Below are 144179 nucleotides of genomic sequence, written 5' to 3' on the forward strand. Positions count from 1 at the left end.
TTTTGTTTTTAAATATATATATAAAGAAAGGGAGGTTAGGCAGTGGGGGACAGGTGGGTTCTGAAGAGGTGGGTTTTCAGTTTCCTGTGGAAGATGGCAAGAAATTCCGCAGTCATAAGAGTAAGGGAGGTCATTCCACTACCGCGGAGCAATGGAGGAGAAGAGGCGTGGTCGAGAAGAACGGCTGCCGGGTTCCCGAACTGAGGGGACCGTCAGCTGACCAGAGTTGGTAGAGCAGAGGGCTCTAGCAGGGATATAAGGAGTTATCAGAGACATAAGGAGTTATGAGAGACAAGATAAATGGTGTCAGTGTAATTAGAGAAACAGTTTAATCTCCAGATGGTCACAGTGCTCTTCATGCACTGTTGTACATTAATAAACAACATGGTCAAAAGAAATGTTTGATTGACATTCATATGGACCAGTCAAAAGGGAGGGGCATTCGTATCACAAAGAACATGGCCGGTGTTCATCTGCCACACACAATTCACACACGAAAAGGCCACAAAAGAAGTAAATTACTGCGGCTATCTCCCTATGGCACATACCGAGAAAGACACATGACAGATAAAAACACGCATATCACCATGAACGGCTGCAGAGGGGAAACCGTAGTGACATCCTCATACAGTACAGAGTGGCCCCACTGTCCTTTTGTCCTCACACATTTACAACCCTTTTTTTATGGCTCCAGTGGCCGTGTTTTTTAACGACCTCCTTCAAAGGAACCATTACAATGCACACCCACCTAAAGATCATGCATGCAAAATTTCATACTAATGGCAAGCTTGGTTCATGGAAAGGTGATAAGTTTTCATGGAGAAATATAACAGAACCCTGTCATTTGACCTCAGAGGCATAAGACATGAATCTTCCATTCCATTTACCCTCTGTGAGGATTTTACTAAATGAAGAGTGACATATTTGACCTGATTCATTTGATGATCAAAGCGCTACATGTCTATGCTAATGCCTCAACAGAATTAAATCAAATTAAATTAAATTAAATTAAATCGCTGTAAAAAAAAAAAAATACAATCTTTTGATGCATAAGAACAAACCTTGACACGCCACATATAAACATGACTCTCTGTACTCCTGTGAAAGATCAGTTTCCTTGTTGATTAAAAATTTCTACAGTTAGTAAGCTCTCTGTGCTATCAAGGAACAACAATTATTGTATCTGGACACGGGTGACTTTGGTCATGTTTCTATCCTCACAGCGATATAACAGGAGGCATGATGTGTCCTATACTTCTGCAGGAGCTTGCTAATGGGTAATGCAAAGCAGTTAACCTTTTGATGAAAACGCTGAAATTAAATGTCATCATCCCAACCTCATTAGGTTAACACGAACGTAGGCGTGGGAATGCTAAAGTTATGGGCCATGACTTGAAGGACACATGCAAAAATAAAAGTCCTGTTCCCCAGTGGAAACAGTCAACAATGGCACTGGGGGAGGAGGGGAGGGCAGTGAGCACAAAAAAATGACTCAACTGGCATAAATTCCCATAATCTCTGTTCAGTGTGCTTACGAATTTCTCTCTCTTACCCTGCAAATGAGTTAACATGCTCTTTCTTTCTTTCTTTCTTTCTTTCTTTCTTTCTTTCTTTCTTTCTTTCTTTCTTTCTTTCTTTCTTTCTTTCTCTCTCTCTCTATCTCTCTCTCTCTCTCTCTCTCTCTCTCTCTCATAATAGGAGGGTCACTGCAAATCACAAAAGGAAAATCACAATGACACCAACAGGTAATCACATTATCGTTATGGTGCAATAGAGGAGTGTTCCCGATCCAGCGGCATACGTCTTCCCATTGACGTAGAGTCAGGCTGTTCTGAGTAAGGGTGGCCTTGCCCTGTCTCCCTGCCTCTTAAATCAGCATGCATCGCTCCGTGTGTGGCGGTCACATGACTGAACGCGGGAAACAGCAGCCTGCTGGGCGTGACACACATCTCTCTGGAGAGGGCGAAATTAGACCAAAATCTATAGACACAGGGTGTGGGTGATAAGCATATATTGATTCTGTATAAATAATCTGTATCTGGTAGTCAGCCATAAGGCAGTTGGGTTTGCTGCAGCATGTCACATAAAACCAGAGCCTATTTCCTTGCAGGTTGAGCTGTGGCATAAAACTTTAATGTCGTACACTTCAAGCACAAATAGAGAAGAGGTGAAGAAGCAGGGAGGGGGGAAAATGGTACAAAAGCCACACTATCTTGTAAAAAATTAATGTGGATCCTGTCCTGACAGTGTGACTGAGAGGAGAAAAATGTCACTTTGGTCCTTTCCCCCTATCTTTGCACTCTGGATACTTCCTCTCTTTGTTTCCTCATTGGAAAACCACCGTTAAGTCCACTTCTGTTGATGGTGTCCAACAAATGAATGCTTGGAACAAAGATGCACTGTAGGTAGGGAAAAACCATTAAGGAACATTGTGTGACTGAATAATGACCAAAGAAAATATTCATGACCATTCTAAGATGGATGAGTTCTCTCAGCATTGGGGTCCATAATTGATGAGTTTCACAAATCACGTTTGGATCATCTGCAAAAGTCCACACTTTGCCAGCATAAATCTCTTTCCAGACCCTTTTCAGTACATCTAACACTGCAAAGTAATATAAACTTCTTCCCTCTGGAGACCGAAGATTTCATTATGTGTGCTTGCAGTAGTCGTCCAATATCTCACTTACTACCACAAGACTATTAATTCTGCCTGAACAAGGACTCAAAGGCCATATCTAAAAAAGTGGTCATGCAAACCTGTTAAAACCCGGTGTGACAAAACACCTCCCTATGGGCCTATCCTGCTCGTATTTGTTTATATATGTCTGGGTGTGGAAGTTTATGTGAAGAATGCAAACGCAGTAAATGCTAGAGTACCATAAACATTGAACGTTATACATCAAGGGCAAACGGGATTGTTTTGATTCATGGCCGTGAGGGGGCAGACAGACCTTTGGTTGCCAAAAGCTAGATTAATTCACAAGAGGTTGAGAGGGGTAAGATTGCTGATTGGACAGCTCAGGCACTGTCACATAAACTATAGGAGGAAAAATAAACACAGGAATAGCCTGGCTTTCTTTTATTCCAACTCATCCCCATTCTCCTCCAAATTTCATACTGTCTTTTCTAGACAGCGTGAGTTTGGCTCAACCCGTCTAAGTAGCAAGGTCCTGAAAACAGACACGAGACAAGCCACGGTGCATTTTATTTCTCACTGTCACATAAACAGATGTTCAACAAAACATCAGAACAAACAGCAAAAAACAAACAAATAAACAAAAAAGAATGTGCCAACTCTTTGAAAGGTGAGTAAAAATGCCTAGAAGTGTTTTAAGCGTCAAAGCTGTTTTCGTAGGGTGACTGTATTTAACTTCCAACCCAAGTGTTACCCAATGTAAGATTATGTAAGTCGTTCATCAATAACTAAACACAATCAAACAGAATGGTGTCTGCAAGCTCTGTTCAGAGTCCATAACTGGACCGGTCCACAACATCACACTAGTCTCACATAGCATGGTGTCTCCATAACATACTGTAATGTGGCCAGCTCTTTTTTTCCCCACCCTGGCACTCTAATGGCTGACCTCTCTAGGATTCCTGGGTGGCTCCAGCAGAATATGGAGGCTGAGCATTGGAGAAGGAGGACAGCTCTATCTCTAAGATTGATGTTCAGCTGTCCAGTCAGGGAGGAGGAGAGAGGCCAGCGAGCGGCAACAAACTACATAGTTTAGCCATGTGGAAATCATGTGCCTCGTAAATCAGCTCATAAAAACGTCTGTCCGCAACGCAGCGGACGCAGAAGCCGACTAGCACGGTCCACGGGTACATCTCCCAATCAGGCCGTTCCGAGGTCTTCCACGAGGTTCTGTTTGGATTGAGAGGCATCGCCGCAGTAAAAGAGCAGAAGATCCTCTGGTCACTGAGGGCACTGCGATGTTGCTTACGCCTCTGAAGTGCGTGTGTCATGTCTGCATGTGCCCTCGTCTCTGAACAGCATAAAGGCAGGCTTCACGGTTCACCTGTTGTTAAAAACAGGCATTCCGCCCTCCACTATACAACAGTGTTTAGTCGTCATAGTCTTGACTGTGTGGCTTGTTTTAACCTGGTTTTAAGAGCAGGCCAGACATTGTAATCAGAAATCCTGTTAACTCCAACACGAGCTCTGATTACAGTCTTCAGGGCAAGCTGAATAAAGTGACAAAATAAAACTAAGTGACAGTATGTTCTGCCTGTCCATGGTATTTTTCTCCACATACTCTCCAGATTTAGCTCCTGGGGTTAGAGCTCATTTTTAGCTTGTAAGTGAAATTAAGCCATAAAAAAAGAAAAGAAAAACAGTGGACTGCTGCCATTCTCCGTTGCTTACTGTCTTTGTTTTTTGCTTACCCATCTTTCTTTCTCTCTCTCCGAATGGCCATCCTGGGTAATCATATAAGCAACATGTGGTATCTGGGTGACGTCCTGGAGTTACCTCTGGTAATGGACTTCTATTTGTCATCAGTCACAGTGGCCAGTGACAGGAGCTTTTCCTGCCCAGGCTGAGAAGGTTAAGGGGCTGCCTTAATTGTCTTAATGTGCCGTCAGCTGACCTCTGATATGATATGAGGCGAGTCAAAAACGTTTCCCCTTCCTGCCGAGCCGTAATGGCCGCCATTATGATAAAGGGCTCTGACGCCATCCATCACGTAGCCCAAGGCGCTCCAATGGGGGCCTGGGTGGGCGAGTGTGAGTGTGTCTGTGTGTGTGTGTGTATGGGTGTGGTGGAGGAGGTTATACTCTATGCTGTATGTTTGGTCCAAATGGAGGAACCTTGCACATTGTTTAACCTGGAGATTCCATAGTAATGTGTAACATTACTAAGTTTGGTTCTTTTCAAACATGTTTTGAAAAGCCTGAATTCCCACTACATGGGGAATGATGTGGAGATGTACTTTGTGGGTGCAGTGCACACTCATTTTTCATTTATGGTTTGTAACTTTATTTTAAGTGTCCGTAACATACTGTCAGTCAGACATAATATTCAACACTCAGATTTTCACACGAGTAAGAGGGGCTTGGCCTGACCTCGGCCAATAGGACAACAGTACAGGTGGTTAGCATATTGACTGCTTTGCCTGTGTCATGAGAGTACTTGGGTTTAAGAATTCAGAGGAAACTGCTCCATTTTAAGAGAATTACAGAAACTTGGGTATGAGGTATTGTTCCTAGTAAAGAGGTCACCTCCATTTCCCAAAGTTCAAAATGCACTTGTAGTTGGAGCAGTCATTGTTTATCTGAGGCCTTTTCACCACATCCATTGAAATTAACAAGCTGTCTCCCTCTGGTACTTCTATTAGTACTTCTGTTCACTTTTCTATTTCTTGCAGTGTTTCAACTGATCTGTCCTATTTTTTTCTTTTGTGCTTGACACTGAGGTCTCTCCTCTATCCTTTGTAGGATAAAAGCTGTCTCAAAAAAAAAAAAAAAAAACCTTCCATTTCAAGCAGCTTTGGGAGAATCTGCTATTCAGAGTCAATTAGTTTAAGGAGAGGTGTTTTTGACCTCAGTTTCTACAAAAAAAAAAAGGATTGGAAAAAAAGAGGTAGAGGAAGATAACTGTAACTGTCACTGTGAGGGTCATGGAAACTTTAGCACAGTATGCACTGTGAGCAGGTGCTTCATGATGTCTTCTATCAAGTTAAAGCGCACAGGTGGGAGGGCAAGGCCACACAGATCATCCTTTATTATCCTTTATTAAGTCTACAGTGGAGTTTCATAAGCAGGTAAAGTTAAAAGCTCTGTTCAAAAAAAAAAAAAAGGTCTGCCTTCATTGGGTTGGTTTAAATGCGGCTTATTTCTGTATCCTCCTTTGTTAGTCTCTTGACATAAGCTGAAAGACAAGGTTTCTGGTTTTTATTCATATCCCTATTCAGAATTAAAAAGAAATTAAATGGGCCTAAAAAACTGAAACTGCAGTCGAGGTCAGAGATACAGCATTTTTGTCCTTGTAATTTTTTTTTTTTTTTTTCGAGGGGAGATTGGAGCACTTTGTCAATTTGGTGATTTCAATTGCTTAAATTGAGTGCTCATTAGGTGGGTTGAGTGGGCCAGCATGACTAAAAGTCTGGTCCCTGACCTCAGGAGAACACTTCACAATGTAGTTTAGCAGCTGGACCTTTTAATGCAACCGTCATTGTGTATTGGCCCCAGAGCACTAAATTTAAACCCTAGCTAGTCATTACAAGCTCTTAGCACATCCAAAGATTTTTACTGTCAGTGGACACAGAAAATTATTTACAATTGCATCAGTGGAGACGCACACACACACACACACACACACACACACACACACAAACACATATACAAGCACACTCGCACACACACACATATTCTTTGAGCCAGTAAACATACTTGCACTGATGCACTCAGGTTTTCTCTCGAATCTCTCAATGATCTTAAGCACCAGCTAAACATTACCTATTGTCCAGACTCATGTCATTGCCTCCACCACCGACACGGTCCACCTCCCTTCACAGTCTACTTAATATGAGTTGACGTTCCTAAAATTCAACGCTCTAACTTCTACGCCCCTTCCTGCAGCAGCTGACAGTAAACAAATGGATCTCAGTGTTTCAAAGAGTCAGCGTATGCATACTCTTGCCCTAGAGTCAGAATAAGACAAAGAGAAAGCAGAACCCTTAATGTTGAACCCATCAATGATATCTGTTGTATCATTTCTCAAGACACTTCACTCGCATCAAATCAATTTCCTCTGGAGTTGCTCAGGAGAGGAGAAGAGAGAGGGGGAAGAGAAACATGCAGAGTCTACGAGATTAATTTGTTTGCCTGAGTAAGCAGTGGCACTCCTGCGTAATTATGTTATAAGGACCACATGCTGGCATTGCTGAAAAGCCTCTAGCAACAGTGATGCATTAAGCCCAATCAATTATTTACATTCCACGGCCGTTTTATTAGATACACACACCCCCTCCCATTCATATGAATAGATCTCTCCCACATACAGTGAGTCATCTGACCACAACCTGGCTGTAACATTGGCTTGATATATAAAGTAGGTAGACAGTTATTCAGGGCTTTAGTCACTGCTGAATTTGTCTAGCAAGAACTGCACAAGCGAACAGGTGGATCATTAACAGGTGAATAACAGGTACAGGTTTGTGCAGAAAAACACCTCAGAACTCAGAACTCATCTGTCCTTGTCACCGTGGAGCTACACATGACCTCACTGGGTTCCACTCTTGTCAGCTAAAAACTAGAGGAACCAGTTTCAGTGGGCACCTGATCACCAATACTAGACAAGTAAGAGGTGGAGGTGAGAGCTGCTGGTCCAAACCAGCCTGGTTCCAGTTGTGTCTTGCTCATGGCAGAGTCAGAATTTGTCCCACAGCATGATGGCTACGGTCACTGTGTGAGGATTTGCACAGTGTTTGGACACTACAGGACACTAGCAGGTGCATCCCCACATGACGACAGTTTACCCTTCACTACATGTGGGGCAGGAAAACACATCCTGATACAAAGCATGTGTGGTCTCAGAATTCACTGAGAATTCTTTACTCAGAAGGTTCCCCAGGAACGGGATAGCAAGTTCACATCACCTGAGTGTCCTGTGCAGTCCCCTGACCTCAACACCACTCAGCATCTTTGGAATGAGAGATGTACTGTCTGCAGTAAGAATGCTTTGCTGACCAGTGTACACCAACTGCACGACGCCATCATGTCAGCACAGAGCAACATCTCCCATGGAACTGTTTTGACAACTGGTAGAATTCATGCCCCTGAGGAATTTAGGCTTTTCTTTTTTTCTTTTTTTTTGGGGGGGGGGCAAAAGTATGTGCAGTACTGGGAGTGCATAGCCACCAAATGGAACTCCAAACTTGTCCAAACTTCCAACTACACCTTTCATTGGATAAGTTTACTGAAAGGAAGTAGTAAGTCCAAGTAGGAGAGCTGAGTAAGTTCAGGTAGGAGTAAGTCCATGTTAGAGAGAACAGATAAAGGTGGTTATTAGTTGCCAAGATGAAGTGGCTGCTCCACCAGCAGAAATGATGAAACTGTGCTGGGCTTAAACCTGGGGAAGGACGAGGAGCTGAGAGACTGGAGAGGAGAGAGTCTCGACATGGGACTGGCATTTTTAGTTCTCAATGGCCCCCTCCAGTGGTACTTAGATTTTATGCATTATTTAGTACATGTGTGTTATGTTGCACTCTTGCTGATGCTAACATGTTCACTGGCTTTCCTCCAGATTTGTTCCCTGCAGCAGCTGACAGTAAACAAATGGATCTCAGTGTTTCAAAGAGTCAGCGTATGCATACTCTTGCCCTAGAGTCAGAATAAGACAAAGAGAAAGCAGAAGAAGCAGAGGAGAGAATTTAGGAGGGAGAAATCATACAGCAAGCTCCCCTGAGGTGTGATGAGGTAGGCCACACAGTGGGAGAGAGACATAGGTCTTAAAAAAAAAAGGGGGGGGGGGGGGGGTAAGAAAATAATCATATGGACAGGTCCACAAACAAAGCATGGTTTAGTGTGTCTTGGACTGTGAGAGAGAGAGAATCTGAAATGCTGATTGAAGGTATAATCCGAATGAAAAATCGCAGGGGCCGTTGGGGGCAGGTTCTAGGCGCTCTAACTGTAGTCACAAAGAGGCATGAGTCATCTGAGGTTAACGCCGATTTATTTATAGCCACTGCATAAGCTACACATGTTCAGAGTGTGGAGCGGACTCTTCTGGGCATTCTGGCATACAGCGAGTCTGTAAAACCCAGTGGAAATGTACCACTGAAATAATGTCGTTTGGCATTACGTATTATGTGCATGTGTATTCTCATTACAGAGGCAGTATTGCAGTACATTAATGCATGTGATAAATGAGGTCTCCAAGCAATATTCACCCCCCCCCCCCCCACTCCCACCCCCCAACACACACACACACACACACACACACACACACACACACACACACACACCCTTTTTCTCCTCGGCTTCAAAGCGATGTTTTGCTGGAGACAGCCTCATCATGTGCTTGTTTGAATCCCAGCCATAAAAAATACTGTTTTTCCCGCATTGTTTATAACTGCAGAGAGACAAGAGCCTTGCTGGTGGGTTCAACTCCCCATAGACACAACCTGCAATTTAAAGAACTTGCTCTCTCTCTCTCTCTCTCTCTCTCTCTCTCTCTCTCCCCCTCCCTTTATGTTTGTGTCTTTCCCTCCTTTCTCCCACTCCATGCAGTTCTTTGCCTCGCTCCCTTTCTTTCCCTCTCCCTCTCTCTCGCTCCCTTTCTTTTTTTTCCTCTTTGTCTCCTCTCTCCCTCTCCCCCGCACTATTGCACGCACAGCGCGTACACACACGCACACACACACGCACTCACACACACATACACACAGCAGCAACATTCCGCCCATACAGTGTGAGTAACGCTGGGCGCCTATTCCGATCACATCCTGACATTTTTCCCCCACAAAGCGCCCGGGAGTGAGAGATCAAAAGCCTTTTGTTTGGTCTGGGAGTTAAATATCAGGCCCACCCACGAGCCAGCACCGGCCCTCACTGCTCTGTTATCTATCAGGCCAGCATCAGGCCACCACTGGTCCTTTCTCTCTCTCTCTCTCTCTCTCTCTTTCTCTCTCTCCCCCTCTCCTTTCCCCTCACCACTGTGAGTTTGTCCGTCTGGGGGCAAGAGGACTCGCTGAGGTTTTGCATGGATGGGTAGTTCTTTAAAATGTCTGCAATACGATGTGACCTCAGGGAGGTAAATATATAGGGAACAGTCCTATAGCCACAGAGGGTTTAAAAACAACAACAACAACAGCAAAAACCTTGTGGGGTATTACTGGGCAATCACCCAAGATTGCATGCACTTATAGGAAAGATAAGTTATTTGTCACTTACAGGAGAAATGAATAAATAAATAAATAAACAAATAGCTTGTGTATGCAGAGACACTCTGGAAGACTGCAGACAGTGTACTGGCACAAACAAAACAGATAAATAACAGCATTTTTTAATGCGATGTAATATTCACCTTGATTTACACACTGAAACACGCAGACACGCACGCATGCATACACACACAGTCATTTAAAATATGAACTCATACGACCCAACATATTAGTGGAAAGACTGAGAGAGAAAGGCAGAGAGAGAGAGAGAGAGAGAGAGAGAGAGAGAGAGAGCAGTGTAAGTGAGTGAACAGAGCAGCAGTGTCTATGCAGGCTGGGATTGACAAGAACAGGTAAAGAGACATGGCTCTCTTTACTCAGGTCTTTCCACTCCAGCAGGTATCTGGGACATGGCAGCTAACACAGCCATAGATTATGGCTCCAATTCACAGCTTTTCTGCTTTTATCACTTACAAACACGGCTGAAAGGTAGGTTTTAATCCAAAGATAAGATGTAATAAAAAGAACTGATACAGATATTGTAAAATGAAAAAAAAATTGGCATGTTGTGATGTTAAAATCTCAGCACGGTTCATCTGATTTTAATGAGACTTGATGGCTTTTGACAGCTAGAGTACAGTGAGTCACTTTCCTTCACAGAGCTGTTGAACTCTGTGAGGTCCTGACAGGGCGACAGGAGGCAACTTTAGTGCACAGAACATTCCAGAAGTTACTTGACTTAAAAAGCTTGAGCTATACAGTCAACCTGATGTATTTCTGTATAGATGGAACTTGTGAGTGTGGAAAAAAAAAACATTGGCTGGCAGACCAAATGGATATCATTATAGTGTTTATTTTCAACAGGGCAGGGACGTAGGAGACTCACAAAAATACAAACGAAAATTAGTGTCTCACATTTGGGAGATACGTGTTATAGACATTTTGGGCCTTTCAATCGCTGAAAAAAAGATCGAAACATTTAAGCAAAAAAACTCAGTAAAATACAAAATACAACACTGACCAAAGTAAAAATGAAAAAGAAAAGCTTAAAATATAAATAAAAATGTCTAAGTGTTGAGAAAATTAGTTCTGTTGCATTAATGTGGTTAAAAGATTCAGGCCAGGCCTGTTGATACAGGGGTAGACATGATGATGATGATGATGAGGATGATGATGATGATGACGGTGATGATGTTGACGTGATGATGATGGTGATGATGATGATGATGATGATGATGATGATGAGGATGATGATGATGATGGTGATGATGATGTTGACGTGATGAGGATGGTGATGATGATGATGATGTTGATGATGATGTCGATGATGATGTCGATGATGATGATGATGATGGTGATGATGATGTTGACGTGATGATGCTGGTGATGATGATGATGATGATGTTGATGATGATGTCGATGATGATGTCGATGATGATGATGATGATGATGATGGTGAAGATCATGCTGTGAGGACCAGTCTAAAGCAAAGGGAGCAAAGCAGGCCGGTGCTGAGGCTCTTGTTCAGTGCCATACATTATCCTGGAATCTGACAGAGTGACAATATAATGTGCTGGCTCAGCAAACCCCACGACAATGATTTATACCGAATGTCAAACCGGCCAATCACACAGCGGCCTGACATGGAAATCCACTGAAATAAAATTAAACCTGACACTTTAATTGATCTCAGAACGTGTAATTGAGAAAAGCAAGGATGTGCATTATTTTCTACAAGACACTGCTGTTCTACATACTGTCTGTCATCTCACTGAGTACCCTCTCATTAAAATCAGGACTAGTGAAGATAATAACTAAAGGTAGTATGAATACTTAGAAATAAAATTATGGTTTTAAGCAATGAGGTAAACTCAATGTATTTTTTTTAAATATTATAATTATTATTATGACTAATAATGTGCAAACTGTCAAGTTTCACAGAGTTGCTCAAAATATAAGATGCACAACTGGTGTGAAATAGATACCTTACGAGTATTACTTATGAAAGCAAATTACATTCCAACATGTTTTTGTTTGTCAAATACAAAAATCTTCAAAGTCTTGGGTACAAGTACAGTGACTTTTCAGATATGAAAGCAAAACATGTTGCGCTTGCAACCTGAGCACTTACCTCAGATAAGGCTGAATGACATCATCACCCGTTCTTCTCTCTCATCTGGATACATGGTTTAGACCCTGTCAGGATCCTCCAAAAGATACAGTTATGTCATTTCCTATTGACTTTGTATTGACTGTCTCCAATGTGTGAATTAAAAGTAATTTTCAGTAATTTTCCATTTTCACCTTTCATAAATCATTATTTTATTGTTGTGGTTGATATTTGAAAGTTGAAAGCAGAACAAATATTTTTGCATGCTTCAGTCCTTTTCTTTGTGAGACGATACATCATTCTGAATATTAAAATGTCACCTAATATTAAATACTTTGTGTACATGACTTCCCTGGTGAACTGACAATCTATATTGCTCTGACAAGGACTAGGTTTGTACCACCTGTTCTGCTGTCACTGTGACAATGCAGAGAAGTGACTTTCCTCCAAGACTAAAAGAAAAGCTTAGCAAGTGTTGCTCTCGTCAAACTCTACACGCTTCCCAGAGTAATCTGCCAATTCAACTGTCTCTCTCTGGGACAGAGAACCAATGCAATAGAGTCGGCGAGTGCAGACCTCTACATCAGTGTCACTGCTGAGGGAGAGAGATAATCCCACAGCTAGCAGCACACTGAAACTGTCAGAAGTGACATGGTGTCTCTTTTCTAATCGGACTTCGTTTCAATTCGCCACTTATAATACTCTCTCGCACACCAATTTCACAGAAATCACATGTTTTTCTTCTATTTCAACGTGAAAAGCAGTTCGATTTCAGTTACACCTTAATATTACTCGACGAGTAATATTGGCGAGTTCGTCGAATACCGTTCTTAACTATTTTAATATACAGCGGAGGTGTGGTAAAATTGTGAAGATTATCATTTCAGCACTTCACGGCACGTTCTGTGTACGCACTACATCACAGAGGGTAGCACTGAACATCTGTCCATGATAGCTCATCCTCCATTATCCTTCTCACAAAGTCGTTTTGAATGTGTTTTCCTCACCATCACTTGATATCCTTGACGACTTCAATGAATCAGGCTCCTACCGCTTGCTCTAATCGGGTTTACGTAGCTAACATGTCACACGGTTTAAGACGGAAATGCTATGCAAAAGAGCGAGGATTTATGGTGTTGTGAAGGGGCATCAACAACAAACCTTTACAAAAGTTAATGGAGTATTGGACAAGGGAAGGGCAGGACTCCAAAAGTCACCCCAGGTGGAGGTAACCCTTTACAAGAGTCTCATTAATAAAATGACCGGATAGCTCCCGTAAGTCAATTAAGATGCATGTTAATTATTGTGAATGGATGTGATTTTGTGTCCAGAGGGACTGTGGAGGGTACAAATGAGTTGAGGAGGTTCTAATTAGGATGAGGTGTTCTAGTCAACACAAAAGCATACGTCCTGTCTGTCCACCAACACAACCTCTTTAATTGAAAAGTCTCATTAGCGAAGCACTGACTGAAACTGCCGGATTAAGATCCTTACGGACACAGCGCAATGTTTTAGACTGTCTTTTGAACACTACCTTCTGATGCGCATTGCCATGGTGATGGTAGCGTAAATAATGGCTTACTGTTTTTTTTTTTTCTTTTGTCAGTGAGGTTTGGCACAGATTTCTCAGACGTACAGGTTCATCAGAATTCTGACAATCCAGTGAACAGACTTCTAGAACCACTCGATTTAGAGCTAAGAAGGAAAATGTCTGTAACTTGCATTACGCTCCTGGTTATGTGTCTTAAAGATGAGGCATGACAGTGATTTTCCATCAAAGATATCAAAGGTACTTTAAGCCAGTCTGACATGAATGATATTTTGGCAGACGTGAAAAGGTTGATCAGGTCAATGCCTCCGCAGGGTCAGCGAGAGGTCAGCGTTCTTCAATCTGCTGCGAACAGGGCATTGACCTCAAACGTAGATGCAATGCACGAGGCGACTGAATTTTGCTGCCGTTTCTGCCCTGTGCCACCTTAAATGAGCCCACAGCAGGGTTACACATTCTCCTCTGCCTCTCTGCAGGACACACATGACTGGACTGCCTTGGACTCTTGCCTGGTGTTGTTTTCGCACATGGCATTTGTTGTGGAGCAGCGTAAGACGGGTTTCTCTCCGCCCCAGAGAGCTGTGTTAGTCTCTGCCAAACCAAAAACGGCGTTCAGCTGTGGTATCTCGGTTGGACATCGGATTGAGAGAGGTTTTTTTGTTTGTTTTTGGTTTTTTTTTGTTGTTTTTTTTTAACCACTCATAAATCTGCACCATTAAGTGTAGCCAGCAATCTCTGCTGCTTAGTAGTTTCGGGAAGCACGGCTGTGGGAGAATCCAGTGTTACTATCACATCGGTATCAGATCTCCTGAATGCATCTACACCATATGTTTTATTACGACAGTTAATTTACCATGACTCTTGGCAAAGGTGAGAGAGAGATGAAATGCCATTGTTATATTAATTCTGTGAGTGATCATATTGTCCTTACCTGGATTGCTCTCTCAGAGTTTTAGACAGATAAAATACTGTGAAAATATGCCTTTAAAATGTGTTTTTACATTGTAATGTAGCCAAAGGAGCTCTGCCATTCCGTGCAGAATTGTAAAAGCACTACATTGAATACTGTGAAAAACTGGGTTGTCATAAAAGCTCTCGGTGAACTTAACCTTGACTTTTCTAAATGAGTATTTAACCACATGAGTGGCATTTCTACAGTTGCTTAGAGAACTGTGATTATACAGGGAGAAAATATCCACGATGGTATTCTTTCCTCCAAAACAACTTCAGTCAGGGCTTTGTCACTTTTAGGAGTTTTTTTGTTGTATCACAGTATTTCCAGGTAATAAAATTAGACTTTTATTGGGGGTAACAAAGAGGAATGGTAAAAAAAAAAAAGAAGTTTAAAAATCCAGCACTTGACCTTCCACTGCACATCACCTGGATGGATGTATTTTAAAATCTTGCTATACAGTCTCAGAATCAGTGCTCTGATTACAGTCTGTATAGAAAATACAGGTCATGGGAAATTCCATCCACCACTTTCTCACAGTATGTCTTCAGACAAATATGGGGTTATGGGAGAGCTGCATTTGATTTTATTTCAGAACAGGACTGAACGGCCACTTCATACATGAAACAGGAATCAATCACACAGGTGAAGGTCACACTACAGCATGACAAGACCAAAATGGATGGATTAGGTCAGAGGCTGAAAGTAGCTGTTAGGACTGAGACACACTGTGTGTGTGTGTGTGTGTGCACATGAGAAAGAGAGAGAGAGAGAACCACATCAATATTCCTGTCCATGTCCTATGGAGAACTCCAAGCATTGGAAGACCAAAAAGCATCTGAAGGCCATTTCCTATTACAGAGTGAGAGACAGAATAATTTTCTTTATTGAAAACAACCGAGCGAGGCCCACTATCTTTTTCTCCGCCTCCTTACCTCTTTTTGTCCTTTCTTTTTTTTTTCTTAAATTGGAATGCACAGTGAAATGTGATCCATTACACAGGACAGTGAGGTCCTACTGAATGATGCCAGGCTATTCTGACATACCCCGAAGCACGGTATTATATTATGTTATATTATATTATTTCAATATGAGTTATCTTAAAGATTGGTGGATTATTAACTTTTCTCAGTAAGATAAATTAGAGACCTCATATATTACATGTTAAAGTAAAAGAGCCAATCCAACCAATTCCATCTCTGCAGTTTATCAGCTGAGAGAAGTGAGGATGTCCCTTGCATTTAAAAAGACTGTGAGACTTTTCTGCTGGTAACAAACTAAAAACAGAGAAGGAGCCAAATAAGTCTTTGGGCAGCCCCCTAATGGTCAGAGAAGCGGGCTTGTTACCACTGGCTCAATTCCCAGGACCGGCATGTAAACATCCATGGCTGAAGTGCCCTTGGGCAAAGTGCTTAACTCCCAACTGCCCCCCGGGCGCAGGTGTGCTGCCTGCTGCACCTGCGCCTAGTGGTTGTATGTGTTCACTACTGGTATGTAAGGATGGGTTAAATGCAGAGGTCAAATTCACTGTTCCCAGCGCAGACCTGAGTGCAGAAATCATCTTACGACAGAGTTTACGTGTGATTCATGAAACGTTGAGCCTGAACCTGAAATAGTTCCGTTCTGCACATGCACGTAGTTACTTAATCGGAAAACCAGTTTATTCCTGCATGATTTGTACCGCGCATGTGTGAACATTTTAACCGGAAACAACTGGCAGTTCCCAACGAGAGTCTGTTTAAAGATATTTAATGCTCGTTATAGCACAGAGATATGGAAATATTTCTATATCTATGTGTTATAGAGTGAGCAAGTGGCAGTCGTCATTATGTATGCTGCGGATTAGCATTTTTGCAAGTTCCGATTGTTGAAAAAATCTCTATGAGTGATGGGATTTTGGAAAATCGACAAAATAACGCCCGTAGCAGTTAAATAACTGCTTGACCCCCATTCGATTCTGTTCAATAAAATGCATGTGTATTTCGTCTCCGTACAGCCTTTAGACCCATTAAATCTCTGAAATATCTATGTTGCTATCCCTCTACTAACAGCGAAAAATAACAGGACTACAAAGCCAGACACTTAGCTAATGCGTCACCAATTTCACAATTTCGGGGATCACAAGTGTTCTCACAGCAACCACGCAGTTAACTTAAACATATTGATAACCTAAGGATTTGATAGCTGCAATGGCGTAGAATAAATCAGACGTTTTAGCCGTATTTTCATACATTATCAAAGAGAAATGTGATCATACACCAACACTGTGCTTAAACGATATACATTTATTGACACACAAAGTTACTGTTTATTAGATTAGATTACATTATAGCCTCAGTTTAATTATGCAGAGTACAAGTGCACAACCAGCGTCCAGCCAAAAGGAAGTGAGAGGTAGAGTCGGTGCCAAAAAAAGTAAGAAAGTTGAAGCGTTCATTGTCCTATGCACAGTTAAAACAACGACGTAAAAATCACAAGTGCGTACAACGGATCGGGCAGTGTCGTAAAAGAGACTTATTTATTTCATCATCACGAAATAACAAAGCTTTGTTTTTTTCGAGATAACGACATAATTAATTCGAGATCTCAAGAAAACAAAGAAAAATAACACGTCATCACAAGAAAACGGAATCTAAATAAAAAAAAGTTCACGGCATCTTAGAGCTTCCATCTATACCCATTGTTTTTAATTGTTTGCAATTATGTCACCAGTCGCCTACCCTAACAAGTAGGCTATCCCAAAATGAAAGACAAATTAATCTTAAACCAGAAAACTGTTAACCCCGTTATGTGCAAACAATTTGAATATACCTGTTTATGTTAGAATATATGAAACATACTAGTCGATCGCCAGCCAGGAATCAAACCCATGACCTTCTTGCTGTGAGGCGACAGTGCTACCCACTGTGCCCCCGTGCCGCCCTTAGACGATTCCAGTGAAACAATATTCCACCTACTGCTAAACAGACCGAAACCTTAACCTAACCATTAGTCTTCTCTCCTGTAGTCCAGTACACACACACTTCTACACAGACAGCAGTATCACAAAGACAAGAGAGGGAGGCAGAGAGAATTTTTCTTTGGCATGAGAGTTTCTACAAAATAATAATCACAGGCAGCATAAAAAAACAAAAACAAAAATCACAACAGAAGAGTAATTTCTCATAAATATATTAAAGCATCAACTCTCAGGGACATTCATCACAACTTGTCCCAAGCTCAACTTGTTCCCCTCAATCTAACACTTTAGTTGAGTTATGAACAAGCTCACACAAACACACATGAAACAGACATCCACGCCACGCGTACGCACGCGCGGGCGGGCATATTCCTACTACTCGCCATTTGGGGGATTGTTTCCCAGAAGCACTTATCTAGATTACCTTTGGAAGATCAAAAATTCACTGGCCAGACCTGCAGTGAGGTACAGTATATTACAGTTACATTGGGAAATATTTCCTATTCTAACAGTTGCAAGTCCTGAGACTACATTATCTCTCTCTTTAGCAGTAGTTACCTTACAAAATTACAAGGCAGAGGAACAGTTTTCCCCGAGGAGTCACTGACAAACCAGGATCACATCGCCGCGCGGTGGAAACATTTGCATGCATGTCAAACATTCGTGTCAAGCATAGAACTTTCAAGTCATTTAAACAACCACGCGACCTGAGGAGTGCAAATGGCCGATATCTTCACGTCTCCTCGGAAACGTAGCAGGTGAACAAACACCTCCTCCTGTACTTGCGCGGCATGCAAACGGCTAGGCTTGTCGTCAGTCTAGTCAGCGCTCGAGTTTAGACAGCAAGCACCTTACTACCCCTCCACTAGGATAGTCCTGAAATGCACTTGGATCCTTATCTACAAATCGTTTTCGGCTTTCTGAGCGCGCTCTATTAACTATTCGTTTTCATATAAACCTAATTACGTAATGAAAATGGGCTGATATGTACAGAGACAGCGCAGTGACAGAAGCTACAGAAAAGGCCAATCGTCAATGGTAATAATTTACTTTACAGTCCAAGTCGCATTGACCAGGAAAGGCTTTCAAAAAACGGTTATCGATAAACAGGATCAGACATTTTGAATGGGGAACGATCATCTAGCAATCAACACGCGGCCGCTACAGCTGTACTGAGAGGTGATTCTAAGGACCGTATTGCAAAAGCTAGAAATACACACACGCACAGAAGAAGACAGTGAAGTGTTTTTTCACTGTGGTGCCTAAAATGATGTAAAACCTCTGTGGCAGTGCTGTCCTCCATGATGTTGAGAGGGGAGATGACAAGCCAAGTAGTTCATGCAGAAGTACTTTGCTCAGATAGGAGCCAGCTGATCAAATGCACATAGTATAAATCACCAACTTCAGGATGCCAACAGAGTCCATAATAAATTAAATGAGACATCAAGAATCACATAATATACTCTTTATGGAACATTTCATTTGTTCAGTCCAACTGTAAAGTTTGATGTAGTTTGATAGCCAGCTTACTGTAGTATAATTCTTTTCTTCACAATTTCTTTGTTCATTGAGATCAAGTCTGTGTGTCATTCAGCTCCATTATCAGCTGTCAGCTGTTGATGTGCTGTAATGAACTAACACATGAGTGAAACCTGTGCACACACACACACACACACACACACACAGGCTGAGAGAGGGAAAGAACAAGGCATGCTGAGGTGTCTCTGGGGCCTGTTTTGCAGTTTATGACCTGTGGCACTCTTCCAAATTCAGTTCTTCTTACGAATGGGCCTTTCCTAAATGCTTGAGGGGTATATTTGTCCTCTTTCTCTCTTCTCTGTGCTGTAAGTATGCCTCTGAAAACTGATCCAGGTAGCCCCGGGGCCCCCAGACACAGCTCCACTCTTTGGCCGACGACCACCCAAAATGGCTGACTCATGGCTCAGATGTTACTCACTCCTTTTCCGCATCTGCAGTTGAGAAACGGCTCAGGAAATTTGGTGCAGGCTGTGAAAGAGAGTCAGGGTGGGCCAACACAAACAGACCCCTTAGAAGAGAGAGGAGGTGCCTGATTCCAGTAATACCAGCAGTCTCAGAGCCGTAATGTGTCCTGGACACTGTGTTATCCTCAAAGAGGCTAACAAAGCACTTTAAAAGGGATGTTTTCTCGTCTGCGCCTGCTTCTTGTCTCCCCTATTTCCCCCATCACCAGCATGGATTAAATGAGAAAAAATAAAGTGGAGATCACTCTGTCCAGATTGCTCCTGTTTAACCTGGCTTCACTGAAGCTTATTGCAAACAGACGGATTGAGGAGGCCAGCTTGTCGAACTGGGATGAAGCAAGAGACTTGTCGAGAGGGCCTGGAGCAGGACTGGGATGTGGAGCATGTTTAAAATGCATTAAGCTTGTTGTTGTGCAGGTTCGATCCGGAATGGAACATCTCTCTATCTGAGGGACTGACTGATGCTGATGCATGCTGGGAAACCTGGGGAAGAGATGGAATGAGTTTCCAGGGAAAATACTGAAGGTGCACATAACAGAACCTGACAGAGTATACCAGAATATTCCCAGTGGTACCCATGAACCAATAAAGACAAACAAACTGGTAACCATTTTTCCTTTTTGTATGTGGGGGTGGTGGTGGTGGTGGTGTGTGTGTGTTTGTGTGTGTGGAGGAAGGGAGCATCACCGGCCACAATTACAAGATATTATGCAAGAATTAAAACACAAGATTCTCATTACGCTACATAATATCCTTAAATAAGCTACACAATTACACCAATTACAGAGCAAACAAGCAATTTGTGTATCCTTGATTTTTAATGACGCACGGACACACCGGGTTATAACGGTCAAATGTCTGAACCATGTCTTTCTGTTTGACTGATTTAACTCTTATTCTGTTTATCCCACACAAACATCAGCAGACGACACAAGGTAAGTATAAAACTGAAAAAGTGCTCGACTGAGAGACTGTAAAAGAGATTCTCTTCTCACCACACCATAGCTCCAGACTAAGTCATTCAGTATGCGTCTGGCCAGCTTGTTTTTTTTTTGTTATCCTTTTTAGTGAATTATTAAGCTTCCATTAAATGCAGGACAATTTCGGTCTTAATAAACTGGTTGTTGAGCAGAGGAAACATGCTCGCCGTGTGGACATGCGAGGTCCTCTGCTCTCCATTGAGACCGTTCTGTGGGCAATCTTCTGCCTGCAGTTCTGACATAATGTGTCAATAATGAAAATGTCTGCTGCATTGGTCTGTGTCATCGTTTTATCTATAATCTTCTCCATTCTTCTCATCTTCTTAGCTCTGCCAATTCAGAGTTCATCCTGGGACACCATATCTCACCATTCAGCTGTAATGTTACACTGAATCTTTTATGACATCAACACAAAATCACCTTAACCTGGCTGGGCTGATTCAAATGAAACCCCCCGAGGACCTGATGAAGAGGGCTGGACTGAAAGGTTTTATTCACTCAGAAGGTGGTTTGAGTGAGTGGGGCATTAGTCAGAGTACATTAATGAACAGAATCTGTTGACTAACAACAGGCAAAAATATTTGGACCAGAAGAGAAACAGGACCAGGGATTCTGTGTACGTAGTTTATGTCACTGTTAAATTGATTTACAAAAAAAATACACCCTGGTGGTTTTTAGAGAGGCAAGAAAAGAAAAGAAATGTCAAGCAAATCTGCTTGTCTCCCTCTGTGCTTCTCGCTGCCTTAATGTGTTTGATCCCAGTGTGTCTCAGATGGAGGAATTTGTCAAAATTGTTTTTTCTCTTTTATCTGCGGCATCTTTCTTCCTGTGGCTTGGAGCTGTTATGTGTGCTACAGGAATAAGTGTCAATAATTGCTCCCCTGCAAGGAGACTGCTGCCAAACCCACGTCCCATGACACACACACACACACACACACACACACACACACACACACCGCTCTTTGATAGCATATTCAATATCTATAATGTCTTCAGCCCTTTGATACATATCATATTCAATATCTATTATGTCTTTACATCTCTGAGAGAGGCTGTTTTTGCTTCATGCAAACAACATACAGATAAAAACATATGAATAACAAAGAAAAGGACATTTCACCATCCAGCCAATCAGTGTCTGAGAGTAATCATGTGAATTGTCCTGTTGGCAATGAAACAGTGATATGACTGTGGCTCTGCGGTCATTCATCCACAAGACACAAGTGTGTGGTCATATGAGGCACATTTTACCATGTACATATGAAATTGTCCCATTTTCCAACACTGACAAGATCGCAGTCAGTGTGACTGACATATTTTTGGATCCCCCCGTTGCTACGGCTACCCATTATAAAAGACTTAGCTGTGACTGACTTAAATGAGCATCTAATGTGCCCATCAAAAAAACCCCTCTAATTTGACAAAACAGACATCAGTCAAATCAATCAATCAGTCAAACCCTATTTTCGATGTGACCCATTTTCAGGCCTGTGGGTACTGGCAGATCAGATACACTGCAAATCAAAAACATCGTCTCGAAATCTATTTAGTGTAAAAGTCTATTTCGTTGGAAAGTCTATTGAAAACCCTTATGATTAGTGTACTTCTACAGTTCTGTGAAATGTGTATGTTTGCCACACCATACACTGAAGAGATGTGGTTGTGTGTCTCTATTTAGAAAATATGCGTTAACCTGTGTGTGTGTGTGTGTGTTCCATTAACAACAGCATGTGGGTGGGATTAATGAGGTGTGTTTTCCGAAGCTTGTGTGCGGGTTCTCTGCTGGGTCTCCATGGGCATTTTGACATGCTTCTCTAAAGGTTCACAACCTGCACTACAGGCACAGGGAGAGAAACAGCAGTGCATTCTCACTGTTTATTCAATGCTCTCACTGGATTGGAAAAAAAACAGCAAAAAATCCACACTGACGAACATGTGAGAGAAGGCCGGGAAGGCATAAATGCAGCTCTCCATAATTTTGTTTTCTCTGATAACGGGCTGTCTTCATAATGCTGTTCCTATACGTGTGGGCAGCTAATGAGAGAGCCGCTATGAGCGTCTGGAAAGCTTTACATGTAGAACTTCAAAGGGAGAGAATCCAAGCATTTTTTTTGAAGTAGATACAGTATCTAATGCCATGTTCTGAATCTCCATGGAAAGGCAGAGGGCGATACGGAAGCTTACCCACCAGTCCCTCTTATCGTAACTTAATAGCTGATGCTAATGTGTACCTATCCATTCAATCCTGTTCCAAATCTCTACATGGGAGAAATTTTCATTTGGTATTGAATTTAATATCACAACCTGTCCTTACCCTCATCCTAGTATCAACTAGCCGTACAAAGCTTTCAAGAAGCAGTACGGAGATAAAAAGAAAAAAAAAAATTACAAGGCGGTACCAGACAGTGTCTTGCCCCAAGAATCTTTGTTTCCGATATGTTTTGAAATGCGGTGGCATATTTGGTTGTTAGAAAATGAAACAGAGCCCTGTGAAACAAACTCTACCCTTATTACATAATTCATCAGTGTGCGGTGTATTGTACATCCATGTGCTGTGTATTTTTTTTTTTGTTATCATGGAAGCCGCGTTTGCGTGACGTGACCGGCACTGATCTTGTTTGTTTATGCGAAGTGCACCCGAGTAGCTTTCATGTATTGCTTTTTGAAGTCAATTAGACTCTGGTTACCTGTAAGAAAAAAAAGAGACATTTCATTTCCCTTGACTTCATTGGCTTCCATAATAAGTTATTAGCATAGCTCTCCATGCAGAAAGGCTTTGGTCCATTGGCTTCCTTTGTAGTGTTTTTGTTTGTATAAAATGCCACACATGCATCCCAAATCCTTCATGAAACTAAATCCATCAGAAGTGAGACTAAAAGCACTGATTTGCATTGAATGGACATTCCCCAAACTTTAAGGAAATGCTTCAGTTTTGATTTGTCTTAATCTACTGTATATCAACCTCTGTAAATGACTGCATTATGATGAATTCTACTTGAAACAGGTCGCATTAAACACACAAAAAGGCAAACCGTCCAGAATATCTTGTTCACTCAGTCGTCTGTTCAGACATGAAGGAACACTGTCATTCTGATACGGCGTGGGCATGTCTGTATATGACCTCAATATGTGTCATTATCTTTTTCACTTGAGAGAAGAAGAAAGGGGGGGATCTTGGCAGTAACTTCCCGTCATTTGGTGTAGGTCACATGGCAGGGTCACAGGTGTCAGTGCGGAGTCCAGCTGTCAGCTAATTGGCTCTTCCACATGACTTTCACATCTCACAAAGAGCTAACACTAACAGGAACAAAGGAGCTCCAGGAGAGAATAAAGTTCATCTACTGTGTGTTTGTGTGTTGGTGGAAGTGGTGTGTGTGTGTGTGTGTGTGTGCGTGTGCGCGCACACGCACGTGTGTATTTGTGTGCTGATGAAGGCAGTGTGTGGGGGTGTGTTTATTTGAATGTAGGTGGAAGTGGTGTGTATGTGTATTTGTGTGTTGGTGGAGGTAATATGTGTGTGTGTGTCCACACATTGTATGTGTGTGTATTGGTGGTGGTGGTGGTGTGTGTGTGTTCTTGTTAAGGTATAATCACTGAATATTATCATCCATAGCTGTCCATTACTTTATGCCTACGCTTTAACATGTCAATTAAACGTTAGTTAGCGACAGAACAGAGAACCTTCCAGATTCATGCCTGTGTGGTGGTAAAAGCAATTATCTAAACGGCTTTTGAAGATGTTCTAGGAAAGTGTGGTAAACTCAAATTTCAGCAGCAGATATTTATGTCCCTAATTAATTTTCGTCTATTTTCTCCTTTGAGGTATGAGTGCTGTGTTGTTGTTTTTTTCCTTCATATTTGTTTGGTGCACATTTCAAACACGGTCTTTCTGTTAATGAGCTATTGTGAGTGGGAAAAAAAACAAGCAGTTAAAAAGTGTCAGTGTCATGAGCTAGGCAACACTACCCTACTGACTCAAAGAGCCAAACAAAGGCATAGTGAGGACAAACACACACACACACGTTCACACATGGTCACTGACAAATCACACAGACAGTACTGGGCCTTTGAAGATGGAGGACCATTCTGCAAAGGTGACCTTGGTGCCACAGATAAGCCAAGCCTGGGATCTACTCTGTTGTGTGTGTGTGTGTGTGTGTGTGTGTGTTTGGACATGACATTCAGCTCATTAGACTGGAGCACATTGAAACTGCAAACTGGTCAACTGGTTTTGCAGTTATGTATTAGCACCATCGTCTTCTCTCTGTGGCTATGGCACATCCATCGGAATGAGGGCTTCCCTTACGACTTCTCACACTGTCAGGCATGTTTCCAGCCCCCCCACAGGCCAGTCAGTAATGCTGAGCTTGGCTCTTCACACTAATGGACAATAGATCTGAGGTAAAGACACCAAAAGCCCTTCACTGTGAGTCAGCTAAAATGTTTTAAATACTACCGAGTGTTTACAGAGCTCAGCGTTTAGCCGAAGGAACGCTGGTTCAGACACATGAATCATTAATGAATATTCACGTCAGAACCTTTACTTAAAATAACCCTTTGTTATTAGCCCATATTCATCCCATAGAAAGCAAGAGAAATTGGTCTCATTAGTTTTGTTGCTGTTTAACATGAAAGCACATGATGTTAATGTCACTGAAGCAGACACCTGCTGAGAGGCACAGTAAGCAATTATATGCTGATTTATATTTATACATAAAATCACAAAAACATCAAGCCATAATGTCCAGTGACTAACTGTATAGAACAAGAATCTTGGTTAAATCAAAGACTCTGGCTATGAAAAGGTATATGTCCTCTGTACTATCCATTAAAGCATCTAGAAATCTATAGTGTTCAGAAACCTGTGGCCATATCTCTTTGTCGTTGCATATGTTTACCAAAACAAAGAGTACACGCAAAAGCACGGAGTAATTCTCTTCAAGCTCTGTTACTGTTTGGATTCCCTGAGAACTCTGGCTTCTAGGTCTGCATATCTTTTCAGCATCGATGTGTACACCTGAAAGCAGAGAGAGAGAGAGAGAGAGAGAGAGGGGTAAAGGAAAGTACAAACATGCTTTGAAGTTAATTACATCTAATTAAAACTGTACATTGGTAGGAACAGCGAATTGTAGGTAGATGAAATGCGTCAATAATAGTGGCTGAATGTAATGGTAATTCAAAGATATGAAGGTCACCCAGCTAGATAAAAAGCAGGTGAATTGTTTAAAGGTACTGAAATATTGAATGGCACAACTCTGCGCTCTTCTCTCCCAGTCTCTCTCTCTCTTTCTCTCTCTCTCTCTCTCTCTCTTGGGAATTCTGCCATGCAGCTGTAACCTGTAGCTCTTTCTGTTCTTAAGGGAATAAGGCCATTAATGATACCTTTCCCCTCTCTCCAAAAAAACAAAAACAACAAAAAAAACAGTATAAATGTGTGAAATAGCAAAGACCACCATTTTTTATATTTCTGTTTACATGATAGCTGGATTAAAAAAAATAGATAAAAGTAATTTGGGGATTTTATTTTTATGTGTTTAAAACTATAATGTGGAGATGCACACAGACTGGAGGCCCTCTCAGATACAATAATGGTTCTGAATTTGTGAATCACAGCTGTGTCCTGGTCCCTTGTGACAACACCCTCCAAAATAAGCATTTTTGAAATGAAATGACCTAAACACAGAGATTTCGGTGCTGCCATTGCTACACTGCAACTTCACACTGTCCTCTCGGCCATTTAGAAGCCATTGCTACACTGCAACTTCACACTGTCCTCTCGGTCATTTAGAAGCCATTGCTACACTGCAACTTCACACTGTCCTATTGGGCATGTAAAGGGTTAGCTGGCAAGTTCTACCCACCATGACAAAATTGACTTAGACACACAGCACACCTAGACTGGGATAAATTTGCTACATGTTGGACTAACTGGGAGCTACCAGCTGTTTTCACTGATCTCCCAACTTATTTGTAATGTGTTTAGAGTGAGAACATACAGGAAAAAGTGAAAAGCCCACAGCACAGGAAAAGCCCACAGGTCTGTGGTGGAAAAGTAGGGAAATGTGAGAGGCATGCTGGCTTTTGACTGATAAAGTTATTAGCTAACCAGCTGTTATTAGCTAAAAGTTGTTGTTAGGTCTTCGACTGGTCTTAGATTTAGAGTCAGTGACTGATTGCTGAGTGTTGATGCAAAGCCGGCATCTCTTCCTTTCTTTCTACCGCTTATCTGATGTCTTGGCTGAGAAAAGGACTATGGCCTTGCTGTTCAGTTCTAGAACATTCTCTCAGAGACATTTTAAATAGGGCCAGAATGGAGCTTCCCAGAACAAGGGGACTTGGGACTTGGAATCTTCAACAGGTATGTTTTATTTAGAACAAAAGTCTAGCGTTCATTCAGACAAGCTACACAGCCTTGTGTCATTTCCCAGCATCTTATTTGAAGAGTGCAAACAAGCAGGAGCTTCCAGGTTAAAATCTATCTGGGAAAAAAAAAAACAACAAAAAATGTTGCTTTGCTAACTTTTACAAACGAAAAAAGTACACAAAGATAAACAGAGAAGATCAAAGTCATCAGTTATCTCAGTTGAACTGAGTTTCTTGGAGCGTTACCATGTTAACCCCTGCAAAGAAAGTAAAATGGATGACGTCATTAATCAGTTGTGTATGGCTATAGGACAAATGTCAGTATTCCTGAGAGAGATGCATGTATATAGCATCCACATACAGTACATAGCATAGTTCACATTCTCATTAGTATGACAATGTTACTGGAAAACCTTACCATCATAGATCATTTGTGTTTTCTTTTTATCTTTTGAACAAAACATGACACCTACAAGCCAATTCAGACCTTATTAAATGTAAACATATTAAATTATGGCTAATCATGACTTAAATGGACCAATTAATCATAATTAATTAAAGCAAAGGATCCAGTTCATCTTCATTAAATTTAATAACATCTGACATCCCAAATTCAGATTAGGAATGTTTTAGTCTCATCCAAAGTAATCATATGTAAGAGTAGATAGCTCAGACACGCAACCAAATACAGGAGAGAGGAAAGAGCGATTATACCTGTCATTCCAGGTGCATGACTATTTCATGTTTAAAAATGGATCGAGTTTCTCCTCAACTTCACTTTCATTTGTCATCCTCATCTCTCACTTCTTTACATCTCTCTCTCTCTCTCACACACACACACAGGCACCCTCTGTCTCTTTTACACACACACACTCTCATACACACACACACACACACACACACACATCAGTCTCAATCTCTCTCTCTCTCTCACACACACAGGCACCCTCTCTCATACACACACACACACACACACACACACACACACACACACACACACACACACACACCAGTCTCAATCTCTCTCTCTCTCTGAAACACACACACACACACATACATTTTCTCTCTCTCTCTGCTCTGTCTGTCTGTACTTGTATGATATGGATATGGGCCATGCACCAGTGCCCACTCCAGGCCTCTCTGTCAGTAAGGACTGCAGCCACGCCACGCCCCCCCCCCCCCCACACACACACACACACACGCACATAAACACACACACACACATATGCACACCATGCTAGACCAATCACTTGCTGGGCTATCAGCAGCTGGCCGACACTCCACAGCTATAATGTCGCCATGGCTCCAGCCAAACGATGCCATTGGCACAAAGATGCCTCACGTCTACACAACACAACAACACACAGGAGATGCCACATGCACTCAAACTTATTTAAATATTCACCCCTTTTTTTCAGTCTCATAAACTGAATTATTGATTACAGAGAGATGTATTTGTCCAGTGTGACAGAGTGTACGGTAGTGATAATATATGAGATTACAAAGGTTCAATTAGGGAAAGGTATTAAGTTATGCTGTGGTTAGGTACAGCCTGGTCTCATTCAAAAGAAAATGTATTACAGTCATAGAGACTCTAACTCTTCCATTTGAGGAGGGAAATGAGAGTGGTCTGAACTGCTGTGAGGATATAATTTATTGGGCAGCATGTTATGCATGCAACACTGAAGCTGTCTGCATACAATGTGAAATTAGTTTGGAAATATGCTGGCAAACGTGTGGTAAATAATATATGCGGTGCTAAGGGGACAAACTAGTGCGTTTCTCAAACACAGACAGCTTGATCAGCCTGGCAATGAACAACTTCCCCGTTCCCTCTGACAGAACCATTCTTCAACAGCCAAGGCAGAGCCGAGGAGGCAGGGCTGGTCCAGATCAAAAGGAGGACCAATCAAATCCCAGGACCACAGCAGACAGGTGGAAAAACCACGAGCTGTAAGCCGGCTACCTGCTCGCTAATGGTAAAATACTGAGCGTGATTTGTTTGGCAGCTAATCGACATTCAGGGAACAGAAAAAATGAACTACTGTGGTCAGGCACAGAGCTCAAATCTGAAATCAGATCTTTCTGAACCAGATGTATCCATTCAATATGAATTTCAATATAGCAGAATGGCCCTGGCTGACAGAGCTGTCAAAGGGAACATAAGCTACTGTGCCCCTCTGGGCTACCAACCAAGAGTGAGCTTAAGGCAGCGGAGCTGTGATTTCAATCACCTAAACCACACATAGAGCACATCTGTGCACTGCACGGCCGTTCCCCGCCTGGGAGCAGCGTTTGGGAGCCTTTATAAACGTCTAAGTACATTTCTATTTAAACACATGAAATTGGGTTTAATCTTTATACAGGGAAAGATAGCTGATCATTTTTTTTGGTTTAAGCATCAACCATGATCTGATCTTTGAAGGAAATAGCATAGGGGTTTTTTTGGGGTTTTTTTTTTAACTGCAAGGTCCTATTTGTGCAGCAGCAAAGGTCGAGCAAGGTAGTTTTGACTTTCTGAGGTGGTACAGAGGCTTTTTAGAGAGGCTGAGGGTGTAGTATTTCCTCCAAAGTGTCACTCAGAAAAATTGCTTTTTGCCCCTCAGCGTGACCTATCTCATCCTGAGCAGTCCATCTCCAAAGAAAGGCAAGGAATATCCCGTCTTCTACATGTCAACACTATGCTAAATTACAGAGGCATCACAAACATTTGGCTGGTGGAGAGCTTTCAGGTGGAAAGAGGTTAATACTGAGGGAGTGAGGTGGAGGGAGGTACAGGTGAGGGGGTGAGGCGGAAAGAGGTACAGGTGAGGGGGTGAGGTGGAGGGAGGTACAGGTGAGGGGGTGAGGCAGAGAGAGGTACGGGTGAGGGGGTGAGGCAGAGAGAGGTACAGGTGAGGGGGTGAGGCAGAGAGAGGTACAGGTGAGGGGGTGAGGCAGAGAGAGGTACAGGTGAGGGGGTGAGGCAGAGGGAGGTACAGGTGAGGTGGAGAGAGGTACAGGTGAGACGTTTAGCTGGTGTAGAAATCGGAGGTGGAGTGGGGTACACACTAGGGAGTGACACATCTCAAAGGACGAGAGGTTGGCGTGGACCCAGGACCCATCACCCTCAACAATCGAGTAAGTATAAAAAGGGCAACAAAAAACGTGTTTCCAATAGGATGAAAAAAAGGGGGTGGGGGGTGCACAGGTTTAGAGGGGTTTCAGTTGCTCCACTGTAAGAGCAGGACATATTTTCACTTCAGACGCCAATCGAGCTGACCTTGATGGAGCCCACTGAGATTGGAGTCTTAACTGAACCACTGAGAAGACATGCAACGGGTTTTCTCCAGGCAGAAAAGAAAAAACAGCTCTAGTGATGTCATTAATGCCACAGGCTTTTCTGGAATGTCTGTGAAATGTGGAATATGGAGCACCCTTCAGACATGCCATGGCAAGCCTTAATTAGGCCCTGTAATTCACTGAGATAGACCAATTATGGATCTGAATGGAGCAAAATACTGGAAGCCTCATCAGAAAAAGGTTTTGCCAACCAGCACTTTGGGCCACCTCATTCTCCTTTACACAGATCAAGAGTGAAGGTGTTACTGTTCTACACAGAAGGCTGCCTTCAGTCTGTGCTGATAAAGGAAAAAAATAAATGCTGGTCTTCTATATATACACATATATATTATACCAGTGTAAGATATAGTGCAAATAATGTTAGTATGCTAACATATGAGTGCCTCTGGTTGCCAGACATCCAGTTCTTAAACATAAGCCCTGAGACAAGAGAGTTTATTGTGTCTTTTTGCATATCCAGGTAGTTGTCATAAATATCTGCCTTGAGGGAAATCTCTCAGCGGTTTGCATAAAAATGCAATGAGCGGTAATCCAGAATGATTGATTCCTGCCTGGTATTAAAATAGGCCGCCTCATCGTCCCTGACAACCCCCGCACATCTCCCCTTCCGATATGAGCTGACACGCAACCCGCTATCACCGTCCTACTGGGATTCGCTGAATATAGGGCAGAGCATGTCTATACACAAAATCTAATCGCACGGCAATTTTAAAAAGATACCACAGGGGGAGAGAACTAAAGAGAGTGAGTCTGCGTTACCCCAAATGCCCCCACAGCGCTAGGTTTCACTGAGGTAACCAATCAATACACAGCTCCCGAGATCCAAACAAAAACCTCTCTGTGGGTTGTGTGTGTATTGTTTGGGAAGTAATGGAGACAGCGTAGTTAGAGTCATTTAATATCAAAGCAGAGTCTCCATCAAAGGGGCCTGAAAGCGGCGGTGTTCTTCAAGAGCCTGAAGTAGAGTGAGAGAGAGAGAGACAGGATTTACACAGAGACAGGAGTTAGACTGTCAGTCACTGATCTAACACATCACTGATGATAATAATATGATGGGACAGGACACGATATGGTGATACATAATAGAAGCCACAGGAACAAAGTGAAGCATTGATATTATTCCAAATGAAAAGGTATATGTATACAAAAACCATTTTACAAAAAAAAGGGCCAAATAAAACGTCATTTTAAAAGGACAGCCAGGGGAGAAGCTACCCTCAATCGTTTTAGTAATGTGCACAGCTGTTGAAGTCACTTATCAAACTTCAACTGAACATGACACGTGCCTATATAATCATACAATTAAAAACCAGCTCCTGCCCCCCCAAATCCTGCATAGCTGTAATTCTCTACACACAGCTGTCAATCACATTCAGACCGATCACAACTATCATTCAGTTACAAAACAGCAAAAGTTAAAGCGTTGGAGAGCAATTCATCTTGGTGTAAATAAAATCTAATGTTGTTGTGTATGTGCGTGCGTGTGTGTGTATATGTGTGTGCATGAGAAAGATATATACATATATATATATGCGTAGATAGAGAGCGAGAGAGAGAGAGAGAGAAGAAATTTTAAACTTTTATAGATGATCCTCTAAATGTTGTAAACCCATATGAGGTCACGAAGACAGTTACATATGGGCTGGAGAACATTAGGTTCCTAAGGTTATCCACTGTGTATGACAAACTATAATCAGCATGTCATTTCTAATTTATGTACTACTGTGTGTATATGGTATGTGTTTCATCATGCATACTGTATAATTAGTTGAATCGAACATCTCATTGTTATTTATGAATCACAATGAATTATGTAGATGCATTACACATGGTAAGAGAATCTATATTCTTAACAACCATACAACCAATGTTTATCCGAGGACAGAGCACACAGTACACAATACACAGCTCCACTCTTTTCCTGTTTTCTCTCGACAACTAATACACTAGCAATCAAAAGGTATTGTATAGATGGATACCAGACAATACCATAGAAACAGGACTGCAGTCTTGCAGTATAGAAACAGAGATGTATTGAGAGTAACTCTGTAAGACAGCCTGAGGAATGTGGTTCATCTAAAACCAATATCTGGCACTCAGACAGAGGTGTTTCAATAAAATCTGAGCACAACAGAACTTATGGTCTGTACATAATTTTGATTAGCATTTTATCATGTTCTTCCTGTGGGGTCACTGGAAATTGAAAAAAATAAAATCTTCCTTTTAGATGAAGGAAACGCAAGGCATAAACGCAAAATTCTGTCCCTGGAGAGACCAGCCCCTGTGTGACCCTGCAGAAGGCGGTTTTGTGGGGAGAAGAGAGTCTTTAAGGAGGGGCGCACAGTCACCACTGCAAGTCTGTCACACAATATGACTCACAGATGTCCAGTTTTCTGTCAGAATGTAAAATCAGAAAAACACCAAGTGATCGCTCTTTCCAACTACAGAGGAAACTTTACAGAGTCAAGGAGGAATTGGAGGAGGGAAGGGAAAAAAAAGCGTCAGTAAAAGAGAAAACACAACAAACCGAAACAATGAACAGGATTATGAATGCTGACATGTGAGCTGTCAAAAACAACCTCCTGCATATTAAAGAGATTTAAATGCAACTCTACATCTGTCACACTGTAGACAATTTATTTATTCTTATGTTTTTGTTTTGTTTTTGTTAGATTATTCTGGATTCACCCAAATGGAGTTGTCACTGCCTCCGCAAAGAGTGGAGAGTATTTTTTTGACAGATCGGGAAACAATCTGATCTGAGCGAATATGTGTGCAGTGACACGCATCACATGCTCCAGCAAAGATTAATAATCACAACAATCATCAACTTCATATCGCACCTTTCACACAAGTGTCATCCTTTAGAAATAATTACACGTGTATCTGAGCCATGAGCTGCAGTGTTAACAGCATATGCATTTTTCAAACATAACTTCACCAAGCATTTATAAAACATTCAGAGAGCATGACAAAGCCTCTGTGCCTAGCCCTAAATGAAAATGTGTCCGCTCATTGATCAGCATCAAACACAAGGTCATGAAGTCATGAAGCACAATGCTCAATACAGCTACAAATACACTGTCAGTAACATTGTGTATTATTACCATATGCTTCAATAACACCTCTACATGCTTTATGATGTTTCACAATTCTCTCACTATCTGACAACCACTTTTCAAATGTGCTCTAAAGATAATCATCCACACCATCACTACAAAACAGACACAGACACACATGCGCACGCCTGGAAGTTATGTATGTATGTATATTATGTATGTATGTATGCATAAGCTGTTAGGAAACACACACACATCTAAAACCCATACATATAAAACAGCTTTTTAGAGGTACCTATTCAAACTTAGGAGGTAAACCACTGTTAATAATGAACTCTGTCTGATGGCTATTGAAAGCAGATGGTTAAACCACTGGAAGCATAAGGCTCTAATTGGAGACTCTGATTTCACTGAATTTATTGCATCTCAACGAGACAAGATGATCCAGCGCCAAAATAAACACACACATTCATTTTCTGCATAGCCCGAGTCTGTTATTTCTCTGTCAAATTTGGGACGCAACAGTAGAGTGGCAGGGTAAAGAACAGAGAACATGAGAAAAACAATGCCAGCTGATTTAAGTGGTATCTTTGTAACTACTGTTGGATTACCCAGCTACTCACTGGTCGTTAATGAATCTTAAGTCTTTTATGAAGCACAGACTGTGGGTCCACACAACTTCTTATGTAAATTTTCATACAACTGGGGATGATACCAGTATTGAAGTACTGCTACTTTTAATGAAAGCCATTTTCCTTTCAGTAAATAAAGAACAGAAATGGTAAGAAAGAAGAAGGATACTTGATCACTTGTGGTCTGTCAAACCAACCATCAGAATTAAATCGACAAAACTGACTGTTACTGTAGATACTGAAAGCATTCGTACCGCTGGACAGCACTGATCCTCCATTTCAAACTCATTATCACCGCCTTAAAGTTTCTCCTCTCAGTTCATTACATGACACGTTTTCCAAAACAGTTATGAAGGGCAGATATTAGCATATGAGGGGAGAACAAAACCACTCCTTGGAAACAGTGACTGAATAGCACTTAGCACTACTGACTGTTTCATTCCTTTCTCTCTAAGCTGGAAACTCACAGGGACAGAGAACTAACTAGACCGTGAACGGTGAATAAATACAGTTATGTGCAAAGTGAAGAGAGCTCTTAATGACATTCAGCGGAAGAGAGGAGAGTGCGGCTGGTTTCAATAAACAGACAATTCCAGATAAGAACACATGACTTTTATACGGGACGGGGGGTGGGGGGTTGTCACCTGTGTGATAAAGGCATCATTGTGTTGGCCATGGTGGGGCTCACAAAGGGAGGTCAAAGCATTTACATCACACCACTCCAACGCTCAGTAAGAGACGTGTTAAAACAAAACAAAACAAAACAAAACAAAACAAAAAACACCAGTCTGGCAGAAACTATTTACTGCACTGACCCCAAGCACTGCTCTCCAATTATCCATCACATTTTATCAAAACGCTTCCTGGACCGTCGCCAAGCTGAGTGCCCACCCACCAACCCCCTCACGGCAAAAAAAAAAAAAAATGGGAAAAAGAACAATTAGCATCATTGTGTCCAAATACTACTTCCCTACCCCTCACGCTTTTGGAATGTCCTTTTTCTTTTGTTTTTATGTCTGTCAGGCAAATTCTCTCTTCATTAAGAAAACACGCCCCCATGACTTCTTATTCTTTACATGAGCAGCGTCTTTTCTTTCTTTTTTTTAAGATGTCAGTCGGGAGAAAAAAAAGTGGGGGATGTTTTTGCTTCAATGAAATTTCCAGCTCAAATCGGTTGTCATTTAGCTCGTATTAAGCAGCTGTCCCCGCCTGACCTCTCAGTGTGGTTTCGAAGCAGCCAGTGGTACTAGCGTGTAATTTACTTCTTACAGTGCCTGTCTCTAAAGGGAATGAAAGACCTAATGAAGAGGCAGTGAGATATAAAGTAGGATGCACTCCACTGTCGTCTACAGCTTGGAGCAATCAGAGTTCAGCAGCTGACAATGGAAATAAAAATAATAAAATAACAGTGACAGGTGTGGCCGCCAACGTCAAACTCCACATCCAAAGATGCTGAAAATAAAAAAGATCTCCTTGTATGTGAGATTTCTGAGCTCAGTAGATGATGTTTCTTTTGATTACGGTACATTGTATGTAGAGGTTCTGTTCTCTCCAAATGTCAACAGTGTCTCAGTGAGATGCTCCCTGCATTCCTTAACACAAATGCCAAGGCTACGTAAGCACGAACGCTGGCTTAAAAAAAAAAAAAAAAAAAAACTTTCATAAGATGCACTTCTCTTAAATTCCTCTTTCATTGCCTCAGAGAAAATGGTTTGCAAATATTTCATGACTTCATATGAGAAAGATGTGAAGGTTCACAACTCTGTCTGTGAGGAGAGCTCCAACAACCCCAGCTGCTTGCATTATCTTACAGGCCACATTTTGTGTGTTTATGAGCCTACAGTTAACACACCACACTGAATAATTTATGGTTAAAGCGCTGACTTTTATTGACTCTGCATCTGTTATCTATGTAGAGACCATATCAAAAGCCAGCTCACACACACACACACACACACACACACGTCTCTACTTGGATGAAGGTGAGGGTGAACACTACTGTATATAATGACATGAATGGTAATGAAAGAGAGAGACAGTAAGAACAAGAGAGAGACAGAGATAGGAAGAGAGAGAGAGAGAGAGAGAGAGAGAGAGAGCGAGAGAGAGATGGATGGCCCTACCTTCTGGGCTCCAGGGGTTGGTGTGACTGCGAGCTGTGGAGGTAGAGCTCTGCTGACAGTCTCAGTGAAGGACACTCCGTTCTCAGCAACAAGTCCTGGTCAACACACATTAATCAATGAACAGACAAACCCCCACCACCCAATGAAACACACTCTCACTGTCTCTCCTCTCATATCACCTCATATCTGACTGACAGCTGCTATGTGCCAATATTAATCAATCCATTTATTGGTTGGTTGGAAAAAAAGCGAATCAAGAAGGTCCAGATTAGACTTAAGTCCAGACAGCATTTATTTCTACACTATCTGACAGCACAGACTGTATTTATCTGTGAGTAATCATAAAAAACACAGATGAGACAGGGACCTTGATTTGAAATATAGCTGCATTTCCATCAAGGTTCAGGACTTTTTCAGGAAGTAAAGAGTTCTGGAACTATCCAGAACAGATACTACACAGTTCCCAAATGCTTTTGCATTCACTGTCCCACCACATCTGCAGAACTGAGAGGAGAATGTGAGGAGCAAGTGACACAGAACGTGTGAATCTGAGTCACGTCAGTTATTGTCATCCTTAAATTTTCTGTATCCTTTTTTTTTTGACATTTTCACAGCACTGCTTTGCAGTGGGGTAATGCCCTGTTCAGCGAAACACAGAAATTTTGTAATTACACCCCTTTTCAGCCCCACCTGACGACTCAAACTTCTAAAAAAACAACTATTTATTACTATTTCCTGCTTGCTAAATGCAAGTATTTTTAAATGACGGTAGGAGGCCTTGATCACTCTGTAAAGCGTCTGTTGACCAATCAGCGTTGTTCACTACAGCAAGCTCCAGTCCCTGAACCATCAAAGAGTACCTACTCTGGAGCAGGTACTAATAAGTAGTTCAGTAACCAAAATGGGCTTGGATTCCTACAGAGGAAATTGGGGGTAAAGCTTCTGAGTTCCCGCGACACATCCGAGTGATGTCATGCTGTATCAGAGGGAGGGTACAGAGAAGGCTGGCCTTGGTAAATCAGACAGACAGCACATCACAAACAAACAAACAAACATACCCTCACTCGGCCTTGTATTTCTGGCCTGGGCTTTAGCGTTCATTATACAACGTGTTACAGCACCAGTGACCTTTAACAGGACTGTCCTTTAGGGCGTCTCTGCCACAGTCGCAGAGTTCAAACAGCCCATAAGAAAACTCACTCTAATGTAGTGTGATAGTCTGTCCAGACTGCTCCAGACTTCTGGACAGTGTCGGCTGGTATTAGGGTTTCTGCATACGGAGAACAGTAAACAATGGATACTTCATTTGAAAAGCAAACAGGTGACTGTCAAGTGAGATGAATGTCTCTGAACTTTATTTTTAATGCAAGATAAACAGTGAAAGCAAAAGTTCGCCCTCTTTTCTAATGAGCTTGATTAGCATGTCTGCAGAGTATGGTCTGTGGCTCTTAGTTTCAGCATCCTCTCTCGCTCTCTCTCTTTCTCTCATTCTCTCTCTCCCTCCCTCTCTTTCTCTCTCTCTCTCTCACTCTTCCTCTCTCTCGCTTGCTCTCTTTCTCTTACTCTCTCTGTCTGTCTGTCTTATTTTTAACTGTACTGGACCACATGTTGTACCCTGGCAATCTTTTAATTGCCTCTGAAATGACTTTTTCCTGACATACTCTTTTAAATCTCTACAAAGACACGAGACATTCTTCATCATAATGGCCAAAGCTACAGTCAATGTGTATGGAAAACGTGTTTCATCTCTCAATAGTCTATGGACTATAGCTCTGGTACATTACTTTAATATATTTTCTCTTTTAAAGCCCTTCAAATGAAGGAGACAAACATCAGTTTCTAACCTGTGGATTTAAAAGATATATATGTGTGTGTGTGTGTGTGTGTGTGTGTGTATGTGTGTGTATATATATATATATATATATATATATATATATATATATATACACACACACACACACACACACACACGTATACATATATATATATATATATTATTTATTTATTTATTTATTTTTAAACCAGATTCATTAAACAGGTCAGCAACATCACTGAAAAACATTTCTGTCTATGACCTGTGGGCTTTTGTAAGAATTCACCTATGTATTTTAGGAATGAGTTTAACATTCAAACCATCAAACTAAAAGAGGTAATCACAGACCAAAACAGACTTTACTGCCTCTACTTCAAGTTCCATTGAAATTCCTTGAATTGCTGCTGTAACAACCTATTGCAGAAAAGATCATGAAATACCAGTAGAGCATAATGGCAACATCACTCTTTCAAAATATTCTACTTGTTGTTTCATCTCCATGAACTGAAAATTACTACCTTTACGTTAGCGTACAAGGGTCAAGACCACTGTACTGCGATACAGCAAGACTAGACAAACCCCTAATCAATATTACTTTGGGCATCAAGAAGTGTTGCAATTGCATGACCTGATGATCGCTATACGGTGGAAGGCTTTCGTGACAAAAAATGGCCTTTATAATTCCCGTATAACTCTTATGTGATCTTCCCATTGTCTGTTTTAAAGACAGAGCTGTTGCCGTGTGAGACAGCGGTTGACCTTTCTCCCTCACACTAAAACCCCACGGACTCCCGCTAACCTACACACAGTCAGCCTGAATGAAAAACAATGGCTTCATCAACTCTCTCCTAGGGACAAAAAGGCCATTGGTGATGCCATCTCCGCTGAATGAGTCCAGGCTCTGTCTTAGCTCATGTGTGGAGATGCATTTGTTTGCCGGCATATGACCAAGCTCACTGATAAAATTACGTTACGCTGAAAAGAGCTGGGAACGTCAACAAATCCCTTCACTGCAACACTGCCACTAAAGCAGTCACACAACACTGCCACTAAAGCAGTCACACAACACTGCCACTAAAGCGGTCAGACAACACTGCCACTAAAGCAGTCACACTACACTGCCACTAAAGCAGTCACACAACACTGCCACTAAAGCAGTCACACAACACTGCCACTAAAGCAGTCACACAACACTGCCACTAAACCAGTCACACAACACTGCCACTAAAGCAGTCACACAACACTGCCACTAAAGCAGTCACACAACACTGCCACTAAAGCGGTCAGACAACACTGCCACTAAAGCGGTCAGACAACACTGCCACTAAAGCAGTCACACAACACTGCCACTACACCAGTCACACAACACTGCCACTAAAGCAGTCACACAACACTGCCACTAAACCAGTCACACAACACTGCCACTAAAGCAGTCACTGCAACACTGCCACTAAAGCAGTCACACAACACTGCCACTAAAGCAGTCACACGACACTGCCACTAAAGCAGTCACACAACACTGCCACTAAAGCAGTCACTGCAACACTGCCACTAAAGCAGTCACACAACACTGCCACTAAAGCAGTCACACAACACTGCCACTAAAGCAGTCACACAACACTGCCACTAAAGCAGTCACACAACACTGCCACTAAAGCAGTCACACTACACTGCCACTAAAGCACTCAGGACAAGTCTGAGCTCATCCCATACCATAGCTCTTACTCTCATCTGCCGCCGCGGAATATAATAAATAACGACAAGTGATTAAAAATTAAGTGTCAACAAAATGAAAATGGACCGGCTACGACCGGTGAACGGCCGTTTTTTAGCGTTCGCACAGGAGGAGATGGGGACAGTACACGGGTGGAGTGAACGCTGGAGAGCACTTCGGCTCTTTCATTAACGACCTAAAGATATGAGCACTCGTCAACATTGTCTCCTCAGGTTTTCCTTTTTTATTTTTAACAGTCAACTCGCGACACGATCTAATGCGGAGTAATTAGGATGATGAGAAAGCAAAGGGATGATTAATTTGTCCATTGCAGATTTATTTTCAAATAAACTTTTGCGAGACTCACTCCATTTGTGTAACTCATTAGTCAAATTTATTGGCTGTCGTCTGTTGTCATCCCTTGGGATCAGTGTTTATGCATCAGGCGATTAAACATTTCTGAACCGTGTTAAGTCAGAGCACTCTAACATTTGTAGGAAATAAATAGTATGTTCAGTGCCGTCTACAAAAGGTTCCAATCAAGCGGAATTACGTGGCTTCAAATTCCCGTTTTCAGTGACAAATTTATTCTCAATTTCATTTTTATTTTTTACAGGCTCTGTTATGGTCGGTTGAGTGAGCAGCTGAGGTCACCTCATTTTGACCATTAGCAGGCACAAGATCACGAGCGCAGGTTCTCATGGAGAGGGCATTAGAATGTGATTTCTGACGAAAACTCTGATTTGGATACAAGAGGACACTGCTGGAGTAAAGCACTTAAGCTGGCAGGAAGCAGTCTGAGTCAATGGACCACAAAGTCATAGACTATTTCATGAACTGTTTAACACAGCATGTGGTTCCTCAGAGCCTTCGTCAGGGTGAAAATATACCCACTGAAAATGCCACAGTCGTCTTTCAAGGGTCCTTAATCGCTGCATGTTCAAGTGACTTTTTAAAAGGAGAAAAAAAGGATACTTTCATTTCTTTATTAGTGTCTCCAATATGTCTTTCATAATACACACACACACACACACACACACACACGAGGGGTAATATACTATAATAGGAAAGCAAAATGTGCCAAAACTGACCACAGACCAAGTGCTGAGACAAATAAAAACAGTGTTTTTCAGTCAGCTGTTTCCAAACCCAGGTAAGAGGTGTGTACTGCAGACAGACTTTAATGATTAAAGCTATACGATTAACACTAAGACTGGACACTCTCAGTTTTTACAATAATGTCCAGTCACGTACAGATACAAAACAATGTCCTTGACAGTATTTTATTGTATTACTTTAACACAATCTAATCAAACAGTGTTGACTTTGCTGAAGAATGGCTGGCTCTTCAAAGAACTTTCTGCATCCAAACAAACACAAACACACACTAAATATCATATACATTACACTGCCTGCATGTCTGCCTGTCAGTGTTGCGAAAGACCTGCGGCAGGAGCAGTGTTCATTTTGGCAGGTGATTTTGATTTAGTCTTAGTTTTAGTCTTTTGACTAAAATACATATTCGTTTTTGTCATATTTAAGTCATTTGATCATTATTAGTTTTAGTCTAGTTTTAGTCAACGAAAACTATGCAAGTTTTAGTTGAATTTTAGTCAAATGATGTATGTGGTATTTTTCCCACTGATTTTGCACTCACATTATGTGCAGTGCGTTTTATTTTCAGTTGTATTCTAGCTAAAATGCGTGTACAAATCCGCTCCTTTTCTTATTCCGAGAGTAGTGATTTGAGTTACCAAGTTAACGTCAGTTAAAATGTTTAACGTTCGATTTCCAGAGGAGGGGGGATATTGGCAGGGCAGCATTATCAGTATGTATCAACCAATCATAAGCAAGTATGTAATACATGGCTGCGCATATCTTGCAAATTAAGTGCATGCACGTAATTGGATGAAAAAATATAGACCTATGGACAAATAGCTTGTCCAGTCGTCTGTCCCTGACATTATCGTCTCGTTATTATTCAGCAATGAAAATGGTAATATATTTCATCACAGTTTTTATTTTGAAGGTTTTTAGGCACTTTTATTTAGTTTTCGTCTCATTTTCATCGTGAAAAAAAAAGTTAGCTGATGTTCATTTTTCGGCACAGTTTTCGTCGATGAAATTAACCCTGGGCGGGAGGGGGCGGTGGGCGGGGCGAGGTGGGGCTTGGGTTAGCTGAATCTGCAGTCTCTGCAGAAAAGGCCTGACATTTCCCATTCAAGACATCCAACCTGTTTGAGCATTCAACTCAATCTCTGTTTAATTAACAAACGCTCACGTCGTGAGTGAAGCACAGTAATAATCATAAACTCCTCTAATTTATGTGAATGCAACAATGGAAGCCCGTCTCCTCTTCTCACAAGCTTTGACTTCTGATAGAGAAACGGCCCGCATGGCCACACATTAACCACAGAAGGCTGCAAAACACTCCGCCAGACAACGGAAGACAGACACAGAGAGAGAGAATAACACAAGAATAATTAAAGTCTAATTTAAGAAGGGTGGTCTCTAAAAGCCCTCCATTCGTCTGCGGTAATTAAGCAACGGGACGTATTAAATTTCAGCGCCCGCCCGTCCGGCTTTTTGGAGCACTGTGACCGCCCGACACAGGACAGCAGGGAGTTTTTAAACGACGCTCTACATCACATCACATTAACTTAATCAGACTGAGATGTCTGTTGGAAGAGAGAGAGAGAGAGAGAGAGAGAGGGAGAAAGACTCCGACCCGTTCTCCAGACAAAGGCAAACACACACCGTCTGATGAATGATGATCAAGTATTAGCGAGAAAGAAATACCTCAGTGATGATGTCTGAGTCAATGCAAAGTGCTGCATGCTGCCCAAAGATGGTTTTAAAAAAGTCAGTTTGGTGGTCAGTTAAGTCAATATGATAAATGTATATGAATGAATGGACTCCATTTTCCCCTCAGAAAACAAAACAAAAACACAACACAACACAACAAAACACAAAACAAAGGAGTTGTGAGGAACATATGATTTGAGATAGAATGGATAGTACTCGTAGAAGACGAGCTTTGAGTGATTTGAGTGCTTTTAAGTCCACTGCTGTAGGTAACGTAACATATTTAGACCATTTGGCACCATTTAAAAAAAAATCACCACCTATTTGCTGGGCTATACATACTTTTCTTCAGGCTACAGTGCAGTTTTGTTGACCGAAAACCTGGCAGAGATGAATAAGACGTTGAGCTTTGCATGATGTGAAGTGTAAAAGCATTTAAGGGCTGTGTGGGCGACCCGTAAAGCATCTTACCGTGCATAGCTCTATAGGCACAGCCTAGACACGCAGAGTTAGCCACATCGATGGTGTACACGGGTGCGCCAAACACGTCCGCCAGGACCTGCCAAACACATAGGCTTTATATGGTACCCACACATCCAGCATACGCCCTAATTATATGCAAATGTGTATCATTTCATTTCCAGTTCTGTGAGTTTTATTGCTACTAGCAGAACCATTAAGCATGTGGGACTTTAGCAGAAAGGCCTTTTCACATGTTCATCTAAACGTTTGAGAGCGTGTGTGTGTGTGTGTGTGTGTGTGTGTATGTATATATGTATGTGTACGTGTCGGGTCAGACTTACAGGCCGCGCAGCCAGCCCATGCAATTTGTTTACAAAATCGTAATTCCGTGTGTTATGGAGCGATAACGATGCACTAAACTGAAATCGATCTGATCAAATTTTCAAAAGAACTCGTCGTTAATCAATCAGCGGAGGAGCTTATGGACCGTGTGGGGCAAATGAATCACTGAACATCAGAGAAACGTATGTCATATGAATGTATAATACAGACATTTATCATAGGCCCATGGCAGTCTGCTGTCTGCTGTCATGTCCTCTGCAGTAATGACAGTATTATGCATTTAGGTGGGCTCTAACAGTCACTTACACACATAGAGAAATGACAGAGATTTGGGAAGAGGTACAGAGAGTGTGGGACACATTACGGTTCTTCCCTGTTACAGGGGGTGAGACAGGGCTAGAAGAGTAAATGGAAACAAGTAGACAGGTACAAGCTACACACACACACACACATACACACACACAGATATCAACTAACGTAAAACACAAAGAGGTGTAAAACTATGCCCATATATACAGAATGAGAGAGAGGGAGAGAAAGTGAGAAATCTAAGGTATGGAGTAGTGGATAAGGGAGGTCAGTGTCCATTTATAGTAAAGCAAAGCCCAGACCCAGCTGTGTCCCTCCAGCCCAGCAGCCAATCACATAAGGCGCTTTCGCACCGGAGGAACTTTTCATAGTTCTTAGAACTATTGGAGAAAGTACCCCCTTTTTGGCGTGTTCGCACCGCAGGAACTTAGAACGATTTTAGTTCTAAGAACGCCGTTTTGAGGGGCTTTTTTAGCCCCTACTCCAGGGTAGGTACTTTTGCAGCACAATAGGAACCTTGTGACGTAGATGTACAGCCATTGGTCCAGACGCAGGTATACGATGATTGCAACCGCCATTTTTAGAGATCCGTGCAAAATATAAAGTCTTAGAACGTATTTCATTTAGCTTTTGATATTCATGTCTCAAAATGTCTGGAATTGTAGGAGGGGGCACATAGTTTTTATGTTTTATTTTACCGGTATTTTATATCCCCCAACAATGACCATTTTGCAACGTCCAATGTATATTTGTACATTGAAGAGGTAGCGTACACTCCGCTTCAGTAGGTGCTTGTGTGTCCGCTTGTGTGGCTGTGATCCGCATTTTAACCTAAAATAAGAATGTGTTTATCCAGCTTACGATTTTAGGGCTGCGGCGGGGAAAAAAAAAAAAAAACACGATGCCGCGAGCAAGGGTCAGGCACAAGCGCTATGCTAGCACCCGAAAAGTACTATGCCCATCAAGTCATTCACTGCTACATCGGTGGTAAATGCATAAATGCATTGGGAAATTATTTTCTCCATTGGACTGGGTCTATCGCCATACAGTTTTATTTTCGTTAATGAGAAGGCAGTTATAAGTTATCAAACGTGCAATCAATATTTCTGTCATTCAAATTCAGTAAAACTCATTGCATATACTGTAGTCTAGTTTGTCGATTTCTTTTGCCGCAGTAATGGTTATTTTTTTCCTTTTGGAGGTATTTAAAAGGTCTTAAAAGTCATTAAATTTGTACTTCAAAATGTGCAGCTATCCTGGTTAGTCATAAACAACAGCTCTTAGCTGCTATACCGTCGGCCGGCTTACGTCACCTCAGCGTTCCTACTGGCGGTGCGAAAGCAAACAGAAAAAAGGCCCTAGAACGAATGTAGTTCTAGGGGAAGCTCCACAGGGGGTAGTTCCTATCGAATTAGACCCTAGAACTGTTCGGTGCGAAAGCGCCTATACACTTAGACTCATGGTTCCCCACAGGCTGACACACACATATACAGATACACGCACACATACGTGGACACCCACATACATGCACAGGCATGTGCACACGCATACAGACGCGCGCGCACACATTTTTATGTATATATATATGTGTGTGTGTGTGTGTGTATACATATACATATATATATATATATATATATATATATATATGTACACACACACACACACACACACACACATATTAGGGATGTCCCGATCTCAAAGATCGGTATCGTCTGATAAAGGCATTTTTTAACTGATTGGTATTGGCTTTACTGAGCCCGACCTTTATTTTACGTCAGTTGTCACACAGGTGTCGTAAACGGAGAGCACAATTTGTGGCAGGACGCGGTTAAAATGTCTGCAGTGTGGATATGTTTTAAACTAAAGAAAGAAAGCAGTCCAACAGCCACTTGTAATGTTTGCAATGCGAGCATTTCGCGAGGCGGTAGCAACGCAGAGCTGCGTTCTATAGGCTACTACCACTGTGATACGGCACCTAAAAAATAAAAACTCAACAGAGTTTTTTACAGTGAGTTCACTCAGGTAACACAGGCAAAGGCTGCTCCGAAGCAACATACATTGGAGGATATGCTTTTAAAAGGAGAGAGAAATTCCCTCGAGACAGCGACAAGGCCAAAAACATTACCAAGAGGGTAATTGAATTAATCGCTTTGGATGACCAGCCCATGTGGAAGCGAATACAGAGGCGCGTTCAAATTCAGCCAGTTGAGGCGAACGGGTTTTCTTTTAACTTTTAAATTTGAGCGTTTTTTAGCTCAGCATACTCCAACGACATTCATCCACAAGGCTACTAATAACAACCAAGGTATCATTTCAAAATTGAAACACCTAACGCTTTAGCTGTATGTGATGTATGCAAGTTAGCCTAAACTAATGACCACAGAGAGCAATGCAGTCGCATAACTAACGCTAAGGATTGATATCGATAGCATATAAAAAAAGAGGCTTTTAGAAAAAGTATCAACGTAAATGACAGTTAGACAACTTAACCACTTGAATTATTATAAGATTAAATAAAATCGAACACTAACGTATATTTTCCGGTGTTACTCCCACAATATGCATTTCAGACACTGCTCTACCGGAGCAGTTTACTTTGGTTTACTTTGTTATTTTGTGAATAAAAAAAGTAATAAAAAAAAAGGAACGGCTTGGCCGCAGGCAATTTTTTTTCTTAATGCATTTGCTATTCAGCTGTCAAGCACATACATTGAATTGGTTTTAATAACTTTAGAGTACTTGAGATGTGCACTGTGCAACTGTACTACCTAGGAATACAAGTATCGGATCGGGAATTGGTATCAGCAGATACTAAATATTACATGACTCGGATCGGGATCGGGGGCAAAAAAACTTGATTGGGACATCCCTAATATTATAGATAGATAGATAGATAGATAGATAGATAGATAGATATACATACACACGTACACACACACACATATATATATTTATATATATATACATATATATATATATATATATATAAACACACACACACACACACACACACAGAGCGCAATCCAGAATTATTGGCACCCCCTTATTTAATGAGTGAAAAAGATTGATGAAAATTTCCCTTATTGTTTATCAAATGTTGTCTTTACTCAGCAAATAAAGAAATTATATAAATTCCATATGAGCCCATTACCACAAGGAAAAAGTCACAGGTGATCACAAAATAACTTTTATTCTGAAAAACGTGTGGTAATTGCTGACACGCCCTCATTTAGAATTTTGCGCAACCCCGTTTTGCCAACAGAACAGCACTGTCTTTTCTTGTAATGCCACAGAAGAAGGGATTTTCAACTATTCCTCAATGCAAAATCTCTCCAGATCTCCCAGAGTCCTGGGTTGTCTATTGTGCACTCTTTTCTTGAGTTCAACCCACAGATTTTCAATTAGATTTACGTCAGGGTGCTGGGATGATCATGGCAAAAGCTTGATTTTGTGTTCATTAAACCACATTTGAGTGGATTTTGATGTGTGCTTTGGATCGTTGTCCTGCTGGAAGATCCAACCACAACCAAGTTTTAGCCTTTTAGCAGAGGCAGCCAGACTCTGATGTAAAATCACCTGGTACTTCCTGGAATCCATTATGCCATGTATGCGAACAATACTGCCAGGGGCTTTGGAGGAGAAACATCCTCCAAACACTTGGTATTAGGTGCTTTTCTCGGCAGCCATCTTTATTTCTACGCCAAACCCACCTGGAGCAATTGGAGTCAGAGTGCTCAATTTTTGTTTTGTCTGACCACAGCACCCTGTCCCAGTTAAAGTTCTAGTGGTGTTTGGCAAACTCCATGTGCTTTTGCTTGTGGTGAAAAGATAGGAAAGGCCTCTTTCTGGCATGCCTTCCAAACAGTTTGTTGGCATGGAGGTGACATCTTACAGTGGATTTGGAGACATGGTGACCCCAAGATGCCACCAAACTCTGTAATTCTGAAACTGCAGTCTTTGAAGATTTTTTTTTACTTCTCTGACCCTCCTCCTCACTGTGGTTGCTGACAGAATAGCCCTGTGTCCTCTTCCAGGCTGGTTCATGATGTTTTTGAATTTCTTAAATTTCTTAATGATTGCCGTAACTGCTGATATGGGCATTTTAAGTCAAGCAGCTTTTTTCTTGTATCCATTCCCTGATTTGTGCGAGTCAACACACTTTTGCCCTATTGCAATGGAATGCTCTTGAATCTTTCCCATGGTGATGGATGACTAAAGGATTTGGGCCCTGTGTCACCTCATTTTTATACTCCAGTCAAACATGAAATCATTGATGACTGTTTCAAATTTCCTAAACACTTAGGCCCTGTTTACAACTTGCATTAAGATCTGATTTTGGTGATCCGATCACAAGTGGACAGCTCTAAGTACGTCCGTTTACACCTGGCTTTAGAATCCGTGTCTTGAACGACTACTTGAGATCGGATCTCACTTCCCTGCTCTATATGCAAATAAACATGTAAATCACTTCCAACACATCACCCCTTTCATTGAATTTCAGCTTTGCTTTTTTGACTGGAGATAGTGCTTATGACATCTAACAATGTCCCTCTCTCTCTCTCTCTCTCTCTCTCTCTCTCTCTCTCTCTCTCTCTCTCTCTCTCTCTCTCTCTCTCTCTCTCTCTGTCGAGCCACACATGCTACTCCTGAGACACCAGTGATCCTGACTCCTCCCGCCCTGTGGACTGATCCATCCTGGTGTCATCATCTTCCATCCCCCGTCAGCCTCCTGTCTACATCACCATCCCCTTTGTTCATGCCCCAATTTATTTTCAGCTGTAACTGCCCACGTGGTCGGCACCTATTGCACACCTGTCTGACCAAGGAGGGGTCTCCTCTCTCTGTGGTCCTCCTCAAGATTTCTCCCATTTTCCCATTTCCCTCTTGGGTTTTTGGGGAGTTTTTTCTTGCCCGCCATGAGGATTAAGTCAGGGGGTGCCGTCATATTTTGATTTGACTGTTGTGGCCTGTAAAGCCCCTTGAGACTGTAAACAGTGATATTGGGCTCTAAATAAACTTGAACTTGAACTTGAACTTATGACATGTGAAATGTCGGACAAATTTGGTTATCACGGATCGCTGTTTTGAGACATTAAGGCACGTTAAGCTGTTTCTTTATAACAGGCGTCAATGGAGAGGAAATCGCTGAATGTGAGATAACGACCATACCCCTAGGATTTCGATTTTGATTTTTTGACAGGAGGTGTTTCTGACAAGATATGTCCGAAAGAAATTTCGTGATCATTGATCGCAGTTTTGGAACATTAAACCACGTTGAGCTTTTTCATGTTAAATGTTGTTGTTTTTAAGTGGCGGGAGGCATCAATGCACTTCCCGTGCCTAGTCTGTCAGAAATTAAAAGAAGAAGAAGAAGAAGAAGAAGAAGAAAACAAATCAAAACAGTATACATTTTGCCTATCGTTGTTGTTGTTGTAGCCTGTTATTGCATTATGATGCCATTGGCGAGCGAATGTGTAAATACACGAATGAGTTCGTACTTCCGCGTAAACAGAGGACGTCAGTTGAGTGGGCGGTCGTTCAATGTGGTTGAGTTTGCATTTGCGTTTACACTGCTATAAGAATGTGGTCATATGCGGTCCAGACCACCTCCGAATGTGGTCTGAGTGATCGGATCTCGATGTGACCTCAATGCGCATTGGATGCGTTTACACTTGTACTTTTGAGCTATCCACTTGTGATCGGATCACCAAAATTGGATCTTAATGCAAGGTGTAAACAGGGCCTTAGGCCGACTTAAAATTAGTTAAATATGCATGGGATCATACTTCATTTACATTTCCTTAATTCAAATTTCTTGGGGTGCCAATAATTGTGACATATGTGATTTTGTTTTAAAATTTTATTTTTCACTAATGGTTGCTTTATTCTAAGACTAAACATACCTCAAATACAGTCAAGATTTTTTTTCTTTTTCCAATAATAATATTAAGATAATAACTGATTAAGTGGATTATATATAAGCCTTTTCAATCATTTTTAGCGAGGTTGCCAATAACTCTGGAGGCCACTGTACATATATAGACTTTGCATCCGCGTATCTACAGTATATACCCCCCCCACACACACACACATACATTCCATCAGCTTTGGAAAACCACATTACAAAGAAACATGTTCACATTCCAAATTCCAGGAAAGCAAAGTACAAGGGAGGGGAGTACATTTCTAGAAAAGAAAAGAAAATATCAGACAACAGATCCAGACTGTCAAACATGGCTGGTAAAGAAGAAAACAATAAGGTGTTGACTTATTCTCCTGTGAAAGCTCTTACCTGGAGAATGTGTTTGTTTGCTGAGGCTCCTCCAGTTGCCAGCACTCTTGTTCCCGGAACTACAGAAAAACAAATGACGTTAATGTCAAATCCCCTGTACAGAATGTAACAGCAGAACAGAGCATATTTATTTGCATTTTGTGTTTTAGTGTAGCAATGAAACATTACACAGTCACTTCTAGACTTATACTGGCTGCATGCCATATACTTCTGAAGGGTCGTATTTTATGACAATAAATAAACAAACAAACAAACAAATAAATAGAATACACTTCATGCATCTTTATGTTTTCCAAATGCTTGTTTAACAAAATCATTTTCTGTAATCTTGCCCTTCTGTTCTGATGTTATTCCTCACCGCACTCAATGTCGCAGACAACACAAGCTGACATTACTTTGACTGACATTTTTAAAGACATCTTGATTCATAAGTGCATAAACTGTACTTATATTGATTTGTAGGAAATATGTCATTAGCTAGGCCTATTCAAGCCTGGCGAAAGATGTCTGTGGTAAAACATATTGGCAAACACCCTAAAAAGCCATCTTTGAAACTGACACAGGGATAGTTGACTGCTAAATTAGCCCCACTCCACTAAAGACAGTCCGGAGTGCTTCTCTTAGAGAGGCAGCAGAGGAGTGGGACGGTGGGAGACAGAACGCTGACGCGGGCGTATGATTAAGGCCCCTTTACCCGACTGACTTCATTCACAAGTCTTTGCAAGGTTGGTATTAGTATAACAACACACAGCAACATCTCCAAAACACCTTGAGCCACCAGGCCAGAATATTTTTGGAAGAGATCTTCCTCTTATGAGACAAACATCAAGAGGTTCAGATTAGCTGCCTGAACTAACTGAGCATAATGTTTCTTTGTGCATCAGGTCCTGATTCCTTCGCACTGAGATCTTGTGTAAATATTGCATTTCATATCATAGGAAACAAACCTCCGCAAAAGATTTCTCAGTGCAGTTAAAACACAGCTAAACTCGATTCACAGGAAGTTTTCATATGCACTTGAGAATATCTTGGACAAATGAAACAAACAACCACAGAAACAAACTAAATGGAATAATGATTGCAACTCCACATTCTTCAGAACTTCAAAAAATAAATGAATACATAAATAAAAAAAAACAACAACAAAAAAAAGTAGCCACCCCCTAGTGAGCATTCCCCCCCCCCCCAGTTATGGCAGCATCTCACACTGCTGACATGCAGTCTGGGACTTTATCTTGGATTCTCAGCTGTGCCTAGCCAGCCAACAGTGGCTGAAGTTCGAAGGGAATACAATTAACCATAACCCCCTGTGCAGCTGAACCATCCCAGGGTGACTGGCTCTGTCAGGGTTTGTCCGTGGTCACAGACGCCTGTGTCGTTGTGGATGTTGTCATATGACTAGTGTCCTTTAGCCTAAGCTTAGCCTAAACATAAGCAGAAACCTGCCAACACAACTGACAAGCACGTCCATGCTAGTAAATACCAGAGCACTAGCTCTGGCACTGAATGAAAACACAGGAACATGGTCCTTTTTTGGTCATCTTCCTGAGTCCTGGGTCTCTCCCTCACAGTGGTCATGATCTAACACGTAACACATAATTAACACTGATAAATTCTTAGCTAGTGGCAAACAAAACATCCACGTGAAAACACTTATTCACTTAGTGCTATGGCTCTTTACCCAGAGGTCTATCTTTTCACAGAGAGAGAGAGAAATCAATAGAGTGTTGTATAAAGACACAGAGAGCAGGGCTTTAAGCTTTGCCACGCTTGGAGAATGAGCACTGCTTTAGACGGGAATTTCTGATGATTCTATTTCCTCTGAACACAAGAGACACAAGCCCGGGCAAGAGGAGAGACACAGCTGGGCAGGAGGAGAGACAAGCCCGGGCAGGAGGAGAGACAAGCGCAGGCAGGAGGAGAGACAAGCGCAGGCAGGAGGAGAGACAAGCGCAGGCCAAGAGGAGAGACACAGCTGGGCAGGAAGAGAGACACAGCAGGCCAAGAGGAGAGACACGGCTGGGCAAGAGGAGAGACACGGCAGGCCAAGAGGAGAGACACGGCAGGCCAAGAGGAGAGACACGGCAGGCCAAGAGGAGAGACACGGCAGGCCAAGAGGAGAGACACGGCAGGCCAAGAGGAGAGACACGGCTGGGCAAGAGGAGAGACACAGCAGGCCAAGAGAAGAGACACGGCAGGCCAAGAGGAGAGACACGGCAGGCCAAGAGGAGAGACACGGCCGGGCAGGAGGAGATTAATAGAATGATTAATATCGCCCTCATTTGCATCCATCTAATATTCATGAAGCCTGCTACATCACTCAGCCCTCTGTGTGTGTGTATCTGTGTGAGTGAGTGTGTTTGTGTATGTCTGTGTGTGTATATGTGTTTGTTTATGTTTGTGTGTATGTTTATGTTTGTATGTTTGGCACATTCACACACTGAGAGCTGCACATACACAGGTGCATACAGAACAACCAGAGCGCCTCCCACCCAACAGATCTGTATGCAAGACTTCCTTCAGTCCACACACACGCACATACACGCGCACACACACGTACACACACGTACACATACACGCACACACAAACCACCCAGAATAACGCCATATCTCTGGATTCTGAATCTTTCTCATATCTCTGGACTATCTCCAGTCCATCGATAAACTCCTCTGAATAAACCTGAATTCGATCTCTTTATCCTGGAGAGATAGTGGTGTTCCATAGATACCCAGTCAGATCTAATACCACCATGGATATTGTACATGGATACATGCAAGCGCTCTGCTTTGCTCCTACAGTATCCTCGCCTTCCACATATCAAAGGGAAGCACAAAGCTGGAGCCTGTGGAGGCGAACTCCCCATGCTGCTACAGGGCTGCCTGATTGAGTGGCCAGGAGAGATCGAAGAGAACGGTGAATAATTTACAACCAACACCAGGGCTATGGAGAGAATCAATGTCCCTTAACTGGGAGATGGATTTATAGCACACATAGACGGCACAGGGGGGCCACAGAGTTCATATACCGCTGTGGAGAAACACACAGAGAACACCCAAGTGTCAATCTGTACTGTAATTCTCATTACCGTAATCCTAATTCCCATTGTTACCACAGTGATGATCACAAGCAATAATCCACACCCGTTCCCTATTCACAAAGACATCATAAAGATATCTATCTATCTGTCTATCTGTCCAACTATCATCCATCTTTCTGACAATCCATCCAGAGTCCAGATGAACATACATTCTACACGGATATCGGTATTTATAGTGTGTATATATATGTGTGTGTGTGTGTGTGTGTGTGTCACCAACTATAATCCAACTGGAAGAAAAAAACAGAGCTGCAGTCAATACAATTTTAATCCAGAAATAAGACGCAGCTCTAATGCGCACCTTCATGATCCAATCAGCGTTTATTCAGACCTTAACACTATACTGCCTCTTCAAGTCGACCAGACAGGGAACACGCAATTGCTATGCAACCGTGCTGGTAACCGTGGTCTTCTCACACAAATCCACTCATGTTCCAGCTCTCCCACTGTCCCACGTCAGAGTACTGCTATTCGTGTCAGTATTCCCCTCCCCATTAATTTATAAAGGGCTGGAATATTATCGGGATGTTTGCTTTCGCTAAAGAACAATCTGTCAACCTTTGGCTGCATTATTAATGACTATTGATAGGCAAAACGTGGAATATGGCTGTGGCGAAAAAATAAAAAACTTTGTCAGAGAGAAGCTGACCTTCACACCGGGGAGATTTCTGTCCAGCTCGCCCCTGGTCTTAGACGGTGCCCTGCAGCAAGCCAAAAATGTCAAAACACCTTCAGAACAAAATCAATGGAACAAAGAGCCTGTGTAAGAGGCCAGACCACCCCCAGTTCCCCAAACTTTACTGAGGTAGTTTAGGAAATGCTTATCAGAAGCAGACAAGTTGTGGGGTTTTTTCCTGCATCTTGGTCTTCCATTTACCTAAGGATAAAAACTCAGGCTTACAAAGAACCTGTTAAGACCTAGCAGATAGGAGAAGAGTCTGGGATTCCCAAGATGTTCTCAGATGGACAGAACTGTGCACAGCACAACAGACCACGTCAAGACCTGCTGCTTTTGCTACACAGACTATGGTAGAAAAACCTCACTTAATTTAAACCTCCACTGAAACTTTGAGAACCTCATTCCACCACTCGTTCTTGCCACTGCACAAAGGAAAGACTTTGAATGGAGATGCACGGACATTAGCCGAATGTTGGTGCTCTGACCCCTGCTCCAGTCACCTGCCACATTAAAAGTGTCTCTACAGTAATATACCATGGAGCCCAACAACATTTTCACATGCAACCATGGAAATGCCCCATCAACGCTAGGAGTTGCCGAACTGCAATGAGCTGAATGAACTGAAATGAACCCAGTCTGGCAGAACATGGTCAAACTGTCTTGTCTGTGAGGTCCTGCCCAGTCTTCAGGGACAGTGGGATTCGTACTCTCAGCCTCAGCAATGGAGTACAAATAATTTACTAAAGTGTCACCTAAACTAACTGCATGGACATCCTCAGTCTAAATCATAATATGAAAATGAGAGAACTCACTGGTCACCAGAGGACATTCACAGTTGTGCCAGTCATCAGTGTAGAGCAGTGGACCACACAACATGGATGGTCTAGCATTTTGAGGACCACTATATTCTACAGTCTCCTCTCCTGGAACCCCCTGTCCTGCTAATGTTTCTCTCAGTCGGGCACTAGCACACCTCATTCCACCGATCACCTAATCATCTAAACCTTGGTGAGCTGTGATAATGGAGGCTTAAAGCAAAGATATGCAGGGCACAGAGTGGCATTGACTGGAGGAGAGAGCCAATGTTCCACAGTCTTGACTTGTTCTCAGAAGAACATATCTTATTCTGCTCTGCTGTTGGTTCATAAGAAGTGTGAGTATCTACCTCTTTTTTTTTTTTTTGGTCTGAAATACTCCGGGGTAAAGAGACTGAGGCAGGGAGTCAAAGTTTGTATTCCAGACACACACAATAACAGCAGGGACAAACAGAAAACGAGGAGGGCAGTAAGGCAGGGGAATTTTCACAGGCTAGGAGAAAATTCCCCTCACTCAGCGGTTGAGCGTGCTTTAATTAAAGCCTGTTTGTTTCGGCATCTGTCGGCACAGAAGATTCCCCCGCTCGCAATATAATTATCCTCACTGTGCCTTTTCTCCCCTCCAGAAAATGAACTTCAGGAAAAAAGGGGAAATCTCATCTCAAGTAACACAAAGACAATGGGCTGTGGCTTTCTTTTTTTTGTAAGGTTTTTTTTTTCCTCAGTGGGGTGGGGGGGTACTCCAGGACTTTACTGAAATGAAACCACCATTGGCCTATAACACAAAGTGAAGCAGTTTTATTGTTTGCTGTGCAGTTTTTGTCTCTGAGGTTTTTAACATTTGGAGTCAGAACTACTTTTTATCTGCTGAGTTCTCCTCAAGGACTCCTTGAATAAAACAGCATCCAGACATAATGCTTAAGGGGTGCTGAGAAAGACAGGCCACAGACGGGGTGGGAACAGACAGCAGGAAAAAGAGGCACGGTTTTGATATCGTGCAGCATGAAGGAGCAGCAAAAAAGAGAATCTGAGAGCAAGAAAACTCAAGTGGGGGTAGAAGGGGTTAAAACAGGACTGGAAAGATAAGATTTTGAGAAATGAATACAGGCAGAAGAACGATTGCAGTGATATTGAATGGGGATCAGAAAATGAGAATTTAGATAAAGAGGTAAAAGAGCATGTGTAAGAACTAGAGAGTGAGAGAGAGAGAGAGAGAGAGAGAGAGAGAGAGAGAGAGAGAGAGAGAGAGAAATAGAGAGAGACAAGAGAAAGTGAAAGAACACTTACTGATTTTATACCCCAGGTTTTCAGCATGGACCCTCTTTGCCAGGAATTGTCCTTCAACCAGGGCTCGGATTTCCACCTCTTCGCTAAAGGACTCTACCTGAGCAATCCCAGAGCAAAAAAAAGCCAGGCTTAGGGTAATGAGGAACGGGGTGATTCCTGGTCCCACAAAGCTCCCTTTGACTCCAAGCACAGTCCCACAAAGGAGCTCAGTGGCCCCGCCGACTTCTGCCGGTTCACACAAAGTCCCGCAGCGCCCAGGACAATGGACGGGGAGAGAATGTCGCGACTTCTCACAGCGGTTTAACAATCAGAGTATTTCACTCAAGGCTTTTTCTGCCATAAGAAATCTGTGCTGCTTTACACTGGCTGTTGATTCAGAGAATCACTGATTCCCATCAGGGAATGCCATACATAATTGTTATTGGCATGATAATTAGCAATGAATTACTTTTTATTAAGCATCCTCTGTAGAGTACATTAAACAATAAGCAGATTCTTATTGGTTTGGTCAGCACGTGTCTGTTCAATCTGTCATATACCATGGCATCATGGTAGTACCCACCCTTTTGTTATGCTGGTCAAATCTGTGAACACCAACCGCTGGGGGTGTGATCTCCATTGCGTCGAAATAGATTCCTATGAGAACCAGAGCAGGTTGGTGTGAGGTCACAGCTGACTCAGCTTTATTCCTTTATCACCCTTCACTCACCATGTCCACACAGGACAATTCAAACTCCCCATTCACGCACACAGGCATACACGTAACCAAATTTGTCTTTAGTTCGGACGATTAAACACAAATGAACTGTTTGATAGTAAACATGTTTATCCACTTACACTGATGACTGAGTTCCAGCCAGAGGTCTTGGTTCATTTGTGGGCAGGAAAAAAAAAATATCCAGCATGTTCCACTGAGGGACTCACCTATATTGCCATTATTCCCCATGGGACTTGACCTTAAGGCATTGGAGAAAAGCTCCCACGAGCCTTGAGCACGTTCATTACGAATCCTCTCCCGGGTCAAGGAGCCGTTCTTGAAGCTGATGAAAAAAAGAGCGGAATGCTTTGCATATCCTCAGGTCTCCAACCTAACAATTATACCCCCATCTGTCTCCCTCCCTGCTGTCCTTGCCTACTACTCATCTAATCCAGGAGTTGTCAGCTGGGGGGGGTCTCATGAAACCCTAAGGGTTTGCAGCTATACTTTAGGGTGTTAGTGAGATTGCGATGGTAACATCAATGTCAAATTAAATTCACATACTATAATTCTCAAGTGGGTGCTTGAGAAAAATAATCTGGGTGGAAGGGGCTCAGATGCCAAAATGTTTGGAAACACCCAATCTAGACAATCCAACAAAGTATGATAAGCTGATGGAAACTTACACAGAAACTAACCAATGGTATAGACAGATGTAATTTATACCATATCATGGTTTCATGTCATTTGATGAAACCGGAATACGACAAGGTTCTAAAGTAATAAGGAAATGTCAAGAGCAGTTTTCAGTTGTTTGCTAAAAATGACAAAAGCAAGAGACAAAAGAGCACATTTCATTTGGTCACTCAGGAAACAAGTCTTATATCCTGTCAGAAACATAGGAGTTGCCTCCTAATGTAACATGAAGATATGAGAAACCAGAGGGAAAAAAAATCACCAGAATTTTAGACATGTTTGACACAACATACAGAGAGTATGTATTTTTTCTGACAAGTTGAAGAGACCTCCATTAGCCTAACTGAATGATGTTGTTGCTTTTGTTTGGCACGATACAATATGAAGTGGGAGTGGAACCAGAGTGTAAATCATAACACCACTGTTCTCCAGTTCTAATATACTGAAAAGGATTGGAAACTTTGAGCAAGGTAAAACAAGACGGGCCCAAGGTGAAAAGATTGATAAGTGGGTTGTAGGAATAGCTATTGTAATGGTGCTGAATAGTACTGAAAACCTAATGTGTACCTTACTCCGTCAGAATGAGTCAAACACCACTTAGTTTTGATGTCACTTCAAAACTAGAACTCTTGTGTGCTAAAACTCTTCCCTTTGCTACTCCATAGCAGCTTTCATTGTCAGTGGTCAAACTAATCTGCAATTCTTACCTGAGGACACATATCCATCTATACCTCATACACCAAAGTGAGGAAACTTCCCATCTAGGTGCCAAAAAAGGGAAAAGTTCAAAAAGAAGAGTTTCAGAGGACTCCCTGATGTTTTGGGCGGCTGTTTCAAATGTATGCCGTGTCTAATGTATGCCGGTCGTCTGTGAACTACAGTGACCTACTTAGCTACAAAGGAGCAGAGAGTTTTACCATATCAAAGCCATGTACGACTGGCAGTCCACGGGATTGCAGAGGATGTGGCCTTCTACTGCTGGTTTGGGCTCCTTGATCCAGAGGAAGACGGTGTCACTAGTGCCCAAACTCACCTGGGAAAAACGGGTCAAACTCAGAGCAGAACTGCTACACTGCTAATGCTAATCCTTTCCAAGCTGATATTTGACACACAGTACCTCAGGTAAGAACAGTTAATCCACATGTCTATACAATCCTTGAACTACTGTGTGTGATTCTATTAATGTGGGGATTGCTGTCTTGTTGATGCCATGAATAAAAAGTGATGGGGCTTGCGAAGAATTGGTATGTGAAACGGCTTGCGCTAACAAGAAAACAAACGCAGCAATAACGTGACTGGACCATAATGCAAAAAAAAACAAAACAAAAAAACAGTAAGTGCTCTTTTTAAAAGCAAGAGTTTGTAAACTGCAGGTGTGTTTTTTCCCCCCGAATTATTACACATTGCACAAAATCGAAGCTCAAATGCACAAAATGAATGGCTGGATTACTCTATTTTAAACTTTTTATTGTCTGCATCTCTGTAACGTGTCAAAAACAATTTGGCAACAAGGTGGAATGTCAGAGCTACATGTTAGCGATGTTGCAGTCAAATCTGGAAAATCAAGCAGGTAAATGCTAATGTGACGAGCGTCAAGGCTGCAAGAAAACTTGATAAGAGCTTATGATTGAAGATCTTAGCAATTATTCATGAGAGAGGAGCCAAAGAGTACTCTAAGTATATACAATCCGCCATTTAGCGGAAGATCAAAGATGTTTCTTGAACATATAAACTACATAGATCCCAGAGTGCTCTAGGTTTGATGATGAAAACAGCTGGAATTTCGCAATCATTGAACTCCTAAATAAATCATAGACTGACTGAAATTTAAAGTGTTCACATCCACAAATTATGGATTTAGACATTTAATCATTCACATTCGCCGCAACATAGCACATCATACACGAAGGAAAGTGATTCCAGTACATTTAGTGCCGTGGCTACCACTTCTGCAAATTATGCAGTAGCTAATAACATGCATTTAAGTGCACCAATTTTAGACCGATCAAATAGTGAGCTACGTTTGCAACAGCCTTCCGTTTCTCCCACAGTACAGCCATCCAAAGTACGTATCAATGTTTCTGTAGAAATCGGTATCATCTCTACATGTACTTTCTCTCCACATTAACGCATCACTTACCGCAATATCGCCCTCTTTTAACTTCATGCCTGCCAGGGATCCTGAAACGTGCGGATGAAACATTAGTCAAAGCACAGCTGAGGCCAGATACTAGAAAGAAAACATTCATCTCTCTTAGTTAGGCTGTTTTCATCATCCCTCTTATTAAATAACAAACTTACGATGCCGTCAAACCTTGGATGAGGAGAAGATTATAAATCACGAACATTAGCATGTACTGTCTAGCTGCGCTATTGATAGTGAGAGGTAGACAAGTGGCAGGTAAAAACGAGGTTTTGGTGTAAGCTATCACTGCCAAGTGTACAGCTACAAAGATTAACAGGCCTGGTAGCTGTGTATAGTAACGAGTGACAGTTTTTACATGTTTTAATTTGGCACCGCAGAGGGTGGGCTCGGTTAAAGTTTAATCGTTTCCAGTCATCGCAAGTCTTTGTGACCTTCATTTACAAAAAAAATTCCAATAAATCTCTTCCAGCTGTGACACGGTCGGAGACTCCAAGCAAGGATGACAGTCTCTGAGAAAAAATGAGTCCGCAACTGAATTTTAATCTCAATACAAGGATGAAGTCTGCTCTTATCACAGAAAATCAAAATAAAATAAAACTGAATAAAACATAACTTTCAGCACTGTTCCTGAGAGAGAAATCTTTGCCCATCTAAGTACTCGAACTAATCTTTAGGTGCATTTGCAATTAATCTTATAACATTGCTACACCTTACACATATAATAAAGCAACTCACTCTTAAGCTCAATAATTATGGCCCATAACGTACACAGACAGCTCTCAAACTGTGACTAACCAGTAATCTTACATAGTTAATAGCACAGAAGGGTCAATTAATCCATTGTAATTGGCCATTGTGTGGAGTAACACACATTGCAAAGACGACTCTGGCTATACCCTTACGGGGCTCCTCTTGCTGCTTGGGCGTCTCCTGCATTTTTATTGGTCATAAAGTCACTTTTATGCAGATGACTCTGCTGAGCTGAGATAGCATTGGTGCCACCAGTCAGGGTCATTTTTGTGTTCATCTGGCAGCAGAGGACTCTAATTGAAAAATGTACGTTCATCCCAACAAGAGAGAGAGAGGGGTGTGAGACATTTGGCCGCACGCCAGACTCTCCTTCCCTTCCCTTCCCTTTAACGGGGGCCATGGATGCTGCTGCTGCCTCAGGTGGCATGTGATTACTGCTCTTTTTGGAACCTACTGGAACAGAGTGACTGGACAGACAATCATTCAGCTGGTGCAGCTTGAGTGCCACCTAGTGGCCATCTGTCTTCCCTGTGTGTTGAGCTGAGACAGAAGTTCACGGTACGTGCTTTGTTTGTCAGCCTTTTCCAGAGCCTCTGTCTTTGTGTAGTTTACGCATGTATTTTACTAAGATCCAATTCAGTGGAACAGTTTTTGTTTCTGAATCTCTCTCTACCATAACCAGGGTTGTGTGAAATAAATACACTCAGTCTATTTAAATTAAATTACATCACCCTTGTCCCATTTTTTCATTAAGCACACCTTTAACAGAACTTCATCTCTGTGACAGAGCCACATTAACTGAAAAGAGAGAGAGTGAAGGGGAACAGGTAATCTGTACTACTAGGTACTCAGTATGTACTGTAACTTCTTACCTGGGTTGTCTCCAGTGAACGCCACCACCTTACAGTCGTTCGGAAACCCATAGCGTTTGGCATAGTAACAAGACACAGGACCCTGAAAGAAACACAAGATCAATGCCAAATTCTTTACAGGACAGTTTTTTGGTTGCGCACCATCCAACTGTTGACTTTCACAGATAGATACACTATACTGGAGCAGGGTTTTTGGATATGCCGTTCAGCACACATGACTCCTGCTCTAACGCAGCCAACAAGATTGGCAGTATCAGGTATCGGCGTAAATCAATACCACATGCAGGTCATGACTTGTGAGAAGCCCTTAAGAACACATTAGAACTCTATTTGCCAGCACTCAGGACCATCTGAGAAAGATCAATCGTCATCATGTGAGTGATGAAGGGCAAAATAATGGAGGAGAGAAGAGAAATTGAACAAATGGTACCAGGACCGCTGTAGATGCCACCGGGTCACCAAGTTTGTCTCTCAGCTGTGGTGCTGTAGCTTTAAGACAAGGCTCTGACCACTGTTTACTGAAGATGTCCATCAAATTCATCCCTGACCCTGAGAGAGGATATAAATATGAATGAGCAGTTTAATTCATTTGTTTATTTATTTTTTAACAGTAATACAGAGGGACAAGGCTGTTATCTGTAAACAACAACAAAAAATGTTCTTAACATTCCTGGAGGTTAAACAGTAAATAAACACACTCCATCAAGGACTTTTCTGTTTATATAAGAAGGTAAGATAACCTTGAGTGTCAAGTTTGATTTCATTCCCAGCCAATAACAGAAGAGAAGACAGCCCCACTCACACTTACACAGCAGTGAGAATACAGAGGTCACCAAGTGCACTCAACTACCTATCATTTCTGAAAATAAAAAATTATATTAACTACATATACAGGAAAATGGTAAAACGGTCATCGCGCTCTCTCTGTGCTATGGCTTCAGAGGACAGCCCTCTTAAATCACACAGGCAGTGCTCTACTCTTAAGGTGAAAGACGAAAGAGATTCGGTAAAAACACCAGTCAAATGACAGCTGAGTGTACTATTATAAAACAATAGCAAGGCCATAAGTTCCCTGACAATTTGACAGTTTTGCAAGAACGATGTTTTTTTGTGTGTCAGTTTGATTGTTTGATATTAAATCTTCTTCCTTCAGCTGCTTTACAATCCATCCAGTGAAGTCCATATCATATTACTTGTTAGGGGTGCGTGGGTAACGCAGCGGTTCAAATTAAATATGCGCCATTGTAAGAGTCGCTAGCACAAATATTAGCGATATCGCCAGCCGAGTTTGCGCACTGCAGAAAACGAAAAGAACCGTGTTAAGAGAGGATCGGTTAGGGGCAATACTTCTTCCTGTCATCGCGCCCCGTCGTCTGTTCAGGCAAGTCTACAGGTGAAAGAGTAGCGCTTCCATATGTGCTATGTTCCCATGGCGACACTAATGAGCCGGTCAGGTGAAAAGAAGCATTGTCGGAATAGAGAAAAAGGTACTTTCATTCTCTCGGTTCAGTTTTGATGCTGCTATTGAACTGCAACACGTCCTAACCATCATAGTTCATTGTATTCAGTCAGAGAACAAAGAACAAAGTTCACTCTTATGTCAACAGGATCTAGCTTTTTTCCAGACCATTGGTAAAGTTTCACGTATCTCCTAGATCAGCAAATACATCATAATCAAAACCAATCTGATTCTACAGAGAGGCTTGGCTTGGCATTGACAACAAAGGCTCATAAATTGCATCAGTTAATAAAGATCCTTCTGGAGAAAAAGTATGTTTTCTTAAGAAAGATCATGTGTTTGCTCAAAAGTTACCTAAACCTATGCTATCACTCTGATCAGGCTTATATTGGTTGACTATTCAGACAAAGGTCATATGTTTACACAAAAGAACTTCAACGTTCTCCGGCAAAGCTCCAAAAGGGAACAATATTTGGCTGAACAAAACGATTAGAAGATAATATTTAAAATCATATAACCATCGGTTATCTAATTGTCTTGATGGCTTTAAAAGCTTTTTTTGACCTTTTAAGTGATTGGTTTGAAGCAAGATCTCAAAACATCAGATGGAACAACAGTCGCTCTGTGTCAACTTACCATCACTGTAATCAATGCCAGCATAGTCCCCCAGGAAGAGAGATGAAGCAAAGCTACTGACCAATGAAATTCTCTGAAGTAACACAAACAGGTATCCATTACATATTACCCAATCCATTTTTGTGTCAACTGATTTTGAATGACAAGCAATTAGTAGTTAATGTCTTGATGATCAATATGGCTGGTTTAGATGTCAAGGTGGCTAATCATTATAAACTTTTCACTTAAATACACACAAATAAACCATCGGACCACTCATTTAACACATACTCCATTGAAAAACAATCCCCAAAAATGTACCTCTGTTTGGTTGTATTCCTCTGGTTTTGTCTTATAAATCTTGGCGATCTGATTTCCAGTAAAACGCTAAAATTAAAAAATACACAAAAAATAAGAGTTGATAACACCATCATTCATTACTAAACAGTAAAATTTTAATACTGGATTAATTCATGTCCACGTGAGTACACACCTCATAGGCCCGTGAGCCTGTGATGTCAGCGAGCTTCTGAGCGCCCCCTACAGCTGCCTCCAGGTTATGACACTGGGCTGTGGTACTGGAGTCCATCCACACCGGACTGTCCTGAACAGCAAAGCTGTCCTGGGAAGACACCGAGAGTATTGAGGGGAAAGAACCTGATGAAACTGAGCTTCATTGTATTCAGATGTGAAAAGGTAAATTCTGAAAAATGAATGTAGAACTTGTCAATTTGTAAACCATTCTAAGGTCACAAACATAACCTCAAATTCTCTGGGTGATACTTTATATATTCACAAAATTGGGGGCTTCAAAAAAGTATATTTCATATCTCTGATTAATTCTGCCATCCCAGAGCAACGTAGAAAAAAAAAGTTAATGGAACAGAAATTGGATTATTCACTCAGGTATTTTCAAGGCTGTGCATACCCAGCTTTTTTGGGGTTTAATAATAATTCAAAGTGTAAAATATATGTTAATAAACCCCTTCATTCACTGATATATAAGCTCCTGGGTTACTGTGCAAATGCCCATCCACCATTTTCTCCCTCTGAAGTCCTATGGTAAACAGGTCACCTTTTTACCCATGAGATGAGGTATTAACTTTTACCCTGACCTTAGCCTGACCCTAAACTCCAAAAATTCAATGTTCCATGACAGCATCAGGAGGTCCACAAAGACTTCCCCATTCTGATGGAGAGTAAAGCAATAATGGAAAAATTGACTAACTTTGTGTTTCAGGATAAAATATGAATCTTCTTTTTTTTTTTTTTTTTGTACCGATAAACATTCTCACCTGCAGTATGTCATGCAGAGGTTTCTCTGGGTCGAGGTAATTGAGGACCTGTCTTGCTCCTTTCTTCCAATACACGCTGCCGTGTTGCTAGATTGATGTCAAGATGACAAAGTCAATTGCGCAGTATAAGTAATGTCTGTTATAATTGTGTTTTAAATTCTTATATTGATTCTTAGCAACTGAGAAAAGTTATGATCAATCAGTGGGTAGCCTGCACATTTGCTTTAGACATGATTTTTCTTCTCATAGTCACAACTGTTTGTCAATACAATTTGTCAAGCAATTTGTCACCCACAATAACTAATTTTATAACCTGTTGCATAAAATACCTACAGTCCATTTTCAAGCACGACTACGGAGCAAAACTGAATTGTTTGAGAAAGTGAATACAACAGGCTTTTTAACACACCTGTCCACTCCCTGATAAAGCTTTGACATTAGAGAAATCAAAGCCATTATTCTTCATTTTTTGTAGAATCAGGTCAACAGCCTGTAGTCAAAAATTCAGAAATGGTCAACAGTGAGTAACACACCATATTAAAGCATTATTGCATCTTTCCACACTGTTTAAGACATGGAGCTTCTTTTGAGATCTCTCTCTCTCTTTCTCTCTCTCTCTCTCTCTCTCTCTTATTCCTTTAAAGTACACCCATTGCATAGACATGGTTAAACTTACCGGCACAGCTAAATGGTTAATTTACACTAAAGGGATTCATTTCTCCTGTTACCTTGACCCACATTCGAACTGGTGATGTTACAGTCAGCCTGTCTCCATGGACATGGACCCCTCCCTGAGTCCTAGTGTAAGGAACAGGACACCGGTATTACTTGGACCGTTCTGTCCTACAGAGTGATGTTTCACAGGGTACTTGTGGGAATCAATGTACTGCAGCTGTGTTTTGTTTCTGCAGTTGTTCTGTGCCGAGTTTCTTTGAACGGCCTTCACTCGAGTAGGATCTCGTTCAAGAATCGCACACAAGGGTAAAATGCGTACAGCTGGCGTAATTTTAAGAATAACAAATACCTGAATTCTGGCAGCTCGCTGTCAAACAGGACATTGTTTTGATGTATTACTTCAAGTCTCTCGTCAATAGCGAGCACTTTCAACTAAGACAAGCAAGCAAAGAGAAATCGATTAGTTGTCTGTCTGTGAGTACCAATACAGGTTTTGTTTATGAATGAATGCATGATTTAATTAAGGAAATTCTTCGCTTACTTTGTAACGTGGCCCGAGAACCACTCAGGTGTATGGTCATTTCGGTAACTGATTTTGATAACATTCATTCGCTGTACCTTACGGTCACGTGCATGCACGTATTTTAGTAGAGTTGTTCCTGCTTCCCTCAGTAGGGTCGAGCATGACTATTTGAGTTCGTAAGTGCACGTTTTGTCAAAGTTTAGTTTTACATTATTGTAACAGCAATTGTGAGAACGGAGTGAGATCGCTGTTAGACTAGAATATAACATAAAATTGCGACTAAGCTTTTGTACATTGCTTCCGGTCTTTGGTTGCAGTTTTAAGCAGAGTGTTCACATACAATAGCACAAGACACGGCAGACAGAACAGAACACAATCCAAGAGTTTTATCTCACCTGCTGTGTGCTAAAATCAAATCCCAAGTAGCAGGAATTTGTTTGTGAATCCATTCTATTTGTAACTGTTATGTGGCGGAAAGATGGACCTTACTTCTGAGCCCCTTATATTTAAAGGGACAGTACACGGGAGAAAAGGGCACATTAATAAACTTTGGACTCCGAACTTTAATCCACGCTCAGTCAGTTATTCTGCTGCTCAGTAACCAACCAAAATGTTCTGTTATTCGTAGAGAGTTTAACGTATTAGTAAATGTTGAGCTTACGTAAGCATATTTTGGTGTATTATTTACAACCCTTAAAACACGTTAAATTTATTCATGATCTTTTTCCACGGTTTATTTCAAACAGATATCATTTTCAAGTATTTTCAGGATAGTCTTGTGGACAGGGAATTTTTGGATTTCTGACCTTAGCCATAGCCAAGCATTCACGTTTTCTTTGCCTGACTACTCAGACGCAAAGTGTCCTTCACTGTTACTGGAGGAAGAAGGCATGCTAGTCAAAGACAGTGAGAAATCAAAGACACTCAGGTCTAATAACTTTACTGGATATTTATACCTTGAAAGTGTTTGAACCTCATTAGAACCATACTCATTATTATTATCAGCCCTATCTTTCAGCAACAGGATATAACTGGCATTTCAAACAATGAGTGGAAGTGGGAGGGAAGAGGTGCCCTTGGTAAGACGTCCAATACAGGGGCATGAAGACATTTCTTGGCAAACTCAAACATCTAGTGAGTAACTGGAAAAAATCGTATCAAAGCATTATTGTATCTTTTGACATAGCATATGATTCGAAGCTTCATTTTAGGTCTGAGTGTGTGTAGATATTTTAATCACAAACATCTTCCTTTCCTTCGTGAAACATGTTCGATAGAGAATGAAAATATATGCTTAAAGGATCTCTTGTCTCTGGAAGCGACGAGCCAAGGAAACTAACCAGTATTATATAACAGCAGAGTATTAGATCAGCAAAGATTCTGTGCTGTATCAACGATCTGCAGTTCAAGGGTAATGTGGGTCGGGGTGATTAATCGGTTACTTTTGTTCGCTGTTGCATTTGAGACTTTATTAAGGTCATTGCAGTCATTCATAATTGAACTCTTGAGTCAATTGACATGCACAAACACTCGGTGAGGAGTTTTATATGATCCACCTGAATGAACAACTCACAGTCAATACGTCACGCCAAGACTCACCCATAACTTCAACAATGCTGTGTCAACACACAGTCAATTGACACATTTATGACACTACTCTTTGCTGTGTATTTAAGTTAGATATATAGATCTGCGACATTTAATGGATACTTAAACACGTTTTTTTCTTCTTCTTCTTCTTTTGACTGTCAAGTAATTTAATATGTGCTGTTTATTATTGTGTATTAGTAATTTTTGTAATGGGCCTACAATATAAGTGAAAAGCAGAAAAGTTATACATTGATAAAATTGAATATGTTAGGCTTAAATATTACAAACAGTACTTTGTTTGAGATTCTAGGTTTGAAGTACTAGTGAGAGGCTTACATTTGTTATTTCATTTATTTTTGGGTCTCTATGTACTGCACCTCTAAAAGGTGAAGTTTTCTCCTCCCATTTGTGTGATATGGGTAATTTTACCCCGTTGCTATCCAGAAAACGAGCAACCTTGAATGTGCCTCGATTGTTTACATATAGTTGGAACTCTCCTTGGCAGTGCCCACTTTGTACACAGCTGCACGTTTAATAATCTTCATACGATGGTTCAGGGATTATCATCCATGATAGTGTAGCCAATAAAAAGAATATTAAAAAAGAACACATCGCCACTGATGCAAACAGGATGTCGTCATGCTGTTGCTCAGATTTGACGTGTCCGTGGGAACAGGTAACAAGATCTGCAAAGTTCGTCGAGGAAGCGATTTACGAGGGACAGGACCAAGACGAGGGGTTTGCCTCAGTTCCAACAAGAATGGATATTGCACTTTTAAAAGAACAATACAACTGGATAAAAGAGAAGCAACGGAACGAAACCCGTGTGGTTATGTTCAAAAAAGGTATATGGAGTGCTTGTGAGAGTTAATGAAGTAGTCGTTGCGTTTAACCTCTAAGTGCTTAAATTGCGAGCAGACAAATTATTTTTCATCCTAATAACTATGAACCTCTGTAGGCTACTTGCGCTTTCAGCTGGAATACAACCAGAATGCTACGTAGCTCTTTCGACTTGACCGATTTTAATTGTACTAGTCTAATATGACAGTTTTTATATTACTTTGTGACAGTGTCTGACTTGTAATTTGAAGCAAACGTAGTTAAATATCACTTGAAACTGAATGATCAAACAACCAACCTAGTACACTAATGAAATGTGTACTTAGCAAGTGTTTAATGTTTGAAAACTTGTGCAGACAAACTTCATATGCCGTAGTTCAGACTCAGCTCAGATTACATCTGTGTTAACCTATAAAACCGCTGGTCCCGTACAGAATATTAGATGGTATATAGCCGATTTAGGGCACCCCAGCTTTTCAAATCCACTGCATTCTTCAGTTTGCATAGACTAGTTTATTCTTCATATGTTAATAGAGTATTTTTTTGCAGCCTTAAGTAGAAGTGATTCCTGAGACTGTAACTGGACGCACGTATCTGCAAAATCACAACTTGGCATAACTAAAAACATAAAACTAATGCACTATACGCCGTTCGTTCCCTCTTTCTCTTTTTCTGTGCAGCAGCATCAAACAAAGAGGAGATTAGTGGCAAATCTCTCATCAGTGTGGTTCCCATGTGCCAGTCCAATGAGAGTGTTGTAAGGCACAAGCCTAGCCGGGAGGTAGAGTTTGATTTTGTCAGGGACCCGGAGCGGGCTCCTTGGCGGACTCATTTGGGTTTGCATCGAATGGCCAGCACAAACAACTGTATCGAACTGCAACAGCAACCCGACAATGTAGCGGCTAATCAGAACTCTGCGCAAATAGACAGCCTCTCTAGTGATCGCTCAGAGTCAAATACAGACTCCAGCGACAAGCTCTCCCTCAGTTCTGAGGATCCAAAGAGTGACTACAGTCTGGAAAGCAGAACGGAAGAGAATCCTGATCCCACAAGCTCCAGAAAACTGTCGGCACCAGCGGTTCTGTCCAGACAGCGGAGTTTTGGTGGATACAAGGCCTCGCACATTCCCATGAGCCCTATTCATTACCCCTTCCCACATCTTAAATGCCCAAAGAAATCAGAGGCAGCCCGGAGGCTTGGGATGTATTCGTCGTTTTAACGGAGAAGCTGGGATGAGAGAGAAAGGACACATAGTTGTGCAGTTCACTCTTGACACCCATATTAGTTTTTGCTGATATTATGATAGTGTTCGTGGAACATAGATCCTCAGACATTGGAACCGATCCGTTTGAGGGGGAAAAAACCAAACAAATTTGAGTAATATTTTCTTTGGCTGAAATATTTGTGGTGTTATGACAAAATCATCGTTAAAACTGCAATATTTTGAAGTCATAGCCGATTATGCGGGCGTGTAGGCTGTGTGAGCAGAATTCTGTTTTTGCTGTACACTTCTGATTTATCGTCCTAAACTCTTCACGCCGACCGCAGCATGCACAAACAGCATGTTAACCATGGAGACTCCTTCAGGTTATTGTATAATTTTTAACATCTTTCACGCTTACATTAGTTTCATGAATGTGGACCACAATCAGCCCAGGATTAGCAAGCCACATTTAGCAAAATTATGTGATGGGAATGCCTTGTTCTTACAGTATTTGCTTCACATTGTAACAAATTCAACCAATTCTTGCTCTGTATTCTGTCCTGTAACTGTAATCAACAGAACACGTGGTGTATGAATCTCTCTTTTGAAAAATGCCTACTGCTTTTAAGATGCTGAAATCCAAATCAATTAAATTGATTTGACCTTTCGTGTCTTACATTTTCTTAAGGGATTGTCTGAACTGTGCACAGTTAAACCGTGAAAAGTCTGTCTGTGTCTGACAAATTACAATGAGGGTGCACATGTCCACTCCCTAATCCTAGCCCCAAAGCTCTACGGTACATTTGACCATAGTGATAATCCGAGGATCATTATTCAAGGATCTGCTGTGTACGCCCATTCTACATCACATCGAAACAAAATGTCTTTCTTAACATTGCTGTCCTGCACCTGGTACGTTCTGTTTTTAAGACATTTCATTGAACTGCATGCTTTCAGTGATATTTCGTATAAATCTGCTGCTACTGACTACACAGGAAACCTTAGACCAGTTTTGGTTTGTTGCGATAACGAGATGACAATATAAAAGTAACAACATAATTGACTGAACTGAATCGTTCCCTACGTGGTTCTGGGGAGGACTCTAGCCTAAGTGAGAATCATCCGCAATCGGTCTTGCACGAAATTGTTCAGCTCCAAGTCTACAGGCGGCGATATACATATCGTAAAACGTGCGCGTTCTATGTAAGAAGAAGAGGGACGGAAACAACTGGAAGATGGGAACTAAAAACGAAAACATAACGGTCACGTGATAGTCTGAATAAGGTGACCAAACGCCATACGAGGTGTATACAACATATAAGACTAGCCCAATCAAAATAACAACCAAGGACTAACTGTAGCATCGAGTATTTCTATCAACAAATAAGCACATACAATTCGGGCTGAGTAGCAACTAAACAATGTAACCAGATGGTGGTTCATGCTACCCAGTGACAAGACTGTAGAATTCCCCTTGTTTGCTGGACAAACTATCACTTTCGTTTTACCTGATGCCGATGCTCTTCATTTTAGCACAAAACGAAAAATGACTGAAGAATACATACATTCAAAGCTGATTTCTCTGCTTAGAAATGAAAAGATTGAACTATGGAATCCACCTTATACGACAGACGACGAACAACCTGGACAGCAAGTCATACAGGTCAGTAATCTGAGTGACGTTTTAGATATCTTCCTCCGAGCTATATTTTTGTTGTCCTGAATGTGAAACAGCACAGACACAACTCATTTGCTCACGGCAGTGGCGTCATTAAGATTTTACCGATCATGTTTTCAGGAGCTTGCGGAGAAGTATTCCTCTTGTATTGGTATTTCTGTCCTCGAGGTCGTAGCTGTCTTGGAGGACATCAGGCTGCAAGCCCTCATCAAGGGAAGAGGGAACAAGCAATTCAAAGAAACGTCTGTGGCCACTCTGGAAATCAACTTACCTAGACCATCTCAAGAGGTTTGAAATACTGCTGTCGTCACCTAGTTCCTCCTGACAGATAACTCATTTATCACTGATGATAGTGTGTTTCATCGTTACCCCTCTGCTTCTAGAGTGAGAAAGATGAAAAGAAAAGGAAATACAAAATGCAAACTAAACTGGATGTCACTGCTCAAGAGTTCATGAACAAGTAAGTGGAGGTTAGATTGTGTTTGCAGTATAACCTCATGTCAGTGAACTTGAATCAGTCTGTGATATATCTTAGCATGTCTTATTTTCTTGCAAAGGATTACAGAAGAGTTTGGCTTTGAGTATTTCACACTGATTGTGAGTGGCAAGAAACTTTCACCAGGTATGTACTGAGGAGGATGTCCATGACTAAAGGGGGATTTTCAGTTTTACAACAATTTACTCTTTGTAAGATAATTTGACACAAGCAAAGTAATTAAACTGGCTGCCTCAATCATTAACTTTAAAATGCTGAGGCAAAGCATTTTATAAACAATCTTTGTTTTACTTGTTTTGCCTAAACAGCCTGACAAGAGTGATCTTACATGGTCTTGGTGTGTCACTTTTAGATAAGACCCTTCAGGAACAAAACGTAAAGAATAACAGTAAAGTGATGATTCTGAAGCAGGCCACCCCAGAGAAGAAAGAAGAGATGGTCAAAGACGATGAGAAGAATCGCTCTCAGAACGAATCCCTTCGAAGGACTCAGAAGGGCTTTGAGATCCTTTCTGAAAGAGGTGAAGTCTGCTCACCATTTCTAATATGTTCTCTCTCCTTCTATCCCCATGGGACACACAAGGTAACTGCAGGATTTGTAGACATAAATAAAGACATGTCTTTTTTGGACGTTATGGACCTTTTCACCATTAATTGGCACAGTGTTTACAAAATGCCACAGTCACCATACAGTGATTGACCAGTGAATGACTACAACACACACCGTTGTCATTCATAATGTTCCCAGCGTTAATGCATTTACCACTGTATGTGACAACAGTGTTAATATAACTAGCAGTTAAAAGATAAACGATTTCTTTAGAAAATGACATATTTGTCTGTGAATTTCAGATGGCAGTGAAGATCCTGAGACAACCCCATTCCTGGAGATTGCAGACCAGAAAGGAAACCCCCTACAAATCCCTCCAGAGGAGAAGAAGGCACAAATATGACTCTCCCATGACTTTCATCACTTTGCCATTAAAAAGAGCAACAGACAGTTTACAAATAATAATAATAATAATAATATTTATTTAGAGCCCAATATCACTATTTATAGTCTCAAAGGGCTTTACATGTCTATAACAAAGTCAAATCAAAATTATATCATGCATAAGTTCGAGAAAATAGATAAGTCTTTTTTACAGCTCAGTGCCGTGAAAAAGAAATATGTTCATTAGTTTCAAATGAAAACAGTGCCTTTAGCATGGGGATTGTAATGTGTTTATCTGTTGGTGTTTTTGTAATTCCAGGCCCTGATACTGGCCATGGGTTTCCACGAGAAAGGCAGAGCGCTGATGAAGAGGAGGGAGTATGAAGGTGCACTCGATCACTTGACCCAGGCAGACGAGCAGTTTAGGTACAGTCCACTCTCCTTTGTGCTTAATCTTAGTGCTAGAAGGTTCTTTAGAGCAGAACAATGTTGTGGAATTGTGGAGAGATTAAAAGAACATTTAGTATCCATTATAGATTTAACATAAACGTAACTATCAAGCAGAATTCAAATAACTGATTTTTTAATGAAGAATATTTGTGTTCTTTTCTCTGCTGTGGTGTTTTGGGTGCAGTAAATGTGAGTCCAGATTGTTGGAGATGGTGGATAACTATGCTGTCCTCCAGCTGGATATTGTGTGGTGTTATCGTGCTCTGGAGGCATCACACTGCCTGGACAATGGGCTTCAGAGGCTGAAGACGGCTGAGGAATGCTTTAAAAAGTGCTATGGAGATGGCTACTCCAGACTCCAGCAGATCAAGGTTTTAGGAAAAACAAACAAACAAACAGAGTATATACTAGATGAAAGTAAAAGAGAGAAAAACCTGAGAATTGTGAATAATAAAAAGAATAATGAAAATACTCTAGGACTGTAGACATTGCTTTCAAAAGGTTTTCTTTTTTTTCAGTGTCCTGAATCATTACACTTTATATTGTTTTCGCTTGAAATGTGAAACTTGATGTTTTTAACTCATCTTACCCCTCACTTGCAGTGTGTAATATTCTGGAGGGTTTTATGTTCCTTTGGTTTCCAGGGAAACACCGGAGGGGAGCAGGTTCTGTTTTTAAGGCTTTACCTCCTGCAAAGTGTTCTGGCCTATGCAAAAGGAAAGGAGAAGGAGTCGATGGAGAAACTAAAACAGGTCAGTGATTAGCGATACTTGGTTCCTTACATAGAAGATGAAGGGAACCCCTGATAAACACATTTTCTAAAAAAAAACAAACAAAAAAAACCCACATCTCTGCTGGACACCGGTGTGCGTCCTTGTCTAACTGAAAGAAGTTTAATGTGCATCAGTGTTTGGGTTGTGCTCCAGGCAAACATAATCCCCTCCGATCTCCCCTGTGTGAACCTATCTCTGGATGGGGTCTGATGGTGTTGTATTGGCTGTTTGCTTTTCCCAGGCTGAGGAACTGTACAGTCGTCTCAATCTGGACCCGGAGAAGATGGACCAGCTGATGAGTATGGGTTTCTCCGAGCAGGAGGCCAGACTGGCTCTCAGAGCCTGCAGCGGAGATGTGTCCAGAGCAGCACAACACATCACCCAGAGGAGAGAGGTTAGATAACACTAACCAACCAGATACACTTTCACTCACTCTCTCTCTCTCTCTCTCTCTCTCTCTCTCTCTCTCTCTCTCTCTCTCTCTCTCGCCCTCTCTCTCTCTCTTTATTTTCTGTTTCATTCTTTTGCTTTAATTGGACTGTTCCATCAATGCAGTGTGTGAACACTAGAGGAGTGTTTGAGCGACAGAAAAACAACACTGTGGATGGAGGTGTTAGTGTAATGGCATAAGATTTTACTGAACTGTAGACTGAGATAAGATAGGTAAGATTTTGTCTGTTCATCAGGAAAAGAAGAAACTGAAAAGAGAGGAGAGGGAGAAGAGGAGACGGCGTTTAGACAGCATTAACACTCTGGTTGGACTGGGATTCACCAGGAGAGAAGCGGCAGAAGCACTACACAAGGCTAAGGGCAACATTGATCAGGCCTACGTGGTGAGAAAAAACATTTCCCGAATGTCCACTACTTGTATATTTGGCCATTATGCTGAGTGTGCAATCTAACAGTTTAACACATTTTAGGCTTTATTACCTGTACTTGGACTGTATGTTTGACTGCATAAACTGTTAAATGGAATTTAAGCACATGATATTTTGCTGGCAGAAATACGCTGTGTTCCAGATATATACTCAACTCTTTAAATTTCTCTCCTTAGAATCTTCTAGACTCCACTAGGGCATTTAGTGAAGCAAACGACTCAAGAATGGGTCCGTTAGATCCAAACAGAGAAGTCCTGGTAAGCCAGGTAAGCCCTGTTTGTGTGTGTATGTGTGTTTGAACACCTGAGTTAATCTCAGGACAGGAATGTCATTAAAATATAATTCAGCACAGTGTCTCAGGGCACCAACACTTTCTGCTATTTCGTGCACAGATATGTACAATCTCTTAATAAATACATGTGTTAGGAGCATATATGTTAACTGTAACTGCATATAAATGGAAAACTGACTCTTCCTGCCCCCCCCCCCCCCCCCCTCTTTTTGTCTCCAGCTTTGCCTTATGGGCTTCCAGAAGGAGATGGTCGTAGCAGCTCTGAATGCAACAGAAGATAACCCTGACCTTGCTACCCAGATGCTGATGGACCACCAGGGGATCCTCCCACCAGAGTTGCTCTCTCCTTCTCCCCCATCATCATCATCTGAGGAGCCGAGCACCTCCTCTGGGGCTGGCTCAACCGGTGAGGGATGGTTCAGTATTCATTTGATCCTCCTTAGAAATCCCGTTCAGATCCAAATGACAAGGGGAAACAAGACGAGAGTTTTATCTAAAACTAGGGGGTCCACACTGCATTAAACACAAAAATGACTGTTTCCATAGTAGCAGGTGTTTAAGATGATGAATCTTTTCTTTTATTCTGATCAAAAAAACATTTTGGGTAAAGGATTAATGCAACGGTACCATCCAGACCAGGTCGTACCCTTAAGCGCAGTCCACTTCCTGACTCCATTAGTCTTGTTGACTTCCCAGGCATTCTCACCAGGCTTTCCCCATTGCTTTCACCCAGGAACCCTTTTGTTAAGTTAAAGAGCAATTGTAGACTGTTTTCTTTTTTTGTTTATTTGTTTTTCTGGTTGTCTCCAGGTTCAAGCAACCTGGATGCAGATCTGGTGAATGAGGTTTTGGATGACATCCCAAGACATGAGGAGGATTACCTGGACCTCACTTTGGATGAAGAGAGTGACGTTATAGCTCAGATGAGATCTTACCTGGAGAACTGCAAACCCTCCTCTTAAAAAGAGGAGGTCTTTTTGCTCTTTGAGGAGACCTGAAAACTAATAATTTAGCTCAAGTCCTTCACTGGACAGTGCCGAAGGCCACCGTTCTGAGAGCACTTCATGTCAGAAGAGTGCCAGTTCTTTAGTTCTTTGGAAGGTAGATCTTAATAACATAAAATGTAAACTTTATATTTACAGAAAATCTCAGTTAAAACTCAAGGTAAAATGCTCATTCTCATTACAAAGTTAACATCATATTAAAAGAATGTAGATGTGATTTTACGCTCTAAACTGACGACACGACCTTGCAACTGCAATAACTTCTTTCAAATTTTCTACATTTCTTTCATTCTTAAATTTACTGCAGTTCTTAACTAAAAAGCTTTAAATTAAAAGTTTTTGAGAAGAATAGTATGGCTGAATGCCCCTCTGTTGGCTGATACATCGTTTGCAGATTCGGTTTCCGTTTGAAATTAAATGAAAGAATTTTGAATTTGTGGTTTACGAAGTAGTTTCTAAATTAAGATTGAGATTTAGGTTTGATTTTCACCAGTGTTCTGCACCATATGAAGATAAGCATGCCATGGTTTAAAGCTATTGTCAGTTTAGTTGTTGATTTGAAAGCCAGTTGATTAATATGCAATAAAGACATTTTCAGATTTTCTTCAGCTTGATCAGTCTCAGTGTTGATGACTCTTATTTTTCCATATTTGAATGGATATAGAAGAAAACCTAAGAATGGTCCCTTTTATCCATATTATGTGGATAAAATGTATATAGATAAAAGATTACATGGATAAAAAGATATATTTTAAAAACTTCTCAATAACTTATCTGCCGTTGTTGTTGGGTATGTTGAAATAACTTGTTAGTGCTCTTTTGACATCAATTAAGACATGTTAGAATATGTGTAATTCACAAAGATTATATAGTGTTTGTTTTTCTTTCTCCATAAAGATCATTTTCTTCTCCCTTTATTCATCCAGTTCACTCACCCTCACACAGTTACATTAACAGAGGCAGACACGTCAGTGTTTGATAAAATACTGTTCTTCTTTCTTTCGTGTCTTGTTTGAGTGGTTTATTTTACATTTTCAGAGGTAAAGGTTGAGTGATAGGGGGAAAGAAGGTGACAGTCTATGATGTTGGCGAAGAGAGGGAAAGAGGGTTGGGAAGGTTGGAGGGAGGGTTTTTTAGAAGTAGTTGACAACCCTGCGGATGGATTGGATGTTGGGATTCTGGGCCTGCCACTCGTTGTGGCCACAGTAGTTTCCTCTCTCCACGATGTACATACGCCCACGGAAGTTTGGCTCCTCATACATGACCCAGCTTCAGAGAGACACCAACAAAAAACACCCAACATTACATTGCTAGTTTCACTTGCTAACACTCAGTTACGCTAGTGCTAGCTAAAGTGCCAAAGTCGGTGCTTAATAATAATAATAATAATAATAATGTCAGAAGCCTGAGTTAGCAGCAAAGACTAAGGGATTTTCTATGTGTAATTGTGGAGTACAACTAGCATTTAAACCTACAACGATAACATTTTACCACAAGAAGTGGAAAATGAGTACTACAGTTAAAGATTCAGTAGGAAGACTCAATAAAATAAAATCAAATAAAAACCTGGACCAGGACATATGCAAAGAAGAAGACTAGCTTATGGAGTTTATGTGATATTGGGCTCTAAATACACTTGAAACTTGAACTTGAAATTAGATTAGGAGAAAATAATAAAAACATACATGTAGCGTAAAATGTGTAATGTCCAATGTAAAAGTGTACAGGTACTTAAGCTAAGTTTGGTAGACAGGCAATAGTCCAACCAAATCCATTACATCAGATTTAAGAAGGTCTGTTCTCCCCATCTCACTAAATCTGTTTTAACGGGGCACTGTGGCAGAATGTGAGAGTACAGTAATTCCATGTGTTGACCAGTGTGTGAGTGCTGATCATTAAATTAGCCCGGGGCCCTCTGCTGACTCACAGAGCCAAAGAAATCATTCACTTTTTTAAATTAAATTTCGATGCTCTGAATCTTATAGCACAATTGTTACACTAATGCCACAGCTCCATTTACGAAACTAAAACAGTGCTTTAGCTGTGCATGTGTGTGTGTGTGTGAGTTTTATGTCTATGTGTGTGTATGCCCAAGGAGGTTGTCTTCTACCCATGATTTAGGCTGGCAATTATAAGTAATCATGGCATAAGTCTTAAAGTGGTAAATACTAATTTAGACAGAGAACATCTGTAAAACTACAGTCTTTTACACTGTGCTGAAGCAGTGTTCAGCAAATGATGGTTCTATCTATGTAACTGTCAGATATCACTACAGTCATGAGATTATGCATTTAAGGCATTGCTTCCCTCTCCTGTCATCTGTGTTATGTGAGTTACTGATCAACTGTGTGTTGCCTTGTCCCTAAAACCGCACAGACCTGTTATACAATATTGACCGACTTTTAAAAAACACTGGTAGAACGTTGTATGTGTTGAGCTTTTGGCACTTACGCTCCGTCGCCGAAGACCCTGACGGAGTTGACGCATTTGCTAAAGCCGCGGCTCTGTAGGAAAGGGCAGTCGTCGCAGAACTCCATGCACTGGCCGCTGTAGTTACAGCCCTCGAATAGTTCAATCCTGTAGTGCTCACCATGCTGGGTCAAACAGGGACACGCTCGCATGTTTAAAACAGCAAGGCATTTTTACACACACCTCATAACGTACGTTCTCACTTACACTCCGTGTACAATACGCCCAGTATCACAAATTAACACCACACCGCCACGGTCTTACAGATCTTCACACCTCACTACAAAAAAAAACTGCCATCACACAGTCACAGCAGATCACAATACCATTCACACATGCACACAAAAGACTCTCTGGGGGCTCCTATACAGCTGACAATGCACATGAACTACCATATAATAAAGTAACTGGTTCACAGATAGTGCTTTGGTGTGCCTGCCTCTTTCTTTTCAAATTATTTTCTTGATGCTGTGGGGTAAAGCCAGTTTCAGACAACACATTTGTTCCAAAGGGACAAAAAAAATAAAAAATTAATTAAAATCTGTCCCACATAACTCATTTCTTTTCATTTGTTTTAACTGACTCCTTACATGCTGTATTAATTACAGCCATCACACCGTGCATGGTGGACAAAAACAGTGTCCTTATTGCTTTAATAGTATGTTCTGGTCCTTGAGTGTCACTTCTTTTGTGTGAGATTGTACAGGTTGATTAAATTAAGGCCGAACCCTGACCCTTCTCAGACCCGGCCATACTCACCATCCTGATTGGCTTGCAGGAGCCCATGTGGTCATTGTGGGAGTTCCAGCGCTGGAATTCGGGGTACTCGCCGCGCTCCAGCATGTACTGTTGGCCCTTGAAGTCAGGATGGTCGTAGCAGATCCATGCGCCGCTCTCCACACGGATGGAGTTCACGCGGTTCATGAAACCGCGGTCCTGGAAGTTATCGCAGTCGCCATATACCTCCAGCTTCCGACCGGTGAAGCACTTACCCTCGTAAAACACTATCTGAGGGGAAATAGGGCAGACGGCAAACACACACACACACACACACACACAGGGTTTCCATTATGGTATGAAAAATGTGCCAGTATCCCCAAGATTACATGACTGTCTGCTTGGTCACTGCTTACTGTTAGCTCCAGTCAAAATACCAGTCAGATAAAGAGGGTGGAGCAAAACCCTGGCTCTCAGCAGTCCTTTTAAATAACGCAATGATATTTTCAGCTAAAGACGATAAAATGTGACACAGGCTTTTGGAAATGATTAAAATATTATCAGGGAGTCTCTTTCTCCTTCTGTCATTTCATTCATAAATTCCTTGTTAGGCCTCAGGAATCACACCTGTTTGTCACTTTCATAAATTACATTGCAAAATTATTGTAAATATTTCCTCAGAACTAATAAACGGATTGAGACCCCAGTCCAAGCCATTTCTACCGTTGCTAAAACAGAATCTCAAGACATTTTGGGGAAAAAAGGACATTCGTGCACCATCTGCTACATTTTCCGCTAATTAACCATATTAATAAGCAACAAACAATCTCAAGAAGAAAAAGGAAAGGGGATGTAACAGTGACTGGTACTCAGTAGGACAGCTGAACACTGGGTCCTAATGCACCAGTTGAAAGCTAACAGAATGGAAAGTGAAAATGTCAATTATCAAGTTACCAAAGGGCAGGGAGCACCATCTTTCTCAGGCCATACAGACACATATGCAAACACTTATAACTATGTAATGCTGATATCAGTAACAGACTGGAGGTCTCAGTTAGCTTATAGAGGACTATACATGTGTGTGTGTTCAGATTCGCTCCAGAAGCTTACCTTTCCAGAGTACTGCGACATTTTCCACTGGATACTGTCCAACCTGACCCACAAGTAAGAAAGTGTAATAGTGAAAAATTTGGACACCCCAATATATATGGCCGTGTGTGTGTACGGTCATATCGCGAGGTTTGCCCAACAATGGGCACATAATGGAGGACTTAGAGCTTTCGCTGGGTTGACATTTTCTCTGTTTCACTTTTGGCTGTGCTGATTCTGGGATTTGTCTGAGTGGGGCGTGTGCACCAGAGAACACAATGGATTTTGCTTGGCTTGACTTTGTGAAGCCGTTTTACACATGCTCTGTTGTAGCTGTCTCTCTAATGCATGTTCAACGCATAGTGGGCAAGCATACACAGAGAGAATGAGTGAGAGAAAGAGAGGGAGAGAGAGAAAGGAAGAATGAGAGAGACGATGGGAGGGTGTCTGTATGTGTGTGGCTGTGTGGCAGAGAGAAAGAGAGAGAGAGAGTGGGAGGGTGTGTGTGTGAGGGAGTGAAAAGTGGTGAAAAGGTTTGTGACTATGTACTCGTGTGTGGGGTAGGGTAATATTGTCCTTGTTGCCATGGCAGCCAGGTGGCAGGCATTCTGCTGTTGGAGCACTAAGAGGAAAAAAAAGCTTTAATTATCTTTTTCTGTACACCCCCAAAAAAGCACCTCTGTGTTGTCTCCATGCCACTCACCCTAGGTGGGAACTGGAGAGCTTACAGCTGGTGCTTCACACCTCAAGAGTTACCTGTCTGCATTTCCAAGGTCTTGCACTTTCCAAACGGTTATTTAAAGACTTCTGGATTCAACTCATTTATTACAGAAGTGGTTTCTGCCTCAGAACAACTGTGTGAAACACCCTGTGGAAGGCAATGTGAATGTCCTCTTTAATCTTAAATTGTTCTTAAATAGATCTTTTTTCTTTCTTTTTTTTAACCAGACATAAAGAATGATGTCAGCCAGGCCAAAGTGCTATTACAAACTTCAACAAAGTATGATGAAATTATTTTTTTGGTGTTTACCCCTCGCTCTCCATCCTGAAAAACAAATTGAAGCTTTAAAAATGTAAGATAACAGAGTAAATCTATAGCAGGAGTGGTGCTTGGCGTGAAGCCCGGATCAGGCAGAAAACTCAGCAGATTCTCTGCCTTTCACTGCATCATGGTATTAGATTACAGCCTGGGAAAGTGGAGCGCTGTGTTCATCTCCTGCATAGCCATTAGAGGAGCATAAAGCTATTTCATACAGACGAAAGCACTCCTCTACAAAAACCTACACACCCTCTCATGCCAATGAGACAATGACTCCTCATTCATATCGTTGTCAGTGGGTTTACTTCTGTATAGTAGAATTCAACTGGGCTGTTTGCCACCAGACTCAATGTACAGGTATAGATGTCAGCTTTCAAGCAACTGCTGTTTTTCTTTTTTTATTATTATTAAAATGACAGTGTTATTGGTGTAATTGGGAGGGGTCATCGTACTGTCTGATCTTGCCAGGTTTTGCTTCCGGCATTTAAGTGTTAGGTATTAATTGCCTAATTAGCATTTAATTAATACAACGGATCATTTCTGTTTTAAAAATACCCCTTGGCTTGGTGGGTTATTCTAACAACCTCTGTAATTGACTAAAAAAGGTAACCCCCAAAAAACAACAGCAAGCACATGTATATATATATATATAAAAAAAGAAAAAAAAACACAAACAAAAAACCCAAAGGTGTCAGTGCTCGGAGTTAAAATGTGCTAGAGAACGTAACCCCTGGCACCCAAGGCCATACGCTGTGTTTTAGAAGAGAACCGATGATCCCGCCCAAAGCTCATGTGAGCATGTCCAATAATAGACATCACAATATGATTTACTGTATCTGTGAATTAACTTTCCCTGACACATCCTTCACTCCGTTAAAGCTGAAGATAATGACAAAAAAAAGAAAAATGAAATAAATGAAACCAATTTTCTGAGACTGTGTTAAGAGTCAATATTCTGATTAATATAACCAAACAGAATTAAGGTCAGCTATTCACTCAGATGAAAAAAAAAAGTCCTCTTTATATGAGAAATGACAACGCACTGAAACATAAATGATAAAAATAAGGTCGAGAATCAAGCTATGCCTTAACCAAAGACCCAAACGCTCACTCGTTTAAATGTCCCATGACTTCAATTTTTCATTAAACATTCTCTCTCTCTTCCTGAGGATCATATGGTCCATCTCAACCTTGGTTTGAGCAGATCCATTGCAACACAAAGACTCTCCGCTTCTGCTTCACTTATTACATCTCTTCTCCTTTCTTTCTCTCTCTCTCTCTCTCGCTCTTTTTTTTCAAATCATTTGATTTTAAAATGATCTCATGCATAATAAATTAGCAACTGTGGTCTGCAGTGAAATCAAACTCTTCTTTTAATGATTAAAAAAAACAAAATCAATACCATTCGCCTCTGAAGAGAATGAATGCTGGCAAATTTATTGGCCATAATTACTCTTTTAAGAAATACAATATACAAATTTATAAGGGTTGGGGAGAAAGAGGGGAAAAGTATGGCAAGGTAGAAAAGCAATGAAGGAAGGGAATCCAGAAGAATAAAAGGAAAGAGGGAAGGTAAGGCTTCATATCTGAGCAGGTTTGGTTTGTCTGAAGACAGGAGATGTACAGACAGAGTGATTGGGGAGGACTTTGAGTCACAAGCAGGGGGAAAAAAAAGATAATGTTTTCTGCCTACTATACATCAGAGAGTGCTCTCCTCTGTCTTGTTCAAAAGAATAAATAAAAAAAAAAATACACACACAACTGAAAAAAAAGAAAAGAAAATGAAGTATAAAAAAAGATGGTTAAAAGAGAGCCAACATTTCTATGGAGGAGAACAGGCAGTTAGCCACTTCAAGTAGAGGGACTTCCCAGTGTCCAGTGCTGTGGTGTGAGGCGGGTTTGGTAGGGGGAGTATGGGGGTAGGGGTGTGGGAGAAGGAGGAGGAGGAAGGAGGAGAGGGGGAGCTGGAGGTCTACATCAGTGAGCAGGGTGTTCGTCCCTGGGGGGCACCTCCGTCCATTTTCTCCGCTTCCAGGATTATCCTTTTGAACACCTCTACTGCAGTCTGAAACGACAAAACAAGCCAAAAAAACAAAACAAAACCCTGATGAATTATCGATGAGTCGCTGATTGCATTAATTAAAGACGCTCCATCACGCTGCATTTTGCCACATCAAATTTTTAATATGCATTTTTTATGAGAGAATTCATATACTCTCCCTTTTAATAATTTAATAACTCTTCAATAACACCCATCTACACAGACAAGCATGCCCACTGTTCAGTTACACATTAAAAGTACAATGGAGGAAAAAAAATTTAAATGAAAAAAGAAAAAGGGAAAAAAAAAAAAAGTTTAATATACTCAGTGGGAGTCACAAAAGAAAATAAAGCAGTAAACACCCAATTCACCCCATGTGCAACTTCAGCATTTAGTGTAAACACAAATACCGCTAAACTAATAAGAGGCAAACCATGTGCTATAAGTGGATGTCATACACCCCCTATAGGCCACTCTGATAATTGCAGTTACATCTCTGTTGGATGAATACAGGTGTGCATGCTCTGCAGCCAATCAGAGATTGTATTTAGTTGGTCAACAAGAAAAATAGCAGGACTATGGCGCTCCAGGACTGGATTTTGACACCCTTGAATTAACATATCCTCTCTCGACATACTCTAGCACAGTGGCTCTCAAGTCATCAGCTCCAGTCTTGGGATGCCATGTACTATATGTCTTTGTTTTAAGCCAACATTATCATAGCGGCTGGAACTCATCGCAGGCAAGATGATCAGATGAGCAGTGGAGTCAGGTGTGCTAATGCTGGGTTGAGAAGCACTACTAGACGCACTGGAACTGTTTAAAAATACATTCAACAGCCGAAATCTGCTGAAATATTTTATAAGTAACGTTTACATGTGAGTTATGAAAAATTAATCAGAAATGATATGATATGATAATTAAAGAGCAACAGTCATGAATAGTTTGACAAACAAAATGAGGATAATGTGGTAGTGTAGAGTAGTAAAACTACACACAGAGAATTAATTTAACTGATGTGATGGTAGATGATCAAAGTGGCTAAAAATAGACTTTTTTTCTTTTCCACTAGCCGAGTAACAAATCCATCATGGATATTGAGTCACTGTCTTACTCATGTGCTGCTAGCCGACATGTTTCTCTTCTCCCCGGGAAGCAGATGGAAAAACTAACGGGCTCCTACTCCACAAGGGATCTTTACATCAGGACAGAAACTGGAGCTGCGACATTCAATTAGCGGCGCTCTTTTTCCTCTCTCTCTCTCTCTCTCTCTCTAGGCTGCTCTGCTCTCAGGGGGATAGGGCCAACTGCCGTGTCCTGAGATGCCCCAGGACTGAGCCTACTCTGTGGGGATGAGAGGAGGGTTGGGGAAATGAGAGGGGGGTTGGATGAGAGGGGGGGTTGAGGGGTGGATGAGAGGGGGGTTGGGGGCTGAAAGACCTCTCCCCAGTCTCTCTGTAATACTCCGAGCTGCATGTAAAGTTGGGCACGGAGACAACGCCAACGAGGTGAACTGCCGACACGCCCACAGGGCAAACAAACACTCAGGCCAAGTGTGTTCTCATGTCACTCTGAATTTATAACAGCGCTGATACCAGGCCATTTCCTGAATTAGTCACTGGTACATGGCGTACGGTACAGCACTGTAGAAATTCCAGTGACAAATGTCAAAGCCTGAAGTGACTTCATCAACCTTTAACCTGCTGGAATTCCATGAGGCACTTTATCACCTTTCAGAGGTTTCATCAGTTCATGGCTGCAGCCTGGATAAGTTCTCAGAAGAAGCAGCGCTGATACCACACACATTTCTGCCCCAGTCCCAGAGAACGGTGTCAAAATGGCAGCGCCTTGGCAACCAACCTCAACTTGCTAGTTTCCTTTATTTTACTAGCGCAAACTTGCCGATCAAAACCCAACTTTTTTAAAACACTGACTATTTGTACAAACAGAGCTGAAATGGTGTGCTTCCTGTGACAGGAGTTTCCTCTGTGTGAAAACACAGCTTCAGACAGGCAACAACAGAGAGGAGAGTCAGCCAGTTGAGACTCGGGCAAATACGCGTTGACAGCTTGGTGACGGCTCATTACCTGGTTCTCTTTTGCCGAAGACTCCATGAACGCGGCGTTCCACGACTCCGCCAGGGCTTTGCCTTCTTCACAACTGATAACGCTGTGCAGGGAGAGAACAGAAAAATCAAACGACTGACAAAAAGGCACCTGACGTTGAGTCTGAGTTTACAATGGTTCAAACGTTAAAATATCAGAAAACATCTGAGACACTGAAATGAGTATCAGAGAGAATGCGTGTGATTAATCAATCTGTACGTGAAAAGTATGTGTGTAGCATGTGTATATGAAGCGATTTGTCGTTGTTATAACAACTCAGCCGGTCCATTTTGCTTTAGGACTGTGACAATGCTACTGTTTTAAACATTGCACACAACCAATGACATGTGGCTGTCAGATATGCCACGGCCATAAACTTACAGTGTGCCTACGCCCACCAACCAAACTAATTACGAGTCTCTGTAACTCCAGTGCTTTGACTCCAGCACAGACATGTGGAACAGCCAACAAGCACAGTGTTAGCACAAACATATGACACAGGTGAACACAGCATGCAGCTGGACGCTGCACCAACACCACTCACACACACAAATCACTTCATCCGAGTCGCACACTATGAATTTCAAAATCCGCTGGTGTATGCGACAAAGAAAAGAAGATGTAAAGGAGGAATACACGTCTAGCGATGAGAGAGATCGCAGCTACACAGCTTCCTCTACATTTCTGCACTGGCCTCCATCTTCGCTGAACAAAACCGCTCCTGCCCGCGCCAGGAATAAAGTACACAGCGCAGCAAAACATACCTTTCAGATTTTTACAACTTTAAAATAAAGTGTGACATAAGATTCTCTCGGGCAAGGTTCCTGAACCCCCATCTTTTTATCCCATCTACTATTTTTCCTTTCAAAGGTTACGGTTACTTCACTTAATGCTTCATCTGTATTCAGGCAGCTGACAACAGGGTTTACAAAAAAAAAGAAGAAAATCCCGCGGTTGGCATGTTTGATGTGCCGCGTTTATCTGCAGCGACTGGGTCGGCCTAGGCGGTCTGCCCGGCGGGAAAACACAGACGAGATGAAGCTGAACGGGTGACTCTTTAAGTGCACTGCTTTATGTGGTGTATCGACAGGGTTCTAATGGGGCAATCGATCCACAAACGCTTCCACTCCGCACACTCTCCGGCATTCCTAACAAACCAGACGTAGCCGGTTCAGCGAGTTGCTGAGGGGTGCGCATGCGGGGCGCGCGTGAAGGATAGAGGTCTCCACTCGACACATAACTCTTTATGGACCATTTAAAAACGTCTTCCTTCGAGTTTCTGATCTTCTCTCTAGAAACGAGAGCAAAACAGAGACATCCAAATGTGTTCTTATGGGTTTGATGTATGGGGTCGCTGTAAAAGCAATTACCACTTTGCTTCCAGGCACTGCAATGATGTTTGCTCTTGTTTTTAGACATACAGAGCCATTACAAAGCAGTGAGAGTGAAGACCAACGGTGACCAATGGCTAAATGCTGCTGACGTGAATTCCCAGAATCATGATTACCTAAATCCTCTGTGGTCATAATGAGATCGTGATTGAAATGTGATCTACAAGTATCAAAGCCACTCACACCAACGACGCATGTTAGGTCTTGCAATACAAATGCAAACCAATCTCATTTATCAAACAGTCCTCAAACAGCCGTCAAACAACTATACTTTTCAGAGCGTGCAAATAAGGAGAGATATATGTCGTATAGATGGGTGCTTAAGACGGGCTGAATAATGAAGATATTACTGTGTGTAAGGTCGTTTCTCTGAGCTCCAAATCCCTTACAGAGTCAAAACATCGCATGGCCAATCTGCTGACTGCGTCTCACAGACCCTCTCACAGCCTGATTTAATGTGCAGAGTGATCAATACAGTACAGCCTGGCAAGTTTTCTCCTCACTTCTTTCATTACTCACACACACACACACACAGACACTCTCTCACACACACAAACAAAAACACACACACTCTCTCTCACTCACACACACACACTCACACTCTCTCACACACACAAATGCACACGAGTGCACCATGAGAGCTGTTTCCTCTGAGAGGCAGTGCATGGCAGAAATTAATATCAGGACTAAAACCAGGAGTAATTTCAGCAAGTACATTAATTTACTCTCCCCATGGCCAGACAGTGTGTGTGTGTGCCTTAACTGAGATGAAAAGCCAGCGCATCAACTGGACAAAGGTGAGCCGACGGGCTGGGGGCATTCAGACTGCCTCTCGGCTGCCAGAAGGGGCCTGGCACAAGACAGATCATGGTAATTCTCTAGGACCACCTCACATCCTGTACAGGGACAACTTTTCGTCCTTCCATTTCCTAGTTACACCAGCTTGGTAGCACAAAACTGAAAACCTTCCCCCAACTTTCATACAATCTTCTGACAACGTCTGAAGCTCACGCAGGGGTGGGGGGTGGAGAGAGGCTGTTTCTAACGGAGCGGTGACGCAGCACTGCAGAGAGTAGCTCCTCAGAACAAAGTGTTCACACAACATTTTTTTAGGAGCCAAAGCTGGGACAGGCTCTGACCCACTTAACAGAGCACTGAAGCTGCCGCAACCGAACAAGAATCTCCACTCCTCCTTTTCCCCCTCCACCTTTTCTCACCCATCCATCACAGACCTCGGAGCAGATGACGAGCCCGCCGTCTCCAAGACGGAGCCCCAGAGGACCGCGTGGAGGCTCGAGAGACAGGGGTAATTCTGGTTCCCAGTGTTGGGAATTTTTGGGCAAGAAAGTCTCCACTCCTCCCCCCCCCCCCCCGCTTTTCCTCAGGGGCTACGGGGAATTTGATTTAAAGAACTTCGAGACATGTGAATCAAGCAGCAAACGTCTATCGAGCAAATCCATAAAAGTTAATGCTTAATGAGTCTGGCATGCTTTCATCTCGTTTCTCTGTCTCTAAAGTTACTAACTTCAGACCCCAATTTATTTTCTTTGAGCTGCACTGTTTGGACCAATATGCAAACAAGCTTTTCCAATATTTAATAGTCTGACAGACCAGACCATGCAAGCAAATGGAACTAAGTGTGCTTAAGTGTCCCAGCCCACACTCATGTCTCTTGTCTCTTTCTGAGAAGATGGCATCAAACTGAGCCATCCCGCCACACAGACACAGGGTTTCACGTCCTCCACTTCACAGCACTACCCTGGCATGGTGAAGGTGAGGAACACAGTAAGGTTTTACGTCTGTGAAATAAAGCTTTGTGTATTTTTTTTATGTTTGTGTAATAAAGTCTCTCTGTGTTGTTCCATACCGTTCCATGTGAAGATCTTTCTTATTTCCGACCAACATTATAGGTACTCTGGAAAAGAGGAGAAGAAGCACTTCACTCAGTCAGCACATGAAAACAGGACCAGAAAAGGCAAACACTACCACTTATGGACCGACTTCTCTCAAAGGTCTTTCACGTTCTTATTCATATAACCTGTAGAGAGAATGGACTGTTAACATTAATGACTGTCTCATTCAACACTGATGTTCTTCATTTTTATGATTAGTTCTCTGAGGGGCCCTAACGTACAAACTCATTTGTATATTTCAGATATTTGCACAACTTTACAATTTTAAAAATGAGAGCAGAATTTCAAAAGACAGAGAACTAGAATAAAATGCATATATCTAGGTAAAAATGGCATACTTACTGTACTTTACCAACCATATCCAACAGTTTTTCATGGATAACTTTTACTACTTCAAAACTGTGAGAGAAAGAGAGACAAAGAAAGAAAAGAAACAAAGAGTTTATAAAAGGTGGGATAACTGAATACACTTTGCATATGGAGTGGCTGGTGGATTCACACAGTACAGATCTTTCCAAGATACAGAGCTCAGGAGAATTTATTCCCATAAAAAAAGAAAGCAAAAACAAAACCAAAAAAAAAAAAAAAAAACCCAAAAAAACACTAAACCTTTGACTTCATTTTTCAACAGTGATCTGCTTATTAACAGTAGAGTATGTAAACACTGGAGCATCTGCTCTTGTCTAAACTGACACTCATGCCGGGTTCCAGTTTAACGACCACAACTCTGTGGGTGACCTACACAGCATGAATGCTGAGTTAACTGACGTCAGCCTGGAAAATTACACTCTTATACCAAGGAACAACAAGGCAACTGCACAAAGCCACAGTAAAAACAGTCTTTTGTTCTGTGTTCCCCACAAAGTCAGCATATGCTAAGGGGAGTCTGTAGATCAGCTACAGTGTTGAGAGAGAAATTACATTTAATTTCAGAGTAAAGTTATGTGAGGCTTGGGCAGAGGCTGCTCTGGGTCTAAGGATTATTATTGTTTTTATTATTATTTATTGATACAGTGGAGTTGGTAGTACCATGGTGCCCTCATTCAGTTCTGATCTTTAAAAGAAGTCCCTGTGAGCATTAATGTCATTTCTTATTGATTTTACATTTATTTATTTAATAGATGCTTTTATCCAAAATATGAAGTACTACCACACAATTCAACAGACTGCAGTCAATATTTTTTTTTAAAAAACACATTTTTCCTGATAAGACTTGGGCAGTGAAAAGCTGAAACGCCCTCCTTTAGCCTCCACTGGCTGCAGAGACCTTTGATAAAATATAAAAACAAAAACAACTGTAAATACAGTTAAAAAAAACAAAAAAACACATGAAAATGAGTTTAATGAATTAGTGGCAGAAACTAAGCCTTGACATTGTTGGAGGCATGGCTATAATGGTCTCACTCTCTCTCTCTCTCTCTCTCTCTCTCTCTCACACACACACACACACACACACACACACACACACACACACACAGAGTCAACAGCAGTGAAGTGAAGGGCCACTGCGCTGAGCTTGGTAGCCACAGACTCTGTGGACAGCCCTGAGTTCACACATCAGGCTTCAGAGCCAAAATAAATTCTAAATCAATCTGCATTATCTCTCTCTATCATCTTAATGTCTTTTTAATGGCTCTTTATCAAAGGAAATTGTCGGCTAATGGTAATATCAGCTAAGAGAGATGATTTTTATTCATAAAGCACATTCATTTCTCAACCACAGTGTTGAAAAAAAAAAGAAGAAAAGAAAAAAGCCAGTTAATGATGTTTGTTTGATGTATTTGCTGCATGTCTAAACGTGCATGTTTTTTTTTTTCAGAACGGTTAGTGCCTGTCTCCCTGCCTCTGCTCATGAATCAAAATCAGTACAAGACATGGAACGGTATGATTCTCAGTCAAATCTTGGTCATGTAGCACAGTCTGACAACATCAGACTCTCCAATTTACTACAAGGGTCAGAGAGAGGGAGAGAATAAAAAAACATGTCGTTTTTCAACTCTCTGTCTGTAAATATAAGTAACGAACACTGCTTTCTCATCACTGGTTCCCGAATAACTCAACCAAGACTAACTCAAGTTTAAATAAAATTGATGAAAGGGAGGAGAGAGCAGACTAATGAGGTCCTGAGAAAACTGTGACTTCTCCAGAAACCTCTGAATACCAAGCAAGACAGTCACTGGACTACAGAAAACTGCTTTTAGCCAGTCAACCAAATCAAACAAGGCCATTAACCAAAAAAGGATAACTTGTGTAATTATTATATTAGCTCTTGCTTACAGAGTGGTTAAAGTTGTAAAAACGTTCATTATCAGTTCAAGGAATGGTAATGGTTAACATACAATGGGACCCTCTTTTCTAGATTAACTCTCACAAATCTGAGAGCGTCACAAAAACACATGATGAATGACCTCTTCTGCTGGAGCTTCACCAGTTTACATTCCCCATTCACTAAACCAACACAGAATACTGAACCATTTTATTTTCCCATACGCTAAACCAATACAGAATACTGAAACAGGTCAGATTTCCCATACACCAAACCAATACAGAATACTGAAACAGGTCAGATTTCCCATATACTAAACCATTACAGAATACTGAAACAGGTCAGATTTCCCATACACTAAACCAACACAGAATACTGAACCAGTTCAGATTTCCCATATACTAAACCATTACAGAATACTGAACTGTTTTAGATTCCCCATACGCTAAACCAATACAGAATACTGAACTGTTTTAGATTCCCCATACGCTAAACCAATACAGAATACTGAACTGTTTTAGATTTCCCATACACTAAACCAATACAGAATACTGAACTGTTTTAGATTTCCCATACACTAAACCAATGCAGAATACTGAACTGTTTTAGATCCCCCATGCGCTAAATCAATACAGAATACCGAATTGTTTCAGATTTCCCATACACTAAACCAATGCAGAATACTGAACTGTTTTAGATTTCCCATACACTAAACCAATACAGAATACTGAACTGTTTTAGATTTCCCATACACTAAACCAATGCAGAATACCGAATTGTTTCAGATTTCCCATACACTGAAGAAATACAGAATTACCCTCTGACATTTGACAGACTTCACTCTCTGACTTCAGACTGGGTATGCTTTCTGAGTGTGATGACTGAGTCATTCATTAAGGGAAAAACAACATATTTACAGCTTATCCAACTCAAAGCCCTCATATGATGTAAGGAAAAAATGCATTGTGAAGCTGATGTCGGGCTGAGTGTCTGTGAGCCCGGACCGTGAGTGACACATGAAGAGAAATGTCGGCTGGCATTAAATATGCAGACCCACAACTGAGCTATGACACTCACTGACTATCCCACTAACACCCATGAGAAAGCGCTACCCCCAACACACACACGCACGCACACACGCACGCACGCACACACACGCACGCACGCACACGCACGCACACGCACGCACGCACGCACGCACGCACACGCACACGCACACACTGACAGTCTCTCTCTCTCACACACACACACACACACTCAAACCCCCACACAGTCAAACACATACAGATTGAGAGGAGTGAAGGGAAGAGATGAAGAAAGAGTGACGCATTTCCCAGGCCGAGCAGTTTTATTTCTGTTCTATTCCCTGGTGATATCAGAAGACTGAGCTAAAAGCATGAATATCTGAGCTCCAGTTTATTAACATATACAGTGACGTCCATGCTGATGGGCTTACTCTCTCTCTCTCTCTCTCCCTCACAGCATGCCTCACTGCTTCGTATGCATCCTCTTTTTTAAGGCACTGAATTATATTGTCGGTTTGTTTTCAGATGTTGTTCTTTGCTCTGCAGGCTGTGTGGTCTAAACTGATCTTTCTTTCCTTTTTTCCTCTTCTTTTTATTTAATATAACACCCTGACTAAAATTATGCCTTGTATATTTGGTTTACTGTTTCTGCAGCCTCTGCGATTACTGCATTTTGCTTTTTCGCACAGTAGAGATCTCTTGTTTAGCTATACATCTTTCACTGACACAGAACTCACACTGCAGACTGCGGTGCATTCGTCTCCCTTTGGCAAACGCGTGCGTAGGAACCTGCTCACATTTTTTTTTTTTTTACATCAGTCGCTCTGGATGAGAGCATCCACTAAACGAATAAGAGCAAATGTGATTTGCTACTGCGTGTCCTCAAGTAACCCCAGACATTTTATGACTGCTCTCCTTCCCTGAACTACAAAACACTGATTTTCTTGTTCTGTGGCTTTCGCGACTAGCTGGCTGTAGGAATCTGCTCTGTTAGACCTTGGATAAGGGAAATGTGTAATATATGTGAGAGATATTATCTCAGGAGAGAGCGGGGAAATAGCTGTTCTCACACAAACCAGTGTTCCAGTGCAGGTCACTAACTGCTGAAGTTTACATTCTTTAGGTGTCCTGCCCTGGGGCACTGGAGTATTTTTCAGAATGGGTCTACTGGAAGACTGCCTGAGACAGGTGACTTCTGTGGGAAATAAAGACCCATTACAGCTGAATACAAATCGAACATGAGATGGGACCTGATACTGAAATGGGTACCTATTATCCAGGTCTTCTTCCCATGAACCATTAAAACGGTACAAAATAGAGTGTATGGCAGGGCCACAAAAAATATCAAGACACATTCTCTGATAAACTACAGCTCCAAGATGCAAATTCTACTAGTTTAGTTCTGACCTGTTCTCTCAAGCACAATGGTGCAGTGCTCAAATTTAAACAGAAACTGCTAAGGTTCCAGGGCTTAAAACAGTAAAAGGCAGGAACACTGAAGCAATTTTACACTTGTTCAAACAAACAGCTCAGAATTGCCTCAGATTGTCAGCAAACTCAAAGGAACATTTTGATGATTAGTAAGTCAAACATTCAATTAATGACTTATTGTTCTGAAAGTAATAGTCAATAAAATACATGAAAAGATATGAAATGTGTGATTCCATTAAGACTCCTCAATGAGTCAATGAGACAGCATTCAGGCCCTCATCAAAACCCTTATGTACAGACAACTTCTCTGATGTACTCTAGCTCTAAAAGTGTTACTGTCAAAAGACCAAGGAGAACTGACTTATCTACCTACCTTTTATTTGATGTGACTGAGTACACCAAAATGTAACCATTGATGTCTATGGAGTATGTCTCTGGGAAAATTGAGTATTCATCCTGAAGGACAAAGATAACAGCGTTAGAAGGGTTCAGTCACTGAAAAAAAAGAGAGACAAATAAATAAATAAATAAATCACACGCGAGGATAAACCGAGAAAGTAATTCAAAGTCTGGGGCAGAGTTGGTGCAGTTGGTGTCACACTATCATCCAATTATGTTTTTACCTCCTCCACATGACATTTCATATAAAAACCCATCTTTTAGTGTCTCTGTGCAGTGAAGCGCAGTGAATCTGCCCTGACTCTGTGGTGTGAAATGCCCTCTGTGAACTCATACCTCACAATATAAACCCTGTTACTGGTTACCTTCCAAATGGACGCTAGCACATGACTTAATTAGAGGGAGACAGTGTTGTGAGAAAGACATTTTGCATCAGAGGAGTGACACAGCTGTTCAGTATCTCACACACTAACTGGATACTGATGACTATCTTAAATGCTGGTTTTTGTTTCACTGTGGAAATAGAGAGTAATGCTCAAAGTGTGAAGAATTGCGATTCATAAGCATAAGCAATGGATTTAATGACATCATCTCCACTTGTCAACATTAACAGCTGGTAAATAAACCAGTGAAATGTTCAGTGATTCATGCTTTACAAACACCTCCACCAATCACAGAGCCTGTACCTGAAAAACCGACACAAGCTAAACCTTTCTTAAAACTAGTCTAGTGTAATAGTATGACATGTAGGACATTTTCATTTTTCGTTTTCTCTCCATATCTTTCCACAAGTAAGATATGGTTCTAACTGTCACTGCATGCTCTCACCTGGCCCGCCGTGTCCACCAGCTGGAGATGGTACTCCTGGCCGTTGACTGTGATCATTTTTGTAAATGCTGTGGAGACAAAAAAGCCAACATACATATTTATATGAGAGAGACACTGAGAGATATATTTGTTAAAAGTTGACAGCTTCCACTTCTAAGGGAAGCTTGGTAAGCTTTAATATCCAAGTTGTGTGTTCCTCCTCCACTTTTCAGGCTGAGAATATAAATCCTGACTTATTTTATATATATATATATATGTGTGTATATATAGCTTTGATATCATAATTCTTCAGGAAATATGGAGCAAGAGACACAGAAAAGATTACTACACATGCTACACTGAGACGTTAACATGCTAAGCTTGGCAGACGATCAGATAAGATTTCCATCTCATACGAAATACAGCTCTTCAGTATAAACTGGCAGTGAAAGAATTAGATCACACATTTGAATTAAAGTTACAAAAAAGGAAGGAGTTTGCTCAAATGCACAGGTTTACTTAATGAGTGAACAATCTACATGCCCAAACCAGACTCTGTCTCGCACTGAGGGTGCCTCTCAGTTTCTACACACTGAAATTACTATGTTCCAATTGTTTCACAATTTGTGCTGATAACTGGATTGCACGTATCCAGTGGACAATAGTTACATATACAGTTCTACAATATAGCCTACCAACCAGGTCTAACCCCTCACAGTCTGGACTATGTCCATACTAGACAGGTCTATCAGCTTTGAAAAACTCTTGGTACTCATGCATACTTACTGGGAAAACTAGCGAAGACCCAGTGGTTCTTTCAACATAGCATTCAGTACCTGTTATTGGCACCACTAAACACTGCACTAGGTCTCATAAATGCATTTGTCATTTGATCATACAGTCGACTCAGACTGCTACCGAACAGGCTTATGCAGAGAATCCAGTTAAAACACAGACACAGAGAATCCAGTTGAAACACAGACACAGAGAATCCAGTTACAACACAGACACTGAGAATCCAAGGTAAAACACAGATCCCACCACTCAGGGTTTCTAACATCCCTCATACACAGGGCTAGGGAGAAAGACCAGGGCAGAAGATCGACAGGCTGCACAGGGAGTTGCAGAAACAAAACAAAAAGCCTACAAAGTCTTTCAGCCGAGAAAAAAAGAAAAAAAACAAACAAACAAAAAACCATACACTAGGGCTAGGCAATATTGCCTATAAACAGTATCACGATATTTCTAAGCTGTATCACGATACACGATATATCTCGATATTTTGAAATCTCCTCCAAAGCACTTTAAAAATACTTTATTTAACCCTTTAATGCATCCAATCACACCAGTATGATGCTTCTAGTAGTCCCTGCAGCATATGTCTTTATTAAATATTCTTCTTTATATTCATTAGTGGTTTCTGTTGGAACAATTTTAAATTTGTATGCAAAAAGGGGGAAATCAAAACGAAGTTACATTTAACTAAACAGTATTTATTCAACATCTTCCTTGCAATACCCAAACCACTGCCAAACAATGGATCCAGTGCGGTTTCTTTTCGGAACCAAGTCGTCCGCATCCATCTTCTTTTACCGTTTCCAAACTCAACATGTATAAACTTGCTTCGGCGCTTCACTTCTTTTGCCCTCTCCAGGCTCTTTCCCTGTTCCCTCCAGATGCAAAAACACACGCCCCACCTATTAACGTCACACACACTCGCCCCCGAAAAGTGGTCTGGATGGGTGGGTGAGTGTGTGTGACGTGTATTTGAGGTTTTTTTTCTTTTTGTGTCTGTGAGAGGGAGAGAGCCATAGGAGAGAGCGAGAGAAGTGAAATGTCAAAGTGAGTCACATGCCAGCGGGTTAAAAAAGTTACGTGTCAATTTGTACTAGATGTTCGCGGTATAGTCATTTACTATATCGCAAGTAAAACAAGCCGCGACACATTTAGTATATTCAGAATATCGTCCACCGAAATGGATCTGATTATCTGGCAATAAAATCTCACCGAAAAAATGGTCATTCAAAATAAAAACCAAAGCACAAGACACATGGCATGACAGAAAATGAGTGGAGTAGAAATTGCTCAGAAACACAGAGACGTGTGTGTGTCAGGACCGCCAGAGCCCTACACTAGCAGGTCCTGAGTCACAGGCCAATTCAAAACCATTCAAAGACATATCAATAATCCAAGACAGGACTACCTCTGCATCTAAAAAAGTTAATACAAACACTGGGCCGAAGAATGAATACAAATATGTAATAAATAAATAAACTTTTTAATTCTGCTACTGTAATTGATGCATCCACAGGCTTTGGATTTCTTTAATGCTTTTCTCCACATAGACTCTTGAAGTCATCCAAGGGATGCTGTATGCATCAGTTACTATAACATAATTAAAAGTCAAATGGAAAACCCTCCAGTGTAGAGAAGCCGCTGGGTCTGATGGCATTAATGGAGACATGCTGAAGCATGGCAATCCTCAGAGCAGGTCTGAAACCTGAATATCTCACTCATAACTGGAATAAAACCCCCATCACTGCATTTTCAGAAAAAAGCAACAATGCAGAAATACTCAGGCCCAAAAACTACAGACAGATCACAGCATCAATAGCAACCTAGCATTTTCTTTCAATAAAATTAACACTGGAATATTTGTATGTCCTCCAAAGGAAGACAGCCTTTAGCAAAAGTAAAATCAGCTGTGGTCTGTCAGTAAGGTTGTGCTGTAATACAGGTGACACTGTGGTCTGTCAGTAAGGTCTAGCTGTAATACTGGTGACACTGTGGTCTGTCAGTAAGGTCGTGCTGTAATACAGGTGACACTGTGGTCTGTCAGTAAGGTTGTGCTGTAATACAGGTGACACTGTGGTCTGTCAGTAAGGTTGTGCTGTAATACAGGCGACACTGTGGTCTGTCAGTAAGGTCGTGCTGTAATACTGGTGACACTGTGGTCTGTCAGTAAGGTCGTGCTGTAATACTGGTGACACTGTGGTCTGTCAGTAAGGTTGTGCTGTAATACAGGTGACACTGTGGTCTGTCAGTAAGGTTGTGCTGTAATACAGGTGACACTGTGGTCTGTCAGTAAGGTTGTGCTGTAATACTGGTGACACTGTGGTCTGTCAGTAAGGTTGTGCTGTAATACAGGTGACACTGTGGTCTGTCAGTAAGGTTGTGCTGTAATACAGGTGACACTGTGGTCTGTCAGTAAGGTCGTGCTGTAATACTGGTGACACTGTGGTCTATCAGTAAGGTTGTGCTGTAATACTGGTGACACTGTGGTCTGTCAGTAAGGTTGTGCTGTAATACAGGTGACACTGTGGTCTGTCAGTAAGGTTGTGCTGTAATACAGGTGACACTGTGGTCTGTCAGTAAGGTTGTGCTGTAATACTGGTGACACTGTGGTCTGTCAGTAAGGTTGTGCTGTAATACAGGTGACACTGTGGTCTGTCAGTAAGGTTGTGCTGTAATACAGGTGACACTGTGGTCTGTCAGTAAGGTCGTGCTGTAATACTGGTGACACTGTGGTCTGTCAGTAAGGTTGTGCTGTAATACAGGTGACACTGTGGTCTGTCAGTAAGGTTGTGCTGTAATACAGGTGACACTGTGGTCTGTCAGTAAGGTCGTGCTGTAATACAGGTGACACTGTGGTCTATCAGTAAGGTTGTGCTGTAATACTGGTGACACTGTGGTCTGTCAGTAAGGTTGTGCTGTAATACAGGTGACACTGTGGTCTGTCAGTAAGGTTGTGCTGTAATACAGGTGACACTGTGGTCTGTCAGTAAGGTCGTGCTGTAATACTGGTGACACTGTGGTCTGTCAGTAAGGTTGTGCTGTAATACAGGTGACACTGTGGTCTGTCAGTAAGGTTGTGCTGTAATACAGGTGACACTGTGGTCTGTCAGTAAGGTCGTGCTGTAATACAGGTGACACTGTGGTCTATCAGTAAGGTTGTGCTGTAATACTGGTGACACTGTGGTCTGTCAGTAAGGTTGTGCTGTAATACAGGTGACACTGTGGTCTGTCAGTAAGGTTGTGCTGTAATACAGGTGACACTGTGGTCTGTCAGGAAGGTTGGACACAGTGGACTGTCATCAGCAGAAGAGCGACTGAGTGCTTCAAAACTATTTAATAGTTGCGCGAGATCACACTGCCATGAAAATGAATAATTCGAGATACAGATACATGCAGGTATACATCTCACTAAAAGAATATTCCCCCAGTTTCACTGGTCATAAAAAAATAGAAAATAAAACAACACACCCTTCTAATTTGACCAAAGAAACCCCACTAAATCCTTGACCCTAACTATTATCTTATGTTCTCATTTAAAGTTTTAGCTGCACAAGTATCCTGTAATGCTAAAAAGCCTCTTTGACTTTCAAAAAGAGAGAGAGAGAGAGAGAGAGAGAGCACAAAAAGCACTTAGCACCAGTGCCTACAGAGAATCAATTTTTAAATGCTAGAGTTTCCTCTCTCTGGAAACAGAAAAAGAAAGAACTGCATTAAACAAAACCATTAATCCTTCATCCTGCCTAACACACTCTCAATTTCTGGCCCCATCCAAGGACATGGTGATGGTTTGGTCACCACCTGACGTGCATTACCCTGTCCATCAGTTCCGTGATCTCGGCAGCTTACCAGACCTGGCAATCACGGGCAAAGAGGAGTCAAAAGAACAGCAAAGCACAACCACCTTACATGGAATACATAAAATAAAAATAAAATAAATAAATAAATAAATAAAATACAGTGTATAATTTTTTTTTCGTTAGAGCTTTGGAATTTGTTAGCTTTGTTAGGACAGTTTAAAAGTAAAGTTACATTACAGTGAGAAAGGGCTGCTATCCTCTATAGGACCTGAAGGTTGTGAAGTCAGTAGCTTAGACATGGTGGTAAAGCTTTTAACGTCTAGATAAAACCCAACTGTACTAACAGACCAGGCTGGACAAACCAGTGAGCAAGAATAAAACAGGCAGCATCTAGCTAACGCTGCAAATACCATTACTCAGGCCTGAAGACTCACTGAGACCACATCGCTTCCCCCCCCAACCTTCCAAGTCATATTAGCAAGTAAAATTAGCGGCAAAGAAGTGCCCATTCATCACAAGTAATGAAGCCAGTTTCTCCAACAGCACCAGGTCTGTCTGAGGCATTTGGAAGGGGGGAAAAAAGGGGCTTAGCAAAATGGTCCAAATAGACAAAGCTAGAGAGTACCAGCCATTTCAGTTTGGGCTTAGATGGTAATGAAACACATAGTACCAAACATATTCTTGAATATAACAGTTTAGTTCAAACTGCGCAATGGACTCTCTCTAAATAACCTCTCTGCCTATAGTGTGGTTATGGTATGACAGAAATAGGTTTCTCTGAATGATCGCTTTGGATACTGCAAGCTATTTAATTCTAATTTACGATGTAGCCTACACTGTATAAACTGCCTATACATATATATATATATATATATATATATATATATATATATATATATATATATATATATATATATATATAGCTATGATCCAATGACGCCAGGGAAAGCACAAATACATCCTATTCAAAAGGTTTCCAAAAATATTTAAACACAACCCAGTACAGTACTGCATGCTGAAGCTTTTAACCAGCAAAAGCAAAAAAAACCCTGAAAGAGTTAACCTGGAACCTTTCCAACAGGTTTTGAAATAACGCTACTCTGTCTTCCCATTAGCACATCCTATAGCCGGCATTCACGGCTTGAAGCGACTAATATCTAGCGTTGTATCGTCGGTGAAAGACAATCATCTCCAGTCCATGGTAGCAGTCAAAATCCTTTATAAAAGCTGTTTGGCTCTTTCTCATGTGGCCCACACATTCTGTAATTGTTCCCTGTGCCCTTCTTCTGCCGAAAGAAGGCTTAAAAAAAATTCTTAAAGAATACAGAAAACCACTCCAGTTAGCATCAACTAAATTATAGACGTAGAGGAAAACTACAGGGGAAATGCACAACACACAGCCAAACTCCCCTCTCCCAGTGTGCTGCCTGTGCTTTTTGCCGACGCAGTAGTGTGTCATTTTTTTTTTTCTTGAACTGGGCCCAGTGTAATCTCCATGACCTTTACATTGCTCGAGAGAACTGCTCACATGGAGCTCATTATTCAAAGCTCCTCGGTATCCTAACTGCAGTCCTCGAGACAAAGCCTAGTTCCCTGACCTCGGGGAGTTCACTTAAATAAACCGCCGTCACCGGAGTTGACAGCCCCACGCATCCTTCACAAACAGGCCCCTGAACCTGCCCACAGAGAAACTGAGGAAGAATAAGTTGTTTCAGTGTGGGTTTGCCTTGAATTTCTTGCAAATATATATTTGATGAACAGAGAGACTTTGCTGTCCTTAAGGTGAACAGACGGGGGAAAAAATAAAAATGGGGTTAGGTTCAGGGTCGTGCGTCATTGTCACGCAGGATGTGACACTGGGTTGCTGACCAATCAGATTCTTAATTATCGGTGGAGACACAGTGGTCTGCTAGCTTGTTTCAAAGGGGCTGGGTAATCCACATTCAAGACAGAATTACCTTAGGATGCCCCTCAGTGACACAGTCTTAGACAAGGCTATAGAAATGCAGGTAAACCAGGAGATTTGGAAATAGCCACTCAAGCAAGCTTAAAGCACATACACTAGGAGCCTATGAGGGATTTCATTGAGAAAAAACAGCTGTAGCTAAATATAGTCATGGTTTCTTGCTCCGTTTTGTATACATCGGCTTCTGAAGCAAATGAGAGTGACAGGAATAACTTCCATGTACAATCCACAGAGTTTTAGTGTTATACAGACTGATAGTTCTTATGCAATCACTTGTGATTCGCAGGTAGGAGAGATATATTCCTGATAGGTTAAGGACTCAGCCAATGAATGAAGCCGATGAGTGGTTGAAAGAGTTCACTGTGAACTGTATGTAGAGTGGAGTGCTCAAAGTCGAGGTGACTTTGTTCAGAAAGAAGAAGAAGAGAAAAAAAAAAGTACAGTCTGTGCTGGAGCTGGCTCCCACGGCGTTTCTGAATTTCATGCAAATTGCTATTTGGGGCTGCTTCTACCCTTCACTAACAAGGAGAAAAAAAAAAAAAGATGCTGATGCCAACAAACAAAGCCATCGTCAGGGCAGATCTGAGCTGTAGCGTGTGTGTGCGGCTACCACCATCAACCAGCCAGTGCTGCTATGAATGAGAGGACCCTGACAGAAATACACCTGGCCTCTTTCCAACAGCTGCGTTTCCGTGCCAACAGTGGCGAGTCGTGCCGTGGGAGGAGAGAGAAGAATGCAGCAAGGTGGTAACGTTTCAGTCTTTCACACATAAGTATGCATTCACAGACACACATACACACGCATGTACAGGCAGCCATTGTCATATTCTATGTCTGTGAGAGACTTGATTTAACAGCACTTACTGTTTTCTATAGTTGGGTCATAGGAGTCGACGAACTGGCCTTCCACAAACTGTATTGTCAAGGAGGATTTCCCTGTAACAAAGAGGGATACAAACATCAGTGTGATTATCAAATAAAAAAATGGAGGGAAAGGAAGTAAGAAAGAAAGATATGGAGAGAAAAAAAAGAACACCACAAAATCCACACTTTAAGTCTGACTCCAAGCTCATGTCAAGTCCTGCCACAGCCATGAATTGTAATTAGGATAATGCTAAGTTTGGACCCAAGGTTTCCCAATATTTCCCAGTATTCCTTAAAAAAAATGTGATGACATCAGCTGTGGAGTGATTGTAGTTTTAGATTAAACTGCGGTTTAGTCCCAAACACAGCTTAACTTTCATCTAAGAAACTAGCCCATATGGCACATAGATGACAGCTATGTAACTGTACACATTGGTACATGTGATGCTGTGCAAATGAGGCATACAGATTGACCATGAGTAAAATCACAGCTTTAAGGCCACTCTCAAATCATGTGGCCTACATATTAGCCTATACATCTTTTCATTCTGATTAGGGAACATTTTCCTTTTTCTTTTTTTTCAGTTTTAATTGACAAAGTACTATCCACATCAGGATCTGCTGTGTAGTGGTAGTAGTGGGAACATTTCTTTCATACTAATATGTGCTGTCCAACCGTGTAGGCAGATATGTCCTGCAGCCTGTTGCTATAACAACCACGAGTCCACATCGGCACCCAGTGTTTGTAGAGATGTGGAGTCTCATTCACTAGGAAATGCCCAGAGAAACACTGAGAAGCTCTGTAATAAAACTGCAGCTCACCTAATGGAGAATTGTAACATTACTTTCATTCGCAATGCCGCGATGAACATTATGGAAACCATAATGCCCATTTGCTGAACAGATTCCACTGGAAACGGCGACATGAATGTTGCTTGTGTTTCAAAAGGCAGACAGAGCGGGGATTTAAGTACAGATAGATGTGACCCTGTGACACTTAGTACATCAGCGTAAAACCATAACTTTAAAGCTGATTTCAGCCAAGTGGCTAAACTACCGTCAAACCATGTGGCACTGGTACTCACTCTTGCCACAACTGCACAGCCTTCTGTACAGTGGACTGAAATATCTTCAGCTATATGATGATCCTCTCTGACCTCACTGAGGAAGAACAAGCACCAAATCTCACTGAGAGGCTTCAGTAATGTATCGTCCAAAAAAAAAAAAAAAAAAAAGACAAAGAAAGAAGCTCCATCCCTCTTTCTGCCCTGTGTTTGAATGAAGATGGAAATTGGAGTGTCCAGCCCTGGAGCTATAAATAGACACTGTGACAGAGTCTGTGGTGAATGTACAGTCCAGGCCCTAGGAGTGTATGACCCCGAAAAACAAAAGCCCAGATGTGGGAGTAAGATTACCCACTGCCCAATGAATAGCAAGCATACGGAACTACAGCCCTGTGGAGAAGAGCCGCCCACTCAGCGTGCCAGTGGATGCCATTTTAAAGTGTGTAAACCTAAAGTATCTTTAACTACTCACGCTCAAACATCCACAGTTATGTCAGTGGAAGAGGGAGGGATTTAGTGTACCTTCACTATGCTAGCAGAAATCTTAGTCAGAAGCTCCAGCTGAGAAGACTAAGGGAGAAAATCTGAGATTTCCTGTTACATGAGCTAGTCATATGTGACTACCATGCACCAAGATGATTCATAACTCTTACAAACCAATCCTCATACTCACACATAATGGTATTAAGGGTTTTTTTCTTCCTTGTGTGATAAAAAGTGATCAGTTTTGCAATTCTGTGGCAAATTTACATGAACACCAAGACAAACTGAAAGTCTAACTGTCGTTTCAGATCAGACATTTGCAGTCTCCACTATTGCACTACTGCTAGACTGACTTTACCGTGTCACAGTTCCTCTAAGAGAAAGCATTAGCCTGCCCACCTTCATGTAAAGCCATCATGTCATTCTGGAAATGCTGGTTCTGTTGAGCTCACATCTAATAACAGTCTAACTGAACTAGCCAGAATTTCCCGTGTAATGTAGAATATGCGAGATGAGAATATGTAAACTAGACATTTAGAGAGAAATCCAATGATTCCTGTGTGACTGCATAGAACCAACAGATTTCACGTTGCATGAAACCGTTTCTACGCCAAAGGCTGCAATCAACTCGTGTGTGTCGTGATGCGATTTCCTCATGCTCTGTGCACTATGCTTAACCAGTAATCTTTGCATACATAACTTTATATGCCTGTGTGTGTGTGTGCGTGTGTGTTTTGCATTTCCTGCTTGTTAGGTGATTCATAGCATTTGATTTCCACCTCTATCAAAATGTAGGCCAATACATATCTTATTCAGGATGATAACACATAATGAAGTATTGTGCCAGTATATTCTACCGCACTGACATTCTCCTAACAATTTGAAACTAAAAGAAAAGGCTTCAGGTTGTGAAACATAGTCTTTGTACTGAACACAACAAATACTTCAATATCAGGACTTGGTTCAAACACATCCATTCTTTTCATTTGAACCTAAAAAAGGTCTTGAGAAATTAGACAGTGATAACAGTGTTAAATTCAGTAATGTTTAGTGGTTTTCTCAGCTTCATCTGAGGGACAAAGATCAACTAAGGATTCCTCTACAAAAAAGAAGCGATCTGTGAGCAGAGTGCCTCTGATCCTGTCTCGTGAGCATCCCTACCTGCAGTGCTGTCCCCTCGGATGAAACTGCTTTGGCTGCATCTGGTCCCATTCACAATATGGTGCCAAGCTCAACTCAAATCGTTAGGAATTGTATATTACTAAATATTCTCAGGGATGAGTTAGCATGTGTTCAGTCTCTTTATAAAAATGAATCACCACGCTCTAGAGCACTGAATGGCGACTTGTACATAGTGTACAATCTGACCGATAAACCGTAAGAGGAGTATAAACCCGAGCGCCTCGCAAAGATATCCAAACCTATCTTGGCCTTATCGTCCAGGAACATAGAAATTAACATCTATCAACTGCAAAATGATTCGCTCCTTATCCGTATTCAAAATATCCCAAGCATAATTCTAAGGTCAAAAGGATCGCATAGTTGTGAAGCCAACCTAGTGTCTATATTCACAGCAGACGACCAAATTTCATAATGGGAGTTTGGGAGAGACGCTGGGAGTCGGAGTCATGGTGACTTCAAGCTTGTAACTGACATTCAGCTGATTCGTCCACAGAGTGATCAATGAACGGTCACCAGACGCAATTTAAGCGGCACTTAAACTACCGCTCACCACACTTAGCTTACTGCGGACCGTTGCGATGTTTTGGGCCATTTTCTAACTAATAAGTCAAAACGATGAATTGCTCGCATGATCAACGTGCTATCTGGTGCCTACTTACCCACAGATCTGTATCCTAGGACAGCAATTTTTCGAGATTTTGGCTGCGGCATCTTTTTCCTAGCAGCGATACCACACCAATATCGACATACAGAGGCCTTTAACACACTCCGAATCCACCGAAAACTAGAAATGAAACAGCGACTCAAATGTTTGCCACGCTATTGATTAAAAAAAATCTGTCTCTGCAAATTAAGTGGGATTTTAACAATTTCACGGAAAAGTAGTCGGGCATCTGTATCCTCTGCGTCACTCCCCAAAGCAATCCAATGTAAATTATTCAGGAATGTCTGTTGTTGGTTGGTTGCGTCTACACTGAGAGGCGGAACCTTCCGCTCTTTGTGAACGACTATTGGATTTAGGATGTTCCCTGTTTTTACGATCTCAAATTACATTGGACCGTGGGAGTTGTCAATGATGACAACAATCGTCTGTGGACTCTCTACAGTGAGATGATGCTGCGCTGGAAGTTGGCTGCCATATTACACACAAGTCACATTTTTTTCTGTTTCATGGATCATACCATCGTTGAAAAGTAGAGAATAACTCAGATTAAAAAGACATGGAATGGACTCGTTAAGGTTATGGCTCCTTATATTGCGAAAATAAATTAGTTACTCATATGACATCTCCTGGTTTAGGTTAAAATGTCTTGCCTTGTTCATGCATATTTAATCCGAAGCGTGTACTTTGGTTTAGGCAAACTGTAAAACTTGCACATTGAATTAACAGCTTCGTCCGTCGCCGTCAGTTTATTTTCACCTCTGTAATTTCATATAACGATATCTTACCATTCCACCAAAAATTATACAAATTTCTTACGAATAAGCGAATAAGAGGAGTGGACGTGTATGTGCATGTGTTGGTAGTAAGAATTAAAGTATTAGTCTTTGCTACCATCTAGTGGTGATTAAATAGGAAAGACCTCTTGCCTGGCATGGCATGGCATGTGTTTGGGGGGGGGGGGGGGGGGGGGGGGTTAGAGGGTTATTCCTCAGAACAGTGAATAATTTACACTTTAGGTCCAATCTTAGTCATGTATGCTCATCAACGTGGTGGTTGTGTTTACATCACTATTCTCTTGTCTCTGCCTCTGAGATCACTCACGCATTCACTCATTAACAGGTCGCCAGTCCATCGCAGCCTCTGAGATTATTTATATTTAATCATGGAATCGGAAAGTTCACGATCTCTGATCCTGTTTCCATGCTGTCCTCGTTAAATCAGGAGTTATTTTTCCAGTGATGACAAGGATGGTGAGATCTGGTAACACGATGCCAAAATGTTGTTGTAGCTGGGGTAAGAAAATATGCCTTCGCCTGGTGGTCAACTTTAAATCGACAATGGCAGGCAGCAGCTACTTGTATAGGTGGCACACTGACCAGCGATTTCTTTTTAAGGCCATTCTTATGTAGCACAATGGTATATGGGGTAGCCGAACTAGGGCTGCGCTTTTAATGGCGGTGTGTTGCGAGATCAGCTGCTTGTGTATTTCTGCATGCGACATCCGAAAAAATATAAACTGTGTTCAAAATGTCCACTCATCCACTATACAGTGCACTAGGCTATATAGTGAATCAGCCATTTTGTAGTGCTGTTCGAAATCTCAACTGTAAATTTACGACACCATATAGTGCCCTACAAAATCGTCAGCAAAATACTTATGATACTGTTGTGCCAAATGATTAAGTATTTCGTTGTTTGTGAAACATATACTACAGCATAACTTTACAAGATGCTCCACGTTCCTCATTTTAACGCAGGCGACAGGCTGCTTCTCTGATATTTCCCCTCTAGAATAACACGCAGCCTAAAATTACATCTGTATTCTCGTAATATCATGACTACTAAAACTACTTTGTTCTCGTAATGTTATGACTTTTTTCTTGTAAAATTATGATCTTATTCTCGAAATCTCAGACTCCCCCCTGAATGTGGCACAATACTCCGTCGTACTAAATAATTTATTTAATTTCTTTATTCAGTGGACATAGGCTATTCAGTGTTTGAAGTCTATGTTAGCAGTAGGCCTACCTATTAAAGCAGAAAAACATGTCTATTTATCGTCAGTCATATCGTCATCGCAATACTGTACAATGTTATATAGGCCCATCGCACATTGCAGATTTTCCTTATATCCTGCAGGCCTTATCCGATACAAGTGTAAGTAGTGTTTTTATTGTTGTAGTTTTATATACAGTCATGAATTATATCACTTTTTTGTTTCCCAGATAGCAAACAATTATTGAAACTATGTTACATCAACATTCTGTTGTCAACGAGTTCATTGAATCAACGTCGAACTTGATTTTTCATCACTTTTGCACTCTCGGTAAATATTGAAACAACGTTGAAATCATAACTAAAGATCACTAAATACTTCAGTGGTATTTCAACCGATATTAAACCATACCAAATTAATATTACTACTTTCAAATATTGTGAAAAAATATATGTCCTGTTTTATCTACAGCCAGGATATAAGCCCTGTATAATTAAACATTAGGTTTTTTCTATATGTAAATGACAATGGACAACTTCACACCAGTTGAAAAACAAGTTTATTTAGTTTATTAAAACAAGTTTATTTTATTTTTTGCGAATTCCCTTCTGTGCTGTCTGGCGTCCAGCCCCACCTACCTGGAGTCGGGGTATCTGAAACAGAAAACAGAGAAGTAAAAAAAATAAAGTTATCAGTCTCAGTTACTGTACAAAGTGTGCAATTACCAAAATAATACAATAGTGTTGATCATATAAATGTTCAATACCATTTTATACTGACTTTATAGCACAATATCCGAGCTCTACCAGTAAATTAGTAGGATAATTTCGCTATCATAAGAGCAGAATGCTAACTTTGTTGTCGGAAGAAATAATCCTGCAGTGAGGGGTGTAATTCAAGAAAATTGACCTTATTTCAGATTTTGGCTTGTCTAGATATCTAATGTAACTTTAAAGTTATCAGTTGCTTTAGCGAGCTATTTTATTGCATCTGTATCTCTCAGTCTTGACATCTTGACAGTAAAACATCCCAAATATTTAATGTAATTTATACCTACCATGAATATTTAAAAAAACAAACAAACCCTACAGTAAGCTAAGGTTAGCTAACTGACTAAATTAACTTTGTGTAGGCGTTTGTGAAGCTGCAGAGTGAACTTACGCTATGTTCACACTGTCAGTCCAAATCCGATTTACTGTATGTGCATATCCGATTGGAATCCGATCATACGTAGCAAGTCTGAACAGCCAAAAATCACATGAGATCCAATTTTTACAAACCAGTTTCCAACCACATTCGTATGTGGTTTGAATGCCGATTCAAATCGCATTTTTGCAAATCCGTTTAGGTCTGACTGCTCTGATCAGATTTCAGGTGTTTTCTTTTTACATTGTGACTTTTGACGCCACGTAAAGTTCACGTGTACATCACACGTTCAGGAAACATGCTAGTTTGGTAACGGAGGGAACCATTGGTGAGCCGTTGTAGGACGTTGGACAGTGATATCGGGGGTACGGCTGCACGAAATAAAGCAGATAGCCTCTGACTGTCTCTGACGCTGTCTCATTATTTTTGATAACACTTGCGCCGCGGCAAAGCCCATTTCATTACCCTCCACTTTAGTTTGTTTATATCAAATACTTCTACTGTGCCGTGAAATCCCTTTCACTTATTGCTAGTTCCCCCCCCCAAATAAATTAACCTGACGACCCACCATTCAGCAAGATTGGTCACCAAGACGAATCAGCCCGCACGTACCTAGGAACTTGCAAGCACTCGGGAGACTAAAAGAAAGCCTTGAGATGCCGATGCGATGCTGAAGGGTCTTTTTTCCCGGACATTTACCAGCTTTTGGGCAACAGATATACTTACTGAAACTAAATGACCAAGTGCTTTAAAGGCTTATGATTGCAAAATGCCTCAGCCTTATAATCAAATTAGCTCAGGCCATCACATGCGAAAATGTCACCAACTTCCTGTTGTCCATATGCCATCCACACTGTAGGTGTCAGAGACGTGATTAGTTAACTAACATGTCTGCGGCTGATTTTAACGACTGTAACGTTACATTCAAATATGTATGTTTTGGTTAATCAGTACTTCGGCTGTGGCAGATGAAGGTGGAATGGAGGAAGAAGAAAAAAGACGTTTTTGTACAGAGGTCGTAAATAGCATAACATTAACAAAGAACAATAACTGAGATACACTCGAGCTATCGATAAATACCCATCTAATTTTGTGAGACAGTGAAATCCTGGAAAGAATTTCCTTACTGAGAAAGGCAGAATATAAAATCACCTCAACCTTCAAGACGTACCAACAGTCGTAGATATGATCAAATGGTAAGTAGATTTATAATTTTGTTGCGTTTGTATAAATAACATTATTACTGCAGTTTATCAGTCTGTCTATAAATTTTCAGTAACGTTGCCTAATAACTTAAGTAGCCTACACATTAAATGGAAAAGATATTTGACAGCGTGGAAGATGTTTTTGAACACATTTACTTAGTTAATGAAGATGTGAACAAATCCTGCTGCACTCTGAGTCAGCCTAAGAGGCCTGTGAGCTAACAATAGGAACATGTTTGTGTGAACAGAGAGAAAATCACAGTAATAGAAATGTAATCATTTATATATACAAGAATTGATGTAATTAGGTTAGAATAACTATACTGAACTAACTAAACTAAATAACTAGAATTAGAATTTAGAATTATTCACAGTTTAGATTATTTTATTGTAAATATTCATAAAACTAAATAGATACTAAAACGACATGTGTTTGTGTTCCTTCAATAATATTTTAAACTGTGGAACTCTCCAAAGCATGGAGCAGCACACAAGGCAGTGTCACAAGCAGCACAGAAGAACTTGGTTAGTTTTCTCTGCCAGGGCTGTTGTATGGTGTACAGGCAGACTCTGCAGTGTCTTCTTGTGCTGTTGCCTTGGGCAGCTGTCTGTGGCACTTCAGCAGGGAAATGGCACGCAGTGAGACGAAGTGGACTGTCAGCAGATGGACGGCCACCAGTGGAGTGATGCCTAGGAGTGTGGCTCCCATAGCTGCCACATCAAGTTCTCCCTGAATGTTTTGGAGCTGCTGACCTGTCCGGTTTGCTGTTGCTGCACAATATGTGCATTATGGACAGCACAGTCAATTAGATGGAAAAAGACTTTCTTGTACCAGATTTCCTGGTATACTCCACAAAACTGTTCCGCATGTCGAATCAATCCACAGCTCCCATCTTCTTGCTGTAATCTACAATACATGAAGGCTTCACTTTCATCTCTCCTGAAATGAAATCTGCCTTTCCCGTGGCTGACATGGACACATCATGGACCTGATTGTCCCACTTATCATGCCATTTCACTGCCAAAACCTGCCCAGCCATCTTAAAATCAACATCCCCCCTCTTTATATTTTTGGGGAAAGTTGGCATACCCCTGCGGTTTGCCCTCACAGTTCCACAGGCCCCTGTTTTATGCGTAAGCAGATACAGAAATAGTGTTGGATTGCTGTACCAGTTGTTGTCGTACAGGACATGCCCCCTACCAAGGTAGTGTTTGAGCAGAGTAGGGCACCCTTCTAGTTAAGGCCAGCATCTCGTTGAGGCAAGGCAAAATACCTCCTTAAAATCCTTCTTAGACTTCTGACATCTCACCTGTTGGTACTACTGGAGACCCTGAGTTGAAACGGAGACATTGGGCCAGATGCAAAGGCAACTTCTGATTGGAGTCCTAGGCAGTCTTCTTGATGGAGTCCTTTTGGAAGGAGTCACTCTTTCTGGCTGGGCAGTAGCTTGTGAAGTAGAGGGTTGGGGCAGAGGTTGGGAGCAGGAAAGAGTGGAGGACTCCGGCTGATTTGTCTGCTTTACAGGGCCCGTTTACTCATTCAGGGGGATGTCCTCATCACTACTCTCTTGGGCAGGGCTTTTGTCATCCTGCAAGGGTACTGTTTCTTCTTGGTGAGACTTGCTTATGTAACGGAGTTAGAAAATAAAGTAAATATTTATCATCAATTTGTTATATGAATTTCATGAAGTTAAGCATAAAGAAATGGTGTTTAAGAGCCCCCTAGTGGTGTGTGATTTACCGCAGATTGTTTCATTTTGGTCCCTCCGAGTTGCCGTACCCCAGTAGAAGAATTCTTCATGCTGCGGGTACGTTCATGCATTCCTCCTCATTTCGTTTTTTCTCATAAGGATTTGAGAAATAGTATGTTATAATCTAAAAACTTCACTGCACTTTGACTGTTGGTTATACTAGCAAATATAATGATGATAAAAGTAATGTTTTGTTAGGTAGTTACAAGTTTATGGGCGTTTTTCATTTTACAATGTAGTTTGTAGTTAACTGGCGCCAAATTTTTGTTCCGACCGTTCGCTTTGCTAGTATAATGAGTGATTGATTTTGTCTTATAGTGCATGTGTTTTATGTTCTCTTCCCCTTTGTCTACTCAAGGTCTGCGGTCATCACACATTGTTGTTTTTGGAAGAAATATAAGTTTTCTTTTATTTGCCTTCCAGGTACGTTTCATGTATATAGTTTCTTTACATTTTTGTAACATGCTAGCGAGTGTATCAAGCTAATAGAGGCTATGCACCATCATTCTGGTAATAAGAGTGTTTGTGTGTTTTATACTCAAACTAGGAAAAAAAAAAAGGGTTTCTTCTGTATTCTGGATAATTCAATGTAAAACTATGCGATCGGTAACAAGTAATGATTCTGGCATTGAATTTGTGTTGTTGTGGATTGAGTGGAGTGTATGATTGTCGTTGTCTTTCGGTGTGTGTTGGAGTCTGCCATGGTTGGAGTCTACTCTCACATTTTCGCCTGGTGACAGTCATTATTTCTCTCAATTCGAGACCTGCCATTGATGACAGTTGGACTGTGGTGCTCCTCAGTTTGTGGTTGGTAGATAGCCTTGACAGAGCAGCTGCCTGGCTGATGATGGGCATCATGAGGCCTAGGAAATTGTGACCCGTGGGCTCCCTTGAGTACCAAATTTGTTGATAGGTAGGAAGGTCCTTTTTTAAGGGATGTAAGTAAAAAAGAATGGCTCGTGGCCGGTGGGCAATGGGACAACTACTTCTTAAAACTTGCAACCGGGCAATTAGGACTCCCCGGTTCAGAATATATGCATCCCCTATAATTTTCTTGGAATGGGTCTCTCAGGTCCTTGTGATTTTTAGTTTCTGCGTTGTGGGACAGAGTTATGAATTCTTTTCCATTTTCATCAACTTTGCTCACAAATGAATGCCTTGTCAGGTCTCTGTTACCCTCTCTGCCTATTCATGCCAGATGTAATTGCACATCAAAGCAAACTTTCCACACTAATCCAATGGGTATGTCTGTAGAGAGGTCCAATGACTCTTTAATATGCTTCATATCAGCAGGAGAGATGGGAAGATGATGTTGGCTGGTATCGTTTCCACCTCTGCGAAGCTCTTTGATCACAGATTTAGAAGCAACGTTGCCTGACTTAAAGGCTAGACTCTTCAGAATGTCATATTCAGCGTAGAAATGGTTTATTTGGTTTTTTTCCCCGTTTCCTCAAGCTTAATTTTTAATATGTTAATATTCATATAGTACAACCAAACTCCTTGAGTGGCCACACATCTTTGGAAAAATAAACGATTCAGCTCGCGCTTAGCAGAATGCTAATTAGGCTAATTTAAGAAAAAGCTAAGTGATCATCCTGATCATAATAAAGTTCCCATCATGTCAATTTCCAAAAATGTTTACAGTAAACATTTTCACATTAAATACACTTATTCTTCCAGACTAGATGCTGATTATTACACTATTCTTTCACATTAAGCACATAATCTAACATAAATTTACCATCTTTATCACAGCTTCCATGCCCTGATTGATGTATAGTCAAATAAAGGGAAAAAAATAGCTATCCATAAAAGTCAAAGTGTAAATATGTGTAAACACTCAAGCAACAGATGCATTATCAAGCAAATTCTTATGTGCCACAACAAATAAATCTGTGAAAGACAGACAGGAGCTACGCCAAATCCTGTCAATGTCGATGTTTTTCAAATATGGTCAGTATTGAGAGCAGGTCCCAGCCCATCTTGTTTGCCTTACAGTAATAGCTTCATTTGTTTTTCCCTAATTTGATTTGTCATGGTATTACAATGTTAAAACGTACATACTGAATATCAGCGCTCATGGACTGCCTTTGCAAATCAACTTACTCTGCCAGAAATGTAAGTGTTACATAAATATACATAACAGACACACACACACACACACACATATATATATATATATATATACTGCCTGGCCAAAAAAAAAAAAGTCGCCATTTGGATTTGGAGCCTCTGGAGGCAGTGTTATGACCTGACGTTGCTTCAATTGGTCAGGTCAATAAAGTGGCAATAAAATGAGTGGCAATAAAATGAAGTCAGCTGAGTACCTGAATGTACTCAACAACCAGGTTATCCCATTAATGGACTTTTTCTTCCCTGATGGCATGGGCATATCCCAGAGCGACAGTGCCAAGATTCATCGGGCTCAAATTGTAAAAGAGTGGTTCAGGGAGCATGAGGAATCATTTTCACACATGAATTGGCCACCACAGAGTCCTGACCTTAACCCCACTGAAACTTTTTGGGAAGTGCTGGAGAAGACTTTACAGAGTGGTTTGACTCTCCCGTCGTCAACAAGATCTCGGCCAAAAATTAACGCAGCTCAGGGCGGAAATGTTGTGACGTTGCATAAGGTTATCGAAACAATGCCTCGCCAAATGTGTGCCATAATCAAATCCAAAGGCGGTCCACTGAAATATTAGAGTGTACAGCTTTTTTTTTTTTTTGTCCAGGCAGTGTAAGTGTGTGTGTGTATATATATATAGATGTGTGTGTGTGTGTGTGTGTATAGACGCGCACACACACTCACTCACAAGCCACCAGGTATCAATGGGACATCAAGGCGTATTTAAAAACTAAGCAAGTCATTTTCTACAATCTCAGGCATGTGTCTACTAAGTACTTTCATATGAGGGTGAAGACATTTGAATTTTGTCTATTTTCTTATACGCGAGACAGACACTAGCCAAACCGATGACAACGAACTGTTAATTTAAGTACATTTATCTAGTAGACTACATGGCTAACAGTAAAGTTAATAGCTAATGATACGGTTAACTAACCCTACAAATACCATCAGCTATTTAAACCTAGAATGAGGCAATGTTAAGTTATAAGATAGTCAAGATGAAATATTAAGTATACACTGTCCAAGACTGTATAAGTAGTTATTGGCCAGCTAGCTGACTAGTCCATGAGTTTAGAGCTGTTAGCTAGCTAGTGGATGGGGGAGTAACAGAAGAATCACAGTACTGGTTCATAACGTAGATTTCACATAATTTCAACATGAAAACAGTGTGGATTAGCATAGTTTCTACTAATATACTAGGTTGATTCTGTGTTATTTCCAAACATTCGATCAGCAAGAATTTGATGAGCAAATTGACATGGAATCAATGTCTCGGCCAATGTTGAAATAAGTGTATGTTTGCTACCTGGTTAATTGATACTGCTCAGTACTGTACTGTAATCTCAGTACTGTTAATTTCTATATAATATGCTGATATCATGTTGCTGATTACACAGTTCCTACTATTTATTTACCTGTGCTCTGTGTAATGTTACATTTGTGTGATGTAAACATGCTAACATGTACCAACTCAGTGTCCTTTCTGTCTTGTTCATAAGGTTGTAGTGTAGGTTAGTCTGACAAACATGCTATATATGTTGAGGAGGAGTACCACACAAAAACTTTCTAAATTGGCAGTTGACACGACACCTTGGAGATGGACCCTACGTATCCCATGAACACACCAGAGCACTAGCCTGACTCCCCTGACTACCTTTGACCAAGGCCCAGCTGGATTATTCACAGAGGCTCTAGGCCAAAAACAACTGGTGGAGCACTGGATCACTTTTAAATCTCTTGGTCCCATAAGGCTCCCATGTTACCACATTCCTGCACAGTTCCCTCCCAGGTACAGGTACGAAACAGACACCATGCAAGACATGGATATCATTAAGCTTTCCAACAGTGAGTGGTTTCGTCCAGTAGTGCTCATGCCCAAGAAGGATGGAAGTCTGAGGGTCTGCATGGATTTCAGAAAATTAAACGGCATTTCAACATTCAACCCCTACATGATGCCATGTGTTGATGAGTTGATTGAACACTTGGAAAACTCCAAGTATCTGATGACACTGGATCTCAATGAGGCAGGTGCACATGGCAGAGGATTCTAAACCTTGACTACATTCAGAATATGATTTGGGTTCTTCCAGTGTTCTTTTATGCTATTTGGTCTACTGGGGGTGCCAGCAACATTTCAGCGTCTGATGGACAGACTGCTCATCAGCCTACATCCAACATTGCTTTAATTTAACCTTCTTTAGTAGGAAACTGTTCCCCAGCAAGATGAGGTATTCTATAGTGCAGAAAGGGAGACTCGCCATGAAATGGGCACTGGACTCCTTTAAGTATTCCTTTATGGGGAAGGACTTTACTCATGAAACAGACTATTTGGCCGGACAGTGGCTTGACAGGATGAAGGACACTAACTCCTGAGTAACTCCGTGGTAGTTGTCTCTGCAACCATGCCACTTTGACAGTGGACTACCCCTCAAGAGTTTTCCGTTAGGTAAACTCATAAGAGGTAATGTGACTGTGAGATTGCGGTGCCATCACTGCAGTAATGTGTACCCGACTTACAAAAAAAAAAACCCAAAACTTTCCTTCATGAATGGATGGGACATTACAAATCAGGGTGTCCGCGGGGTCTTAAAAAGTATTAGAAGGTAATAAATCAATTTAGCAAAAATTAAGGCCCTTAAAAAGTATTAAAATGTCCCTTCTCCTCTCAGATCCCTTTGCTGGATACGTCACCAAATGGTGGACTATTCTGTGGATGAGTGAGTGAGTGAGTAAATTCTGTAGCTATTTTTTCAATGTGAATAGCGTATTTGTCCAAAGCGTTTGTATGCTAAAAGTTTGCGTGAATGTGTTTATTTATATCACGTGGCCATGTAGCGCTTATAGGATTCTTCTGCGTTAGCTAGTTAGGTTAGAATCCTGCTACAGTTGACATCATATGAAAAGGTCAAACATTTTGCACGCTCACAGTCCCACTGACTTACTGCTGTCAGTTTGACAACACTATGCAAAGGTCCCTTTACGAGTTATTAATTAACATACTTAATGGGGAATTGCAAGCCGCAAATGCACATTGGACACGTTTGGTTTCAAGTCGGTGACAAAGGACTTTGCCGCAATGAAAAAAAAAAAAAATATATATAGCCTAGTAGCCTACATTAGATGCCATGTAGGCCTAGCCTTTTTTTAAAAACAGGCTACAGATGTTACAGGTTACAGATGTTTCGTAATAGCCTACATTTTAGCGGCTAATGTTGAGGTACTGCTCAATCGTTACTGTTCATTTTGCTTAATTGCTTTGCTTACTGTTCATTAAATAGTCAAACTTATTTGAGGTCATTGTCATTCTTTCATCAACCTAGGTGTAACCTACATTATGTTTGCGTTTGTAACATAGACTGTTATTGAAATGTGACCGGTAAGTTTCAAATTTGTCCCGTAAAATAAATTCTTTCCAGACACTGGACCGGCAAAAAAAAATCATAGTGGAAACCCTGTCCCATACCACCGCAGAGCTGCTTTTGTTCGGGACTAAATTGTCCAGCGTTGCTTCTGGTTCAGCGGTGGCCATTTTTCCGCACCATGAATGTAGCATTTTCCTTGGATTTCACGTGTTTGTTGTTGGTGGGCGTATACACAGTCGCCTTGGATCATGTTGGAGAAAAAATGTTTCTTTGTCTAAGAAAAAACACTGTAACGGCTATGTAACCATTTTTGTGTGAGTTAACATTATCATTTTTGTATTAATAATTCATAACAATATAGTCATCCATATTAAAGCAAATGTGTGAAGTTCTTTTATAAAGATGTGATCTGTGAATGGAGGAATAGAAAAGGTAATTTGAGTTTGTCTCTGTGCAGAGAGTGCTGATGGTCAAACATTCAAGGTCACATGGTATGAGCCTTTTTTGGAGAAAATGAGAAGACTGACTGTATTGGAGTATAGCAAAGGACACTAAGATAAGATGAAACAGTGCTCTCATTTATTCTTTGTATTTCCAACAGTATTCTCATTTATTTTTAGTCGAGACCAAGCAGGTGTGAATCAAGTGTATAATGATGTTTACATTTATTCTCTGTATGCCCTTTCATCCTCTATCATCATAAGCAATAGCAGGAAACACCATCTTCACTTATTCCTTGTATTCTCTAATGAGCTCTCATTAATTTTTGTATTTCATCATCGCAGATATTGGTGTGACACACAACTCCTTCTATTCAGCTTTGTTCATTTATCAGTGCAGGTGCCAGTATCCTCAATTATTTTTTACCTTGGTCACAGGTGTCAATTTCTGACTATGTCATTAGGCAATGATGGTGTCCAGCAAGATAGGCAAAGAGGGTGGGAAGTCCTCTGATGACTGTCTTGACTATCATTGGATAATCTTTGATATGATTTTGGTATAACCATAGGTGATCTGTGCCAATTAGTCAGTCAACTCTCGGGACCTGACTCAGTTTGTTGTAAGCTGCTCTCAAGTGGTTGCAATAAACTCATACTGCACCAGACTCTTCAAGACTTCGACTGCTTTTTTGAAGCTTTGAAACTCATTGAAGACTTAGCACCAGAAGAGAAGCAAATAGTGTGGTGGTGGGTCATATCTGGCCCTGACTTGGCAGTCTCCCCAGCAGTCACTTCTGATTGGTGAGCATAACTGGCACACGAGGAGCACGGCACTTCTGATTGGTGAGCATGACTGTCACACAAGTAGGACAGCATAATTCTGTAAAACCACTGACACGACACTTTAAACCTCTGGGTCAGATGCGCTGCCTAACGTCTATCCTAAATCACAGCCTTTGCGATTTGCTAATCATATTGTTTCAAATCGCGATTTCAATTTGAAATCAATTAATCATTCAGTCCCAGTGCAAACTGCAAAATTGTTAGAACACAAAGCAACTGAATTGAGGCACATGCCATGAATCTTGATAGATATTTGTGTCACTCCACAAACGGAATGGAAACTGGGCCTTAAGATGTTCAAAAAATGAACTTGTTTTTTTGTTGATTTCAAGGCTGTGATAATGAACTTAGGTTCTTAATCATCAGAAAATACAATTTTCCCATCTCAGGATATTAAACCAAATATTTTATGAGTTGTTTTTCCTGACATGAACACAATTTTTTGCAAACCTGTTACCAAAGTGTAGGCAGATGTCTGAAAGGCATGTAAAATTGAATTTTAGTTCAACTTTATGCTTTGTTAATTCATAATATCATAATTAAACACTCGATTTTTTCCATATTTCCTCGCAAGAATTCAAGAAGTTATTTTATTGTACAAAATAAAATATGTCACCTCTTTTCTGATATTGACAACTATAACTGAGAATTCCATGTAAGAAGTTTTTGCTGTAAGACCCATAACAATAAACCGATGGTTAAAAGACAAAAGTTTGAGAGACTGGGTTGTACTCTGTGTAACAGGGTTGAATTTAAGATAACAGAGTTGTGCCTGACTGTAAACCTAGTGGCCTATAAAGATTGTTTACTCCAGATTATTCGAATCAAATGGGTTAGCTGAACCAGTGGAAAATATTAACTGCTATCTGATGTGTTTGACGTGTATAGTGCATGTAGAAATTACTACTATCATAGCACATTAGGAAACTATAAGTATTAGCAGTTATTCATTAAATATTTTGTAATTAGTACACACAGAAATGCATTCATACAGAAATTTCTAAATGGTATGCAACCATGTTATTCAACTGCACCCAATAGGGTTGCATGTAACAGGGTTGCTGACTTAGCCAACAATCCACTATTACTCATGAGGGGATAGATAGCTTGGAAGTACATGGTGCATACTAACAATGGACAAACACATTTGTATGTATATTGAAGAGAAATGATGTAATATTTAATATTTCCAGCGATAATACTGGTAACAGGGTTGCACCATTAAGGTTTACGACAGCAGGTAACACTTTTGTGAAAACAGGGAAATTGAAGAGAGGGTGCTTGCATTTGTCCTGCCCATGCTGCAGAAAGGATGTGACACAATTACTTCCCGACTTATAATTCAGATGGAATGTTATTTCCATTTGTGAAATAGTGGGATATTGGTTTGCTAACAGGGTTGCCCGTAAAGTGTGGGACATGGGTTAACACTACTTTTTAATAAATAAAATAAACATTTTCAAAACAAGTAGCATATGTAAATAATAAATTACATTTAAGGGCACATAACTGTGAAAGGAGCATTTCATTCCTGAAATATTTTATTGGAAATATTTCATGCTGACATTCAAAGTTAGTCAGGTGGGACAAACCAAAACTGATATTTTAATAGGGGGTATAGACAATGTGTTGTTTTAAAAAATCATTTTCATCATTATTTTCCAAATAATAGTACCATTAACGTCACTCTTCACAATGGTACATTTGTTTTTTAACATTTTGTTTTAAATCGCATTAAACAAGTGATGGGACATAAATTCCACTCCAATTGTGCAATGAGCACCCCCCTCCACCCCCACCCCCCACCAGCTCACCCATTTTCCATATATTACAATTATCCAAGTTCAAAGTTTGCGTAATTACACATAGTGAAATTATGAGTTCTGAAATGAATGATTTCATAAGACCGTGTGTGTGTGTGTGCACAGCAAACTCACCGGTGCTAAATTTCTGGTGTTACATCCGTCAGAGTCGAAGTGTCACGGTTTCTGTGATAAATTTTACACTTTCAACACTCTCGGTGTAGACAGAATAAAACCACCATCGTTAAATTGCAGAGTTTACATACATAAGTGCTCCATCCGGGATATTTTGCAATGAACACCAAACTCCCGCCGATAACGGTCAGATCCCTTCTCCTCTCAAATCCCTTTGCTGGATACGTCACCAAGTGGTGGACTATTCTGTGGATGAGTGAGTTACTAATTGTCACAGCCTGCACCTCGTTTTGGACTTTTGTTTTGAAATGTCTTGTGCCCCTGTTCTGTGTGTCTCCACCTTTCACCTGATTCTGTTTATACCTCGTTGTAGCCTTGTTGATTTGTACCAATCACATTTCCAGAGTTTAGTTCTCCTTCTGTATTTAAGCCCTTGTGTTTGACTTGTCCTTGGTCTATTGTTGTTTGTTTTCATTTGAAGACACTGTTTGGCTGCACCATTTATATCCAGTTTTGGTTCCTGTTTGCACCTGTTTATTTATCTACTTTTGTAAGTAAAGTCCTCCTTTTTTGTTACCACCATCACTGTGTCTTGCGTTTGGGTCCAGCTCCACTGCACGCCTGACACTAATTTACTTTAGGCAAACACTAATTAATACATAATACTAGTGGTTGTATGACACTCTAAGACTAAGACACTCTAAATCTGAAATTGTTTTGTTTTCTTTATGAACCTGTTCGTAATAAGTTTAAGGCTTTCCCACTAGAAAAGGTGTCTCATGTAAACTGGTCTTATTGAGATGTGTAATAATAATATTTATTTAGAGCCCAATATCACTATTTATAGTCTCAAAGGGCTTTACATGTCTATAACAAAGTCAAATCAAAATTGTATCATGCATAAGTTCGAGAAAATAGATAAGTCTTTATTTTTGTTTTAAAGGTATTGAGAGAGTTTGCTTCTCTAATATCTTTAGGTAAACCATTCCAAAGGAAGGGAGAGCGGTAGGAAAAGGCTCGGTTGCCAGCGGACTTCTTTTTAACCCTTGGAATGACTAATAATCCAGAATCTTGAGAGCGCAGGGTGCAAGGTGGGTTATAGGGTGTAATTAAGCCAGACAGGTAGGAAGGCGCAAGCCCATGTAAAATTTTATATGTTAATAAGAGGACCTTAAAATCTGCCCTTGCATGAATTGGGAGCCAATGAAGGGAGGGCAGGGCTAATGTGATCAAACTTCTTCGTTCGGGTCAGAATTCTAGCAGCAGCATTCTGGACCAGCTGAAGACTATTGGTACTAGAGGCAGGCAGGCCAGAGTAAAGATATTGCAGTAATCGAGGCGAGACATGACAAACGTGAACAATGGTTTCTGCATCAGCCATGCGTAGAAAGGGCCTAATTTTAGCAATGTTACGGAGGTGATAAAAGGCAGTTTTGGTTGTGTTCTTGATATGAGTGACTAGCGAGCGACTAGAGTCAAATCACACCAAGGTTCTTAGCTGAAGAGTTTTGAGAGATGATGCAGTTGTCAATTTAGAGTTAGATCACTAAAAAGATGCTTATGCGTAGGGGGACCAATGACCAGCATTTCAGTCTTGCCTGCATTAAGCATCAGGAGATTTGAAGACATCCAACCCTTAATAGCACAAAGACATGCCTCAAGATTAGCAAATTCAGAGTGGTCATTATGCTGGATAGGTAAGAAAATTTGAGTATCATCAGCATAACAATGGAAGTTAATGTTGTAACTACGAATAATGTCACCCAAAGGGAGCATGTAAATAGAGAATAGAAGAGGGCCAAGGACTGATCCCTGAGGAACACCATAGTTAAGCTTACGGTCTTCAGAGGTTACATTATTATAGTGGACACACTGCTTTCTCTCAGAAGATTTAAACCAAGAGAGTGCCAGGCCATGAATGCCAATTTGGTTTTCCAGGCGCTTTAACAATATAGTGTGATCGACCGTGTCAAATGCTGCACTCAGATCAAGCAGAATAAGAACAGAGATAGCACCAGCATCCATGGCTAATAAAAGATCATTAGTTACTCTAGTAAGGGCGGTTTCAGTAGAGTGAAAACACCTGAAGCCTGACTGAAATATTTCGAACAGACTGTTAGAGGACATATGGGCTATCAGCTGAGCGGCTACAATTTTTTCAAGTATTTTTGAAAGAAACGGGAGATTAGAGATCGGCCTATAATTATTTAAGGCTTCAGGGTCAAGGTTTGGTTTTTTTAAGTAAAAGCCTGATCACGGCTGTTTTAAAAGAGGAGGGTACAATACCAGATTTAAGTGACATATTTAGAGTGTTTAGGATTGTTGGGAGAGGGTTAAACTGAGTTAAAGGTTGCATATCCTGACTATTATAATCTTAGGCGCAGTAACAGAGAGTGTGCAGGCAGTCTGATTTGATAAATTAATTTGAATGTTACGACGAATTAAGTCTATTTTTGCGAGAAAAATTCAACAAAATCATTTGCGGTAAAAGGGCTAGATTGAGGGGAGTGATTCTGGGTAAGTTTAGATATTGTATCAAAAAGGAACCTGGGGTTATTTTTGTTAACATTAATTATTTTCGAGTAATACGCGGATCTGGCTGTGTAGAGAGCGCGTTTATAATCTATAAGGCTGCCGTGCTATGCAAGGCGAAAAACCTCTAGTTTGGTTGCCCGCCTGTTGTTCCAATTTCCTACGCACCTGCTTCAGCGCGCGGGTTTCATTATTAAACCAAGGTGTTAAGTGTTTACGTCTATTTTTTATAGTTAATGGTGCTACCATATCTAGTACATTACGAATGGTAGAATTTATGCTGTCGTTCAAAGATCTTTGCTGATTATTGAAAGAGTTGAGAGCAGTAGGAAGCAGATCAGCGAGCGCAGCAGTGGTGGAAGCATTAATGCGACGGCAGCTACGAACCGCGGTAGAGACAATTGGCGTCAACGGAAGAGTTGATTTCTGTGTACTTTTGGAGAACATTTACGTTATTTAACAGCCAGTGTTTTATAAACATACAGTTGAGTTTCCTTGAAGAAAAGTTACAAACTAGTGTATGCTGTTAATTATAGGCTGTAAGCAAAGAATATTGGAACGAACAAGAAAATTTCAATAAATTAATTTCTGTGTATTTGCCCTAATTACAGCATATTGAGTAATACTTTTTTTCCCTCAATGTTTTTTTTAGTCAGAGACGTTCTCCATACATGAAGACAAAACCATGACAGATGATGGAGGAACAGAGATTGATGCTGGTGTATTTCCAGAGCTGGTGACCATAATGATTCTGATAAAGGTATATTCTGTGCTTGGATTGGGTCATTGTGTAGTGAGAGATTGACTTTGTCCAGCTTACACATACACTTGCCATGCAGAGGTATAGCTAATTGGCACAGAAGGAAATGTGGTGTTTTTGTTTATTTTTGTCAGTGTACCTAAGGATGATCACCTAGTCAGTATGCCTCCTGGGCGCCTCCCTGTGGAGGTGTTCTGGGCACGACCAACTGAGAGGAGACCTTGGGGCAGACCCAGGACACATTGGGAGAATTATATTTCTCGTCTGGCCTGGGAACGCCTTGGGATCCCCCAGGAGCAGCTGGTGGATGTAGCCGGGGAAAGGGATGTCTGGGCTACCCTCCTCAGCCTGCTGCCACTGCGACCCGGTCCCGGATAAGCGGCAGAAAATGGATGGATGGATGGATGGACCTAAGAATGATATTTTTCCCCTTTGCTAGCGTCGCCTGCCAATGAGTCTCCTTGGCTTCTGGAAGGATGATTCTCATATAAACCCAAGCTGATAACAGAGGCAGCTGCGCTTGTACCAGCACTGTTGCCGCAATGCTTTTTACAGTCTGCCAGAGAGGAGCAAGTGGAGTCATCTGTAGACAACTTGCAAAGTACTTGATTTTAGTCCTTTCTCCTTTGTTCATTCCAGTCATGCCAGAGTGTTGATCAGCGTTTAGATGCAAATGAATGAACATCTATTATTAGTTACTTTCTATTGAACTGTCTCCCCTGTCTGTTCTTGGTCCTGGCCACCAAAGTATATGTATGGGTGGCTGTCCATGTGGCAGTGTGTGAGAGCACTGGAGCACCCGTTGTGTGTGTAGAGGTGAAGTTGTTGTTATTCTGCTGTTTAAGACCTCAGTACCGAAGTTAGAGGCGAGAGCAGACTTAACTAATTTTGAGGTATTTCAGTATTAAGTTTTTTTTTTAATTTTATTTCATAGCATTTTGGGTTTTCCCTTGATTCATTGGATTTTTTTTTTCTTCATTCAACTTATCACTCCTGGCTCTGTGCCCTTCTCTTGGCCTGCCCATTTACCCAAACTGTGTAAGGGGGCACTGAAGTGTTCATCCTCAAGAGAGTGTGATCACCAGAGTGGGGTTCAGGCCTGACAGTCTTCCGGGGGTAAAGACCCTCACTTCCCTAATCTCTCAAGAGATTTGGCCCTGTGGACCTTCTCCTAGAGACAGTCAGACCTAGAGGTGTCACTGCTCTATGCCTTGAAACCTGTCTCCACAGACAACAGGTCCGCAGCCTGTATCAGGTATGGCCATCAGGAAAGAGGCCTCCTGCAGGGGTATAGGAATGGCCACTGGAATTTCTCAGTGCAGAAAACTGCCTGGCTCTCCACCTGTAACCAAATGCTTAGTGTATTTTTTTTCCACTTAGTTGATTAAACTCCATCACACAGGATTCACGGTTAGGCTCAACAGCAAGCAAGAACCACTTACCAGTGGGAAAATACAGCTTGTTTCTCAGCGTTTATCCTTCAGCTAGAAATGGCAGTGTACCACCCAGCTTCCACCTACCACAATTATCCACAGAGAAGATGATCGTCTTCTAAGATCTCACAGCACCATGAGACCTCCCTCAATATAATACCGTTTAATTTGTAAAGAGAGACTGTGATTGGACACAGTGTTCCGAGTACATAGTGTAGAAGTTATAATTTTGCATTAGTTGTAAACACTTTTTATTAGAGGACCTCTAATGTCATCAGTCCATTTGTGACCAGTAGATATTAAGTAATACATCTCAAAGATTCAGTGTGACAATGCATGGGTTTAGTAGGCTACCTGTAGTTTATCTGCCATTTGAGATCAGGTCTAGTTAGATGGCGCACACTGTTTGTCTGCTTACCACTGTGATCATCCCTGTCATAGCACAACTCAGCAACAAGGTGGCATAAATCGCATATTTGCCCTTTCATGACTGGAGGAGGTTTAAGAATATTAAAATATACAGGGCATAGAATGCATTTGGTGCAATGGACAATGAATGCCTTGCTAAGAAAATATGGGAGCTCTCTTTCTTTCCAGTTTTCTCACAGCAGATGAAAGTTTGATGTGCCCTTTCCATGCCATGTTTGTGAAAGCAGACATGTCTAATCAATGACAGATTGGCCATCAGGAGTACTGAGAGAAATCCCAGTGGGTTGGTGTACCAGTGGGGAAAAAAAGACCACATACTGGCCCAGCCCATGCTGTCATAAGCCCCTTTCACACATGCGCTGCAACCCTAAAATAATCGGAATTCTAACCGGAGGGGCTGTATGTATGAAAAATGTCCGAATCAGTCAACTCGGATTCTAAACGGACTTTATTCTACCAGCCCCCTAGTACAAACTCCGTTTTCTCTTCATTTGGGTTCATGTGTGAATAGAGCGGATTATAGTCTGGAGTATGCACAGCGAGCAAGTGGGCGTGTTGATGCCGTTTCTGATATGCGACTGGCGCGAAACCGGAAGAATACAAACATCCAAGGGCGAAGAAGGGTAATTTGCATGAAGGCGCCAACGAAAATGTCTATCTGGAGAGACGATGAAATTCGGGAACTTCTGTCAGTAAGGGGCGATGTCGAAATCGGCAGACAAATGTCGGTAGTGTCGTCTGTTTTTTTTTTTCTTTGTTGTAAACAAAACACTGATTTTTGCAGAGTACTTTTTGCGTCATGTCCTGCCTCCTGCACGCTCTACCCAGGCGCCACCCCCCTTCTAAGCCAAACGGAGTATTTCGAGTATGTGTGAAAGCGTCTGACTCGGACTATCTGCTGCTGTATGCTGCATGTGTGAAAGGGTAACTTCAGACATAATGCGAACCTAATTCTGTGGTTATAGTCCGTAGTGCATATGTGAAAGCAGCTATACTGTTGGAGAAATATTACTCTCCTTTAAGATTATCATGGTTGCTACAATGGTTAACAATGTAACAATAATGTATTCATTATTACAGGGGTGAATCAATGTAATTGTTTATATTGTTTAATGTTACAGTTATAACTTTACAATCCTTTGTATTGTAAGAAACGTCAAGTCCTCTTTGTTCAAAAAGAAGATGCCTGTGTGGCCCTTTAGGGGACTGCATGTGAGATAAGGACGGCGCCTCTGCCTGAGTGTTGTGGTCAGTCATAATATATGGAGAGGGTGGAACATTCCAGGTTTCATGATTATATCTTACTCCACTACTTAGCAGGGCAGTAAATATTGGTGACGACGTATGCTAAAGGTAAAGGAAATAAACAATAATAAAGTAACGTAAACCAGCGATGAGAGGGGTCTGTGAAGATGGGCCGGCAGAGGCGCCCCACATACAAAGAGATAAGGTAATGTGTATCTTTTTTTTTGAGAAAACGTGTATAAAAACCGGTGCTTTGTGAGAAGGCGTCAGTCACTCCCCGGGACCTGACTCAGTTTGTTGTATGCCTTTCAAACTATACAATAAACTTACACTGCATCTGACTCAGTGTTAGACTCCTATTGTTTTGTCTCAGAACAGGTATCGTGTGGGGTTGGGTCTCATTTGGCCCAGGCTGAGAATTTCACCCAAAATACAGTTAAAAAATTTGTTCAAAATCGTTCACTGCACCACCACTCAGACTATGCCTTGTAAATTAGACCAGCCTATTGTGTCCCCTTATTACTCAGCATTGTCTTATGCAGTTTGACTCTGAAGTCTTGATTGAGTAGTTCAAATCGTGATTGTTGTCAGTTGGCCAGACAAGTTTTAATGTTAGAGAGGTACATCAGTGACTGAATGGAGTAAACTAACACGAGACAGTGAAGATCAGACACGTTTAATTTAATACAGCTCACATATTAACATCCAGTGGTATATTACACAAACACAAACAGTAGAGTTGAACGAGCCAGAATTTTTTTTTAACTACATGTACATGAGTTACCACATCTGACCAGACTTCTTTGCTTTTACACCCACATGCACCAGAGTCATGTGTTTTCTTAGGGATCGGCTTGAAAGTACCGTTTTAAAGCATGGGGATCACAACCTGTTACCATGTCCAACATTAGTGGTTGGTTAAGTGGTCAGCAGAACTAAATATGAAGGAATGGTCACAATCCTCAAAAAAGGCCAATGGTAGGGTGCCCAAAAATTTTTAGAGGGGAACAAAGAATGAAATTCCTCACTGGTGATGCAGCCACATGTTTTAAAAAGGGGCACCTCCTGCCAGCCCAGCAGTAGTAAGGGAAACCAAATGGATGTGGATGTCAGTGTGTCTGCCACTGGGTCTGGACACTGCCAGGACTCGCACGGAGGGTAATGCAGCAGTTAACCTAATGTCTTTGTTCTGCTTCCAAGACACCTCCATTTACTGCAATCAAATAAGAGTCATTAAATAACATTACAGCCATACATAAATTCTATTAACTAATTACAGTGGCTAGCGTTATTGATGAGTCTATCAGCAGTATTGTCACTAGCGTGAGAAGTCTGTCGATATAACTGTTAAATAAAGTGTAATCAGAAATGTAGTGGTTTTTAATTCTCACTGAACAGCTGACAGCTAAACGATAAAGCCACAAATTGCTTTAGGATGATAGTATTCGGGGCGGTGGGTAGCGTTGTCGCCTCACAGCAAGGTCCTGGGTTTGATTCCTGGCCAGGGTCGTTCCTGTGTGGAGTTTGCATGTTCTGCATGGGTTTCCTTTGGGAGCTCCGATTTCCTCCTACAGTCCAAAGACATGCAGGCAGGTGAATTGGAAGTATTAAGATGAATGTGTTTGTCGGTATATCTGCCTTGCAACCTGTCTGGGGTGTTTCGCAATGAGTGCTGACCAGGGTGTTTTTTCGCCCAGTGAGCACTGGGATAGGCTCCGGCAACCCTAATTAGGATAAGCGGCTTAGAAAATGAACGATAGTATTCACAGGAAGTAAGCTTTTCTATAGTGGGGAAAAGAAAAAACAACAACTTATCAATCATTTGTATTAGGGGGCATCATAAAACTTTAGCTTATTGGTACTGTACTGTGAAGGGACTAAAAAAAAGAAAGAAAGGAAAACTGGGATGTTCTTCAAGGAAGTATGTAATTTAAGATGGTGTAAATACTGATGTTGAATTCAATTTAATTCTAATCCAAATGTAATTTAGTTCCATGACCTACAGTGGGTGAGCATCTTATAGCAAACAAATAAAATCAGCTCCAGCTTACATAACTCTCAAAATATTGGTGAAATTACATTTGTCATTCAGCACCATGGCCTCTCCAACCACTGCTACACTGATGACATCCAGCTCTACCTGTCCTTCACTCTTCCTCACTGTTACCATCTAAGTCCACCAGTAACCTAGGAGTGATGGTAGATGACCACCTGACCCTAACTGATCACAACTCCTGGTACAGGCTCATGACATCTCAAAATGGGACTACTGTAACTCTACTCTGTCTAGGCAGGTCTACTAGCATGTGCTACCAAATCAAGATGATTTAAAATGCCTCTGCACATCTGGTCTTCAGTCAACCAAAGCAGTCACACCCCTCTTCATCTCCCTCTACTGTCCCCATATAGCTGCCCACATCATGTTTAAGTCCCTTATGCTGCTTTCAGATTGACCAGTGGAACTGTGTCTCCATACAGCAGGTAACTCATGAGAACCTATGTTCCATCCGCCTGCTACAGCCTGTGAGGGAACAGCGTTTTGTGATTCCACCACCATGCAGCTAAAAAAAATCACAAACTGTAGTCTTGGAATGTATCGTTCTTCAATGGTGGAATGAGCTGTCCAATTCTAAGAGAGTCTTCTGACTCCCTTGCAATTTTCAGGAAGTGCCTAAAGACTCGCCTCTTTCGAGAAACCCTTCCCTCCTCAACCACAAACTAACCCACCCTCTCATAGTGAACTCCTACCCACTGTCCTGGTAACTCAAAAGTTTCAATGTACTATCCATCCTTCTACAAGGTGTAGTTCACAGCACTTCCTCACAATTGCTGTGAATCTATGTTGATAGGTCCTTCCTTCTGTGACTGGTAATACATGCACTTATTTGTGATACTTGTTTTTGGAGGTACTTGATAGTTTTTGATAGGGCTTCTGACCCACTTGCAGTCCACTCTCCTATTTTTCTTCAACATTCTTATATTTGTATGTGGTCTATTGCTGAACATAACGATGGCATTCATACAACAGTCAGCTTCTTAATGGGATATGTTTGGTTTGTGTTCTGCCTGTCTTGGAAGTCACTTTGGACAAAAGTTTCTGCTGTATGAATAAATGTAAATGTAAAAAGTTAATCTGAGCACCTAACATTAACATACCACAATGTTAATTACTGTGAAATGTACCTGTTGCTTACGTGTTCTTGTAGTTAGATGTAGTGTAGGTCCAGTGTACTCTAATACATATTCTGAGGCATTTATTTGTCCATTCTTCATGTGCAACTTGCTTCACAGTTCTGTCAGCTTAGTGCTTTGAATATTGAGATCGGAGGGTTAACACTTACAGTGAACTCTGCAGAGCCATTCATCACATTACAATCTGACCCGTCCACTGCGTCAAACTAGGCTATATTTAATTACACAGAGCAACAGAGAAACTTTTTCATAACATTGGTTGAATGTGGATACGCTGGCTAACTGTGAATACAACTAATTACTTCCTTTTCCTCTTTTATTTATAATTTATTTATTTATTGTAACATATGCCACGAAGGCAAACAGGAAGTATTTCATATGTACATTTTATTTTTCTGTGCAAGTGAAAATTAGCTGCTGTTTATGATGAGATTCTTAGTGACATTGAGCAGTGGCAAATAAACCTTCAACCAAAAATTCTTGAAAAATTTGAAATCATAAATCATTTCACATTTAAAAGGAAAAACAAATCGTGATACATGATGCAACTTGGATGATACTGCTTGAAAATGGAGGTGAATCAGAGCTCTGTTATTTATTAGTTACACAGACCAATAGACTACCTGGGCATAAAACGTTTTCAGTGACTTGCTTTAACCCACATAATTGAGGAATCTACAGCGTAATGTGTTTCAGTGTCTGTAAGCACAAAAAAACCATTAAGCACTCAGGAAATGTTGTATAATTGAAGTTCACGAGGTGCTGCTCTCCGTCTGTGCTCAGAAAAGCTACCCAACCCTCCATGATGATGTGCAACAGCTGTCTTTGTCTGTTTCTGTTAGGCTCCCTGGTGTTTGCTCTTCTATCTTGCTGCTTTCTCTTGAGCCTTCTCTCCACTAAGGTGTCTCTCCTCTAAGGTGTTCTCTCGTTTTGAACTGCTGTTCTCAAACTGACCTCAAGGTTGTGTTGGAAAGACAGGAACAGGTGTGGCCAATGGGGAAGTCACAGAGCTAACGACAGTAATCTTTCTACTGTAGACTTCAGACACAAAGAGTCCAGTTCAAACACAAAGCCATCTGCTGTAAACAGCTGAGAAACTGAAGTGCAGGAGTTCATGTTGACAGAATACACTGTAAAACCTGACGGATCTGTTGAAAGTTGAATCACCAAACCAAAACACTCCCCAATATCCTGAGCTCGTAAGTAAAAGAACAGAACTGAAAATAAGGTTGTATTCTATTAGCATGTTAAAGGCAATGTGACAAAGAAAGGAGACTACACTCAGGACAGGAATGATTCACTGTGATTACCTCAGCTCCACATATTCCCAAACCCAATGAAGACAGCTGTTATGGCAAATGCATCTGTGCAGTAATTGTTGGGTTGGGTACTTAGTCTTTGCTTTCGATAGGCGCTCTGTCTGAGTAATGGGGAGGTGCCCATGGATTAAGCCTGTCTTTCTTAGTCCTGTCTTATGACTGGTACCTTCCCTCACTGTGTGGAACTGCAGTGATAAAACACTGGAGAAATTAGCACATCCATGCTTTCATTAAGATTTCGTTAGGATCATTTTAGAACAACATATCTGCATGTATTTGAACTACAGAATACTATCGTAAATACTTATTTCGCACTACGAGATTTAGGATAAAAGTTATGAAACTTCAAACACATTGGCTTTTCACATGACACAATGCTTCACCTCATGCCATACCAGATCTGACACGTCTGGGAGGTCTTTTGTAAACTGGTGTGAATTTTGAAAATTAACAACTATTAGTTGACTAAGACTACTATGTGTTCTGTGTAAAGTATTAATCATACTGGCTAAATAGAATGTACTGTGTATTAACATTGTTTTGTTTATTATCTGCTTATACAGCAGTGAAATCCTGTGCAGCAGTGAAACTCTTTTATTTTCTTTAATTCTGGAGGTGAATTTCATCAAAACTATGTACATTTTTTTACTGGTTTTATGTATATGTATATATGTATGGAAGTTACTTTGGGAGTTTTCAGTACTGTTAAAAGGTACGCTGATTGGTGGTGCACACCGTTGCTATGCAACCTGCGCCACAGCGTTTCCACAGTTGCAAAGTGGACGCTGTGAGGGATAAGCCGCTATAATGTTTCCTTCTTGAAAAAATACCGTATTAATAATTTATTTTAGAATGTAGTTCCTTATAGAAAAAACTTGAAACGATGTCATAATCTTTTACAAGTATTGTAAAATCATTTGTAACTTTGGTTTAGCGAATGTATTGTTGAGAGAAATCGATAGCTCTAGTATTCTTAATGGTTTTCTCATTACTGTTAATGTAATAACATTTTAACTTAAAACACAACGTTATCGCGGTTAGGGTTACTTGATAAATGTTAAGGGTTATTTGATTTTATAGTTGTTGTGTAATCATTTGTAACTGTTATTTAAAGTACTTTGAGACTAGATAGGCCTAATAGTTTTAATGTTCTTAGCGTTTCTTCATTTAGTATTTTCTGTTACTGTGTGTAGGGAATGGGAGAGAGAGAGAGGCCATGTGTGTGTGCATGTTAACTGCCTCGTTCTGTGTTTAGGTATGAAACATCCGAAGTAACGGTTCTTTCTAGAAAACTGGGTTCTGTCAGAGATATAAATGAACATGAATGATCACAGAATAATTTGTATTATAGCTTACACTTCAGTAGCCACCATTATTAGGCTATGTTGCCAACTTATGTAAAGGAAATGTCCTGAATAATCCAGTCTATGAGAAAGTTATACAACTCAATGTTACTTCTACTTTGTATATTATACTCTATGTATACTTTATTCTATTTTTCTATATTCCATTCTATGTATACACATTATAAATAATGTATATACTATAGACATATTCCAAATACTTGTATTCTTTTACAGTCTTTCATATGTGTGCATTTATTATATTCTATAGTCTATATGTCTGATACCCATATTACTTATTAGTTTGTATATCATTTATAATTAATGATGTATGTCATATTTTGAAGTCTGACGCACAGTTGCAAAGTGGACACTGTGAGGGGGAATGGGAGAGAGAGAGGGGCTGTATGTGTGTGTGCACGTGTTAACTGCCCCATTCTGTGTTTAGTAAACAGAGTTGCAGATACCCCAATCCTGTGTGTTGAGTGCTTCATTCAACCCTGCCCTGTCTCTTCATCTGGTCACACCCATTCAATGTCTGCTACACTTAGAACAAGTCCTACTTTGTGTGAAATAGCCCGTTTGTTTGTTTGCTTATTTTTGACTGTGTGGGAATAGATATCGAGAAAGACAGAGCCAGACAGACAGTCAATAATTTAAACTATCACTCAGTTTAAAGCTGAATAATTGCTGAAGCATACAAATAAAACATATTTATGCTAATTTTCAAACAATTCAGATCACATTTTTAATGAGGTGGCGTCTAACATCAAATTGCCACAAGGGTGAGAAAGAGACACACACACATATAATATATCTCTGTATAGATATGTATGTATTTGTAAGTTTGAATTGATTTTCCATGTAAGATAAATAAAAAGCAAACAATTACCATCTGGTCACCATTATGCAGAGTCTGACAAAAACAGAAAGATAATAATGACCAAATAAAACATGATTGTCACTCAATGTGCTTCACAAAACTCTCAATGAATAAATAATCTGCCCAACTTCAAATATTTACAATATTAACAAACGATCACAAATATAAGCTTTGGATCTTTTGACATGACTTAATAAGCTTGCGCGTGGACAGCTTCAGCAGTTTCCCACCTGTATAACACAACAACGTTTTTGTAGCAACCACAGTAACTGCGATGTAACACTTAAAATCACGTTCTTAATGCCAGTTTACTTTAGCTATACATGTCATACGACTTATCGACAACAGAAGTAGAAAATGAAGAGATAAAAACAAAATAACGATAAAAAAAAATGAACACATCCATGTTACAATATATGGCATTCCAAACAAATGAGAGACATGACGGCCATCGTCCGACAAGAATAAAAAGGCTATAGACACAAGTCACAGGCAAGGGACCAATAAAAATAGCATTCTAAAAAGAGAAAAGAAAGGTGAAGGAAACCAGACGTGAATGAGTGAAGGGTAAAATACATCAGTGTGCTCTATGAAGAGAAGGCGTGTTGGAGAAATACAGTAGGACGAGGACGGCCAACTCTTGCTGTAAAGTACAGAGAGAGAGAGAGAGAGAGAGAGAGGGAGAGGTCATTGGGAGGAGAAAGGTGAAAAATCCATGGGTCTCCTGTGGACAGTTCAGCCGGGCAGTGCAAGCGTCAGGTTTTCAGTCTTCTCCCTGTTTTCTGCCAACAACGTTCCAAATATATTCTGCCACAAGTCCAGTGCGCCTCGTCGCATCACACGTCCACTCGTTCTAACATTCAAGCGTGTTGTAGTCTCTGTCCAGGGAAAGCAAGGGACATGGTAGGGGATAGGACGGGGACAACAGCCTCCAGAAAACTTAGCCAGAATTCAAGTACTCCAGTGCCACTTCGTAACAGAACTTATACTGATCCTAGGATGAAAGAAAAGGATAATTAACATTTTATTCTGGTTGAGGACGTAAGAAATTAATTCATTTTGTGGGCGTTACAATCGGCACTACCAAGTGTCGTATAAAACTATTTGAAACTCTTTCGGCAGGAAAATGTATAATAACGTGTTAAGTGTTTACAATGCTTTGTCAAAGAAGTCAAAAGTAAAACAATTAATAGCGCCTGGGAACAAAACGAGGGGCGCTCATGTGTAGAACAATGATGAGGTGCGCTTCGTACCAGTAAGTCTACCATGTTGGGTTTGTTGTTCCTCAGGGTTTTGACTGCGTGAAACACGTCCACTGATCGCTGATGTTTCAACATTTCACATACGATGCTGATTGCGCAGAACGTCCCGCTCCGTCCGCCTCCGTTCCTGCTCACAGCCAAGGAGAAGACGGTTAAGAGGGCAGGACTGAAAAACAGTATATTGCTAAATATATTCATTGGTTGCTTTGTTTCATAATTAAACTGTGCAGTACAAATTTCCAACTTTTACTTTGTGTGCGTTCAGAACAGTAATTTAACAAGATATTCATCATGTAAAAATACAGGTTTGGTTTTTTTAATCTTTTTTTTTTCCTGAGGGAGCTGTAAACAGTAAGCGCAGCTGCGAATGACAGAGTTTTGTCATGTGGTAACGTAATGGTTTCTCTAAAAGCTCAACTTATAATTATACTTCCTGAGCAATTTTTGGATTTAACCAGTAGATGGTGCTACACTACTTCTGATTCTCACTTGGATGGCAAACCATCTGAAGGCCCGTGTTCATGTGGCAAGTCAAATGTTCCAACAGGACTGTTTCTAATTATTTACCACAACAGCCAGTTTGGTGTCCCTCTATGTTCTAGCAGCTACAGTTACTGTCTCTGTGTTTGAACAAGCATATATCTGTGACTTATGAAATGTGTTTGAACCGTAATGAGTGCCCAGACTTTTGAAAGTTTAAAGTACAGAGTGTTGTTTAGATCAAGGATAGTTAGCAAGGCAAGAGTTTACATTTCACTTCTTTGTAGGTTAAACAACCTTGGGTGGGGTAGCACCATTTTCCTCTGTCTATGAGGAGAAGTCCCCAGAGGTTAGTGTGTGTGTGTGTGTGTGTGTGTGTGTGTGTGTGTGTGTGTGTACGTGTGTGCATGTGCGTGTGTCTGTGTCCCTCTATGTGTGTGTGTGTGTGTGTGTATGTAGAGTGTGTAGATATGCACATAATGTGTGTGAGTGCATGTAGTGTGTGTGTGTATATGCACGTCGTGTGCATGTAGTGTGTGTGTGTGTGTGTGCTGTGTGTGGGGGATGTCTGAGACTGGAATCCGGCCGGCAGTATAATAAGAGTCACATGAACGAGTGTTTCCTCTTGGCCCTGCTGAATGGGAATGGAGACCCTGTTCCTGGAGAGTGCGGCCAGATTACACTGACAGCGGCCCCGTCGACACACTTTCTCCCAGGCAGCAGATCTCATTTCCCACCCAGCCAGAGCCTCCAGGAAGCAGCAAGCTTTTACCACTCCCATACGCCCCCCAAAGCTCCCCCCCGGCCCCCCACATAACCTCGAAATGGGGCCAAAGATAAGGAGAGTGTGATTGAATGGAATGAGAGAAGCCAGCCCACGGGCTGAAACGGCAGTCTCACAGGAGACTTACAGCTAAATCTGGACATGAGGGAGAGAAAGAGAGACCGAGCTCCTCTAAGTCTCCGTAGTGTTTTGACACATGGTTTTCATTCTGCTTCTTATCCAACCTACTATCTGCACAATTGTAGTCCAGTTACACTAATGTATGTGGACTTTAAAACAAGTATATGTTTGAAATTGAAACTGAATTAAAACACTGGAACCGATCACATTCGCTCAGAGAGAAACTGTACTAGCAGGAAGGTGCTGATCCTAACAGGGCCAGTGATCTGTAAAACATCTACGTTCAGAGATCCAGACTGGAACGAACATGAGAGGCACGGGGGGGTGATTCAGATGTGTCTTCTGGTGCCGACCACCAGTGTAGCTTTGGAGAGACTACTACAGCATTTTAGTTCTTAAAACAGATCCTGGGCCAGGGAGGGAAACTAAAATCCTTACAGTGCAGAAGAAAAATCCAGATTTAAATCAAGATGAGCACAGACACAGAAAACCTGTCATTACAAGATCCTATAATCAAGGCTACAACTTAAAAGAAGCCACTAGGTCAAACATCTTGTGCATCAAACCAATTCTTGTTTGATTCAACCAGCTTCCGAGAGCAACTGTCAAATGACTTCTTATCTACTCAACCTCAGTTCAGGTAAGATTGTGGTTGTGGAGCTTTAGGATTCAGGTATGGTGTTCAGTGACAGCACTGAGGTTGGGAAAATTCATCCAGAACAAACTGACAAGAGATGAACAAGAACAGATTGTTGTATTTTTGACGATGCATGAAGAGGCATCAGTTGTGTGGTGGATGTAGTTCTTCAGTACCAGTGTAATGTTGGACTTACAGACAGTGCACTACAGTGCGTCCCTCTCCTCCATCATACTCCTCCTGCCACTTCTCCACCTGACGGATGAGTTTGAGGAAGGAGCGCTTGGAGACGGGCGTGTCCCGGTACATGGGCCAGCCGAGGAACTGGAACTGCTGTACCATACGATACCCGTCCTGTGGCTGCAGTGGACACACACACAGGCCCCAAATATGAGCAATAAAACCACAGGAACAGAGCCAGACACAATCACCATCACCTACATGACACAGGCCAGGGAAAGCACAGGCAGAGTGTCTGAGGTATAATGTTGCAAATGATAATACAATGGATGGAGCTGATTGCGGGCTCTGTGTGTGTGTGTGTGTGTGTGTGTGTGTGCGTGTGTTCTTCTATGTGGTCGTTTACCCGTGCAGCATTGAAGATGCGGAATATCCGACTAATGATGTCCTCTTCCAAGTCAGCAGAAACAAACTCCACCTGGATGGGCCCATGCCTGTGGACCCCATTCTCTGGCCAGTACTGAGGACATAGCTGCACACGCAAGGACAAATAAAAAAAAATCTAAATCAAAATACATACAATACAGTACACTACAAGCATTAACATCCAAACGTACATGACATCATTTCAGAATAAAAATAATCATTCATCAAATTTCACAAGCTTGTTAAAAGTGTAATGGTCTTGACACCAAAGTCATACTGATGACATGTTTGAAACAAGCTGTGAACTGTGATCTGGTTATCTCATTGCTGTCGCTGTGGTGATAGGATGTCAATCTCCTATCAAAGACTGAGCATCATGAATAAGGTGAAGCACAGAAGGCACAGAAGGTAGTTTCTCAGGCAGCTGTCAGAGAAGTGAAGGAGAGGAGAGTATAGCCACTCAGACATGTTGCCGTGTCTGACCTGTGCTGCTTTGATCTGGGCCCAGCTTGTCAAAAGCCTCAGGCCAGGAATTTCTCCAGTCAATCTCACACATCTCTCAAATCCTAGGCTATATTCCTATCCTCTACACTTCGCATTCTGTGTGTGAGTTTGTGTGTGTGTCTGTGAGTATCATTATGTGACAAATTATAGAACAATAAATGAATCTGAATGGACTGTGTGTGCGTGTGTGTGTTTGTATATCTGTTTGCATCTATGCATCTGTGTGTGTGTGTGTGTGTAAGATAGATGGAGAGAGAGAGAGATTCGTATGGAGTTTACCTGCGCTGGGTCGACGTCGTTTAGCATGACTATGGATGTGCAGTGGTAATCCAGCACCAGTCTCCAGAAGTCTTTGACTGTGTTGGGCAGTGGGTGCTGGGTGACGATGAAGGCTGAGGGCTGCTTATAGCTCTGGAGACGTGAGAGAGAGAGAGAGAGAGAGAGAGGAGAAGATAGGAGAGGAGAGATGGAGACAAACGGATTATCTTTGAAGTAACTAATTAAAATAAGAGGCATTTCTGGGCAGAAATTCATGCCCGTCATGCATATTTTCTGCCTTTTATTATTGCTGCTGGCACTTGGTATTTTGTAGTAATGAAAACAAATGCACTGTTGCTTTGCAGTGAACATATTTCCCATATAACTGATTCAGATGGAGTCACATTACAGTGATTTTGATAAACATTTTCCCCAGTGAGGGCCTCTCAGCCGTTTTCATGACAATGAAATGAATCAATTCCATCTGTTTTTTTCTCCCCAGTTATTTTCAATAAGCACATAATTGGTGGTGGAACACTGAGGAAAGCACTACATATTCATCTTGGTGTCGTCTTCCCCCACCCCCTCCCCAAACCCCTCACATTGTTTTTGGTTTGGTTTTCTTGTGAATGCCCAGTACTGTTGGAAAAAAAACCAAAAAAAAAAACAAAACAAATGATTATTAGAGAAATGAATGAGTCATTTGCTTCCCACTGTTAAACCTCAGGATACACCAGTACTGCTGAGCCGAGAAATCTGACCTCTGCATCTCTGTCTCTCTGTCTCTCTCTCTCTCTCTCTCTCTGTCTCTCTCTCTCTCTCTCTGTCTCTCTCTCTCTGTCTCTCTCTCTCTCTGTCCCTCTCTCTGTCTGTCTCTCTCTCTGTCCCTCTCTCTCTCTCTCTCTCTCTCTCTGTCCCTCTCTCTCTCTCTCTGTCTCTCTCTCTCTGTCTCTCTCTCTCTCTGTCTCTCTCTCTCTCGGTCTCTCTCTCTCTCACTCTCTCGCACTCTCTCTCTCTCTCTCTGTCTCTCTCTCTCTCACACTCTCTCGCACTCTCTTGCTCTCTCGCTCTCTTTCTGTGTCATGATTCCTCATACACATTAGAGCTAACACAAACACACACTCATCTGTTTGTGTGTGTTGCCTTACTGCTTCTCAGACTTAATGTTGTTCTGATTGACAGCGTCGTAGCTCTGACTGTCGCCTTGTTTAAAGTGAATTGTGTGCTGAAACTGCATTTTCTTCCATCCACTGACTGCTCAATGTCTCCAGCGCAAAGCTAAGAGACGACAGAGCCATTAAAACCCAGTCGGCATGATTATCCCTGATACGATTCGTCATGTCACTGATCATTAGGCTGTGGTTACTCGACTTCAAGCTCTGCTTGCAAATACATAATCTGTTGTTTTCATTTTTTTTTTCCTTATGTGATGATGCTAAAAGCAGATATGAGTCAGATATCTGCATTAATGAGGCATATTTGTTCTGCCTGTAATGTGATTATAAACAATTATCCACAGGCCTCCGGATCAAGCGCTTTCCTACTTTGCCCAAACTTTGAGTCAGAGTCTCCTGACTGCCTGTACTCACTGCCCTGTCTGTATCACCAACAATATCACAAACCATTCTCCACTGAGCAGTGGTCTTGTCTCGATGCTTTTTCCACACAATTCATTAAAGTGTTGAAAGTTAATTCATCTATTTCTGTTTTACCCATACCAAAGTACCCACTGTTTATGTGTGTGTGTGATATCCACATTATACCATGTAGGTTCCATATAGTAACTGAATGACACCTCTTACTGTTCCATATAGTTAAGGTTCAGGAGTACAAGAGAACTGGGTGTACTAGTTAATACATATGTGCCCAGCACTTGTATACATATATATAACAGGGGTTTAATATATATGGAGAGCGAGACAATGAGAGAGAGAGGGAGAGATAGAGAGATAGCTATAAGTGCAGTGTAAATGTGGTATATAATGTGTGTAATACATACATCCATGAGGGCAGCGTTGATGTAGTTGCTGCTCTCTCCATCAATAGTGATGAGGAAGGGTAAACAGCGGTCGGGTGGTAATATGTCCATGCAGCGATTCTTCTCATGGTTGCGCGGCAACAGAGCAATGCTACAGTCCTCCACCCGTAACGTGGGGGTAACCATGTTCAAGGTCTGGATTGGTGTGGGTTAGGGGTTTAGGGGATGGGTGGATGAGATGGGGAGCAGACAGGTTGGATGTTTAAAGCCCACAGTTTTAAACAAACAGTCAAAGTCAGTGGATATGATCTGATATTTTCTCACACACGCCTACAGTGAGGAGTTCTAGTCAGCAGTACAGCAGGACATCAGTCTGCCTCCAACCCATACCCACTCTTAAAAAACAGTTTAAAGCGAGACAACTATTCATCCACTAGTTTAGCATTTTCTCTTACTGTTATTTTATCAGTAAAAGGAAAAAATGAAGAGCTTGAGGAGGGAGCTGCCTTGTTCTGGAGCAGTGCCACAGAGTTGATATACTTGGGATTCAAACCCACAACCTTCAAGTTATTAAGCTGTTTCTTTCACCACCTTGCCACCCTTATCCCCCCTTTTTGTATGCTCACAGACTCACCCTGAACTCCTCTTTTATCTGGCTGGAGTTGGTCTGGGGGTCCAGGCGATTCATGTCATAATAGACGGAGCGGAGCTGTGAGGCCGGGATGGTGGTGTCACCGCAAAGACAGGCCTCCAGGATGGCATCGTGAATGAACACATACTGCTCCTGGGGTGTGCGCGCGTACACACACACACACACACACAGACACACATAAGCAAATGTTGTTTAATGATCGGAAAGTCGCTGATTGTACAATATTAAAGAGACATCAAGTATCACACATCGTAACTTGTCAAATGTACTTTCTTTACTTCATTAAGACATGTATAAATGGGTCTATTTTACTGGACTCTTACTGTGTGTCCTGCAGTTTGCAGTTGACTCTGTGGGACACGTTTTGCAGCATTGTAAACTCAAGGCCTAAAGCTTAACACATTGAGTGAGTGAATTCATCAGTTGCTCTCTGTGTCTGTATCTATACACTTGACCACAAGCGTTGACCTCTCTTCTCTCAATGCCAGCACCAGTCACTCCGTGAATGGATCCAGGCCAAAGCACTTGACGTAAATCATTTATGAAGTGGCATTTGGAAAATGTCTTGAGTTGTCATTTTTGACAAAAATTCTTTTGGAGCCAAGGTCAGTGACTTTCAGGTTGGGAGACAGTGACGTCAGGAGTGGACAAAGAGTCCTTGAGTTGGGTTTCTGAGGGGGGACCATTTCACAGGGCCACGTAACCACTGAGAGACTAGAGATCAAATGTTCTTTCCCTCACTGATATTACAGAGAGAAAATGAAGCTTTGGGATTTGAGACAGAAATAACAGTTAAACCATAGCCGACAGTCTTTTAGGGAAAACCTGTTGTCCCCCCTAAATATTAATTATTTTATATGGAAGGGGCCTTCAACAGTATGTCTTTTTGTTTATTTTTTGCTACAAGATTTATTTTACACCTATGTTTGTGTTCTTACCATCTCCTGCACACACAACACCAATGAAGATTGAAAATAAATCTGTTTAATGTCAAACGTTCAGTTTCTCTTCATTTATATTTGTCCTGTACACTTGCCTAATGAGTGAAGGCAACTATTTTTTTTTTTTATGACAAATGCAGTGAATTTGAGCCTTAACTTTCTCAGCCATTATCAGGCAGGACTTTGGACTTAATTAAACTGCAAGTCTAAGCTGATGTTCCCTCACTCATCTGGATGTTTTTGGTTTGATTGGGAGGGTCTGTATTTTATAAGAATGCAAACAGTGTTTTGTTTTAGGTGAATAATTGGGTTTGGACTCTTGCGACTGCCAGAAGCTGATGGTGGACTCTCAGACACAGCAGCTGTTGATAGCTGGTGGTTAGGTGGTTAGACTAGGCTTAATATGATGGCTTGGTCTGTATGAGGCTCTTGTGAAACGCTGCTGTGTGTTAGTGCAGGGTCCTAACTGGACTCAGTACCTCTGTCTGGACCATGTTGACCCTGCGTGACCGCAGCTCTCTCACACAGTTATAGATGTCCACCACACCCTCTCGCTCAGCCATGTCCAACATGATGTCAATGACAATAAAGCAGCCAGTACGCCCTGCCCCAGCACTGAGAGAGAGGAAAACAGTGTGACTGTTAGATCATAAAACACACACACACACACACACTCACACAATCACGCACACACATATACACAAAATCACACACACACACACACATGCACACACACACACGAACACACACACACACACACACACACACTCACACAATCACACACACACATATACACAAAATCACACACACACGCACGCACACACACACACACACACACACACACACACACACACACACACACACAGGCCTCAGTACTAGTCTTATCACCTGCAGTGGACCACCATGGGCCCAGCATTGGCCGGATTCTTGGATTTAACCCTGCGGACAAAGCCCAGCAGTCCGGTGGCGTGGTAGGGAACGCCGTGATCAGGCCAACCAGTGAAGTGGAACTGGCGAATCTCCCTAATCTCATGGGCACCTCGCTACGGTAAACAAACAAACAAACAAACAAACAGATAGATATGTTTAAGTGAGAAAAGCTAGGACTGAACATCCACTCCATCCAAAACTCATACAAATACCATCTGGAAACCTGGGTTTAAGCCAGCTAGCATTTTACCCAGCATGACCACTGAGAAGTTTGTGTTTGTTTTGATCAAAGTTTGTTTGTTTTTTGTTTTTATTTATTTATTTTTTTTCCACATCTGCTCTCGGGGCAGGGACACTGATGACAAAGCCTGTCTCCAGGGAGGATGAGGAGGAGAAAGTACAGCTGGAGGAGGAAGAAAGTAAAGCCATGATTCAGCTCGCCTAGATCCGCAGACATTGCCCTGAGCACACACGCATGCGCACACACTGAGTAACTAAAGGGGGTGAAAACATTCACAGTTTAAAAAAGTCCTCAGGAAATTCAAGTAGGTGGTAACGCTGCATGGCAAAAGAACGTTGCAGTGAGTGAGTCGGAGATGAGAAAGATGGAACAGACGGAAAAGTCAAAAGAGAACAAACACATATCGGTGGGGGATTTAACTTCTTCTTACGCCTACAGCATGAAGCCTCAAAGACTGGACATCGCTGTCCACTCCAGAGTCTGTTCTCAATGCGTATTTTTACAGCTCTTCACTCCACCATGAAAGTGAATATATGATTGTGTACATTACAGTAGGGCATATTAAATGTTGTTACCTTTCCTAATAACCCCCCATTATTATTATCAACCAAAACAATTTACATATATATTCAAAATATATTACGAGCTTGTACTTCATAAGGACTTTCACTGAGACATGTCAGTGAAACACATTCAAATATACCTAACAGTGCACATGAAAAACAGAATCTGACTCGAATACATGTATGTTATCACACAGAAAACATATGTTTATTTATACTATGAGCCATTCATGGTTTATCACGCAGAGAGCATGGAACATATGTTTATTTACACTATGAGCCATTCATGGTTTATCATGCAGAGAGCATGGAGCATATGTTTATTTACACTATGAGCTGATCGTGGTTTTTGATCCGGTACCGTACCTTCTCCACGGCGAAGGTTCGGATGACGTACTCGGACAGAAGTTGAGTCTCGATCAGGGTGACCTTCATATCCCTGTAGATCTCTGTATCATCTGGCCAGTACTTACAGCATTTCACCTGCAAAGGTAAAGAGAACGCAGGTGTGTCCGCTGATCAGTAATTATCCACTAACCCGCCCTCACTCCCTGCCAAATTACTCACTGAAGCTTCAAGGTTAGCTCCAAACACTCGCCCAAGATCCTCTGAACACACACACACACACGTGGGAAATTCTGATGTAGCATGCATTCACAATGTACTTAAATCTTTAAAAGATTTCTAGCACCTCTACGAAAGTCATTGTGCTTGTACAATGGAATTATCTTAATATTTTTAAGATATCTTGAAGTGATGTGGTAACATCATGTGAAATTGACCCAGTGAAACTGAAAAAAAAGGGGAGGGGGTGTGATAATATGTTGCTTTATGTATGGAACTGCTCATTTTTGGAATGTCCTAGATATGAGTCAACCTCTGTGTCTAATCTTCCCCTGTCTAATTACCCCCGTTGGCCCGCTGGTCAGCGTTCTCATTAAGAGGGTGCGTCTCTTGGGCGGTGAGGTCAGGAGTTTCAGAGATATAACCCTACCCCATCTCCTGACAAAATCATTCCATTTCCTTCAAGATGAAAACCGGATTCTTCGTAACCTTAAAAAAACCTGTTTCCGTTGACTTATCTCCCTTCACCGTCAAAGATCGACATCACTCAAAACTAAATGCTTTCAGAGGGAGGGGGAGCTATTCTTTCATTTCATTTCCTTTATTTACTTGTTTACGTGCTAAGTTCTTCAAACACCACAGATGAGTTTAGTCTTTTCTGCTCCACCATATCTCCTTCCTCCTCTCTGTCAGTCAGTCTGCATTTTTTTGTTATCGCTATTGTTTTTTTGTTTTGTTTTTTTACCAAACCCTCCATCATGTCCTGTCTC

General features: G+C 41.3%; 6 protein-coding genes across 7 annotated transcripts in view; 2 read left to right on the forward strand and 4 right to left on the reverse strand.

The window, feature by feature from the left end:
* Positions 1 to 25109: 25109 nt before the first annotated feature.
* xylb (xylulokinase homolog (H. influenzae)) lies at positions 25110 to 65810 on the reverse strand. 2 transcript variants are annotated; one of them, XM_030768568.1, is made up of 19 exons: positions 65696 to 65810; positions 65127 to 65209; positions 64831 to 64900; positions 64512 to 64592; positions 64103 to 64189; positions 63301 to 63429; positions 63129 to 63194; positions 62829 to 62901; positions 61164 to 61282; positions 60734 to 60815; positions 59106 to 59146; positions 57883 to 57998; positions 56497 to 56612; positions 56135 to 56208; positions 55573 to 55669; positions 49694 to 49752; positions 42760 to 42847; positions 35957 to 36051; positions 25110 to 25454 (listed from the first exon to the last, which is right to left on the reverse strand). In XM_030768568.1, the coding sequence occupies exons 1-19, from the start codon at positions 65747 to 65749 to the stop codon at positions 25386 to 25388; spliced, it is 1599 nt and encodes a 532-aa protein (XP_030624428.1). In that variant the 5' UTR covers positions 65750 to 65810; the 3' UTR covers positions 25110 to 25385. The 2 variants fall into 2 exon arrangements, with proteins under 2 accessions (XP_030624428.1, XP_030624429.1); XM_030768569.1 differs by lacking the exons at positions 25110 to 25454; positions 35957 to 36051; positions 42760 to 42847 and adding an exon at positions 49483 to 49587.
* Positions 65811 to 67520: 1710 nt separating this feature from the next.
* Positions 67521 to 69563, forward strand: LOC115808545 (uncharacterized protein C9orf152-like). The gene is made up of 2 exons (XM_030769959.1): positions 67521 to 67735; positions 68411 to 69563. The coding sequence occupies exons 1-2, from the start codon at positions 67522 to 67524 to the stop codon at positions 68947 to 68949; spliced, it is 753 nt and encodes a 250-aa protein (XP_030625819.1). The 5' UTR covers position 67521; the 3' UTR covers positions 68950 to 69563.
* A 692-nt stretch (positions 69564 to 70255) lies between these two features.
* Positions 70256 to 75979, forward strand: nub1 (negative regulator of ubiquitin-like proteins 1). Its single transcript, XM_030768702.1, has 14 exons — positions 70256 to 70597; positions 70733 to 70900; positions 70996 to 71072; positions 71170 to 71234; positions 71461 to 71628; positions 71960 to 72048; positions 72361 to 72467; positions 72676 to 72862; positions 73136 to 73243; positions 73506 to 73658; positions 73951 to 74097; positions 74319 to 74408; positions 74654 to 74840; positions 75245 to 75979. Exons 1-14 carry the CDS (start codon positions 70376 to 70378, stop codon positions 75394 to 75396), a joined length of 1920 nt encoding a protein of 639 aa, XP_030624562.1. The 5' UTR covers positions 70256 to 70375; the 3' UTR covers positions 75397 to 75979.
* A 592-nt stretch (positions 75980 to 76571) lies between these two features.
* crygn2 (crystallin, gamma N2) lies at positions 76572 to 79755 on the reverse strand. Its single transcript, XM_030769979.1, has 4 exons — positions 79735 to 79755; positions 78667 to 78915; positions 77890 to 78032; positions 76572 to 76707 (listed from the first exon to the last, which is right to left on the reverse strand). Exons 1-4 carry the CDS (start codon positions 79753 to 79755, stop codon positions 76572 to 76574), a joined length of 549 nt encoding a protein of 182 aa, XP_030625839.1.
* Positions 79756 to 82724: 2969 nt separating this feature from the next.
* On the reverse strand, positions 82725 to 105009 carry rheb (Ras homolog, mTORC1 binding). Its single transcript, XM_030769972.1, has 8 exons — positions 104941 to 105009; positions 101553 to 101624; positions 94152 to 94219; positions 93298 to 93380; positions 88545 to 88601; positions 88157 to 88204; positions 84881 to 84962; positions 82725 to 82817 (listed from the first exon to the last, which is right to left on the reverse strand). The coding sequence occupies exons 1-8, from the start codon at positions 104990 to 104992 to the stop codon at positions 82725 to 82727; spliced, it is 555 nt and encodes a 184-aa protein (XP_030625832.1). The 5' UTR covers positions 104993 to 105009.
* A 28503-nt stretch (positions 105010 to 133512) lies between these two features.
* LOC115806363 (receptor-type tyrosine-protein phosphatase mu-like) overlaps positions 133513 to 144179 on the reverse strand; it is a 141980-nt gene continuing 131313 nt past the window's right edge. Inside the window, exons 21-30 of the mRNA XM_030767037.1 lie at positions 143212 to 143328; positions 142000 to 142154; positions 141591 to 141726; positions 140153 to 140302; positions 139540 to 139713; positions 137562 to 137693; positions 136759 to 136884; positions 136369 to 136532; positions 134143 to 134278; positions 133513 to 133883 (exon numbers count right to left, since the gene is read on the reverse strand). Coding sequence (XP_030622897.1) covers positions 133830 to 133883; positions 134143 to 134278; positions 136369 to 136532; positions 136759 to 136884; positions 137562 to 137693; positions 139540 to 139713; positions 140153 to 140302; positions 141591 to 141726; positions 142000 to 142154; positions 143212 to 143328 — 1344 coding nt within the window. The 3' untranslated portion in view covers positions 133513 to 133829. The remainder of the gene's footprint in view (positions 133884 to 134142; positions 134279 to 136368; positions 136533 to 136758; positions 136885 to 137561; positions 137694 to 139539; positions 139714 to 140152; positions 140303 to 141590; positions 141727 to 141999; positions 142155 to 143211; positions 143329 to 144179) is intronic.

Source organism: Chanos chanos, chromosome 3, assembly GCF_902362185.1.
Source record: "Chanos chanos chromosome 3, fChaCha1.1, whole genome shotgun sequence".
Classification (NCBI taxonomy): Eukaryota; Metazoa; Chordata; class Actinopteri; order Gonorynchiformes; family Chanidae; genus Chanos; species Chanos chanos.

Bases quoted from the DNA above. Each gene is read 5' to 3' on its own strand.
- crygn2 (XM_030769979.1), bottom strand. From the start codon at position 79,755: ATGTCGCAGTACTCTGGAAAG. The intron at 78,916-79,734 runs GTAAGCTTCTGG...ATTTCCCCTCAG, and splicing joins TGTCGCAGTACTCTGGAAAG to ATAGTGTTTTACGAGGGTAA. The intron at 78,033-78,666 runs GTGAGTATGGCC...TGTTTGACCCAG, and splicing joins CCTGCAAGCCAATCAGGATG to CATGGTGAGCACTACAGGAT.
- nub1 (XM_030768702.1), top strand. From the start codon at position 70,376: ATGCTACCCAGTGACAAGACTGTAGAATTCCCCTTGTTTGCTGGACAA. The intron at 71,235-71,460 runs GTATGTACTGAG...TGTCACTTTTAG, and splicing joins TGGCAAGAAACTTTCACCAG to ATAAGACCCTTCAGGAACAA. The intron at 72,468-72,675 runs GTACAGTCCACT...TTTTGGGTGCAG, and splicing joins CAGGCAGACGAGCAGTTTAG to TAAATGTGAGTCCAGATTGT.
- rheb (XM_030769972.1), bottom strand. From the start codon at position 104,992: ATGCCGCAGCCAAAATCTCGAAAAATTGCTGTCCTAGGATACAGATCT. The intron at 101,625-104,940 runs GTAAGTAGGCAC...TCTTTGTTACAG, and splicing joins CCTAGGATACAGATCTGTGG to GGAAATCCTCCTTGACAATA. The intron at 88,602-93,297 runs GTAGGTAGATAA...TTTCTCTCACAG, and splicing joins TCAGTCACATCAAATAAAAG to TTTTGAAGTAGTAAAAGTTA.
- xylb (XM_030768568.1), bottom strand. From the start codon at position 65,749: ATGGATTCACAAACAAATTCCTGCTACTTGGGATTTGATTTTAGCACA. The intron at 59,147-60,733 runs GTAAGAAGTTAC...CGCACGTTTCAG, and splicing joins GTTCACTGGAGACAACCCAG to GATCCCTGGCAGGCATGAAG. The intron at 36,052-42,759 runs GTAAGATGCTTT...TGTGTTGACCAG, and splicing joins TGCCTATAGAGCTATGCACG to GACTTGTTGCTGAGAACGGA.
- LOC115808545 (XM_030769959.1), top strand. From the start codon at position 67,522: ATGTCGTCATGCTGTTGCTCAGATTTGACGTGTCCGTGGGAACAGGTA. The intron at 67,736-68,410 runs GTATATGGAGTG...TTTTCTGTGCAG, and splicing joins TGTGGTTATGTTCAAAAAAG to CAGCATCAAACAAAGAGGAG.